This window comes from Schistocerca piceifrons, chromosome 2 (assembly GCF_021461385.2).
Source record: "Schistocerca piceifrons isolate TAMUIC-IGC-003096 chromosome 2, iqSchPice1.1, whole genome shotgun sequence".
NCBI lineage: Eukaryota > Metazoa > Arthropoda > Insecta > Orthoptera > Acrididae > Schistocerca > Schistocerca piceifrons.
Window position 1 is genome coordinate 699,672,982 of NC_060139.1, and position 144,179 is coordinate 699,817,160.

The 144,179-nt window shown below is 40.6% G+C and overlaps 1 protein-coding gene across 6 annotated transcripts; it reads right to left on the minus strand.

The window, feature by feature from the left end:
- Nucleotides 1–22,638: 22,638 nt before the first annotated feature.
- LOC124777869 (delta(3,5)-Delta(2,4)-dienoyl-CoA isomerase, mitochondrial) lies at nt 22,639–86,764 on the minus strand. Of its 6 annotated transcripts, none has more exons than XM_047253409.1 (8): nt 86,693–86,764; nt 84,372–84,501; nt 74,815–74,903; nt 62,368–62,495; nt 48,305–48,431; nt 40,594–40,747; nt 33,847–33,973; nt 22,639–22,832 (listed from the first exon to the last, which is right to left on the minus strand). In XM_047253409.1, exons 2-8 carry the CDS (start codon nt 84,488–84,490, stop codon nt 22,734–22,736), a joined length of 843 nt encoding a protein of 280 aa, XP_047109365.1. In that variant the 5' UTR covers nt 84,491–84,501; nt 86,693–86,764; the 3' UTR covers nt 22,639–22,733. The 6 variants fall into 6 exon arrangements, with proteins under 6 accessions (XP_047109365.1, XP_047109361.1, XP_047109364.1 ...); XM_047253405.1 differs by lacking the exon at nt 86,693–86,764 and adding an exon at nt 86,323–86,610 and having other exon boundaries at nt 84,372–84,498; XM_047253408.1 differs by lacking the exon at nt 86,693–86,764 and adding an exon at nt 86,416–86,607 and having other exon boundaries at nt 84,372–84,498.
- Nucleotides 86,765–144,179: the final 57,415 nt, after the last annotated feature.

The following is a 144,179-nucleotide window of genomic DNA, read 5'->3' on the forward strand; positions in this document are numbered from 1 at the left end:
TTGACACTTACTTCACCCAAAGAAATAGAAACCATCATAAAATCCTTGAAATCAAAGCATTCTCGTGGTTATGATAACATATCAACTTAGTCATATCTTAAGTTATTTGTGTAATCAATCACTTGTCACAGGAACATTCCCGGACTGGCATAAATATGCTGAAGTTATACCTCTCCATACAAAAGAGGACAAAGAAATGCCATCAAATTACCGACTAATCTCACTTTTGCCTGCCTTTTCAAAAATCTTTGAAAAGGTTATGTTCAAGCATCTATTGAAGCACCTTAGTGAAAATAACATACTGTCAAAGTCACAGTTTGGGTTTCTTAAGGGTTCTGATATTGAGAAAGCTATTTAGACTTACAGCAAAAATGTCCTTAATTCATTGGCCAACAAATTAGAGGCAACTGACATATTCTGTGACCTGTCAAAGGCGTTTGACTGTGTGAATCACAGCATTCTTTTAAGTAAATTAAAATATTATGGCGTCACTGGTAGTGCTGCAAAGTGGTTTCAGTCATATCTTACTAATAGAAAACAAAGGGTGTCATTACATAACACTTCAGCAGTAGGCAATCAGACATCATCTGACTGGGAAGAAATTACATGTGGTGTTCCCCAAGGTTCCATACTAGGTCCACTACTGTTTCTTGTGTATATTAATGACCTGTCATCTGTTACATTACCAGATGCCAAGTTTGTCTTATTTGCAGATGATCAAAACATTGTAATAAATATTAAATCAAATATAAATTTAGAACGGGCAGCTAATCAAATTTTTACTGACATTAATAAGTGGTTCATAGACAATTCACTGTCATTAAACTTTGAAAAGACCCACTATATGCAGTTCAGAACTTCCAAGAGATTTCCTTCTGGTGTGTGTATAAGATATGATGACATGGAAATAGGAGAAGTTGAGAGTGTAAAATTCTTGGGATTACAACTTGATAACAAATTCAGTCAGGAGCAAAATACTAACGAACTGCTAAAGTGCCTAAAAAAGTCTGTGTTTGCAATGTGAATGATGTCAGACATAGGATATATAAATATAAAAAAATGGCATATTTTGATTATCTTCACTCCATTATGTCATATGGTATCATATTTTGGGGTAACTCCACAAACAGAGAAAAATTTTTTAGAGAACAGAAGCGTATAATAAGAGTAATGAGTAGTGTAAATCCAAGAACATCATGTCGAAATCTATTCAAACAATTGGGCATATTAACTACAGCTTCTCAGTATATTTATTCCTTAATGAAGTTTTTTGTAAATAATACATCTCTTTGTCCAACTAACTGCTTAGTACATAGTATCAATTCGTCTGCTTGTGTCTGTATATGTGTGGATGGATATGTGTGTGTGTGCGAGTGTGTACCCGTCCTTTTTTCCCCCTAAGGTAAGTCTTTCCGCTCCTGGGATTGGAATGACTCCTTACCCTCTCCCTTTAAACCCACATCCTTTCGTCTTTCCCTCTCCTTCCCTCTTTCCTGATGAGGCAACAGTTTGTTGCGAAAGCTTGAATTTTGTGTGTATGTTTGTGTTTGTTTGTGTGTCTTTCGACCTGCCAGTGCTTTCGTTCGGTAAGTCACATCATCTTTGTTTTTTGATAAATTTTTCCCACTAGGAATAAGAACAATATACATAAAGATTTAAAATCACTTACTCTTGCCCAGGACGTAGTCCAGTATTCAGCAACGCATAATTTCAATAAGTTACCAGCAACCATTAAGAGTTTAGTTTCAGACAAGGCACAACTTAAACATAATTTAAAAGAATTTTTGGAGGCCAACTCCTCCTATTCCATCCATGAGTTTCTCAACAAGTGCAGAAGACAATTTTAATGAAAATTTATTATACTTTAATTTTTGACAGTACTTGGTTGTAACAGCCCCCGATGGATGTATGGAAAGCAGATGTAAGTCTTAAGTCAGTAAATAGTGGAAGTTTAATTTTAAATCTTGTACATAATTTGACTGTTCTTAACTGAGGATCACTGAAATGAATAATTTACTTTAATTTTTGACAATACTTGGTTGTAATAGACAAGAAAATAGCAAATGTCTGAAATATGGATTTAATGCAAGCAGATGTAAGTATTAAACCTGTAAATATTTGAAGTTTAAATTTAATTTGTGTACACAATTTTACTGTTTATTGACTGAGAATCATTAAAATTAATGAAACTCAAGTTTTTGTAATTACATTTTTGTAATGTGTTTATCTGACATGTACCACACAGGAGGATTCCCTCTTTTATGGGTCTATGGAATGAATAATTAATCTAATCTAATCTGAGTTGCAACTGACAGCTTGCTGTTGCAACACTGCCCTGAGGAGCACCATTCTCCTGCTCAGATCGACCAGACAGCGTGTTATCAACTTGGGTCCTAAAAAACCACTGAGACAGAAAAGACAGTATGAAGATGGGAAGGTGGCCATGAAAACCCCATTGATGCAGTTGTGCGAGAATACAGTGTCTCCAAGTAGTATCATATGCCTTACTTACATCAAAGAATATGCTGATACAGTGATGCTTATGGAGGAAAGCAGATGAATAGCCACCTAAAGGAGGGTGAGACTGTCGACAGTGGACCAAAATCTTCTGAATCCACACTGAGAGCTGCTAAGGATTTGCCTGGTCTCTAAGAACCAGACCAGATGATGGTTAACCATTCACTCCAGGGTCTTTCCTACACAGCTTGTTAGGGCAATACTCCGATAACTGCTGGGACATGTGCAGTCCTTTCCTGGTTTGAGGAGAGGGGTCAGAATTTCCTCCCTCCACTAGTTGGGGAAGTTGCCTGTCTGCCATATTAGATTGAAACATTCGAGGAATTCTTGATGCCACTGCCAAATGTCGAAGCATGTAGTACCGGAAGGGGAACGCTTACCATGACTTTTACTTACTCATCCTAATGACGCATCGAGCCTTGGCCCTTGTGACTCGAAAGGCCCTAAGGTTGTCTGCTGTTGGTCAGCATTTAAAATGCCGAAGAGCCAAATGCCTTTCCTGGGTCACAGAATGGCACTCATCTCTTCACCAAGGTACTGGTCACCTTCTAAGATGACCTGAGGACTGTGGGATGGAGAAGTCAGTAGCACGATGGATCACTCATGTGATGTGGTCCACTCATCCTTTGATGCTGTCGTAGTGTTCAAACACAGACAGCTAGCTGAAATGTGTCCAATTAGCCCTGCTGACCAACCATTTTGGGGGCTTATTTCAGTTGGTGAGCCATTTAGTAGGTGAAGGTGCGTGGATGCACAGGATGATTAAGAAGGTGCATGGGGAAGTGGTCACTGGAATGAAGGCTGTCAGTGATCTCCAGTAACAGTGTCGGTGAGGGTGGGAGAACAGAAAGAGAGGTCGATGGCTGAGAATGCTCCAGGAGCAGTAGAGAAATGTGTGTGAGTACCTGTGTTCAGGATGCACAGCTTGTAAGACATCATGAGGCTCTCCAAAACCCGATCCCAAGTGCAAGTATTGGTCAAGCCCCACAGGAAATGATGGGCATTCAAGTCGCCCAGGTGGAGGAATGGTCGCGGGAGTTGTGCGATAAGATTCGTGAGAGCCTCAGAGCCTAGTGCATCTTGAGAAGATAAATACAGAGAACAAAAAGTGATCCTTCGACACACACGAATTTGAACTGCAACTGCTTGCAGGTCAGTAGTCAAAGGGAGAACACAGGATTGGCGTGTATTAGTGACAAACACTGCAACACCTCCTTTGTCCCTTTCCCCAGATAGCACAGGGACATCTGTATCTTTAAAATGTGTTTCTTGTAAATAAAAGCACAAGGGATGTGCCTGTGCTAGGAGTTTCAGTTCCTCCATATGAGTCCTGAACTCATTCATGTTCTACTGTAGTATGGAAGCCATGTCATCAGTGCGGTTTTAATTTACCCCTACCTTTGCACTGAAGAGGTGAAGCACTGGAAGAGTGAGGGGGAGTAGAGAGGCTGCCTAAATCCAAGGCATCTAATTCAATGATATCCTCATCATAAGTCAGATGGGAAAGAATGACGTCTGACGGCATTTAAGACAGCTTTTGACCCAAATGTCGTGAGCCTTTCCCTGCACCCTGTCTCTTCGAGGATGGGGGGGAACGGGGACATTGAGAGGCACTCTGCTTTTCTTGTACCTTCTGGATGCTCCCTGCAGAAGTGTTGTTGGTCTTTCCTGGTGCAGCAGCCTGGATTAGTTTGTCCTTACTCTTTTCCTCTTGACATGTACACGTGCAAGTACAGGTGCTTGTGGTGGATGCGGGCACACTAGGCGTCATCTGCGTCAAAGTGTCTGCCTTGGGAGTAGGTTTCAACACCATGGAAGAATATGAAGTGGCAAAGACAGAGGGTTTAGTCACCTTATATTCTTTCTTGGCTTTGGCATAGGGGATCTGCTTGGTCACTTTTACCTCCTGTATTTTGCGTTCTTCAGCAAAAACAGGGCAGTCTCAGCTCCAGACTGGATGGTTCCCAGAGCAGTTGATGCGGAGATGGGCAGACAGTCCCAGCGTCATGAGCGGATTTTCAACAGTTCCTGCAGATCTCTTCACCTCCACGACTCATGGTTGTGTGGCCGAAATGCTGGAATTTATAGCACCGCATAGGGTTTGTGGAGTTGAGAGAAGTGTGCATCTCAACAATGATATCATAGTCCCCCAGTTTGTCCAATTTCTTAAAAAGGTCTACCTGCTTTGACCTGTTAAGTTTCGACCAACAATGAGCCATTATGCAGTCGTCTTATAGATTTTAATGTTCCAGCAAGACCTTCCAAACCTTTGTGGATATAAAAGGGGGACACTTTTTCAGATGTCCCCTCCTTCCTCTATATCAGCAGAAACATATTGTTATTCATGACTCCATGAGCCCTGTTACTGCAGTCCAAAGTATTCTTATAATCAGGAAGACTAGCATCTCTTTCTCATTCTTTTGGATGAATGGGTGTCAGTACTCCCAGGTGGTACACACTTCCCACTGGTAGGAGAAGAAGATGATTTTGAGGGTTCCATCTTGGTCCAGCGAGCAGCTAGGGAAAAAAGGGTCCACTCAGACAGAGCCCTGCGTGTCTGAGTAAGCCTTATACAACTGAGTTGCGGCAGGTTCCCCAGAGGTTTGCCGCTAATGACTGTTCCATTTCAACAGCCATGCATTCCATCAGCGCACAGCACACCTTGAGACTGAGGGTTATCCTGTCCTCACGATCTGGGCAGTCAAGCCAAACCCCTGTTCCCTGAGACACACACCGTTCCACTGCCCCGCCATGCTGTGGTCACTGGAGCATACCCAGAGCTTAAAGTGACAGGGGACCAGCAGCTCTTACCAGTCCCCAGCTCAGAACCATGGGTGTCGCCAAGACCATACCTAACAAATCAATGCTGAGCCCTTGAGGGGGTTGGGGAGGAGTGAGGGGTCAGTTGTTGGCTGTGGGAAAGGTAGAGAGGCAATGACATGAGTACCCTGTGCATCTGTATTGGCAACAGCCAGTGGGTCTGGTGCAGCACCAGCATAGTGTGATGAGTCTTCCATGAAGCTTTTGGCTGTAGTGTTGTAGGCGGGCACGTTGTGGGCTGTGGTGGTGGGGGTGGTTGGCACATCATCGTTGCAGGGCCTAACATCGGCAGTGGCACTCATCTGCAAGTTATTGATGTAGTCGAGCTGGGTGGCATGGGGTCAGGCAGGCATATATGTGGGCTTTAACTTCTATTGATCGAAACACAGATCGGCGTGCTGTGCAGATGCAAGGTGAATGTCTTTAAGTCCCATTTCAGTACCAGGTGCAGCCCAAAGTAATGCAGTCAGAGTTGGTGAGCATAACTTGGGTGCCTGATGAAAATTACTGTGAATGAAAGTCCTGAGATCACCGTGGCACAGGGGAGGGCTGGGTTGCAGGCAGGCCATTCAGTTCTGCAAGCCAGCAATGAACTCAGAGATGACATCACCTGCGGGCAGGTCGGCAGGCTCCAGAAAGTCACCTGGCATGTTGAACAGCTGGCCATAAACAAGATCAGTGGCTTACATCTCAAGGTCTGCCTTGTGAGTGACATGGAGACTGAGATGTACCGGTGGTAGGGCTGTGGTCCACCTGTTGTTGTGACTGGTGAGGGCAGCCATGAGGTGCAATGTAGCCATTCATCGTACCGTAGTAAGATGTGTAATAGCTCAATGTCAGGTGCAGGTCACCCCCACACAGATCTGTCAGCACTTGAAAAAAGGCCAATGTAAATTGGTGTCCACTGTCCGTAATGATGTGGTGTGGGCAGCCGAATGGGCAGTCCATGTAAAGACGAAGGTGGGTGCAACCAAAATGGCAATAATGTCAGGTATTGGCATTGCCTCCGGTCAGCAGGTGAACCTGTCCACCATGGTAGGAACATAGCGGCAGCCATCAAAGCAGGTGCAGACCCAAGTGGCCGGCAGAAGACAGGTAGTCCAGCAGTGGTATCAATGTAATGTACGGTTGAGTGGTGGACCTTCCAAGGCATGCTGGATGGGTGTGTAAGAGCAGGGAATTGTACCAGGATGTCAGCGTATGGGTCATAATATGCCACTGCTTTACTTAAAAGAGAATAGTGACACGAGTGGTGGACTTTGTTGATCTCCTGGTATCACTGTCAATGAGGCACAAGCCATCAATGTCAGGGAGCAGTAGTGTCCAATGAAGTGTCAGGGAGCAGTAGTGTCCAATGACGTCTGCCCGATAATGGGGTCAGTGACATTGGCAATGGTGAAGGAACAGGGCAGGACTCATTGCAGGTCAAGATCTAGAACGAATGTCATACATAGTGATGGCAGAATTATTCACTGCCATCAGGAGAACGGTTGTGGCAATACCAGAATTCCTTATGAGCCACCGTTTGAAGATAGACAACTTGGAGCCAGTTTCTATGAGGAATGGTGTGGCGGAACAGGTGTTGTGGATGAACAGCTGCTGGGAGACAGAGCAGAAGCCAGGCACACTTAGTACCAGTGGTCAAAAATGGGTGCCAAGAGCAGGTTTATCTGCAGTTCGTGGCATCCGGGCTGAAGCACATATGATATCAGCAGAGGCAAGCCCTGTCACAAGGGGCATCAACAAGTCAGCTGGAGCTGCGGCGTCAGTAGTGGTGGTTGTGCCAGTGGCTGGGGTTCATGGGCTGTGGTGATCAGAGTCGAGTCAAGTCACGGTTGCTTGCAGTGTTGTCATGTCAGTGCTGAGGCAGGTGAGCATGTCATATATTCCTGGCTGCTGTGCTGCACAGGCCCGCAGTGAGGGGTGGGGCCGGTGACACCATAAGCTTCACATTGAGTGGAAAGGGTAGCGCGGGATGGGGTGGCTGGCAAGGTGATGGCCAGCTGGCTCCACCAGGTGCGTGTGAGGTTGGTGTGTTGTGGCGGTGGTCACAGGCAGAGAGGCCAGCATCTCATGCACCCTGTCAGCGAGGCTGGCAGTGGCAGTGAGGGAGAGGTCGGTTTGTGATGCTACTTCTGTCTGTACTGGGGCCAGGAGGCGAGCCAGCCAGATGTTATAAAGAAAAACATCAGAGACCATGTGTGGCTCCGTCAGACTTCGAAGGTGCGCAGGAATTAAGAGAGTTGTTGGTTCCCACACTGCTCAAGGGAAAGTAGGACCCAGACATGCTGCATTTCGGCAGAAGTGGCACCAGAGTATCTTTTAGTGGTCAGTGACTGGGTGCAATGAGTTGACATTGCGGGCATCCGTTGCGTATGTAGGCTCAGGCTGGCTGATCACCAAAGTGAACTTTGTAGCACCCTAGGTGGAGCCACAGTCAGTGAAGATAGTGTCTGCCAAAGAAAATCACAGGCGCTTGTCCCACGGGTTGAAGGGCATCAGATGAGCCGTGGCATGGCTGGATGGAGTGGTGCCAGTGTGTGGATCTGACAGCCGTGTTTCAAGGCCAGGAGGATTGGCGATGGTGGCGGGTGCGGCCGGTGCAGTCAATGGTATGGAATCCAACGTTAGGGACTGGGCCACTGGCAGTCATGTTGCTGTGAGGCAGTGCTTCGAGGCCGGGAGGAGCAGCGATGGTGGTGGGTGTGGTTGGTGTGGGCAATGGCATGGAATACAACATTGGGGACTGGGCCAATGGTGGTCACATTGCCATGAGTTGCATGCGCAGGTCAGCATCGCAGTGTTCCAGTTCTGCGAGGTGTGTGGTCAGCTCGGCAATAAAGTTGTGCAGCACTGGCATGGCACTTGCTTGGAGTGGGGCATCAGGTGGGCCATTGGAAATAGCCATTGGTCACTAGGTTGCACAAGTGGCTGCAAAACGAACATAAGGAATGAATTTGTGGTGCGACGCACACCAGCATCCATAGCACAAAAACAGAAGTTCCTGGGCGCACACATGCGGGATTCGGAGGATGTGGCTAGTGGGGTAAGGTGGCCAGTAACATGCCTAAATAGAATATTAAGTTGACCAAGTTCATCGTCAGGTCACCAGTGTAGGAATGTTCATTACTTTTTTGAATGAGGTAACATGCAAAGTTACACACACATAAAGGTCAGGTCCACAGGGGCTAGAGTAACACAAAATGGCCTCAGGTTCAAAACGTAATTCGGTCACTCATTCAAAATGGGAATGCTCTTGCTGGGTACAAGCACAGTTGGAGAAATTATTGTCTCGTCCCAGTGTTCACCACACAATATCCACACTTACGACACCTGCACTGAGACGTGTAAAGTGAAATTTGTAGTCTGCACAGGAATGCGAAGTGAAAGCATATGCTCAGCAGTTGTGTGCCAAGCATAAAGACCAGCATCAGATGCATGTGGCCATTTCCTCACAGTACAGGCACAGAGCAGTAACTGAACTGGATGCTATGAGGGAAGCACAAAGACTGATGACCGTCAGGAGAGCCTCGCTAAGGGCAGCTGTTGTTCGACGCTCATAGTCAATGACCATAGCAGTGAAGTGTCCTGTTGCATAAGATCAACAGCCATGAATCGAAGTACTGTGTGAGGGATGAAACTCACTGCCGTAGCAGATGGCCGTAGCGAATTGTGAGTGAACGAAACTGCTAAGACAGCTGTGCGCTGAAAGGCCACCACAATATTAACCTTTTTGTTTCAATTTTTATCTTTGAACTTTGTCTTTGTAGCTTGGTAGGAAGTCATGGGTGGGAGAAAAGGTCATGTTTGTCAGTTGGCACTGATAGCTCAAGGAAGCAAATGAATGCTACAGTTTGTTATTCTAAGTTTGAAGTTTTAAAATATGAATATAAAGACCTGAGGACATTATCATACCTTTACAAGAAGAAAATGAAGATAATTTTATAACAATCAGATAACTAAAAAGTTACATTCAAGTAAAGTGAATATACTCTTCAACACAGCTACATTCAGAATAACAACAAATGTCCGTTCCACAGAAAAGTCATTGTGTAGACAGTATTGATCAGTTTATTACAATAGTAAAACACTTCTTAAACATGTTAATTTTATATTTTAGTGACATTATGATTTCTGTTGAGTAGTATTACTTTCATTTGCAGTGCGTCTGAGTGAATAAATGCAGCATATATATGACTTATGAATCCTTGTAATTCTGAGTAGCAAAGTGTGTATGACGTTGGGAATCTGAGTATATGTTGCTTGTGTGTGTCATACATGGGAGAAATTGCAAATTGTAAAGAAGCCAGTTTCTCGTACTTTGTGTATTCCCGATTAGTAAACATAAGGCTAATTTTCTTTTATTTGTTAATTTTGAGAAAAAGTAATTATGGAATGGGACAGGTTCAGTATGGGAAAATGACAGGTTTTGTGTCTGCAAATGGAAAGTGGACTGGCTGTGTTGTGATACAGCCAATCAGAAGTGAGACACTTCATGCACTTTAGGTCCGGGAATAGGTTTACATGCTGGAGTCGAGAGTAGTCATGCATAGCTCTTGGGAGAACCTGATGTGTCACACTGAGCTCTATACAAATTTACTAAGCTAGAGTAATTGTGAAATTTAGGAAATTGTAGACACTGGAAAACAATTAAGAACGAAGGAAGGTTTCATTCACAGAAATCCCGAATATTTTCTGTGCAAACTATGATCCTATTTTTGAAGAACAAAATCCATGTCATACGCTGTCCAGGCATGAACAAGAAATTTTTAACTGCAAAGTGAAGATTTGCAAAGTATAGGGTTATCAATCCTCAATGCAAGTACCTGGCAACGATTTTATTGCCCAGTCAGCCACCAACCAAAATGGCAGGGAGTATATTTCCCTTAATTGTGAGGCTTTGGTTTGTGCAGGCAGTACATTTTGTTAGGCGATGCAGTACAGTGTATTGAGTGAACGTGATAAAAGTGAAATTTCAAAATACACCTATGACAATATTACGAAATGCTACTCACCATAAAGTGGAGATGATGAGCCGCAGACAGGCACCTAGTTGCTCTTCCCTGTCCCCACCACATCCATGTATGCTCCAACAAGCATCACTTTACAGGCCCCCTGCTATCCCTCCCTCCTCCCCACCCCAGCCACCTCCTCACTCCCACCACCCAGATCGCTTGTCCCATCACGCAGAGTAGCTCACAGTCTGACCTCGTTGGACAGAGACAGTGCTCATGTGTGATTTGTGCTTCCATGAATGAATGTGTATGTGTGTGTGTGTTTTGTCTACTTTAGAAGGCCTTTTGGCTGAAAGCTCACATTTAACAGTTTGTTGTTTCTGTCTGTGACTTAACATCTCTGTTATATGGTGAGTAGCAACCTATCCTTTCATAGTATTGTTGTTATTCTAAACTATTCTATTCACCAAAGAGTATACATGTATGATTCATACATGCGTACAGAATCAGCATATGCAGTAAGAAGATTATTTCAACATGAATTACCTGACGTCCAAGTTCTTAATCAGAGTACAATTCATTAATTGATGAATTTCACAAAACAGAAAGTATTCTTGACAGGAAATATAGACAACCGTGTATTGTACTCACAAAAGGAAGTGGATAACATTGAGCATACTCTGAAAATTTCTCCTAGAAAATCAGTTAAACATCTTTCTCAGCAAATGAGAATTTCCTTGGGCTCTGTTCAAAAAGCCACAAATGTTACTGAAGTTACAGCTCTATAAAATACCTGTAGTGCAATGACTTAAACCAGTTGTCCCTGGAAAAATGTTGGGGTTTTGTGAATGGATTTTGAATAGGGTCTGCTGTTGAATAGAATCTGCTGTTGTGGTCATCAGTCAGAAGACTGGTTTGATGCAGCTCTCCATGCTACTCTATCCTCGCCAAGCCCTTTCATCTCTCTACTCATTCTACTGGGTTTGCTTCTGGGTGAAACAGGCTTACTAATATGTGCTTTATGCCCTGTGAGGTCATAAATTGTTTCCACTTCTGCCCAACAAAATTTGAAGCATTGTCAGTTAATAGTATAGCTTTGGTTTACCTACTCTACTCAAATGGTCTCCCTCAATTTTTTTTTCTTATATTTGTGGCTGTTGCATTTTTAATGCCATACATTTTGATACGTTTTGATAAATTATCATATAGTGCTACTATGTGTCTTTACTACTCCTTTACTTCTTAGATATGGACCAGTTATGTCCAGGGATACTATATTTAGAGGTTCTGTTGTGAGTATTGTGTGTAGTTCAGTATATTTTGATATATTGGACTGTTTTGATTTTTGACATATTGCACATTTTATTAATATCTGTGGGACTCACCTTCTCAAATTGGGAAAATAACAAAGTGTTGCAATTTTTTCAGTACATTTGCATATTCCAAAACGTCCCCATACTTAAATGTCCCCATACTTCATGGGTGTGTCTTATAAATTTGTCGATGTAATCTTCAGGGAAAAAAAAAAAAAAAAAAAAATATATATATATATATATATATATATATATATATATATATATATATATACACATACAGGGTTATTACAAATGATTGAAGCGATTTCACAGCTCTACAATAACTTTATTATTTGAGATATTTTCACAATGCTTTGCACACACATACAAAAACTCAGAAAGTTTTTTTAGGCATTCACAAATGTTCGATATGTGCCCCTTTAGTGATTCGGCAGACATCAAGCCGATAATCAAGTTCCTCCCACACTCCGCGCAGCATGTCCCCATCAATGAGTTCGAAAGCATCGTTGATGTGAGCTCGCAGTTCTGGCACGTTTCTTGGTAGAGGAGGTTTAAACACTGAATCTTTCACATAACCCCACAGAAAGAAATCACATGGGGTTAAGTCGGGAGAGCGTGGAGGCCATGACATGAATTTCTGATCATGATCTCCACCACGACCGATCCATCGGTTTTCCAGTCTCCTGTTTAAGAAATGCCGAACATCATGATGGAAGTGCGGTGGAGTACCATCCTGTTGAAAGATGAAGTTGGCGCTGTCGGTCTCCAGTTGTGGCATGAGCCAATTTTCCAGCATGTCCAGATACACGTGTCCTGTAACCTTTTTTTTTGCAGAAGGAAAAGGGGCCGTAAACTTTAAACCGTGAGATTGCACAAAACACTTTAACTTTTGGTGAATTGCGAATTTGCTGCACAAATGTGTGAGGGTTCTCTACCACCCAGATTTGCACATTGTGTCTGTTCACTTCACCATTAAGAAAAAATGTTGCTTCAGCACTGAAAATAAGTTTCGCACTGAACGCATCCTCTTCCATGAGCTGTTGCAACCGCGCTGAAAATTCAAAGCGTTTGACTTTGTCATCGGGTGTCAGGGCTTGTAGCAATTGTAAACGGTAAGGCTTCTGCTTTAGCCTTTTCCGTAATATTTTCCAAACCGTCGGCTGTGGTACGTTTAGCTCCCTGCTTGCTTTATTTGTCGACTTCCGCGGGCTACGTGTGAAACTTGCCCGCATGCGTTCAACCGTTTATTCGCTCGCTGCAGGCCGACCTGTTGATTTCCCCTTACAGAGGCATCCAGAAGCTTTAAACTGCGCATACCATCGCCGAATGGAGTTAGCAGTTGGTGGATCTTTGTTGAACTTTGTCCTGAAGTGTCGTTGCACTGTTATGACTGACTGATGTGAGTGCATTTCAAGCACGACATACGCTTTCTCGGCTCCTGTCGCCATTTTGTCTCACTGCGCTCTCGAGCGACATACACACAAAATTCAAGCTTTTGCAACAAACTGTTGCGTCATCAGGAAAGAGGGAAGGAGAGGGAAAGATGGAAGGATGTGGGTTGTAAGGGAGAGGGTAAGGAGTCATTCCAATCCCGGGAGCGGAAAGACTTACCTTAGGGGGAAAAAAGGACAGGTATACACTTGCACACACACACACATATCCATCCACACATACACAGACACAAGCAGACATAGATAATATATATATACATACAAAAAAAACTGATCAGATTTTTTCATGTTTCCTATGAAATAAAATGACCTTTCACTCCTGACACAATTTAATTACCTTTCCACTTTCATCTTGCTTAAGGTTTTGCATGACTTTACTCCATCTGCAAACTTGCTGTGGTATAATTTCCATTTGCTTACAAAACTTATGGTAATCAGACTGTTGTGCTGTACCTTATATTAATAACGTTCCGATTTCTGCATCCTGCTCTGTTAATTCACAAAATTTCTCTAAACCTTGTGGTAACCTGGAAAAGGCATCTGCAATAACATTCTGACTTCCTTTAATATAAATGATCTCAAAATTGAATTCTTGTAGATATAGACACCACACAGCTAATCGACATGTAACAATTCACGTGTTAAAAGAAATGACAGTGACTGATGGTCACAATAAACTTTGGTATTTTTGCCCCACAAAAAATATTAAAGCTAAACTTTCCAGTTCTGACAAAGAGTAAGATCTTCTTATAACATGGGAGTAGCAAAACTGATGACTCTGGATACTTCCCTACCTTCTTCCTCTTGCATAAAGATCAAACACGCCCCCAACCCTTTATATGAGGCATCTGCGCATAGACAAAGATCCTTGGACATGTCAGGGCAGCTAAGAATGTTTGCATTGACTAATGTCTGCTTAACGTTAATAAAGTCCTCTTGACACTTATCATCCCATAACCAAAGCTTATCTTTTTGTAACAAGTTGAGCAATGCATCACTGTTCATCATTTGTGGTACGAACTTACGAAAAAATGAAACTAGTCCTAAAGAGGCTTTTAGTTGTTTTTTTATTCCATGGAGCTGGACAATTGCATATGGCATCAAGTTTTTTCAGATCAGGTAATATACCTTGTTCTGACACACCATGTCCAAAAAAGATGACTTGCTACTTATCGAAACTAGACTTTTTAAAATTGGCTGTTACTCCATAATCTGCAAATCGTTGAAGCACCTGTTCAATGAGCCTGATATGATCTAACCAAGTGGGTGTGGCTATTAGCTTGTTGTCTACATAGACAGTGACTTTGCTAAGCAATTCTGGTCGGAAAACCTTGTCCAATGCAGATATAAACACTCCTGCAATGTTCAGTTCAAAATGTAGAACACGAAATTTGTTAACTTCTGCCACCAAAAACAAATGCTGTATATTTTCAGCTTTCTTCATGGAGCTTTATTTGCCAGAAGGACATCTTGAGATGGAGTATACTGAAATATTTTGTGTATTGTAAAACTTTATAGAAGCTGTTCATCCAAGTTGTCTGGTCTTATGCAAACTGTTACTATAATCTTACTGATACCTCTAGCATCGAGAACTAATCTTACAGAACCATCTGGTTTGCTTACTGGTAATATTGGACTACCATAGTGTGAAAATGAAGGTTGTATAATTCCCCATTTAATCATACAGTTGATCTGTTCCCTTACTGCCTCTTGTTTTGCCCAAGGAATAGGATATGACATTACACAAAATGTTTCATGTGGATAGACTTCAAATTTATATTTATTGTCTTTGATTACTCCTGGCTCCTTACTGAAAACCTTGGCATACTTAAATAACAAGTCGGAAAGTTCTTGTCGTTGCATCTCATTTAGTACCTGTGATTAGTTTCTGCTCTACCTTTTTGTAACTAACCCCAGTATTTGCTTCTTGTTCAGTATCAATTCTGTTTGTGAAATATACAACTGGAAAGAAATACTGTACCACTACACTTGACTCTGGTTTGGTTTTGCTACTTTCATCAGGTGTTCTGACTAAATCAATAGAAAAGATCTGTTCATTTACCAAAAAGTGACATTTAGTATTACCTATGTCAGTCTGTGTTTTGTATATTTTAAACATTCCCATGGCAATAAAACAATTAACTATAAGTTTGTCGATTATATGAACTTCACTGTTATGTTCAGTTTGAAATGGAATAAGTGCCTGATATTTAACCAATTTAGTCTTACTGCCTGTAGCAGTTTGGTTGGTTGGTTGGTTTGGGGAAGGAGACCAGACAGCGTGGTCATCGGTCTCATCGGATTAGGGAAGGATTGGGAAGGAAGTCGGCCGTGCCCTTTCAGAGGAACCATCCCGGCATTTGCCTGGAGTGATTTAGGGAAATCACGGAAAACCTAAATCAGTGTAGCAGTTTGCACCTTTCAATTATGGAAAGGAAATGTTGGGAAGTTGCCCCTCTTCTTCAGTTCACAAAAAAATGCATTTGTCATTAGGTTAGTAGTTGAACCTACATCTAAAATTAACTGTGTGTCAATGTTAAATATTTTCACCTTAATGAATGCTTGTATTTGTTCTTCCTTGACTTTATCCACTATATCTAACTCATTCTGATACAAATCATCCTTGGTATCACCTTGTTTGTCAAACCTTATAAAACATGTATTTAGTTCTGCCTTGCCCCCACTCCCTGAGAGGTCACTAGCCTGAGGCTTAACTACAACCAGTTGGTGTTTCCCAATGTCGTAGTGTGACTTATTTTGTTACCTGGAGAAATTTCAGTCAGTTGCACTGTGTGGGTACTTCATCAGTTTGTGTCGTTAGCTCTGTGCAGTTATTTTGCTGTCCAAAGGTCGGCTGCAGTACAGCGTACGGCATTGCATTGTTGCCACGCTTCGGCCACTGCTGCGGCTGACTGTTCCTGTTCATGTTCGGCATAGTGCCTTGTGATGGTGAATTGTAATTCGCTTGTGCATTGAAATTACCCAAGTTGTTTTGGAAATTTCCTTTAAATCTTTTGTTTTTCTGTTCCCATTACTGTACTCATTATCTCTGGGTATGTAATTTTGCTGTTGTGTGTACCATCCTTTGTGTGTGTTTAGATCATGATTTACTGACTGATTTACATACCTATGTTGTTGTTGTGCCTGATTTTCTGTTGCTCCATTGGGTGCAGGTCTTTCCTCATAGATTAAGTCAATAGAATCAAGCACTGACAGAAAGTATTCTGTGTCGTGATGTGGCATTGTGACTAATTTTTCTCTAATGTGCAATGGTTAATGACTTATCAAAATTTTTAACACATCTACCTGTGATATTGGGTTCGTTCAGTAGCATGACTTGTTCAGGTATTTTTCAAAGTATCCATGTAGACTATCGTATTTGCCATTGAATGGTGCAGGGTTGAAAACCTCGCATCTGAGTTGTTCTTGCACTGCCTCAGACTAGTGTTTGTCGAGGAAAGCTCGTTCAAATTCGATATAAGTGCTGCAATGTTCGGCCTCTTCAGTTGCTCATAAAAGTACATCACCTTGCGTATATCCCACGACAAATCTGATTTTCTGTGCTTCCGTCCAGTTGTGTGGAAATAAATGACAAAAAACACTGATAAATACTACAGGATTCATCCTTTTACCTTCTGTAGTAATGTAAGAAACTGTCTATGTCTCAGCAAACCTTCGCCTGCAAAAATAGTTAGACACACGGCATTTTCGGTCGTATTTGGGTAGTTATTGTAGTTGCCTGTAATTCCGACTAGTAATTGTTCAGCTATTGGAGTTGTGGATATGTTTAGATTTTGCACTGTACAACTGTCACCGGTATCTGCTGTGGGACTAGTCACAATTTGTGGATAAATACCAACGGCTTGTGGTTTGTTCACTGTAGCCTGTGTATTATTTACATGCATATTTCGAGATTCAGTAATATTTTCTTCTAAAAGATTGCGGATCCTATTTTTTGCGGCTTGTCGATTAATGTTTACCTTGTTCACTATTTCATTTTCTTTTTTCTGAATAGCCTTTTCTTCTACATCTGTGTACAGCTTACAATCTGTTACTAACTTCTCTGCAATGGTATTACCCTTATCTAATGTACCTGCTTCAGCTGGACTAATGATATTACTCAAATTTTCATTGATGTTCTCTTTCTCCTTCTTAGCATATGCTGAGCCAACTTCTAATGTTGCTACTCTTAAAGTAAGCTCTTCTACAGCTAAAGGTACACCTTCATAGTCTTTATTTAGTTTGTTAACAGCGGTTACCTTTTTTACTGTCGAATACAATTGGTTTTGTGTGGCTTCAATGTTTGTGTTTGCGTCTGTGATTTTCTTTACCTGTTGTGTTACTAGGTCATTATAGTTGTTAAAGGAATCTGCCTCTTGTCTTAACTTCGTAATGTTACTGTTAAATTTAGACAGCACTTCATGCTTTACCTATGTTTTCATATCAATCAATTTTTCATCAACTTCAGTGTAAAAATTTTTGTGAGACCATGTCTTGCAAATCATTGAATACTTTTTTTTCTTCTTGTTTCAATGTAATTACATCTTGGGTGATGGTGTTCAGATTGTGTGTCAAACTATCAATTTTGGTATTCACATCTTGTTTCATATCACTGAAATTGGTGTTCATATTGTGTTTCGTATCATCAAATTTCACGATTACGTTAGATAATAACTGCCATAGTAGTGCTTCAGTTGTACCACTGTGATTGTTGTCAGCTGTACTTACCAAGTTAAATGTTTGTGTTGTGACCAAGTGGTGTTTGTAACGCGTTGTCAAAATTCATATTGGAATCGTTCTCCAATGTTTCATTCATAAGCGGTATGTCACAATGGGAGATGCGTAATATTGTCTCATCAATTGTAAACATTGTCTAGTCAAGGTGGTGGTTCTGTGGAGCGTCGCTATCATTTGTTGCTCCTGCGACACTCATCTCTGATCTACGTAAACTTTCTGTAGTAGGCACGCATGGCGCCTGAACTTCAATTGTTTGATCTTGCAATTCTACGCCATCTTGGCTGATTGCGCTTTTGCTGTTGTTATAAACAATAGGCATATATTTTTCGGCCATGTTGTATGAATATGCAAAAAATAAAATTCTCACAAAAATGTTAAAAAATTCATATGCTAACCATTACACTTGAAAAATGCAATTTATGTGATGTCAAAGCATGTTTTACAGCTATTATGATATGCAAACTATTGTGTCACAACTACATTCCTGGAAATTGAAATAAGAACACCGTGAATTCATTGTCCCAGGAAGGGGAAACTTTATTGACACATTCCTGGGGTCAGATACATCACATGATCACACTGACAGAACCACAGGCACATAGACACAGGCAACAGAGCATGCACAATGTCGGCACTAGTACAGTGTATATCCACCTTTCGCAGCAATGCAGGCTGCTATTCTCCCATGGAGACGATCGTAGAGATGCTGGATGTATCCTGTGGAACGGCTTGCCATGCCATTTCCACCTGGCGCCTCAGTTGGACCAGCGTTCGTGCTGGACGTGCAGACCGCGTGAAACGACGCTTCATCCAGTCCCAAACATGCTCAATGGGGGACAGATCCGGAGATCTTGCTGGCCAGGGTAGTTGACTTACACCTTCTAGAGCACGTTGGGTGGCACGGGATACATGCGGACGTGCATTGTCCTGTTGGAACAGCAAGTTCCCTTGCCGGTCTAGGAATGGTAGAACGATGGGTTCGATGACGGTTTGGATGTACCATGCACTATTCAGTGTCCCCTCGACGATCACCAGTGGTGTACGGCCAGTGTAGGAGATCGCTCCCCACACCATGATGCCGGGTGTTGGCCCTGTGTGCCTCGGTCGTATGCAGTCCTGATTGTGGCGCTCACCTGCACGGTGCCAAACACGCATACGAACATCATTGGCACCAAGGCAGAAGCGACTCTCATCGCTGAAGACGACACGTCTCCATTCGTCCCTCCATTCACGCCTGTCGCGACACCACTGGAGGCGGGCTGCACGATGTTGGGGCGTGAGCGGAAGACGGCCTAACGGTGTGCGGGACCGTAGCCCAGCTTCATGGAGACGGTTGCGAATGGTCCTCGCCGATACCCCAGGAGCAACAGTGTCCCTAATTTGCTGGGAAGTGGCGGTGCGGTCCCCTACGGCACTGCGTAGGATCCTACGGTCTTGGCGTGCATCCGTGCGTCGCTGCGGTCCGGTCCCAGGTCGACGGGCACGTGCACCTTCCGCCGACCACTGGCGACAACATCGATGTACTGTGGAGACCTCCCGCCCCACGTGTTGAGCAATTCGGCGGTACGTCCACCCGGCCTCCCGCATGCCCACTATACGCCCTCGCTCAAAGTCCGTCAACTGCACATATGGTTCACGTCCACGCTGTCGCGGCATGCTACCAGTGTTAAAGACTGCGATGGAGCTCCGTATGCCATGGCAAACTGGCTGACACTGACGGCGGCGGTGCACAAATGCTGCGCAGCTAGCGCCATTCGACGGCCAACACCGCGGTTCCAGGTGTGTCCGCTGTGCCGTGCGTGTGATCATTGCTTGTACAGCCCTCTCGCAGTGTCCGGAGCAAGTATGGTGGGTCTGACACACCGGTGTCAATGTGTTCTTTTTTCCATTTCCAGAAGTGTATTTATGTTTTACTGACAATATGTATCACACTGAAAAATTTTTGTAATTTTTTTGCACATAAAATTCAAGGAAGAGAATAATGAGGAAAAGGTTTTTTATCTAAATCAAATGAGGCGCTACCAAGCGTAACCATGCAAACAACTTTGCTGCGCCAAACAAAAAGGCTTACTATTGAAATTTTATGTGACCTGGGTCTAATTCTTATTCCTTTCAAAATTTTTCTCCTCAGTTTTGCCAAATTTGTAGTACTTGCTCCCCATTGTGATTCATGCAAACAGAAAATACAGGCAACTAATTTTTATGATTCATAACAATGTCACAGAAATTTGTTACTATAACAATACTTAACAAACCCTACTTACAACCGGTGCTCTGAAGTCAAGACACTCAGGTCCCAAATTATAATGAAAGAAGAATAAATAGGTTAATAAATATTACTTAATATTCTTGACTATGCATATGAAGACATATTTTTTGTGGAATATAACTACCCTCTAGCTGTAGGTGTTATTAAAATGTTCTGTGCTTATTTGCATCTTTTGGCCATCTGACTTCACTTACATTTTAATTGTAGCTGCAGGCAGCAGACTCCAAGAACACCAGCACTTGTCATAATCAAGAAAATCCTCCTTATATGTTCTTCTCTTCACTTCAATAAATAAAAAAAAAGTACTTGATACTGTTATTCAATATAAAAATACTTGATACTGTTGTTCTGTATAATATTATTCATGCACACATATGATACACACAGCTCGCAATGCTTCATATCTAAGATCGCACATCTTCATCGTCCTACATACGAAAGAGTGTAAGATAAAAACTTTACAACAATTGAATGTTTTTTCTTTCATTTGTCTGCACCTTACCACACTTTCATAATAATGTCTTTGCCGAACTGTCTGGTTGCTTGGCGTTTCTTTCTTTCTTTCTTTTTTTTTTTTTAATAAATCTTAATTTTTCGGCATCCTGGGGCCCTTTCATCATGTACCACATACAGTATTATCAAATTGTGTACATGTAGGTGCATGTGTGAAGGGGTTCTAGTTGCATACACCCATAACACCTTTATTACATGTGTATCTGCATCTCAACATTGCCAACAGGAAGGGGCAAGTGATAGAGGGACACTTCTTTAAAAAAAGCCTTGGACCAGGTGCTCCACTGGTAGCACCTTTTTAAGAGTCCCTTGCCAGAGTTATGATGAAGATCTCATTGGGAAATCATTGCTGGAGGAAGCATTTGGTACAGCACAGCTGGTGGAAGAGGGAAAGCTGCTTCTTTGGGGTGAAGTAAGGACTACTTCCTTGGGGTGAAGATGACCTCCAAAGACCAGGGGAGTAAACCACAACAAGAAAATCTGGCTTGTCATTACACCATAAGATGGGAACCTGCATCAATTGCCTACAGCTAGAGGGTGGTTTCCTGTAATGATCACACATGAGTATATCAAAATCTTTGAAAGGTGCAGTTGGTCAGACTTAAAAGATGATGATCTGCAGCTCAAAGTCTCTTCCATTTAATGAGTTGTTAAATCTTAATTGTATCCTGTCTGAGCTACTTCATTACCATATTATTTGTTGAGTTAAAGCTTCAGAGTTTTGTTGTTTGATGTATTATGACATAAATCAGTGTCCAATTCTTTAATTACTTGCGTAAGGTACAAGGGGTGTTCCTTATTGATTTACACTTTTACTTATTCCCATCATTCATGGTGCACCATGTAATGCATCATGACAGTTCCAAGTATATAGTACTTTGGTCTATCCTAAGTGGCAGGGAAATCACTACAAGTGTAATCCCTGCACAGTACAGCCCATTTTCCCAACTGCTGTCATTACGTGAATGGACAAAATGGAGTATAACAACAAGGAAAGCACTGGAAAACACAGTTTCTTTGGAAGCAGATGTAAACATTGCAGATATTCACAGGCAATTGGTAGCAGTGTGTGGAGAGTATGCGCTGTCATGAATAACCATGTGCAACTAGGTGGATGGCTGGAAAAGTGTCCACACGTCAACGGAGAAAGGAATCAGATCTGGGAGGAAAGTGACTATGGTAACACCAGACAACATTTCAAGTGTGGTAAGGCACCTATTCAAGAGAATAGGTGCATCACAGTCACAGAACTGGAGGTGGACACAGGAATCACCATAAACACTCTGCACTGCATAGTATATTAACCACTCAACCTTGGGATGGCATCTGCCAGGTTGGTTCCCAGATCTCTGAGTACAGCACAAACACAACTGCAAAAGGATGTATGGAGTGAACACCAAGGCCAGGATCCAGAAAGTGTCATGTCCAAACTCATGGCTGTCAATGAGAATTGGCTTCACTACCATGAGCTGGAGACAAAAGCCCAGTCAGTACAGTGAAAGCATACAGGCACCTCCCTCACTGAAGGAGTTCTCCACAGCAACTTCAGAGGAAAAACACTTGACCACAGTCTTTTGAGACAAGGGTGGAATCCTATTCATTGACTGGGTGGTACTAGGGACTACCATTAACAATACAGCATACATGGAGACTCTTCAGAGGTCATGCTGTGCAGTTCCAAAGAAAAAAACAGTAAAATGAGTGAAAGGAGTGCTCTTGCAACACGACAACCCTTGTCCCAATACATTTAACATAACTACAGCTGTCATCACTGAGATAGGCTCCCAGGTACTGCCACACCAACCATATTCTCCTGAATTGGCTCCTTATGGCTACCACCTATTTGGGGCTATCAAGAAATCTCTGTACAGACTTAATTTCACATACATCCAGAAAGTGTGAGAAGGTGACCTTTGGTGAGTGCGAGACTCAACAGAATTTGCCAAATTGATGGCACAAGTGTGTGCAGCTTAACGGATAATGTTGAAAAAGTGCACGCGAAATAAGGTACACTTCAAAAAGGAAGTATATCTGTCGAAAAGAGGAAATTAAATTAGCGATGATTTCAAAATACATTGTATTATGCAAAAACATGTACAAAAGTAATTATAAAAACATTCTTTAAATTAAGAAGACAGTTACAAATTTATATAATTTATAGCTTCGAAAATTCTGGAGCATCACTCTTCGTTGCTGCAGCTGCTGCTGCATTCATGAAATCTTCACTCTGAAGCATTACCATATTCCAGTCATGCTGCAACAGGAAGTTTTTTTTAATACGTCTGTGTCTGTACAAATGTGTGGGAAAGTTATGCCAGAATGTAAATACTTATGGGTAAAGGAGATCACTCACTGAATAGCAGACGTGTTGAATCATTGAGAGGCACACACAAAAGAGAATGAAAACTCTGCTAGTTTTTGGAAGAAATCCTTTGATGTGCTCTAGAATACAAATACACATAGAAATGCACAACTGTGTACCATTATCAGGACTGTGTGTCCAGCTGGCATAAGCACAATGTGTGTGTGTGTGTGTGTGTGTGTGTGTGTGTGTGTGTGAGAGAGAGAGAGAGAGAGAGAGAGAGAGAGAGAGAGAGAGAGAGAGAGAGAGAACGTGCAAGTCTGTAAAGGATTTCCTCCAAAAACTAGCCTGTCGATGACCAACTTATTACCTCTCCTACTGGGTGAGTGTGGTTTCATTTACTCCAACATATTTCTTGTGTCTGTATAAGGAGTGCAACACAACAATTAACTAAAACATGATTTAAGATTATGGAGTTTATAGTGATTGCAAAGTTCCCAGTACAGAAACCACTATCAACTAAAGTTAAACTCGGGAATCCCAGAATCGATTACATAGTTATAGCCAGGGGACAAAATTGATTGCCTATTGTGCATCATCATCTTTAAATTTTAAGACATCCTCTTTAACTATCAATATGCATTTTGCTCCTAACACATTTTCTGATGTCATCTACCTACATTCCATTACGTAATAACGTCTGTCTTTCTTATACCTTGAAATCCAGCAAAGAACCCCTTTGGCTCACATATCACCTGGCAACATTACCTGCCAATCTCCATTTCATTTTGACTGCAGTCTAAATTACATTTCCCACTTACCTGTTCCACAGTCTATTTCCTTTTCCTCTTGTATCTTCTAATAACCCCTGTAACGCATCTCTCGATTACTTACTGAGCAACGCTATGTCTCATACGGCATTATTTCCAGCATCTTGTTATTTTTAGTAATGTCTGAGGTACAGTTTTACATGACGAAGGTCATCCGCAGATGAGTGGAACCAAATTTTCTCGTATGACAATGCGTAGCGAGTGGCTACTGTGATGAAATCCATGACAGTCAGCAGTAGTGATGATCAGGGAGATGCCATGAATAAATAGCAACAGTCCCAATGAGCTCATGGGCGACTGAAGAGGTGGTCCGATGGAGCAGAGCCTTCCAAAGTGGCTGGCAGCAGTCTAATAGCTGCGATCCAGGTGAAAGTGAAAGGGGCCTTCTAGAGGGGCACAAGGGTGCCCAACGGCTAAGATCATGGCAAAGGTTCAAGACGGCTCTGTATGCCAGACACGAACAGTGGCAGGCATTGCAGTCCAAAGCCTTGGTTATGGCAGTTGTTGGTCAGCCTAGAGCTGAAATGGCCATCAATGAGCCACGCAGCAGCCTAAGCACCCATCAGTGGAGGAATACAGGTGCAGTTTCATGTGACTGCTTGTAAGTGCTTACAATTGTGGCAGTGCTTAGTGTGACCTATGCACCACATACTGGTTTGGCTTACAGCCCCTGACTCTTTGGCAGGCTTGGCAGTAAACAACCTCCAGAGTTAATCCACGGCCTTTACCTGGCCTACTAAGCATCTCCACAAGCGTGGTAGCTGAACGTGCAGGAGCCCCGCCCAGCAAGTATTACATTCCTACCCCCTTACGGGTGATAGTGCAACTGTCTCAGATAATCACAGCACCAACAGGAGGCGGCACTTAGCAGCCACCAGAGAAGATTGGAACAAAACATCGGGACAATCAGTCAATGAACCAAAAATTTGACCTGATGAAAGAAGTGCACTGCATCTGTGTAGGGGACAACAACTGGTCACTGTAGGCAGTGAAAAGGTAGCGCTGGTGGTTAAGTGTCCAACAAAGTGCAATCCAGGCTCAGAAGAGCACACAACAGCGTCAGCATTGGCAGCAGGGATGGCTGGCTGGACGAAAGCATGGTTGCAGAGGAGGTGACACCAAAAATGGTGTCGAAAGGGCCAGCAATGACTGCAGAGAATGCTACATGGTCAGCTGCAGTGGTGGCCACAACAATGGCAGCAGTGGCAATGAAGGCAGGGCAAGGGATCGTGAAGGCTGGTGATGACGGGATGAGGCTGCACAGAACACCGCAACAGCCAGGGATGGGGTCCAGAGGACTAGTTGCAGTAGGGATGGCTGGCCATGACAGGTGGTGAAAAAGCAGTTGGTTGATTGGCGATTTTTTTTTTTTTTTTTTTTTTTGGGTGGGGGGGGGGATGGGGAGGGGGGGAGGGGTCGTAAGCACCAAACAACAAGATCATTAGTCCCTTGATTCATGAGAGGTGCATCTGGAAATAGACACATCCACCAAGAACATGTTCTGATCTAGTTGGGAGATTCATAAAAGTAAAAAAGAGAATGCTAAAAATGTAATGGACGTCTGTTGTACAGTCAATAATAAAAGTAAGATGAAGGAAATAGAGAAGACAGTGGTAGGTGTCCCTGGAGCTCTGCATGTGATACCAACAGCTGTTGCACCCTTGATCCATTACAGTCAGGAGTGCCCACTGTTCAACAAATTGTGACACCCAGAATAAATGACCGAGTGTGGCAGAGAGGACATAAAGCAGGAGATGTCCCATTCCCAACGACCTTGGCCCTGCTTTGGGGGTAGATTAGAATGTTATAACTGAGGGAAAAAACCACTTCCACAGAGATAACCGAGAACCAATTCAACCATACTTGAACTGTGTGCCAATATTGGAGGCAATGAGTCCAAAATCTATACTTAGAATGGAGGGCCAAAAAAAAGGGGGGCCATTCCACCAATATATGAGCTACTGTTTATTTTTTTTATTTTACTGTCTGTAAGGCTCAACAACCACATGAAGGTGGCTTGTGACACAAAAAAAGAAAACTATGGGTTAACCTGGAGTGACTGATGCGGAGACAACACAGGACTGCGGATTCCTTTCAGGAGAAGCGAAAGAAAGAGCACCATGCTGCAATAGTCTCCTTGATAGTGCAGAATTATTAGATGGAAAAGTAGCCCACTAGATGTTGTTCCATTTCTGAGTGAGCAGAGATCACACATGCAACCACACTCATGTGCACCCAAAAATCCGCACCTTGGGGTGGCAAAGTGAACAAGGAGCCAAATGGTTGGCCATTTCATTCCCCAGGATACCCACATGACTTGGGACCCAGAGAAAGAAGACTGAACAGGTAGCATAATGAAGGTCAACAAGGCCATGAATAGTGGGAGACCAAACGGTGACAAGAATAGATCTGTCAGTAGCCTGGAGACTTGTCATTGAAACAAAACATATTAAAACACCATCAATGGAGGCCCATTAATAAAATGGAGGGCTCTGCTAACAATTGACAGTTCTGCCATACACACACCTCACATTCCTTGCAGCAAATGGCATTCCATACTGGCAGGAGATGTATGAACATATCCTGTCTGACACACAGTTTTAAAGCCATTGGTGTAAAACATGGTAGCATACTGGAACTCTTGAAGAACAGGATGTAACAGACTCCGAAAGGTCATAGGGGCACCTAAGACTTTAGGACCTTGGAAGAGATCGGTCCAAATCCATGGTCTGGACACCATCCAAGGGGGAGTACACAAACAAACACAGGGAGCACAGTCCAGGGAGAGGAGATGGAGAACTTGGCAGAAGGAAGCAAGTTGCATTCCAACTGGTAAGCCCATTCGAGGGCAGGTAATCGGGAAGATAACACCCCTTGTATGTGAAGAGAATGTGACATCAGATAATCAGGGAATTGCCAAATGGACTGGGTCTAACAGTTTCAAAGCTGGAGGAGCTGCCATGCTATAAACTTGGCAACTGTAGTTCAATCAGGACAAAACCGACCGAGCGAGGTGGCGCAGTGGTTAGCACACTGGACTCGCATTCGGGAGGACGACGGTTCAATCCCGCGTCCGGCCATCCTGATTTAGGTTTTCCGTGATTTCCCTAAATCGCTCCAGGCAAATGCTGGGATGGTTCCTCTGAAAGGGCACGGCCGACTTCCTTCCCTGACCTTCCCTAATCTGATGAGACCGATGACCTCGCTGTTTGGTCTCTTCCCCCAAAAAAAACCAACCAACCAGCTTTTTATCAAAAAGGAGGTCCAAGAAAAGTAACTGCACTACAATGTTCAGGGGTTGGGTACCTAAGAAGAGTTCCAGAATAGGATGGACCTTGTTACAATGGCAGAAATGACCTGTATTTTTGTAGGGGGGGAATCTGAAACCATGGGAAAGAGCTCAAGAGAGGCGTGCCAGATGGCATTTTGGAGCTGGCATTCAGCACAGGCTATCGAGTGGGAGCTGTACCAAATGCAAAAATAAATGACACGCAACGCAGGGGTGACCAGCAGCCCAACAGAGGTCACTAGCCTACTGATGGCATGAGGAAGACAATAACACAATACGGAGCCCTTTGGAATGCCGTTCTCCAGACCCATGAGGAACACATTGAAGTGCTGACTCCATGTTGGAACAACAAGTGGGATAAAAACTAATGAATAACAATTGGTACGAGGCCTCAAAAGCCCCATTCATGGAGGTTGAATAAAATGTGATGACACCAAACAATATCTTACACCTTTGCAGATCAAAGAAGACTGAGAGAAGGTGTCAGTATTTAGAAAAAGCTTGTTGGATTGCTGTTTCCAACCTAAGCATATGCTTGGTTGTGGATTGTCTCTCCTGGAAACCACACTGATAGGAGGACACTAGGCCCCAATATTCGAGAACCCAGCATAATCTGCGGGCAACTATTCTTCCGAGGGGCTTACAGAGTACATTGGTCAGGCTAATCAGCCAATAACTGTTGAGAGACATTTGGTTCTTGCCTGCATTAAAGATTGGGACAATTATGCTATCTCATCACTACAAAGGGAAGGCATCTTTGAGCCAATGGTAACTGAAGAGCCTGAGGAGGTAGTGCTTTTGGGGAATATCCAGGTGTTGGATCCTGGGGCTTGTGTCATGGGATGAGGTAAGGGCTTTCTGCAGTAGAAAGGAGGCCAGATAGAAAAACTATGCCACTGCTGTAACAAAGTGGGTCACAAGATGTTCCACAAAAGCCAATGAGCTGGCACAAAGGCCACCCTATGGGACAAGAACCAGAACAAATGTTGATCGTTCGTGGCTCATAAGACCACAGAGCTTGGCCCACACCTGAGATGAAGGGGGCATACATCCCCTGGGAGGAGACGCAGCACTCCCAGCATTCCTTCTTATTGTGTTTGATTAGACAGCAAGCCTTAGCACGAAGTCACTTACAAGTACTATGATTTATTGGCGGAGGATGTTGTTTGAATCACAGCAGGGCTCATCGGGAATCCACAATAGCTAATGAAATCTCCATGGCACCAACCAACCATTGTGGTGGGTGTGTGTGTGTGTGTGTGGGGGGGGGGGGGGGGGGGGAGGAGGAGGAGTAGGAGGAGGAGGGAGACATTAAAAATGAGAATAGCAGTTACAGCAGTGTGGATGACCGCATCTGAGATGTCTTGCACAACCTCATCAATACAATCCAACAGAGTTGGCAAATGTAACAGCAGAGGCATACAAAGACCAGTTTACTCTGTGAAGTGCACAACATGGTAGTCAGATGGTCCAGCAATGGAATGGAAACATCATGATTACGGGAAAGTGGTCACTGCAACAAGGGTCATCACGTAATGACCAATGTAGTGAAGTGACAAGATTAAGGGAAGACATCAATAGCTGAAAAGATGTGATGGGCACCACTGACGGGGATAGAAGAACCTGAACTTAGGAGCAACAGATCATGGTCTGTAAGAAGCTGGCCAATTGGAAGGTTGCTGTCTGAAGAAATGGTATTTCCCCACCGGGTGTGGTGTGTGTTGAAGTCCCAATCAGGAGAAAAAGGGTGGGGGGGATTGTTGAATTAATGTGGTCAATTCAATGTAAGTGGCCTGCTTGGAGGTAGATGAACACAGCAAATGGTAATTGCTGAGGTCATTTACACCCCCTTCACCACTGCCTCCAACGAGGCAAAAAGAGGAATCATTCACTGACTACATCTTTATGAACCATAGTACAGACCCTTCCAGATGCCCTCTTTGGACCAGCACAGTTCCAACACAACATACAACAGATACTGACTGTTGGAGAATGGTCATCAGTGAAGTTTGTTACTTGTAAAGCAATGTAAACTGCAGAAGACGACAGAACAGTAGCACCCATTACAATTCCAATGAATTACCATGTGACTGGTCGCCAGGTTAGGTGTGACAGGGCTAGGAGGACTGTTCACAATGCAGGATCACTGCCTGTCACCAAATGGGGATGGAACCACATCCACAAACATAGGCTCAGTATCTGCATGGGGGGGGGGGGGGGGGGGGAAATCTGGTGTCTACAGGGGCACCAGAAGCCATTGTTTCACTTTGGGCCTCCAGTCTGGGGGTTGCCAGGGAGAAGGAGCCCTGTCACTGGTAGATGCCAAAGTAGGAGAATGCTTCTCTGGCTAGGTGCAGGAAGTGGTTCCCAAAGAAGTTACTGCAGGAACCACAGCAGAGAAGGGTGGTGCAAGATTTAGTTTGGGGAAGGTTGGGGAGAGGGGGCAGCAATGGTCATGATCTTGGGGAACTTAATCATCATATCCACAAGGTGTAAGCATTTAATCCCTTCTGTGCTTCAGCATATGACAGGCAGCCAATAGATTTGTATTCCTGGATCTTTTGTTCTTTCTTGAATCTGGGCAAACTGGCGAATGTGGAGGGTGGTGTTCAGTGCAGTTGACACACAAAGGAGGATATTCACAAAGGATACCTTCATGGAGTGATAATCCACAGTTGCCGAATTTTGGGTCCACCAAGTGTAGGGGCAACGTATGTCCAAAGCGTAAACATCTGAAGCACTTCATAGGCGATGGTTTCACAATCACACCTGTACACCTTGGTCGTATCCTTTTATGGGGGACATTTCCTTCAAAGGCGTCCCTGTCCATACAGTTATCCTTGGGTCCTTTTTGTACACATCATATAAAATGTACGCCTCACTGCTGGAGATTAGTCCAGAGCTCCTCATCTATCTGGAGTGTGTAAGATGATTCCCCGGACCATGTTCTAAGTTTTATGTGGGGCAATGGTCAGAGGTATGTCACCTACATGATCACATGCCTGAAGAGCTGTAGATTGAGCAGCAGAGAAAGTTTTAATTAATAATGAATAATTTTGCATTTTCCCCACAGATCAACCTTCCCAAATCTGTCTTAAGTGTTTTCGACAAAATGTAATTGTTTCATCAAATTAAAATTACCCCCATAAATCTGAATATTTACCAAGTATTGAGGGACATGTTTTGCTCCCATAAATTTGGCATGTACCTCTTTCCACAGTGTACTGAGGGAAGGAAACATCATCGAATTGAGTGGGGTCATTGTCTGTGGAATTCTGGGAATAAGAACAGAGTGCTGTATGGCATGAAAACATCATAATCACACTTGATGGCAGGAGGCCCAGCTTGCCACATGCACAACTCCAGGATGCGCTGTCCAAACACTGTGGAAAAACTGGAGAGCCTAACAGAGCCGAGTGATGCTTTGCAGCATTTCCTGAATTTATCTGCCCCTGAATAGAAGGGCTGAAGGCAACAAGGAACTGCCTGACCCCAGAACTGGAGGGCTGCCAGCAATGATAGCTCCCATTGAGAATGCACTGCAAGTGAACGAGAATCTGACTGAACACAGAAAAATGAGAAATTCATAAATTTACAATAGTAAATAAGAGAATGTCCATTAGAACAACACATGAATGGACTGATCAAACTATGCAGAAGAGAAAACTTCTGCTGAGAAACATGTACATATATCGAGGGGGGGGAAAAATGGGTTGACACAGTCCCACTATAGTAAGGCATCAACATTCCTGGTCCGGTAGATGGTTGGATACACTCGCGCTGAAATAGGAATCAAATACAGACTCGTAACAGAAGGACAAGAAAATGCTGCCCCATCAAGACGAACTAACATACTAGCAAAATCAAACAAGCGAGAAAGAACAAAGCCTTGTTCCAGCAAAAATTAATGAAGACACATCAAGAAACACAAACAAACACCTGATAGCACCTCAACTCACAGAACATGGGCTGGCCATGGCTACATCGCCCATGCAAAATGCAACGTGGCAGGGCAGCATCGAGCTCAGCATAGCAGAGGGGAGGCAGCTGGATGACAGATGAGACCAGAAGCTGGCACCGCAGCCAGCAAACTATACGTAAGTGGTGTACTGAGAATTCACACAAACTATAAATGTCACAGGTATCACGAAACTTGTATTGTGGTCATCAGTTGAAGCATATGGCGAACGAGGGAAGAGCAATGAATCATGAAACCGTAATCATCATTGCCACTTGAATTATCTTTGACCGAATGGTGTACCAAGATAGTGATTGATATGCACATGTTACAGGGACAAAGTTTGTTTATTAATGATGAATTAAATTCAGTACAGCTTTAAAGGGCAAAGTTCCCCAAATAAATACAACTGAATGTCCTACGACGGTATGTAGCAAGTGACCTCTATGATAAAGTGCATGATCGTCAGTAGCAGTTCAGCAGAGAGGAGCCATGGATTTGTAGCAACACTGTCCCAGGAGGCCATGAACTTGTGAGTGAAACTGGGCCTACCAGAGTAGCTGAAGAAAGTCGAGTGGCTGAAGAAAGTCCAGTGGCTGAGGAGAATCCAGTGGCTGAGGAGAATCCAGTGGCTGTCATCCACATGAAGGCAAAGTAGGACCTTCCAGAGCAGCTGTGATTCTGGTGAAGTGCAAGATGGTTAGCAGCAATGGGAGGCACTGTGGCCCAAATTGTAGTCTTGAGGGCAACTGGTGGTTGACCTGGTGCCCAGACCTGAACTGGCCACCAATAACAGTGACTCAAGTACCCATCAGTGGAGGAAAACAGGTGAGATGCTCACGTGGACATGTGACCACACAGACACAAGTAGGACCAGCAACTGCAGTGCTGTTTACCGCAAACTGTGTGCAATGTATTGGCACAGCTTGCACCCCCAGATACTGCAAGAGGCTTGGTGATAAACAGCTCAGCACCTCCTCAGTTGACAAACAACCTCCAGAGATAAGACAGGGCCTAACATGGCATATACTACAATACCTATCTGTCTTCGATTCTTCATTTGACATGTTCAAAAGCTTTAGAGGATCGTGGCATCCTTGGATAATTTCCTCTCTTTTCTTCTAATAACAGTGCTAACCTTCATTTTAACTGATGTAATATGGTGTCTACTATCCTACCAAAATATTTTAGACACACAGTGACTACATAAATAAGTACAATGTTGAAAAACACATTGCACTGTGAGTGATTTCAAGATAGTTGTGCACTGTGGGTGATTTCGAGATAGTTGTACATGTACTATCAAGTGGTTCAGTGTGTTCTCATGAAATATTCAGTGTGTTCTCATGAAATATCACAATAAAGACTTATGGTAAGCCAACTGAAGGGGCCTCTCTAACAGGAACAATAATATTGTGGTTGACTAATAATCAACATCAATTGTTTTGTTTTCTTCTCACTATTACTGTTTTCAAATGCTTCTTATACCGATATTCATTATACGAGGGCTATCCACAAAGTACATTACGTTTTGGAGTTAAAAATAAATAAAGTACTGGAAAATTTTTTAATTATATACAGATGAAAGCCACACTTAAATACTACTTTTCTACATAGTTGCCATTTAAATTAAGGCACTTATCGTAGCGATGGACGAGCTTGGAAATTCCTTCGTCGTAAAATTCGGCCGCCTGCGCCCTCAACCACGTGGTTACCTCTTTTGGGACAGAAAAGGTGTGATTTTTGTGGATTTCCTGGAAAGAGGCACTACAATAAACTCTCAAAGGTATTGCCAAACTCTGCACAACCTCAGAAGAGCAATACAAAACAAGCGCAGGGGAAAATTGGGCTCAAAGAGCTTGCTGATTCACGACAACGCCTGGGTCCACACGGCAAATGCCACTCATGAAGTTCTCGAATCTTTTAAGTGGGAGTTGTTTCCTCATCCACCGTACAGTCCCGACCTGGCACCGAGCGACTTCCACTTATTCCCAGCAATGAAGAAGTGGTTGGCTATGCAGCGTTTTGATGACGACGCACAGCTTCAAGAAGAGGTAACCATGTGGTTGAAGGCGCAGGCGGCCGAATTTTACGACGAAGGAATTTCCAAGCTCGTCCATCGCTACGATAAGTGCCTTAATTTAAATGGCAACTATGTAGAAAAGTAGTATTTAAGTGTGGCTTCTCATCTGTATATAATTAAAAAAAAATTCCAATACTTTATTTATTTTTAGTTCCAAAACGTAATGTACTTTGTGGATAGCCCTCGTATTTCTCATGTTCTCTGAGACATTTCCCAATAGTTATGTTTCATTTTGTATATTCCATCAACTTCTATTATCATTTGCTAGAATCCCTTGCCTTTTCTTTAACAGTTGCATTTGCATTGTTCCATTTGAGATTTTATTTTTTTGGTTGACTTTGTATCTGCAGTACTTTCTGCTGTTTGCACACCTGTCTTTGTTAAGTAAACACCTGTCTTTGTTAAGTAACTTACACTTTTGTCTATTACTGTGTAACCTTAGCTTTCCAAGATGGAGAATTTTTTTACTTAATTTAATCTGGTTTATCTATTTGTACATAAATTCTCAATCTACATTTTTGACTTCCATCTGATCAGTGCTTCTTTCTAGCCTTGAATTTATTTTTAACTTGCATCCTAAATCTTTTTTAAATCTTACTCTGAAGAGGTACTATCCCTTAACTTCAGGGAAAAACATGAGTCAGTGAATGAGGTAAATGCTACAACTTTTTTGTGCACATATTGATGAAAGCTTTTCAGTATGTATATTCAATAATGGAATTTATCATCAATAATCCAGAGCAGAGCAGAGCAGAGCAGAGAGAGACACTATGCCACTGAAAAATCACCAGACTGCCTGTACTTACAATATTGTCCAGCCCTTCCTGTACTGTGTGATCTCTTGAAAATACCAAATTTTTCTTAGTACCTTGGACAGCAACAGGACTGTGCGAAGCTATAGAGGCAGCCACAGAAAATGCCTCTTTCATCATACTGAAACAATAGTGCCATATTCAATAATGATGTTCTTATCTTACAAAATGCAAATTATTTTACTGTGATTCTGTTGAGGGGATGTACCCTTTAATATTCACAATCAAGATTAAGCAAACTTGTTCCAAGTATGTACAAACATAAAAGAAATGTATGTTGGTATAACCAAATGAGGTAGTGCATTTGTTAAGATGCTGCCTCAGATTTGGGAGGACAGAGTCTCATGGCTTGTGCAGCCATCCTGATTTAGTTTGCTTAAATATTTCAGGTAAATGCTGGGATGGTTCCTTCAATAAGCCCAGAGCTGATCACCTGCCCTGTACTCTTGTCACTAAAAAGATGTTTCTTATATTTTCCTTGTATAAAATAACAAATTTTTATAATTGTAAAATGATGGTTAGGTGAATAAATTAATAATAATAATACAAATATGTGATTTGTTTCAAGTTTACTTCTACAAGAATGAGTTCTACCTTTGAACATTAACCAGGCCCCAGTGATTATCAGCTGTCATTTGGCCACAATCCATAAAAAGGATAATTGTGGGCTAGGTGAAACATTGTACATTGCACCCTTATCAGAAAAGGGCAAATATAAAATCACCTTATTTTAGAAATAATGAATATTCCACTATATCAATCAAGACAATATTAAGTTTGGAAAATATGTTAGGACAATTTCACAAAACTGAGTTACTACAATTATGAAGCCTTATGTGCAAGATAATGTAAACCTTGCCTTCAAATGACAGACTGGCCATATTAGGAAATTCATGCATTGTTTCCAGGATTCAAGCACGCTATCAATAGACTGATAAACACTTCTGGTGAATTAGCTCACAAGAAAATAGTTATTGCAAATAATCCACATAGATACAATCTGGTACAGGTGTGTGCCATAAATAATGAAGCATTGAAAATTAATTATCACCTTAAAAGCATTTGATATTTATCTCTCAATAACTGTGACATAATGGTGGCATAGAATCACCCAATGTAATTCAACAAACTTAAATGATAAGCATAGTGTTATATATTTAAACCAGATGTAGTAGTCATACCTGAACACTGGCAACACGATGACATGGTTTAGTATTTGAAAATGTGTCCATGACATTCTATACTGCTTTCAGTCTAAAAAACAAACCAGGCAGTGGCAAACAAATTTAAAATGGAAAAAAATGAATGTTTAGTAACTAATTATGTGAACAAACTGACTGGAGCAATTTTGAAAGCTTCCTAACTGAAGTTACAGAAATGCTACTTTCCATAGGCAAGAAATACTGTAGCAAACATTGAATTACTGGAGAAATAAATATCTATGTGCTGACAAATTATGTACTAGAAAAAAGTAAGATCTGGTAATAAGTGAATTTGGTCAACTGATGAATCAACCATGGAAACAGATGACACCACGACAACTTACCAATTTTTTCTGTGGTGACTCTACCCTTGAGCTTGGCATTTCTGATTACTCTCCAGCTTGCCTTCATTTGGATCCCCAAGGAAACAAAAATGGAAATAGTATGTATGTAAAAGACTAAACTATAGCAATAATATCAGTGGCCAATGTGTGTTTAGCAACACGTTCTACATATGATTGTTTTGCCACTGATTTCTGGTGCTGTTAATGTTTCAGTGTCACTTGCTCAGTGGCCAAGAAAGCTTTTGTTGCAAAATATACAAGTAAAAGTAGCTAGATCAATAATGATAGCTGCTAGATGAATTACAATAATTCTAATAACAATGCAAAATATAGTAAAAAACATAAATAAAGCTTTTTCAATGATTATTGCGAATACTATAAAGGTTGAAAACTAAAATTAGAAGCAATTATACATTACCATTCGCTAAAGTGCATATACCACTTAGCTATAACAAATAGCTTTAAAAATGTAAGAAACAAATACTACAGTTACTTCAACATTCACTGGATGGGAACTTAAAACATGATCACTGTGAAATTACAAATCGTTTCAATGATTATTTCCCCTCAGTTGACTGAGTAAAATGTATTCATGAAACCTTTTTTGCTGCATTTAATAAGGTATTTTAAACAGCTAACTTTCCTGAAAGACTGAGTGCAGCTTAATAGTCGCAGTTTCTGAGAACGGTGATAACAAGTACAAAATTTAAAGACAGTCTCTGTTCTGTCCATCTTCTCCAACATAACAGAAAAGCTGATCTACAGCTCAATCATAAACATTCGGAACAAAGACAACACAACACAATTGTTTAGAACCAAAATGGCTTCTTAAGAAAAATCCACTTATCTAGCAACTATATATTTCCTTGAAGAAGTAATAAGTAATTTCTACACAAGACTACCACTTATCCGTAATCCTTCGTACACAACGGAGTTATTTTTTCCTTTTTGAAGTTGACAAAAATAACTATTGGCTTTAGTGCTGCTCAGCAGTATGCTTCTACTCAGAAGCACAGAGAACAGTGTAAAGGGAAACAGAGTTTTTCACAATTGCATTTGTCTTCAGTGCGTCATGGTTGTAGCACTGCTGCTGTAATTTCATCTCTGGGAGCTACACTTTCGATTCATCTTAATTCTGCTAGACAAGCTGCTTCAGGGATAAATTCATTGTGGTGTCTGAAAATGATTGGAGGGAACTCTGCTGTTAACCTAGCTTGCGCACATGTCAAAGAAACCTTTGAGGCATTGTTTCCTGGAAGCGGTCCTTCTGAGTTCATCAGTTCAAGAACAAAGGCAACATATTTAATATGTGATACTTTAGTGCATATTTGAAGCAGCAGTTGATGAATGATATTGGAGGAGTTTTGAGGATAATGCAAGGGTGGCTTCAAATTGTAGGTATATACTGGTCTGATTCCAAACAAATGATTATGTCAAAACATCTACAGACTTTCTTCACCGCCAAAGCCACTGTTAGTGATATTTACTCTGAGTTAAATTAAGCCTTGCATAATGCACAGCTTTCTCATTCAAAGCTGTTGGTGATGGATGGTGATGGACCCAATGTTAACAAAACTGTTTATCATATTATGAATGCCTCTCTGAGCCTGTTAGGAAGAAAACAGAAAACTGATGTTGGAACATATAACATACATATGATCCATAATGCATTCCGAAAAAGATAACACTTTGGTGAAAATGCTTCAGATATAATGTTTCTCTTTAATTTTTTTGATGGCCAAACATCTCATTGGGAAAATTTTGAAAAATACAATCAGACATGAAACTCTCAGGGCATTGTTTTATGAAACATGTTTCCTCTAGATGTGTGACATTAGGACTAGCTGGAGAGAGACTAAGACTGTTGGTCAGCTGCAGAAAAATACCTTCTTCAGTTCATGCCACAGCACAAAAGCAAGCTGAGTTCTTTGCAATACAAGAATATTGTTAAACTATTAAAAGACAAAACTACCAAAACACAAATTATCTTTGCTTGTCCAAGGCTAACACATGTTCATGGTCCACTGGTTTCTTTCAGAAGAGAGATCTTTTAATGCAACTAATCTGCAATGAACTCCCACAACTCAGCAGAACACTCTCAAATCAATTTTGTTTTATTGCTGCTCCACTGAGTCTGGGGCATTTTGGGTAAGTAGTACTTGCCATTAAAAAAAACATAATACTTGAAATTATAGAAGATGAAACTAAGCGTACAAGAAAGATGCCATAACTCCCTGCAGGCTAGAAAGCACTTTGTATCTGCTTGTACACAGAGTTTGGTCAAGTCTTCTTTGGATAAACCTATGTGTATTATCTTTGATGTTTGCATCTTGCAATGAGAGTGCAAGAAGAAACAGTGACATTCTTCCAACTGAGTACAGCGAGTATGTGCTAGTTGATGAATGGAAATTACTGGCATTAGAAGAAAGAGAAACTATTCATATCACAAGAAAGATCAGGTAGTGACAAGAACCCAGTGAACATTTACTGGAGTAATTTTTTTGCAAAGACATATACCCTACTGTCACAAAAATTGTGAATAATGCACTTGCAGTTTCGCTTGGCAGTGAGGGTGTAGTAAGAGGATTCTCTTTTTTAGGGAACGTCTTGAATGAAAGCACCACAAATATGTGTGAAGGAACATTGGATTCTCATTTGACTGTAAGAGATGCTGTGGTTAATTTATGTGAGAGGAAGGCTTACTTTGTAATTATTACTTGGGAACTTCAATTGGCATGTATAGCTCGTGTCAGATAAAAGCAGTAATGTGAAGATAAGGAGAAAATGGCTGAGGAAATAACAAGAACAGGAAAAAGAAACACTGTTACAAGGAAATATGAAGAGTAAGTTTGAAAAAGAAAACGTGTGTGTTGAACGCGGTGCCACGAAACAACAGATTAAAATGCAGTAGTGTAACTATTTGAAACTAAAATAAATATGGTGTGGTTAGCATCTTAAATGAGATTGATTGTATAACAGTAAACTAAAGTTCCATTTGATTTTAAGAAGCTAACAACATAATGTGTATTTTCATTTCAAACAGTTGCACTAACTTATTTTAACGTACTGTATGATGGCACAGTGATAAAACCCACATAAGAGTCATATTTATTCCTTTGCACATATGGATATCACATCTGAGAGTGACCTCTGCCTATTTTCGACATCAATGTGCAATAACGAGTCACGGACAGCATGTGGCAGCACTGGCAGTGGAGAGTATGTAAAGCATTTGGGTGGGGGCAATGGGAGGGGGGTGGGGGTGCAGAAGACAGTGCAAGTCATTGTCATAATGCAAAAATGAGTGAATTATCTGACTCCAAAATGGAAGAACATTGTCTGAAAGGCAAAGAGTGGAAGCAGTTCTGAAACGGCTATGTTCGTAAACTGTTTACATGCCCCAGTGGTTAAAGTACACCATACACGGCGAAATGATGGTATCCAAAACTAACTCTCCTCAATGACTGATCAGCGAACGTTCCTGCGTACAGGCCTCCAAACAGGCACCAGATTCAAGCACTCATGCTAACTGCTGTTCATTGGTGGCGAAGGCAGAACTTCACATGCCAGTACCACAACTGAACATCCACTGAGTGGTAACAGGTGGCCTTTTTAGATGAATTACATTGTATGCGCCATCAGACAGATGGCCATTGGTGTGTATGTCTGAAAGCAAAGACTTAGGCTGAAGGAGTGAGCATTATTGGGCGGGGAATGTTTTCATGGCATCCTCCAGGTTATCTCATTGTTCTGGAAGGCACAATGGATCAACACAAGTATGCATCTCTCTGTGGGGACCATATCCACCCCTACAAGCAATTTGTTTTTCTTTGACATAATGGCATCTACCAGTAGGACAACGCAACATGGTACACAGCTCGCAGTGTGTGTACATGATTCAAAGAGCATAAGAGTGGGTTTACCGTACTTCAAGACAATCAAACTGTCCAGATTTAAACCCAATTGAGAATCTATGGGACCACCTTGATTAGGCTGTTGCACCAGAGATCCTCTATCAAGGAGCCTAGAGCAGCTAGCCACAGCACCGGAGTCAGCATGGCTCCACATCCCTGTCAGTAACTTCCACAAACTCATTGACACTCTTCCTGCACATCTCACACTGCAGGAGGAGGTTATTTAGCCTTTTGACTGGTGGTCACATTAACATGACTGCACTGTGTAGTAATACATTGCTTTGAATGTGCATTCCCAGATTTTTGAAAATAATCCTCTTCATGATGCGCAATGTCTCTCTTGTAACATCTGTCACTGGAGAGTGAAGAGCATCTCAGTGACACTTGGACATTTTCTAAACGAAACAGTGATAAACTGCACTTATCTTCTTTGGATGTTCTCCATCTCAAGTATTAATTCTGTCTCATAAAGAATCTCTCTTTGCTCATTTTCTGTTAAAAATGCCCATAATTGGGAGAAGAGGGAAGCACGATACCTGCAAGAACAGTTAAAATGTTTTCTAATGTAGTTATTTCTGATTAAATCTTTGTCAATCTTCGAGAATACAACTATGGACGACTTCACGAATATGCATAGTGATCAGCACTGTAAGATAAAATAAGAAAAGTGTACCAGAGTTTACTGAAATAAGCATCACTGGTTTTATTTTTTAATACCAGCAGCCCTTCTACCGCTGGAATTACTACTGCACATTGTGATATTTTACTTGTAGGAAACAAGTGTATTTAATAATAATACAACACCACCAACAACAACATGAGCTTATTGCTTAATAAAATGGTTTTTAAATTGTGTTCTTTACTGCACAAGCCACCTCAAAAACATGGTTTATGTCCTTTTCTTTTGTTAGTACTTTATCTCTCATGCAGTAGGATTCTTAAAAGTATGTTCTAACTAAGTTAGATTAAGAACAGTTCTCTTTAAGAACAATTCCCCCTTCACTTGGTCTGAGGAAATTTCCCATCATTTATTTGTAGTGAAAAACTCGAATGGAGATAATCAGATGAAATTTGAACACATTTCCACTAGTAACAGTCTCACTACGATTTTGCCAAAATTCTTTTGTTAACATTAAATACGTTATAAATATAATATACTTTTTGGGAACTACAGCAAGCAGTTTGCTGTTGAACTGAAAAAATCTAATGTAATAATGTGGAAAATAACAAATTTAAGTTTTAACAATCCATATCTAACATACCCATCAGCACCCAACATACCTTTCTTTATCATCAAAAACTTTGCTGAGAAGTCCAAACTCTTTCGCTTCCGATGACAAAAGTTTACGTGCTGTGTAAGACAATTCTCGACATAAGCTATCATTTCCAGTCACTTTTGGAAGCCTCTGAAGAACACCAACATCTGCAGCCAGTCCTGCAACCATCCCCCAAATCAGAATTTCATAAAAAAAACACACAGTTACTAAATACCATATCACAAATAACATTAACTATCTTTAAATGTGACATTAAATGCAAGACTTTTCTCATCTGGCATACTTTCCGTACACACAAATTAAGAAATATGAAATTCATTGCTATGTGCGTAAGCAGTGACAGTTATGCCCCTCATGATAATAGGCCTTAAAATATTAGTAACAAAATTGTATGTTTTGTAAATAAATTAGGAGCAAAGGCAGTTTCCTTTGTGGTGTGATCTATTTACGAAATTTCAATCACCAACTTTCTCTTCTGAATGTGAAAATATTTGGCTGACACCCACCTACACGGGGAGAAATGATCATCATCATAAAATAAGAGAAATCGGGGCCCAAACGGAAAGATTTAGGTGTTCCTTTTTCTCATGTGCCATTCGAGAGTGGAATGGTAGAGAAGTAGTACGAAAATGGTTCGATGAACCCTCTGCCAGGCACTTAAGTGTGAATTGCAGAGTAACCATGTAGATGTAGATAACAACTTACTGAATAGTAGAAGCACTGAGTCGTCAACAGGAAGACTTAAATCTTTGCTAGCTTTAGAATGAATTATTTTTGATAGATTCTACCAGGACTTTCCATTAATGTGTTAAATCACTATTTTTATGTTTTAAAAATAATTCATGAAATTTGGTGTTCAATGAGAGTTTCTGCTTATTTATGTGCATGAAAGTAGGTGACAATTATAAACTTGTTTAAAAGGAGATTCACAAGACATTCACCAACAAAAGAAAACCTAGGCAACTGTAGTGACTGTGGCTGCATAACATAGATCTACTGTTGTACTAACTGATCAAACAGCACGTTCAAATAAAAATATTTACTTTAACTGAAAAGCCTTTGCAGAAATGATTTCTTTCCTGATCTAAAAATAACACTTACTATAGAAGTGTACAACTTGACCCTATTCAACTGCAATATCTGTTATGTTTGTGCTTTGAACAGATAAAAGGATTGTCTATTAAGATTTTATGAGCTCTCAACGATGACCTCATTAGAAGCCAAGCACAACTTCTGAGTGAGGACTGATAGGGCAAGAAATTAGCCATAGCCTTCTTAACTGAAACCATCGTGAAATATGCTCAAAATGGACTGCAGGACAGAAGAAAAACTACATCTTGATTGTCACCAGATGAGAACCTAAACCCCACTCCTCCAAAATGCATTCCAGGTATGTCGCCTAACTTTGTTTCAAACCATCGTAACATGGTAATTTATTATCTTCAGTTAACCAATACATCAAGTCAGTTTTACTGTTCAAAAATGCCACATACAGAAGTACAGTAGAAGTAATATTTATAATACTGTTACATTCTCTATTCAGAGTGTGACACAAGGAATTTTGCAGCTGCAAGCTGTGCTTTTATGGAGCTAGGTGAAATGCACTAAAAGTATACTTTTAGTTTTAACAAAACTGAACAGTAAACTACACAGACTTTGTGGACTTTACAGTAAATGTAGGAATGGCTGTTGTACATGATCTGTGTACAATGAATTTCCAATTAGAACTTTGCACAAGTGATTGTATTTGTTGCAGCATTAACTTCACTCAGTGAAGACTTGACCACTATTATAAACACTGTTCACTGTAAACACTATGCGGACTGTCTATGCCATTATTCACCACACCTATTCAAAAATGCACATAGGAGAGCTTTCATGAAACGTAAAATACAAAGTTATTACATTTTCAGTATTAACATAAAAAAGCAAAGTTAGTTAACTCATAGAGAATGAATTTTTTTAACTATTACTTATATACCCTCAAAATGGCATAATAGTAGGTTCTACTTTTATGAGAGGCAACTTTGGATTAATGTACACAGCGATACCAGCACAACATGTATGTTTTAATTATGTGTGCTTTTATTTCTGACACACTGATTTTCCCTGCCACATTTTATCCGACACAAAATGACCATGTGACTTTCAGTATTGTAACAAGTGTGTACAACTAATAATGTTACAAGATCCGATGATGACAGCATACATCTGTCGAAACTGGTCATATTAATAAAAAGAATTGCTAGTGATCTTGACTAACTTCATTCTTCAGGAACATCAAACATATATAAAAATATACATTTTTTGGAACAAAAAATCAGGGCTGATTGACAATGACACCAGCTTTTTTTTTCCTATTTGAAAAGATTACCTCTCAAGTTTCAAACATTTCAGATTTCTTACGATAGCAAGAATTTTGAATATAGATATTTTCATAATTATACAATTTTCAGAAAATACAATATATTCATTAAAAAGAAGGAAACTAGGGTTTCAAAGAAGATATGTCAATCATAAAAAGACAGTAAAGTAGTCATTACCGGTAATCTGGATATTGTTTCGAACACTACAGTGCTTTACTAAGCATGGTAATTTTGGAGGTCTTCCTCGTCTTTCTCCAGCCTTTGAACTGACTTATCCAGCCAGTTATGTAGGGGTCTTTCACATTGTGGATGCTGAACTGTGATATTTCACATCAACAAACATTGCCACAGGTGAAAGAGTTGATAAGTAATAGGTAAAAATACTAGGACAAACCAGGGATTGAATCTGTCGGGTTCAGCTAAACTGGTGGCTGTCCGACCTTTGCCTAACGTGATTTGGAAGAATGAAGACCTTCAGTTGAGCAACAATAACTTTATTGCGAGCGCGTATCTGACGACGCCCGGCATGCATGGACAGATCGGAGCTATAAAATTTGCTTCCGGCCTATACAGAGGATCCTTAATCCTCGGAAACTTCCGTAGTTAGGAGAGAAAACAGTACTCGTCCACACCAGTCAGGAGACACGGAACTACTCACTAACTCAAAAAACAAGGAATAATAACAATAAACAGAACATATACAAAAGCTAGAAAACACAGCGCCTCTAGAGGCTGGGCGCGGAACTACACTGACGTCGTGTACAGTAATTACGACCACACACCACAGCACTGACGGTCGATCATTGTAAACAGATATCTTCGCCCGTTCGAAGGTGGAAGTGGTCCGACTACATCTAAATGAACATGGGCAAAGCGGGCGGTGGTATCCGGAAAATCGCCGATCGATGCGTGTACATGACGGTTAATCTTGCAGCGTTGGCACTGAAGACAAGATTGGACCCACTCGCGGCAGTCTTTTTGCATGCCTGGCCACACGAATCGTTGCGATACTAGGCGGAATGTCGGTCGTACCCCGGGATGGCACAATCCATGTACTATATCAAAGGCTTGTCTTCTAAAAGCCGGCGTCAGAAAGGGAGGAGGTCGGCGGCGAGAAATGTCGCAGTCTAGCTGTGTATCTTCCCCCGGAACATCAACGAGTTTCAGTTGCAATGCGGAAGCAGTGTCTTTAACATAGGCAAGGAGTTCTTCGTCGTCTCTCTGTGCCTGTGCCAGTGCAGGAAAGTCTACGGTACTGGAAACACTGCTGATCCGTGAAAGGCAATCCGCAACAATGTTGTCGATCCCAGAAATATGTCTAATGTCGGTAGTAAACTGGGCCACAAACTCAAGGTGATGAAATTGACGGGAAGAGCAGTTGACACTATTCCGACGGAAGGCGAACGTGAGTGGCTTGTGGTCTGTATATATCGTGAAAGTTCGCGCTTCCACTTGCGGGCGAAAATATTTCACTGCCTGGTATACTGCCAGGAGCTCACGGTCATATGTGCTCCATTTTCTCTGTGGAGGCGAAAGCTTGTGGGAATAATACGCCAGTGGCCGCCATGCGTTGTCAGACCATTGTTGTAATGCGGCACCAATCGCCGTCTGGCTCTCATCTACGACAATTGCTAATGGGGCGTCGAGCCGTGGGTGTGCGAGAAGCGCCGCGTCGGCCATGCTCCTCTTTGTTGCCTCGAACGCAGAGCACATGTCCTCTGTCCACTGTATCAGAGACTTGCTATTTACTTTAGGGCCTGATAATGCCGGCGTCAAAGGTTCCTGCAGCTCTGCAGCGTGAGGAAGGTGTCGTCGATAAAAATTGAGCATCCCCAAAAAACGACGTAATTCTTTGATCGTAATTGGTCGGGGTAGCTGCAAGATAGCGTCCACCTTCTCGGACAGAGGAAGAGAGCCTTCAGCAGAAATCTTATGGCCAAGAAATGTCACCTCTGACTGCCCAAAAACACACTTGTCCACGTTCAAGACGACACCGTAACGCTCCAATCGCTCGAAAATCTCTCGCAGATGTTGTCGGTGTTGATCGTGGTCAGCAGAGAACACTAACACATCGTCCAGGTAGGCGAAACAGAATGGCAGCCCCTGGAGAACCGAGTCTATAAACCTTTGCCAGGTCTGAGCGGCATTGCGTAAACCAAAAGTCATAAATTTGCTTTCAAATAAACCGAAAGGCGTTATTATTGCAGTCTTTGGAATGTCGTCATTGGCCACCGGAATCTGTGTATACGCTTTAGCGCAGTCCAGAATTGTGAACACCGTGGCACCATGTAAAGCGTGATTATAATCCCTCAGTAACGGAACGGGATATCTCTCCGGCACTGTTCGCGCGTTAAGCGCACGGTAGTCACTGCATGGGCGCCAAGCTCCACCCTTCTTCAGAACAAGATGTAATGCAGAGGACCATGGGCTCTTAGATGGCCGCATTATGCCCTCGCGAATCATGGCGTCAAATTCTGCCTTCGCTATCTTCAATCGGTCCGGAGCGAGACGCCTAGGTCGGCATGCTACTGGGGGACCATCAGTCGTTTGAATGTGATGCACCGTGTCATGTGGTATGAACCTGGGAGCGCCGGACGGCCTGGTCAAGTTCGGATAGTTAAGCAGTAATTCAGTGTACTCACCCTCCGTAGCATGGACCAACTTGACACTGTGCGTTGCGGTGTTGCGACGGAAACCCGTGACTGCTAAGCCAGTGACGCTGTCTACCAAGCGTGCGTTCGCGACGTCCGGCAGCAGGTGGTAGTGCGCGAGGAGATCAGCGCCGACAGTCGCCTCCGTGACGTCAGCCACTGTAAAATTCCACTCGTACGCGCGGCGTAGGCCGAGATTAAGTTCCATCCTCTGTGTGCCATATGTTGCGATGGAAGAATTGTTGGCAGCCGTCAGACGGAAGGCAGTTGGCGGCCGGCAACGATGTATGGCTGTTCGTGGTATGATACTCAGGTCTGACCCAGTGTCAATTAAAAACTTAACGCCGGAACTCCTATCGGTAACGAACAGGCGCTTGGAGGATAACTGGCAGTCGGTTGCGCCTATTGTCGACCGCCGGTGGCGTTTGGGTGGGAGCATGGCGATGTGCACTTCCTTGCCTGATCGCCGAATCGTCGGTGGTACCAGCACAACGGTACCTCGCCTTGCGGAGTGGTAGTACCGCCGGAAGATCTGCTTCTCGAAAGCCGCCGTCTGTATCGGCTTCTTCTATTATTGTCGTCGTCACGTGCCAGCAGCGCACTGACCTGGACGCACAAAGGCTCAACCTTGGCAGCGAGAGAATCACGGTCGGCTCATGCTACAGACGCGGTACTGTTTGCACTGTTGTCCAACGCCGCGACTGCGCTGACCGGAGCCGGTGTGATCGCATCCTGAATCCGGTCTGCTAGCTGCGCCACGTCATCCAGCGGCATGTCCGTTTGTGAGGCGATTATGGGTTTTATTTGCGGCGGCAACCTACTGCTCCACAGCGTTCTGAGCAGACTGTCTGGCACAGTAACGGTGTCAACTTTGCTGCGTAGATGTCGCAGGTATTGAGAAGGCTTCCTGTTGCCAATTTCTTCCTGTGTCAGAACCTGACGTATCCGGTCCTCTTGTGACGCGGCCACCCGTCAAATCAACTCTGATTTTAGACTGGCATAAGCTCCAGCCTCGGGCGGTGCTGTGATTATGTCCTGCACCTCGGTTGCATAACGTTGGTCGAGTTGGCTCACAATCAGCGCAAATTTAGTTGTATCGACCGTTATTCCAGCGCAGCTAAAACTTGCCTCTGCCTGCGCGAACCAGAGTACCGGGTTGTCGGGCCAGAATGGCGGCAAACGGACTGCAATCCTGGAGACGGCCTGCTGTTCGGTCATTATGTGCTCATTACTTGCGTAGCTCACGGCTGCTTCTTCTTAATCACGTCGGTCTCTGCTTGAATCACGTCGGGGTCACCACTTGTCGGGTTCAGCTAAACTGGTGGCTGTCTGACCTTTGCTTAACGTGATTCAGAAGAATGAAGACCTTCAGTTGAGCAACAATAACTTTATTGCGAGCGCGTATCTGACGACGCCCGGCATGCATGGACAGATCGGAGCTATAAAATTTGCTTCCGGCCTATACAGAGGATCCTTAATCCTCGGAAACTTCCATAGTTAGGAGAGAAAACAGTACTCGTCCACACCAGTCAGGAGACACGGAACTACTCACTAACTCAAAAAACAAGGAATAATAACAATAAACAGAACATATATAAAAGCTAGAAAACACAGCGCCTCTAGAGGCTGGGCGCGGAACTACACTGACGTCATGTACAGTAATTACGACCGCACACCACAGCACTGACACACGCGCACAGCACACACACACACACACACACACACCGGCGAGCTTGAATTAGCACGCGGCAGCATCGCTACAAATCCAAGAACTTTTGGCTTGTAGTTTGGCAGCTTATCTTTTAGTCACTGAGTCACATGATGCCAATAATAAAATCATTTAAAAAAATAAAAATAAACAGTAATTAGCAAGTCAAATCTTCAAGTGCATGCAGTTTTTATAAATTGTAAGTTCTGAATATCTCATTTAAGAAAAATGTGTTTTATGAACTAGCTACATTGTTAGCATCAGTCAAATACATACTAAATAATAAGGTTTAGACAAATTCAGCTCAAGTAAGAATTTAGGGATATCATGTAGCCTGTACATGGCAAAGACGTTAAGTCTGGAAAGGAGACAGGGAAAAATAAACTAGTATTTATGTTAAGAGTGGTTTTATAATTAGTGGAGCTATTTCACATTGCTTGGTTTTAGTGACAGTGTGTATTTTAATAGGTTTAAGCATTTGTGAATTCTTTACACATTTCAAATATGTAAGTTCAGGATCATTTCTTTCCCCTCTATATTCAACAGTACTGCCATTTGTTATTAGCCTCACTTATTCAGAAAGCTGCCTGTGAACAAACAGCTTCTGAAGAAGATCTCGACAGATGAGACCATGCAGGGAGTGGGGAAAGTCAGGTATGGGGTTGACAGAAAATGATGTTAACTGAAAACGTCAAGAATTACCCAAATTCTTCAACCTCGGCATAACTTGTATATAGCCAAATTAAGCCACCAGTTACAAAATTTCATCAACAAAATCTTCCTTGATAACCTTGATAACTGTAAATGCACAAAAATCAATCTTAATATATAGCAAGTTTCAGGTAAATGAATTAATAACTTTGAACACAAACAACCAATTACATACAAACAAAAACCACAATTCCATTTTGGAGACCAGAATCAACAGTTGCACATGGTTAGTGTGTGCCTTTAAATGTAAATAAAAAGGAGGAAAATCATTTCACATACCTATGGCAACTTCTTTCACCTGAAACCATGCATCTTTAGTGCAATATCTAATGTCCGCTGCTGTCACCAAGTTAATACCAGCACCAATGCAAGCACCATGGATTGCAGCAATGACTGGTTTAGGACACTAGAGAAGTTAGACAATAAAATATTAATTAATCTGTATATCTAGAAATAGAAGAAGTGATATAATGAGAAATTATCAGAGTACTGGACAATAAGTGCAACAACACACTTAGAATTCTACAAAAACCTGCTCTTTCTACTGAATGTCAATGTCTTTAAATATGTCTGCTTGTGTCTGTATGTGTGGATGGATATGTGCGTGTGTGCGAGTGTATACCTGTCCTTTTTTCCCCCTAAGGTAAGTCTTTCCGCTCCCGGGATTGGAATGACTCCTTACCCTCTCCTTTAAAACCCACTTCCTTTCGTCTTCCCCTCTCCTTCCCTCTTTCCTGATGAGGCAACAGTTTGTTGCGAAAGCTTGAATTTTGTGTGTATGTTTGTGTTTGTTTGTGTGTCTGTCGACCTGCCAGCACTTTCATTTGGTAAGTCACATCATCTTTGTTTTTAGATATATGAATGTCAAATTTTACTACACTATATACTAATAATTATTTTAATTGCAACAGAGTCAACAGCCACCACAAATTTCCTGATTGATAACATTTTACCGTACAGACTGTAATTTGTTGACTTCATACAGTCTTCTGTTTTCTGTCCTTATGCAAAATTTTCACTGTCAAGCCACTTTCAAAGCAGACCTTTGTAAATTGCTTCAGAAAGAAAAATGCACAGCAATAGAAAAAATTTCTTCATTTACCCAAAAACGACCAGTGCAGTAATATGTTATCATACATAGTCTTCAATAAGGATTCATTCAGTCATAGGGCATGGCAATCTCAGTCACAATTGTATCATCAACTCTACTATTCTTATTTACACTCTCATTTTAAATTATGGTAATCTCAGCACTATTTATAAGAACCAATTTAATTAATAATTACAGTGGTTCCTATATTAACACTTAGTTAAATAAGCCTACATTAACTCTTGCTTAAATAAGCCTACATTAACTCTTGCTTAAATAAGCCTATATTAACTCTTGCTTAAACAAGAAGCAGCTTAATTTTTCAATGAACTCCTCGACATAACAGGAGTGACCCATGAGGAAACGCTTCAGTTTCGATCTGAATGCGCATGGATTACTGCTAAGATATTTGAATTCGAGTGGTAGTTTATTGAAAATGGATGGAGCAGTATACTGTACACCTTTCTGCACAAGAGTTAGGGAAATCCGATCCAAATGCAGGTTTGATTTCTGCCGGGTATTAACTGAGTGAAAGATGCTTATCCTTGGGAAAAAGCTAAGGTTGTTAACAAGAAATGACAGTAAGGAATATATATAGGAAACATTCCACGTGGGAAAAATATATCTAAAAACAAAGATGATGATACTTACCAAACAAAAGCGCTGGCAGGTCGATAGACACACAAACATACGCACAAAATTCTAGCTTTCGGAACCAACGAATGCTTCGTCAGGAAAGAGGGAAGGAGAGGGAAAGACGAAAGGATGTGGGTTTTAAGGGAGAGGGTAAGGAGTCATTCCAATCCCGGGAGCGGAAAGACTTACCTTAGGGGGGAAAAAAGGACAGGTATACACTCGCATACACACACATATCCATCCACACATACACAGACACAAGATCAGTTTGGGTTCCAGAGAAATGTAGGAACACGCAAGGCAATACTGAACCTATGACTTCTCATAGAAGATAGGTCGAGGAAAGGCAAACCTACATTTATAGAATTTAGAGAAAGCTTTTGACTATGTTGACTGGAAGAATCCCTTTCAAATTTTAAAAGTGGTGGGGGTTAAATACAGGAAGTGAAAAGCTATTTACAATTTGTACGGAAACCAGGCGATAGCTATAAGAGTTGATGGGCAGGAGTGGGAAGCAATGGTGAGAAGAGAGCGAGACAGGGTTGTAGCCTACCCCGATGTTATTTAATCTGTAGATCTAGCATGCAGTGAAAGAAACAAAAGAAAAATTTGGAGTAGGAATTAAAATCCATGGAGAAGAAATAAAAACTTTGAGGTTCACTGATGACACTGTAATTCTGTCGGAGACAGCAAAGGACCTGGAAGAGCAGTTGAGCAAAAAAAGTTATGATGGCCGAAGCAGAGAGGATATAAAATGTAGACTGGCAATGGCAAGGAAAGCGTTTCTGAAGAAGAGAAATTTGCTAACATCGAGTATAGATTTAAGTGTTAGGAAGTCTTTTCTGAAAGTATTTGTACGGAGTGTAGCCATGTATGGAAGTGAACATGGATGATAAATAGTTTGGACAAGAAGAGAATAGAAGCTTTTGAAATGCGTTGCTACAAAAGAATGCTGAAGATTAGATGGGTAGATCACATAACTAATGAGGAGGTATTGAACAGATCTGGGGAGAAGAGAAATTTAGGGCACAACCTGACTAGAAGATGGGATCGGTTGGTAGGACACATTCTGTGGCATCAAGGGATCACCAATTAGCACCGGAGGGAAATGGGTGGGGTAAAAGTCACAGAGGGAGACCAAGAGACGAAAGCATTAAGCAGATTCACAACAATGTAGGTTGCAGCAGTTACTCAGAGGTGAAGAAATTTCCACAGGATAGAGTAGCATGGAGAGCTGCATCAAACAGGTCTTTGGACTGAAGACCACAACAACAACAAGCAGCTATGAAATACTCAATTCATATTTTTTCCTAAAATAAAAAAATCCAACTGATAGTCCTATTCCACATCTCTTAGGATATAATTTGTGAAGAGCAGGAAGATGGATTTCAAATGACCAGAATCCTGTAATCATTCTTTAATAGGACATGTAGGCCATACCACGACATAGTTTAAACCCTGCTCTGTTACACTGACACAGCATCACATAGTCTGTGCAGCTGTTTGTGCTGCAGGTTATTTAACAAGTATTTGTCACTTCAGTACTCTGCTCCATAGATACTTCCCAGCCAGTTATCACAAAACAAATAAAGAGTTCAATATCTTTGCACTGGTAGCCTCAACATCCTCAGGTTTTATGCTTTACATGCATTAATTCTTTAGGTGACAATTTTTTTGACTTAAAAATGAAATAAGTCAGCATGTACTATTTGGGAATAATAAAGAATAAAACTGCTTGATTCATTATTTACTTCTCTGTCCATCATGAGGTATGGTGTGTTAATTACAATGCCACTGAATTGGGGGAAAAAGTTTATACATTGTAATTCCAATGGTGTATATATATTTACTGCTGTCACTGAAAATGTTAATACAATTCAGATAGATAATGTGTTGCGTGGTAGGTACTTCTGTTATTATAGATAAGATGGGCATTTTACTAAAATCAATACTCTCAACAGCCAGAACATTATGCCACCAAATTGCGAGTTCTTCCATGTTTGCCATAAACACGTGTGTAGGTAATCTTGGATGAATTTTACAAGTTCTTGTTGTATAGCAATATAAAAATGGCACCTGCTACCCACAAAAAGGTTGCACAAGTCCTGTTGATTATAAGAGGCCCATCTGTAACTTTTCCTATGTCATTCTGAGAAATGCCAGTAGGGTAAACATTGATAAATTTGGGGGACTGACACTCACCAACATATTTCTCTAGCTAGCATGAACACAACTCTGGCCTTACAGGAAATGTAAAAGGTTATTCTATCAAAAGGAGCAACTTGTCAACAATAATATTAATGTAGCCCACAGCTTTTATTGTGTCATTTGTAACCACCAAAGGTTGCATGATATCATAAGTGAATTTCCCTGGTTGCATAGTGCTGCACCCACTGGTCTACATTCACGGTGAACTGGAAGTGCCAAGCAGACATTCTATGCAAATGGCAGAGTGAAAACCACTGATGTGAAGCAACACAGCAGGTCCAGTACTTCTTGCTTGACAATCTCAGAGAAATCTGACATTCACTGGGCAATTCCTCATGTTTAGTGGACTCAAAAATATTTTTAATTTTTTTGTATTGGTTATCATTTAGAAACAGAGGCCATTTTAGTTTCAGGCAAAGAGCACTCTTTTTGCATTTACAATAATCTGTAGTTTCTTAAATTATTCAGTAATAGGCTGCCCCAGACATATCAGATCAGAAGCATTTAGCTCAGTACACAATGGACTATAAATTCCTTCTGTCATTAATGAAAGTTTGGTGCAGGAAGTGGAGAATAAGGTGAGAGAAAACAGACGCTTTATGATTTCCTCCTTGTGGGATGACTTTCCTAATGTTTCTTGTAGTGTTTTGTACGGCATCGTGACCGAGCACTTGAATTACCAAAAACTGTGCGCACGTTAGGTACCGAAAATGTTGACGGATGTGCACAAAACCAAACGTTTAGACAGTGAATTGACTTTCCTTGAGCGGTACCACAATGATGGTGATGATTCCTTAAGCCAAATTGTTATGGCCGATGAAACATGGGTGACCTAAGTCAAACCAGAAACAAAGCAACAGTCCATGGAAGTTGAGCAAGGGCATCGTTTTGCTGCAAGACAATGCCCGTCCGCATGTGGCGAATCAGACCAAAGATCTCATCACATCTTTTCGATGGGAAACTCTAGATCACTCTCCGTACAGCCCCGATCTTGTGCCCAGTGACTACCATCTGTTCCTGCACTTGAAGAAACACCTGGGTGGTCAGCATCTTCAAGACGATGACGTCAAAACAGTGGTGATGCAGTGGTTAACAAGTCAGATGGCAGACTTCTATGTGGAGGGTGTTCAAAAATTGGTACAACGTTATGACAAGTGCCTCAATATTGACGGAAATTATGTAGAAAAGTAGATTAAGGTACAGGGTTTCGTTGTTGTTGTTGTTGTTGTTGTCTTCAGTCCTGAGACTGGTTTGATGCAACTCTCCATGCACAGGCTTTCATGTAAAAATAAAATTATTGAGACATCTTAGCATGTCTTTTTTTAATTTCAAAACAGTACTTACTTAAAAATATGCCTCATATTTCTTAATATATTTTTAATGGCTCGAAGTTATTGATCACAAATTTAAAAAATTCAATTTTTGAACTGTGTTTCTCCACAGAAAAAGTAATTTCTTAGCCTCAATATTTTTTTGTGCTATTACACTATACAGTATAGTTACTGTTTATTGAGTAGCAATGGTAAGTAATTTACACTTTAAAAAATGCTCTGTTTTCAAAAATAGATGTTTTGTTAGTGGACCAGATAAAATCTGAAAATTACATATTTAATAGACCTTTATGATATCAAACTACTGTATAAATTTCAACTTTGAGATTCAGTGGGAAGTTATGAAAATATCACCAATATGAGTCCAAAATAAGTTTCTTAATATTTGCAATATCTGGACTAATATAAGTGTACCAGTTACATAATTAATTACGGAATCTTGCTCTCACCTTATTTGTTTTTACTATGTTGTTCACTGAACAAAAGAGAAATTTCTTCACTCAGTTTGGGCATCAGGTTAAAAGTTCACCCAGTTGTAACTATAACTCCAGGGGAGACAGCTTCTTCAGTACATTTTTGACAGGCATCCAGACTCAATCATTTTCAACTTTTTTAAACAAGGGCCTTGGTAAAATATAAAATGTACATCTTGGTTTTGACAATCAATATTATCAACTTCAGCATTCCACCATTGTTTGCCATAAACACAAGCCACTATGTCCTCATTTGGAAGTGTCAGTGGTACAAGTTTTCCACAATGGTGAAGCTCACAAGGGAACCTCCCCATCGCACCCCCCTCAGGTTTAGTTATAAGTTGGCACAGGGATAGGCCTTGAAAAACTGAACACAGATCAATCGAGAAAACAGGAAGAAGTTGAGTGGAACTACGAAAAAAATAAGCAAAATATACAAACTGAGTAGTCCATGCGCAACATAAGCAACATCAAGGCGGGTATGAGCTAATGAGTGCTGTGGTCCCGTGGTTAGCGTGAGCAGCTGCGGAACGAGAGGTCCTTGGTTCAAGCCTTCTCACGAGTGAAAAATTTAATTTTTTATTTTCAGACAATTATCAAAGTTCAGACACTCACACATAATCAACTTCACTCTCCAAAATTCCAGGACATGTTCAGATTTGCTTGGACATATGCAGGATTTGACGGTCTACACACGGAAACATTTGAAAACGTAAAAAACATGTTTTGACAGAGCACAGGGAAAACTGTGCGACTGTGAAACTGTTGCATTCATTTGTTGCAGTTTATGTGACAAACTCTTATGTTTTCATCACTTTTTGGGAGTGATTATCACATCCACAAGAAAACCTAAATTGGGCAAGGTAGAAGAATCTTTTTACCCATTCGCCAAGTGTGCAAGTGAGGTGGGTCGACAACATATTCCTTTCATGCGACGCACATGCCGTCACCAGTGCTGTATAGTATATATCAGACGTGTTTTCCTGTGGAGGAATCGGTTGACCTATGACCTTGCGATCAAATGTTTTCGGTTCGTATTGGAGAGGCACGTCCTTTCGTCTACTAATCGCAAGGTTTTGCGGTGCGGTCGCAAAACACAGACACTAAACTTATTACTGTGAACAGAGACGTCAATGAATGAACGGACAGATCGTAACTTTGGGAAAATAAAGAAAGTAAAATTTTCACCCGAGGGAAAACTTGAACCAAGGACCTCTCGTTCCGCAGCTGCTCACTCTATCCACGGGACCACGGCGCTCGTCAGCTGGCATGGTCCTTGATGTTGCATATCTTGCACATAGACTACTCAGTTTGTATATTTTGCTTACTTTTTCATAGTTCCACACAACTTCTTCCTGTTTTCTCGATTGATCTGTGTTCAGTTTTTCAAGGCCTATCCACTGTGTCAATTTATAACTAAATCTGAGGGGGGTGCGATGGGGAGGTTCCCTTGTCAGTATCATGGTATGTTGATGTGGACTTATACTCGAGCAAGTTATGTGACTGAAGCATAAAACAATGAAAAGATCAGGTGCCTTTAACCTTCTGACAAGCACTGAATCTTTCCTCCAAGACAATGACATAGAGTTCTTGTATTTCCTCACATTTTTATAAAAACATAGGCAATCCATTTACCTGTTCTTTAGAGAATTTAAACATTTATTGACGTGTCAAGATCTGGTTCTCATAGGTCCACTACAGACTAGGTTTTGCATTAGCTCGCTTTGTTGTACCTCCGATGCCATCATAAGCATTCTTTCCATGGCATGATGCAAAAAAAAGTGCTATATATATTCCTTGCACCACCGTCACTTGAGTAGATCTGTTTGTTTATGGAAGACTGGAGCTGTTTTATGCAGTGAATTGCAGTTGAAAAGTGTGCACTGCAGTAGCATGGTGTTCACATTAGTCACTTATGACAAAAAACTGTGACATTCTAGTTTATCTTTATAATAAAACAAAAATGAACAGTCTGTGGCCCATTTGTTTACCCAATGGTGCCTTTGTACTTCATCTTGAAAAATGAAGGAATAGTTTTCAGTAAAGTTGGCATGAACTAAGCATTCATCAGCTGCCAGGGTTAGCTCTTTGTCTTTCAGAAATTTACCTTGAGCTTTGGCAATAATATGATGCATTTTCAGGTTTTCAAGGTTAGCTACCAACTCTTCAAAAACCTCTTCTCATGGTTTTGTAATGTCACCATTCCCATTCTGTCTTGTGTCATCCACTGTTTGTATTCTATATTGTCAGACATCAAATCGTCTTCTTCCGATTCTTTGAATACATGAAGTAAAGCTTGTTTGTCTGGACAGTCTTAACATTTTCCCATGATCATGCAACTGCAACTGTCAATATTGCAAACCAAAACTTCCAAAAGGTCTTTATAGTCAACTGCAAGATTGGACCCATCTATCATCAACTTTACATTCTGGTGATACAAACAAATGCAAATGTCACAGGTGCCATATGCCCCTGCAACAATACACTATTTCAGTTTCAGCTTGCGAAATTTCAACCTTCTAATTTTAATATCAGGATTCTTGTTTTTGATTTCAGTGAATAGGTCATTTAAATTACACAATATTAACCCTTTTTTGTCTCTGAACCTTAGAAAAACAATCTTTTTTTGCCAGGCGTCACGTGGCTGTCATTGTCATCTTCATAAAACCTAATAACCTTTTCAATCGTGTTTTCATCTATGAAATTAGATGCAGTTTTCTTTTGTAAAGCAGGTAAAATTCCCTGCTCTTTTACTAACTGCTTTGTTAATTTGACCAAATGTTCTGACACATTAAATTCATAACCAACTTCTGCTCAACTCCAAGAGTTTGGTAGTAAACAGATAATCTTAACTTTATCCTCTTTGTTTGAAATATAACATTTAGTTTTCAGCTTTTCTATCAGATCATCATATTCAGTTGGAGAAATTTTACAGCTTCCATCTACTTTACTGCAACTTTTCTTTTGAAATGAGACTTCCAAATTCTTTTGGACAGTAGTTGCCATTTTCTCAATTTCTGCATTCAATGCAAGATGTCTTTTCTTCGTTTAGTTTCCCAATTTTACCAGCAGGCCATACACCTATGATTTCACAAGCAAAATCCACTTTTTTTAAAATAGTTTCTGATGGGTCACAAAATTCTGTATCTAACCTATCACCATCCCTTTCTTTGTCAATGACAAATATCTTAGAATAACATGTTGGACACATTGACTTTCCTGGTATTACATTGATAAAAGGGCTTTTATTTTTAGAATAATAATCACATAATGAAACATTATTTCTCTCAGACCTTTAGTTATAGGCTTCTTATGTTTCTTAAATGTGTTCAAGCATGAATGGCCAAAAAGGTGAGGAAATTTCTTTGCGTATTTAATTTTATGGGACTTGCAAGTTGAGTTGACCTCTGAGCCAACTCTTAAGTAAACCAACACTTTTTTCTTCACTATAATCTTCAGGTAAAATAATGTCTATAGGAACACACACACACACACACACACACACACACACACACACACACACACACACACACTTATGGAAAGCTTCATTAATATGAACACCAATAGAACACCAAGACTCCATTGTTAAACTGCACACTTCAAGAGCTCATTGTTAACTGAGTGTGAGTGCACAGACAGTGGTGGAAGGGGAAAGACAACACACAGACTTACACTGGCTTGTCTGTGAGTCTTCATAGAATTGAAGATGCTAACTGATAACCTTTCGAAACATCCTGCAGAGGATTGCTTCAATAGATAATCATTCACTGCTTTAATTTCAAGTGCTCTTTCATTTGTTTAAATTATATAATAGATATACTTTATTCCATTATTCCGGATATTGTAGGTACTAAGAGACATATTTCTGACTAATATTTGTAATTTTTTTTATTTTTTTATCTTCCGATTGAATCTCAAAGCTGTAATTTATACTGATGTGTGTAATTTTCAGATTTTTATCTGGTCCCCTAACAAATATATAGCACGTCAAAGATTGAAAAAATTCAAAAAATCAGTTTTTTAAAATACTGTATTTTTTTTAAAGTGTATGCTTCTCACCATCAATGCTGTATACAAAGTAATTATGCCATGTAGTGTAATAGCACAAAAAATATTAAGCCTGATAAATTACTGCTTCTTTGGAAAAATACTGTTCAAAACTTAAGTTTTTTATTTATTTATTTATTTTTTATTTTTTTATTTTTTATTTTTTTATTTATTTATTTATTTATTATTTTTTTTTTTTTTAGGGCAACCAATAACTTTGAGCCAATACAAATTTATTAAGGAATACATTCAGCTAGGTGAGCATGGTTTTAACTTTTAGTCCAAAGAGTGTTGAACTAAACAGTTCTTATTTGAAAGGTCAGGGGCAACCCATCATTGAATAATTTAAAAAACTGCAGATGCTTGTGAATGCAAAAAACTGCTTGCAGCCTGAAACAAAGATGGCTGCTGTTTCTAAAGGATAAACAATAAAAAAATTTAAAAATGTTTTTAAACCCACTAAACATTAGAGAATTCATCCAGCAAATATAAATTTTTTCAGCATGGTCAAGCAAGCAGTTATTTTTTTCCAGAACCACTTGGTATGGAATGACCCGACAGGATTACTAACGGCAATGGATTTTCATCCTTCCATGGCGTCATTATGACTGTCCAGTCCCCACTGCAGCAGTAATTGAAAATTTCATTGATGTCAAGTATGGGGATTGTGATAGTCCTCTGTGTTAGCTTGATGACTTTTCAATGCACTTGTCATTAACAGATGTTGCCTAGGAGACTGCATAGCATCATATCCAACCCTCTTATAATCTTATTGTTCCTATGCCCAAACCAGCCTCAGGTTAAGTTTAGCCTCCTTTCCTGTATATTACTCTGACTTTGTACCAAGATGTTTGCAGTACATTACTGAAAAATTCCTTCATTAAAAGATGGCTCTGCACAATATGCACAATGGCCTGAGCAATTTCTTAAAGGTACTAAGATAACAACAAAAAGTGTGACTCAAACGTTTGTCAATATAGAATTTTGCATATTCCAGAAACTGATTTTAAGGTCAGAGATAAAAATTTGCCCAATTTAAAAATAAAACACCAATTAGATAGTCACAGGTATAGATTTAGCATGCAAATGTCCATAGGTTACATAATGTTATAAAAGCAGTTAACATTCCTCCTGTTCTGACTCCTAGTGTAATATAGTCAACTGTATTGCCTCTCAAAAGGGAGAATATTCACAATTACTCTCAAACTTACAAGGAGTTCTCACAAACTTACTTGAGGCAGCATGTGGGTGAATAAAAAAATTGAAAAATGGGAGAGACTGTAAAGCCAAGCTGATCAGTGTATATAAGAAAGATGAATTTTGAGCAATTTAAAGTTGGGTCATTGGAGTGAAAGAACACAATAAGAAGAGAGAAGAAGGTGGACACAATGTAGAGAGAAATGTGGGGGAGGGATGGAAAAGCTGGAGCAGCTTATTTTCCCCAACAGACCCAGTCAAGGGCCAGAAGATATTGTGGATCCCAAGTAGGTAAAGTCATCAACTATCTGGAGAGGATTACCATCAATGCTGATGGATGGAAGGTTGGTAGTGCTCTGTGCCATGATCTTAGTCTTTTGAAGGCTGATGAGTAGACCAAATTTTTCACAGGCATTTGATAATTTGTTGATTATATACTGCAGCTCATCTTCTGTGTTCGCTACTAGAGCTGCATCGTCCGCATATAACAACTCACGGATAACAACTGTATTTACTTTGGTCTTGGCCTTGAGGCAAGCAATGTTGAAAAGATTTCCATCAGACCTCATATGTAGATACACTCCCTCCTCACAGTCTTCAAAGGCAAATCTGAGCAGAAGGAAAAAGAAAATCCCAAATAATGTAGGAGCTAACACACATCCCTGTTTCACACCACTATTAACAGGGAATTCTTCTGATGTTTTACCGTTGAAGCAGATTGTTGCTTGTGTTTTCTCATGGAGAGAGACAATTATCTGTAGTAGTTTAGGGGGGCATCCAATCTTCTGCAACAGTTTGAAAAGCCCATTTCTGCTCACTAAATCAAATGCTTTAACAAGGTCAATGAAAGCTGCTCATGACATTTCTCTTGTAGCTGTCTTAAGGAGAAGATCATATCTACAGTTGATCGGCCGGGCCTGAAGCCACACTGAGATTCTGGGTAGATTCTGGAAGCTAAGATTTGTAATCGCTTTAGGATGACTCTTGCATAAGCTTTCCTGGCTACACTTAGTAATGAAATGCCTCGGTAATTGTTACAGTCACTTCTGTTCCCTTTCTGTTTATATAGAGTAACTATCCTCGAATTCCGCATACTCATCGGGACATAACCTTCTTCCCCGCTGATTGTGATAAGTGAATATAAATGTTTGAGAAGAACAGACTTGTTGTACTAAATAACATCTGCAGGGATCCCATCTTCACCTGGGGCCTTTCCGTTAGCAAGAGAATCTATTTCTCTACTAAGTTCTTCCATAGTAGGCATTGCATCTAGTTCTTCCATAACTGGCATTTGTTTGATGGCATCACATGCATCCTTGCCAACTTCATTCTCGGCTGCATACAACTCGAGGTAGTGTTCAACCCAGCGTTTTATTTGTTTGCCTTCATCAGTAATGACTTCACCCGTCTTGGACTTCAGAGGAGCTGCTTTTCTGACAGTTGGTCCAATTGCTTTCTTAATACCATCATACATTGCCTTAGCATCCCCAGAATCTGCCACTTTCTGTATACCTGCACATAAATTCAGCCAGTAGTTATTTGTGCATCTCCTGGATGTTTGCTGTGCCCTGTTCTTTGCTTTTTGTAGGTCATCTCGAGTTCTTTCATTTGGGTTTCTTTTGTAAGCGAGCAGGGCTTTCCGTTTAGCCTCAGTGACTGGTTCCATTTCTTCCAAATTTTGCTCATACCAGTCCTTATTTCTTTTTCCTTTTATTCCATAGGCCAATACTGCTGAGTTGTAGATTGCACCTGAGAGTTTTGCCCATTTCTTATCAACATTCCTTTCTGCTTGCACATTTCTTGGGAAAGCACTTTCAAAATTATTGGCAAAATCCTGCTTTCTTTGTGTGTCATGAACATGATCTGTGTTGATATGGGGATGACCTCTCAGTTTAGCGTAGTGACATTTCTTAGAAGTGAGCCTCAATGTGCACTCCACCAGGGCGTAGTCAGTGTTGCAATCAGCACTACGATAACTTCGTGTCAATAGCACATTTTTGAGACCAGTACGCCTAGCTATGACTAAGTCAAGTTGATGCCAGTGATGAGAGTGCGGGTGTCTCCAAGACACCATGTGCTGATCCTTAAGCTGGAAATGTGTGTTTGTAATACAGAGTCCATAAAAGCAGCAAACTTCAAGCAGTCTCTGGCCATTTTCATTCATTTTTCCCACCCCATGATGTCCCAGGCAATTCGGCCATATGTCATTATCTGATCCAACTCTAGAATTAAAGTCCCCTAGAATATACAGTGTCTTGGTGCTAGGTACCTTGGCTATTCCATCGCTAAGTAAATCATAAAACAGATCCTTCTCTTCCATGCTGGATGATAAGGTGGGAGTGTACACATTTAGGATGTTGACAGCGTCACTTGAGGAGCATATTTTCAAAGCAATAATTCGCTCTGTTCCACCGGATGGTGGCACAGTATAGTTCAGGAGGGTGTTTTTAACAGCAAATCCTACACCATGAAGTCTTGGCTCGTCTTGAGACTTCCCCTGCCAGAAGAATGTGTAATTATCTTCCCTGACAAAGCTCGCATCTGGAAGCTGCGTCTCCTGCAGTCCCGCGATGTCAACATTCAAATGATGGAGCTCTCTGTCAATTATGGCAGTCTTACGGATGAAATCAACCTCTTGGGCATTGTCAATGTACCTTGAACACATGGTTCTAACATTCCAGGTGGCAATACGAAATAGTGATTTCTTTATTATTTCATTTTTGTTGTTGGTAGGTGCACTATATCAACCCGCTTGTCAAAGATTACTTCTAAGCTCCACACACCCCATGAAGCAGGCGGATAGTGACGGGACAGCACCTTATTGGCTGGGGGCTGCCAAGCTTGAGGCGGGCGGTAGCTGTCCAGTGAGATGCAATGATCTCTCCCACCGTCGGAAGTGGCCCCTGGCACTCTAGTCTTACGCCAATCAGACAGAGCTTATAACCGTTAACTGCCTCTTCCCGTGTTGTGCCAAAGTCCTTGGACGTCGCTGAAGTGTCCTCTCCAGGACGCTACAAGCCTGAGCGATAAATATGAAGACTCGTGAGTTGCCCAATCATCACGGTCTCCCTCTCGACCTGAATGATAATATCCAGAGGAAAGGCAAACCAATATGTCTGGTAACACTTTGGTTGCAGGAGCTGCCAGAAGGGGACGTAGTGTGCCTTCCAACCGCCTTTGGGGCCCCACTCCAGATTTTCTTTCAGGGTTTTCTCCCTTAGCCTTCATCCATCCCGAGACCAACCACAGGGCAGTGGTGTGTTAAGGTAATTAGAGAAAGAAAAGGAATGGTAATTGAGGAGAGGGTAGGGAATAGGATATATAGGATATCTATGCAGCAAAGAAAAACAGCATACCAACCTTCTCAAGTGATGTTATGGCATCTTGGTACTTTTTAATAAAATTGGACAGAATTTTACAGCGACGTGCGACATCATCTTGTTCTGATATTGAAGCACCAATTTTGACCATAGAATTTAGGTCAATACCTGAAACAAATTTTAACAAGAGAAGCAGTAGCAAAGCAGATCTTCATTTCAAATTTGATTGTAATAATCATCAGATATTTCACATATACTGCTGAATAAAGCCTGTAGATATTTTATTTCATTCCTGTCTTCAGTCATATGCATCCATGTTGCTCTTACGTGTCTACAAATGTCCTCTACCCACCTTGTTACATCATCATCTCAATCTTTTCTTATCTCTTAAAGCAGCAAAGAATGTCTTTGGCTGATCTACCACTTTCCGCTCCAGGGATTGGAATACCTCCTTACCCTCTCCCTTAAAACCCACATTCTTTCGTTTTTCCCTCTCCTTCTCTCTTTCCTGATGAAGCAACCATGGGTTGCGAAAGCTTGATACTTGTGTGTGTGTGTGTGTGTGTGTGTGTGTGTGTGTGTGTGTGTGTTTCATTGTGTCTATCTACCAGCGCTTTCCTGTTTGGTAAGTCACAGCATCTTTTTTAATACATTAAGCAGTTTAATTGAAGTAGACATGGTTTTATGACAAGTTAATTTCATTCCTTAAACTGCTGCAAACCACTGAACCAATGTGTCCTGGGTGGTAGAGAAACACCCCTAGACATGAAAATGTTCAGTAGAGGAGATGCAGAAGCTAGATTGTGCTGGACATAAACATTTGATCCAATGATGTGCTTGTTCTCTTGTGATAAATCTATCAAAGTGTCTGTGACCATCATAGTTACTGAGTCTTCTGCAGCCAGACAATATACGGAAATGTGGATGGACAAATGGAAGCCATATGTAAATATTGTAACAAAGCTATAACATTATGCACTGGCATTGCAACTGTCAGCATCTCAATGAATGTCAGGTAGATGCATAACTTAATACATGTCTGGTATTGTCACAACCTACAACATGAAAGAAAAAGAAGCAGTTGGAAATAGAAGCTGGAAGGAATAGTGTTGAGACTATGCCTTCTGCATCAGCAAGTATGTCAGTCTGTAGAGATGTTTAAAGCTGACTGTTGTACTGTTGCCATTCAGTCTATAGCTGTTACAGATGAATAAGTTGCTAAAGATGTGCTAAAGCAGTGTATGTGACAGGTGTACCTCTTTTAATGTTAAAAACTACACACTGGCAAGATTCCTTCAAGAAGATACGACCTTATTATGAGGCACCAACACACCATGCACTTGCCCAATATTGTCAAGATATACCAATGATGTTATCAATGAGGTAGGCAATAGAAAGTTTGCTGCTGTTATAACAAGAAATGCTCAAAATATGTTGGCTGTGAGTAACATTTCATGCTAACTATATCTACACATTGCCAGCATAGGCTGTGCAACATGCACACCATCAATCTATTGAAGAAAAACGTTATTGCCCTGGAAGTACTTCATAATCTTAATTGTGCTGGTAAAAGATAATTAAATCTTTGAAGTTCTCAGTGCAATTCTGGAAGCTAAAAGGAAAGAGAAATATGGTATGTCACCCTGTCACACTCAAACTTCTATCTGGAATGCGATGGTCTGATGTAGAAATATTTTTTGACAGGTTGTTAAAGGACAGGGAAGATATACTTGAAACAAATTATTGTTCTAGTTCGCACATCAACAAGGCCATGAAGACTGCAGTGCCAGAAGATGAGAGACAGCATATACCAGAAGGGGCTTCGCAGTTACTGGCACTGTAAATACGAGCAGAAACAAACAATACTGTTTTGTCAGAAGTTTACGAGTATTTTTATTGTAATTTCATCAACATAGAGGTAGTGCTAAAGGAGAGTCAGATATGAAATGTACAAAAAAATTTACATGCGACACGATCCATGCAGTAGCAAACCTTCAATACCCACAGTTTAAGAGAGCAGTTCTTACTATGGAAAGTCAAGAAAAGTACTATATAGCAACACTAAATACACTCTAAGACAAATATGATGCATGACGGAGGATTATCTGAATGGGACAGAAATTGGTACATGTTACGTACATGTACAGACAGAGAAATGATTACAGTTTCAGAAAAGTTGGATGATTTTTGCAAGTGAAAGAGCTTCAAAAATTGAGCACAAGTCAATTACACTTGATCCACGTCCGGCCCTTATGCAATCAATTATTCAGCTTGACATTGATTGATAGGTGGTGTTGGATGTCCTCCTAATGGATATTGTGCCAAATTCTGTCCAACTGGTGTGTTAGATTGTAAAAACTTCTGAAGTGGTTGGAGGGTCCTGCCCATAATGCTCCAAACATTATCAACTGGGGAGAGATATAGCAACCTTGCTGGCCAAGGCAGGGTTTGGCAAGTATGAAGACAACCAATAGAAACTCCCATGACGTGTGAGCAGGCATTTTCTTGCTGAAATGTGAGCCCAAGATGGCTTTCCATGAAGTGCAACAAAACAGGGAACAGAATATCATCAACATACTACTGTGCTATGAGGGTGCTGTGGATGACAACCAAAGGAGTCTGACTGCTATGAAATGAAATGATGTTCACACTATCACTCCTGGCTGTTGGGCCATATGATGTGTGGGTGACAGGTTGGTATCCCACCACAGTCCACGGAATCTCCAGACACATCTTTGCTGGTCATCAGGGCTCATCACTAAAGACAATTTACGCCAGTCAATGAGATTCCAGGCTGAAAATGACCCGATCAGTGGTGGGAGACCAATCTGGCGGTCGCCCACTAGACTGGCTCCAATACAGACAGGAAAAATTGTCTGTGCAGCCAATTCAGCATTCTAAATAGATGCTGCATGAGATTGCAAAAGATGGTGCCAAAGATTAGACCCAGATATCATGTACACAATAATATTAAAATATTGTCTGCCATTACGAATGACAGTGGGTTAAAAACTGAACAGAAACAATTTCACACATTTGTAATTTTTTTTTTTTCAGATGCTAACAAATATAGGCGTTTTCTGTCTATTCTCCTTGTCTTTTCAAAACAAATACAGTTGGCATTTTATGGTTATTAGGTTACATGAACAGCAGAAAATTTCATAGAAACCTCGCACACATGCACCTATATGTTCTTTTCTACTCTTCACTCCCCCATCTTTTCCTTAAATCATCCAACCCCATGCGGCTCCCTTTCCCAGACGCTCACTACAATCAAAATTGCTACTTGCCTTAGATTCAAGCTCGCACTCTGATGAGCCAAAACATTACAATCACTACCCACCACAAGATTGAACTACCTGCAGGCGTTGCAGGCACGTGATGTGGTAAGGAACATATGTAAGCAGAGCAGAGAAGCATGGGGAATCATAGTAGCAATGATAAGGACCGCAAATGGGAAAATCCACTGACATCAGAGACTGACAAGAGCAGATTGTTAAGGCCTGATATCTGGGAATGAACAAATTTGAAACAGTGAAGTTGATTATCTGTTCATGTGCTACTGTCGTGAACTTTTATGGAAAGTGGTTGAAGGACAGTTAAACTGACTAGGCAACAAGCTTTTGGACTTCCACACTTCTTCCAAGAACACGGGCGCAAGGGCTTTCCTGCTCTGTAAACGAGGATATATGGCAATCTGTGGCGTATTGATGACAGAGTATAATGCTGAGCAGGCCCAAGTGTTTCAGAGCACTCTATTCAGAACATATTGTTGAGTGTAGTGCTCTGCAGCAGACAACCCTTAAGTGTTTCCATGTTAACTCAACAACACTGTCAATTATGACTGCAGTGGGCAGAGGATTATTGAGGTTGGACTTTGGATCAATAGAAACATGTCTCCTGGTGAGATGAAGCACATTTCTAGATTCCCCATCCCAAATATCCATGTCCACACACACCATGTTGCAGGAGAACACCTACTCAAAACACACAACGTGCCATGGATGCTGGTGGAGTTGTATTATGTCATGGGGGACATAGACCTAAGTTTTCATGGACGTGCGGTACTAATTGAAGGTACTGTGACAGATATGGGGCTACACGAACATTATTGTGGGCCACATTCATCCTTCCATGCTTGAAGTTTTCCACAATGGTGATGGAATCTTCCAGCAGCATAACTCTCTCTGTCACAAGGCTAGATTCATGCTACAGTAGTCTGAGAAGCACAATAGTGAATTCATATTGCTGCTTCCACTGAATTCACCAGACCTGAACCCAATGGAACACATCAGGTGTGAGCTCCATGTCCACAAACCAGAAGTCCACAATTTATGGGAAATGTGTGACCTGGGTGTAGGTATCTAGTGCAACTTACCTCCAGAAACCTAGCAAGGACTTGTCAAATCCAAGCCCACACAAACACTGCAGTATTTCATTCCAAATGTGCAGCAACACACTAGTTAGCAGGTGCTGATCAGTTTATGTCCAAGTTATGTTGCAAGATTTTTACAGGGGCACAAAAGTTGATTATTTGTGTGATAGGAAAACTTGTTACTAACGGTAACCTATTCTAAGCAGCTCAGAAGAATTTTGTTCACCAAATTCATGGTCACAGTTTTCCTTTGATGCACAAGTACCTCCTCTAAATGGAATGAGAGTAACACTGCAGTAACTACGTGGTTTGGTACACTCCTTTTTAGGCTTTAATGTAGGAATCATTATTGCATTTTCATACTGTCTGTAACAACAGTTTTTATTTGTATAATTCCAGTTTCCATTAGAACAACACATTTTTATGTGTGTCTGCATTGTTCGAGATGATGTTTAATCTCCTTGCATCTACAGCTCCATAGAGAGCCTAAAACACTTGACATTGCTTGCTGATGGAAATATGTGAGCAAACCTATCACTGCTTGTGATGTACCTGTAGTTGTGGTCATCAGGATACGCTCTCAGTACGACATAAAAGTCTCCAGCTCTTGGCTGCGATACGAGTACGTCTACAGAGTGGCAAGTTAAGTGGTTTATCCTTTTCTGTGTTTTCCACATAGTAAATTTATTAAATTTCGTGTGTGTGTCTCTGTTTAAGAGTGTCAATCTTGCATTTTTGTAAGTGTACATTCATTCAGTCTGAAGCGCATTAGTTTCTCATTTGTTTTGTTTTGAAAGCAACCATCCATTCATTTAGTAAGACAGTCAGTCAAGCTACAGGTCTTGACTGTGATACAAACACGTCTAAAGAGTGGCAAGTTAAGTGTTTATCCTCTTCTGTGTTTTCCACGTAGTATATTTAATAACTTTCGTGCCTGTGTCTCTGTTTAAGAGGGTTAATCTTGCGTTTTTGTAAGTGTCAATTCATTCAGTCTTTAGCACAATAGTTGCTCACAGAACAGCCAGCTACAAAGTTCTTTAACGCATCATTGCCTATTGGTGATACAACAGGAGGGTAGCGAGTCTCATATCTAGGATTGTCTGCTTTTATAGTTCACTTCTTCAGTTAGTCTTGCTAGGATGTGTGGATGCTGTGTGCAGACGCAGGAGGAGTTGGCCACAGTTCGCGAACAGCTGAACGTGCTGTTGGCTATGGTCAGTCACCATCAGGCTACTGCCTCAGGGTGTAGCAGTGGCAGAGAATCTCGCACATCAGATGGGACACCTCAGGTGTCACTAGTTTTCTCATGAGCTCAGCTTCTGAGGCACCTCCTAGTGCACACGACACGGTGGATCCACCCTCACAGCAGGGTGAGTGGTGGGTGGTAATGCGTTCGCGTTGCTCGAGGCAGAGGGCCAGTGTGGACTGGCCGCCTGACCACTCCTTCAGCAGGGTCCAAGCAGGCACATGGGGGGAGGGGTGTATTGATTATTGGGTGCTGCAATGTTAGGCGCAATATGGAGCTATAGTTCAATTCTTTTATCTTGGCGGCTCGCGCATGCCCGCCTAGACGCTGGAGATTGCTGCGTTGCCAGTTGCACACGATGCACGCGCCAATAGAAGCAGCGCCATAGTATAGCATAGTTCGCAAGCTTACAAGTAGGGGGGAGCTCGCAGTTCATGAAGTAAAGCCACCACGGCCGCATTAACCCTTTCGCTGCTACAAAGACGTGCTCCCTGCATTCCGCGCTGTCCGCGATTTTGTCACTGCACTGCTCGCCTGTGCAGACACATTGTGTTCCGACTGCTTTGACACTCTTTTATCATTCGATTCCACAAAAACTATTTGGCTCAAAAATTAGATGTTTACCTATCTTCTTGACTGATACCTTCCCCCCATAAATGACTTAATTTTGTTTCGATGTTCAACGCAGTTATTATGCAGCATTAAATATAGTAAACCTTTGCACGAAATACTGAAGAGTTTGCAGAGGTAAAAGTCCATAGAGTATACTTTCCGTATGGTCGATTTTAGTTGCCACAATGTTGAGAATGAAATGTGGACAAGATACCTATATATTTCATTTAATTTAAGTACCACATAAGTGTCGTATGTAATATTGAGAAATATTCCACCTTTCGCGACTGTAACAAAAGTTTTACTTACACTGGGCACGTTTGGCTTTATTTTAAAGCACTTCAATCAATCAAAAGGAAGTAGACAAAATATATTAATCAAAACTGTGGACTTACAAAAATATTAGGACTTGAATATACCGTCTGTCAGTGAAGCGCTCAGAGCTATGTCAAATATAATTTTGTGTGTGGCACACACAAACAGCATTTATTTGCTAAAACACTGATGAGCCAACACAAACGTTGAATATTGTGCTACCGCAGCACAAAACTACGAAAGGTGACTTGGCAATGGAGGACACAAAATACAGTCCTCTTATGATGCTTCAAAAGAGAGAAACGCGTTTGGTCTAAATAAGTCGCTTATTACAGTTGCAGAAGAGGGATATATTCCAATACCATTGGTAAAACTGCGACTGTGGAACAAAAACAAGAAATAGAACATGAATACCATTGTGTATGTGCCATACCTTTCACCGATGGAAGTGCTTTAAAATAAAGCCAAACGCGCCGTGTGTATATAAAACTTTTATTACAGTCGCGAAAGACGGAATATTTCTCAATATTACATACGACACCTATGTGGTACTTAAATTAAATGAGATATTGTTATACAGTGAATATTATATGAAATTTAGGTATCTTGTCCACATTTCATTCTCAACATTGTGGCAACTAAAATCGACCATACGGAAAGTATACGCTATGGACTTTTACCTCTGCAAACTCTTCAAAATTTCATGCAATGGTTTACTACATTTAATGCTGCACGTCATAACAAAATTAAGTCATTTATGGGGGGAAGGTATCAGGCAAGAAGACGTGTAAAAATCAAATTTTTTGGCCAAATAGTTTTTGTGAAATCGAATGATAAGTGTGTCAAAGCAGTGGGAACACCATATGTCTGCACAGGTGAGAAGTGCAGTGATGACAAAATCGCGCACAGCGCGGAATGCAGGGAGCACGTGTCTGCAGCAGCGAAAAAATTAATGAAGAGGCAAAGCACTAGAAATTTCATTCAAACGAATAAAATTCGTGAAGTAAGGTACTCCAATATTGTTTTTAAATAAAGAAAATTTTAAGCACCCCACAAGGTTTGAACTCATTACCTTTCACTTGGCAGCCCAACACCTTAACCGTTCCGCTACCTCAGCTCATTGATCAGTGTAACTCCATAACGACTCTAACACCTCACGCAGCTACTTATAAACACTGTTGGTATGGCTATGAATTACTCACGCTCCGTCGAAGTACAATAGGAAATAAACAATTACCGCTGTTCTTTATTGCGAAAAAGCAGTTCGTGAGATTGAAACAAACACCTTTCCTTGCTATAGCCTGAATTAGGAGTCTTATTGCTTGTTTGGTTTAATTAACTAATAGAATATGAAGCAATTGGTATAAAGAATGCTTTTTCCAAACTTTCTGTAAAAGAAAGTCTGCTATCAAGACATTGCTTTTGTTATATTACTTTATTTATGACTGAACGTTTCCAAAACTGAACACACTCGTCCGTGCTCTGCACTGCTGTCGAGATCTGGCAACGTCGTTCTCTGTTCATTGGCTGACTGTGTTTTGTGACGTCAGATGCGCAGAACGAACCTAAACTCGGCCGCCAAGATATATGACGCGCACTTTAGTGTTCAGGGTTGGCAAAAAAGCCAATGTGGTGCACTCTGTGTGTCTGCCAGGGGGCCTCATCCAAGATGTGGAAGCAGCCTTGTCGGTGGCTATCAAGCATGCAGGGTGCAGTCTTCTGCAAGTTGTGGCTCACATTGGTACCGATGACAACTGTCGCCTGGGTTCTGAGGCAATCCTCAATTGATACAGGCGACTGGCAGAGGTGGTGAAAAGTGCTGCCCTTGCCCACGGGGTGCAAGTGGAGCTTGCAATTTGCAGCATCATTTCTAGAGTTGACTGGGGTCCTTTGGTTTGGAGCCAAGTGGAGGGTCTCAACCAAAGGCTTCGTCGACTCTGTGATGGTCTTTGTTGTGGATTCCTGGACCTGCGCTACCATGTGGGGATTTGCAGGACTCCCCTTGATAGGTCAGAGGTGCACTACACAAAGGAAGCAGCTACTTAGGTAGCAGAGTACTTGTGGAATGCATATGAGGGTTTTTATAGGCCAGGCGGTAGTTTGAGGTACTATGATGAACACTCGCCAGTCAATTAACAGCAAGGGAAGTCAAACAGCATTCAGAATAAAGACACTTTGACTGTCACAATTTTATCAGTAAACTGTCAAAGTATTTGTAATAAAGTTCCTGAATTTACTGTCCTATAGGAAAGTTCTCACACTCAAATTATTCTTGGGACTGAGAGCTGACTGAAACCCGAAGTAGAAAGCTCGGGAATATTTAACGAGTCGTGGAACATTTATCAGAAACACAGATTAGAGGCCACAGGAGGTGGAGCTTGCATTGCTGTTGACAAAAATATTATCTCTATTGAGGTTGAAGTTGAGTGTGGTCATGTGTAACAGGTATAGGTGAAACAAAGTTAATTGTTGGATGTTTTTACTGGCCACACAACTCTGCTGTGGCAGTTCTAGAGTTATTCAAAGAAAGTCTAAGGTCAATAGTGCATAAATAGTCAGACCATGCAATACTACTTGGAGGCAACTTTAACCTGCCGAGTTGGATTGGGATGTCCATGGATTCATTGCAGGGAGTACAGACATACAGTCATACGAAATACTTCGAACACGTTTTCTGAAAATTGTCTTGAGCAGCTAGCTCAACAGCCCACATGCAGTGGAAATATCTTAGACCTTGCAGCTACAAATAGGCCAGATCTTATCGATAATGTCAGTACAGAACTAGGGATGAGCCATCAGGATGTTGTTATAGCAACTACGATTACGAAAGTTAATAAACCAGTCAAGAAGGCTAGGAGAGTGGTTTTGCTAGATAGAGCAGATAAGCAGTCATTGGCATCTTATTGAGACAGTGAATTGGCGTCACTTAGTACAAGTAAGATGGATGTAGAGGAATTACGGGCAAAGTTTAAGCAGATATTAAATCGATGTCTGGAGAGCTAAGTGCCTAATATGTGCATAAAGGATGGAAAATACCCACCATGGTTTAATAACAAAACATGTAAGATGCTGAGGAAGCAGAGGCTGTTGCACTCTAGGTTCAAAAGGGGATGCACAAATGACAAGCGAAGGTTAGTAGAGATTCACGAGTCTGTGAAAATATCTATGCCTGAAGCATGCAATAACTGCCACCGTCACACCTTAGCAAAAGATCTGGCAGAGTACCCGAGAAAATTCTGGTTGTATGTAAAATCACTAAGTGGGTCTAAGGCTTCCATATAGTCTCTTGTTGACCATTCTGGTATGGCAGTTGAAGATAACAAAATGAAAGCCGAAGTTTTAAATTTCACGTTCAAAAAATCATTCACACACGAGAACTGTACAAACATACAATATCAAAGCATCTCAAAGGAATGCTGCTAGATTTGTTACCGGAAGGTTAAAAGAAACTTAAGTGTTACGGAGATGCTTCTGGAACTCAAATGGGAATCCCTAGAGGGAAGGTGGCATTCTTTTCAGGAATCACTATTGAGAAAATTTAGAGAACCGGCATATGAAGATGACTGCCAAACAATTGTGCACCTGCCAGCAAACATGCTTAAGGACCATGAAGATAAGATACTAGAAATTAGGGCTCATACGGAGGCGTACAGACAGTCATTTTTCCCTCACTCTGTGAGTGGAACAGGAGGGGAAATGACAAGTAGAGGTACAGGGTACCACACACCTTACGGTGGCTTGTGAAGTATCGATGTAGATGCAGATATGTATCACTCCAGAGGAGTAATGTGTATCTTTACATCTAATTACTGATGAATGATACACTTGAGAATTATACAATAAGATCTCATACATAGAAGTGCAAATATTGTGTGGGGATTATTATTATTATTTAATGTGCTGAGCTCTATCAAAAGACAATGTGATTTTTCAACATGTGACAGCAATTACAGTGACTTCACAAAAGGAAATACCTGCTCAAACATGGAAATAATTATATCATGGATTGCCAATCTGCCTTGGAGATTCATTGCATTCCGAAGCATAGAGAGAAACAGTTGAAACTTGTAAAAAAATTAGATTTGTAATTAATCTTTGACATTCTTGCTGATTATGATTCCAAGTTCAGATATGATATCCAGAATCAAGAAAGTGGTTGCATGGCAAGTTTATGTATGTTTCATGAAGAGAATACAAACATTATCAATACTTCTGAAATCTCAAAGTTATTTGGTAAAGATTTAAGATGTGGTGTACCAGTTTATAACTGCAATGGAAGTACAGGTGAATCAGGAGTACGAGATGAACCATCATAGTCAAGAAGAAAAGGTTAAGAATGACAAATTACATTAATCTATCATGCTAGATCTAATCAAGCATTAGGCATGGATTTGCTGAGCAGTTTGCCATAGATGGGAAACAAACACACCTGCAAAGTTCTGCACTGGTCTTATATTGTCATTTTACCTAGATTAAGGTTGTCTCCTAAGGGTGTCAGAGAAAGTGAGTAAGTGGTTCATCTTAAGAACTTTAAATTAACCACATGGCTCTCATTTTTCATTAAAATGTGGGAGCCAGTTAATACTGTGGCTTGGTCTCATCTCGTACCCTTAGTCCGCAAAGTGGTAATAACACACGGGATTTTTTGACTGTTCATCCTGTTGTTATCAAGCTGGTAGAATCATCATCGTTGAGCCCTCAAAAGATGTGAAATTGATATCAGACTCTATTTTTGCCTTGCTTTTCATTCTTCAGTGTTTCCCTTTCTTTGAAGAACGATGTGGCATTTCTGAAGATAGCAATGATGACAGATGAAGAGGGAGGAGGAGGAGGAGGAGAAACATGATACCATCAACCATAATGTTATCAATGATCTGCACAATCTAGGTTTTGAATTAAATTGGCTACATTCATTTTGAATGGGCCATTCCACCTCCAGCCTTCAACAATTTACGAGAACTGCAGAAAACCTAAACCCATACGGTTAGGAAGGGATTTAAACTTCTGAAAGTGAGTCCAGTGATTTAACAGCTGGATTACCTTGGTTGTAGCAGCAGTTTTAAATGTGCACGAACTATTCAATATTCTCCGCCAACTAAAAATCTGGTAAGCTGGGCAAGGTCTTTACTAGCAAACAGCTGTTAAAAATATATCTACATCTGGTTTCATTTGTATTGTTAAAGGTTGTTTCGGGGGATTTTTTTTTTTGGAAGGGGGGGGGGGGGGGGAGGGGAGGAGTCTGTGGCTAAGCCATGTCTCCACAGTATCGTTCCTTATAGGACCGCTCAGTCTATGAGACATATGGCTGATTATATGAAATACAGCTGTCGTATTGAAGGTGAGTGAGAAATTGCATGCTAATACAAGTTTTGGCTTCCCTTCTTGTATCTGTAGCCCACATCGAAATTTAGAGCTTTTAATATAAGTTTCTACCATTCTCATGAACCATTAAAAAAGAAGACATTTCATTCGCTGAAATATGGAACACTCCATAATTACATGCAACAGTTGATATATCTCTGTGGACCCAACAAATAGTTGTCGGTTTTTTCATGATTGTCTTTTTTTATGTTCAGAGATAGAATACTAAAGCATTTTTAATCAACACAATCTTTCAATAAACTCTCAAACTTGGCAAATAACGCCACTACAGCAAGGACTATGAACTTTTACTTAACTACTATATTATTGAGACTGGCATTGCATTATAAGATAATAATAAATAAAACTAGTGTTTCAAACATTCTTGATTAACATCATGAGAAAGTTTCTAGTTGGCTATCATATGAATAGTAACCCTATATGCTAGAGTTACTGTGAAGATACAAATTGTTCATTACTTGATTCCATTAAGAATTAACACAAAAAACTCTAATTTTGAACTGTGGCCACACAGTACACAAATACTGTAATTCCACGGTATTAAAAAATTTCAGTACCTGCAGTGAACAGCTTCCCTGCACCTGACAGAACAATAGCTCTGCAATCTGCATTTTGTCCCAGATCATTGAAACATTCTCCAAGGTTACTGAAATTTAATTTTAAAAGCTTGAGTAATAAATACTCTCAACCAAAAGTGTAGATTATGTGTATTTAAATATGTTAACAGTGAGTATTAACTACTAACCCATTGCAAAAAATATTAAGGTAGTACTGATAGCTAACAGAATCTGGAAATAGCACAGTATCTATAAATGATATAAATTACAGAAACTTTTTTTCCCAAACTTATAACTCACTCTCTCTCTCTCTCTCTCTCTCTCTCTCTCTCTCTCTCTGGTGTCTTCGTGTCTTCCTTGACTCATCACCATTCTGTATGCCTAATATGGTCCTTAATGCTGGAATCAGTATAATGCTGTGTAGTGATTTTAATAGACTACTTCTTTCTTTGATTGAGACGTTATAATTATCAACAGTATTCAATAACTGAATGGCTTGATTTGACTTAAGTACATAACTTGCTGCATTTTGGTTAAATTTTAGAAAGCAAAAAACACAAATGTGGCAACCACAATTATGTACTTTGATTGTCAGAGCTTTTTCGTACATTAGTTTGTGGTTGTATGTAATAGAATGTTTCCTGAAATTATTTTCACATTGTGCCCACTCTAAGTGGACCACGACTCTGAAGTTCTGCCTTCCAGGGAAACTTTCTATACTTGGCCATCCAGCCATGTCTTACAGCCAGATTGGCAGAATAGGAAACTTCAGAGTACACAGCTCTTCTGAGAACACTACATTTCTTGGAATTTGCCAGAACAGGGGGAAGATACTGGCAGATTGATACTTTTACACAGCCTATAAGACTTTTCTGGATGGCTGAGTCGAGAGACTTTTCAGTGTGAAAGAGAGGTCCAAGCCTGATTCCAAGCATAGTCAGTCATTCACTTACAGGCATGTGGAACGAGTCAAGTTATCGGAACGAGTCAAGCTACACATTAACAGGCAGAGATACACATACAAATTCTGTGTGCTTACATGGGTTCACGATCATGTCATCATCATAAAATGTGAATTACATAGAAATATCTCAGGTCACAGGTAGAGAGAGAGAGAGAGAGAGAGAGAGAGAGAGAGAGAGAGAGAGAGAGAGAGAGAGAGAGAGAGAGAGAGAGAGAGAGATATTGAAAAATAATAGCATTTATATAAAGTTTTAAACGGCATTTATAATATCGTTAGGGGCAGTGGATTATATGATGTGTTAAACAGATTATCTGAAAAGGTATTACATCATGAATTGAAAGTGTATTTGACAAGACAAAATCCTGCCACAAGAAGATTCCAGACACTACAGCCAGTACAAGTTAAATGGCAGCAAGGCTTTCTCAGGATAGGAAGAAGAGCATTTATGATACTTGGAAACAACCAAGAAACCAATGTATCATCCCAGAGGACCAGCAAGAATGAAATATCTAAAATCATAGACTTCACTTGTGAGATACAATTCATGGCAGGAGAAACACATTAGGCAACACTTAATAAGAATGAGTTAAACATGCTCCTTAACTGAATCAAACAGTGATATTACATGAATAATTTCTCGATTTTAAGCCACAGTAGAATATAAATTGTAGGTAATAACGAGCACATTCCATGTAAAAATATCATAGTTAATTCAAAGTAATATGTACACTATAAATAATAATGTGCAACATGTGGCATAATATTCTCTTTGTGTATGGATGGAAATAGATGAAAAACCCTTCTTGGATTGTTCCCTATACATTTCGAATGTAAGTAGAAAATTAAGAGTGACGTCACATTCGGCAAGCAGCCTATAAGTGTTTTGGGGAAACAGAGCCCCATGGAGGTGTGTGTGTGTGTGTGTGTGTGTGTGTGTGTGTGTGTGTGTGTGTGTGTGTGGTGGTAATGTGTGAACCGATACCATGATGTGTTAGTCCACATAACGTACAAGACAACTGTTACAATATAGTTTGTACCTCTATAACCAAATACAACAAAGTAGTAGGAGTCCTTTTCTTCTTCTTCTTCTTCTTCTTCTTCTTCAGTTTGAAGACTAGCTTCATGCAGCTCTCCATACCTGTCTCTCTCTGTCCTTGTGCAAAAATGGAGCATGAATAAAAGGTTTTACAGTCATACAAAACAGACTCATTTCGGTAGACAGACCATTTCGTCAAGTTTTTACTCCATATTGTATATATAAAGGCACCATTTGTGCTGGAGCAAACATCGATGTGCTTGTGGTTCACTGAAGTCACCAATACAAACTGCCTAGGATAGCACAATAGCAGCCAGCTTTGAAAATCTGTTCATTGGGTTGCCTGTTTGCACGTGCAAACTAATTCAATGAAACAATGTGGAGCAGATTATTTGTCTACTCGTTCTGAGATTCCTCCACCCTAGAGCGGCTACACCACGGCAAGTATTATGAAATTACACTTGGAGAGAGAGCTCTATCCACTGGTATATGTCTTTTTCCTGTATGTCTTGTAGTTTTCGCACAGTTGTCTTCTGAAACCCCAGACGTACTTACAAGTAACTCTGCATGTGGTATACAGAGTATTAAAAATATATTACAAGATGTGGTTGGTCCATGGGTACCTTGCGAGTATATTTTGCTAATAAACGTATGTTAAAAAAATGCCTTGTTTACATGCAAGTGTCCCTGGAAAAGTGCAGGAAAATGTCGGCAGTTTGGACAACACAGGCTAGGCAAGGAGTAAAGAAGAAAATACATATTGCAGTCACTTTGTGACTGTTGATGTGCTAGGGCCTCTGAAATGGGACTGTAGGTAAGCAAATTGACACAGACTAGCAGTAGAGAGAACACTGTGATGTGGATGTGTTTGCCAGTGGTATTTCTTCATTTGTTTACAATACACACAGCAATAGATGTAGACAACAGTAGAGTACACTACTGTATTGTGTTCCGTAGTTTAGTAGTGTTTGTAGTTTTCAGTAACTCGTGTGACTAAAGTAAAATGAGATTGAGCATTGATGGTTGTGTGCATAACTGGAGTTTACACTAACATGCTTCACATGTTTGGGGAAACCCAAAGGAATGCAAGAGGGGTTTGCCAGCTCTGCGAAGAACATTACCCCAACAAGTGTCACCCAGCCCACATCACGTTTACAGGGATGGAGGTGGGTTCATGTGAAATGGACAGCTTATGTCCTGATCATCACCACACGCCTGTAAACACAGGGCACATCAGAATTTGAAGAAGCTTTATGTCCGCATCTCGCAATGCAGCCTTTATGAGCATCCCGGCTATAGCACACGCCACAGGTGTGAAATGCATGGTAGTGCGGCACATTAGGCACAATGAGCACCTCCGTACCTACAAACTACATAAGGCTACTGCAATGACTCTGGATGACTTTCCTCATTTTGTCAACTTTTGCCAATGGTTGCTATAACAAAGTATGCAGATTCCTCATTTCCTACAATGTATTTTGTTTTCTGATGAGTGTCTCTTTATGAGGGGTCACATGTTCCAATGCCAGAAACAGCTATACTTGGATGGAAGGACATCCTCACGGGCCGCATATCTGAAGCCATCAGTGCTTTGTTGTAAGTGTGGGGCCAAGTCTCACTGATGACCCTGTCACAGGTCCATACATCATGCCCAATGTTGATGGTGCCAATTACCTCGTATTTATGTGAGATGTCTTATCCAGTTGTTGGACAAGGGGCCTTTAGACATTCCTCATGCCATGTGGTTCGAGTAGGTGGTGTTCCTGCACACTTCAACAATGTGGTATGTGGCCATTCGAATGACACCTTTGGTAACACATTGTTTGGACATGAAGGCCCAATAGCCTGACCTCCTCACTCACCATACCTGATACCACTAGACATGAAAACTGTGGTGTACAAGACTCCCATGGTGTCACCACAAGATCTTGTGGCATGAATATGTGCAGAAATCATTGGAGTCATTTGCGATATGCCAGAAATCTTTCCAAAGTTTCAGCAATACATCATCAGACAAAAAACAAAGTGTATCAGAGTGGGTTGCAGTCATATTGAGCACCTTCTGTAAGAGAATTAAACCGGTGTTTACTGATAGTGATGTACAGAGTTTTCTCTATTTCTTGTCTACCATGTGCAGTCCAAACCACCTACGTCAACCTCTACATTTCACACTGAAAGGTAGCACATCTGGCAACCAGCAGGATATGCCATAATGAACCAAAGTACGAGATTGTGATTTGGTAAATCTGTTATAACTTCAAGTTGAACAAATATATTTCAAGGAAGACGCAATACATGAAAGTCACAGATCAAGTAAACAGAGTAAGACGTGTGTACACTTTAACATGTGTTGTGTGACATTTGAGTACATAAGGACAGCGTACTTCGCCTTTTTTCAATCTGTTTTAAGGTATGGGTTAATACTCTGGGGAAACAGCAGAAAAATAAATGAAATTATGGTGATCCAGAAGAAAGCAATCAGAGTAATGGCTAAGGTAGATAATAGAACACATTGTAAACCATTGTTCATTAAAAATAGAATTTTAACAGTAATTAACTTATATATTCTTGACAGTGTTAACTACATACTTGCTGAACTACCTAATTTAAGTGTAACAAATGAAAGGCATGGCTACTATACAAGAACGTGTACTTCTCTGCTGTTGCCACAAAATAGATTAGCTAAAACTAACAATAGTCATAAGTATATGGCAATTAAAATATATAACAAATTGTCTAAAAATGGGTCAATCAAGCCTGACAAATTATTTAAAGATAATGTTCATAACTTCTTGTTAACTAATCCATTCTATTCATTAGAAGAATTTTTAGAAATGCGCAATATCAACTTAAATATGTAAAAATTTACTTTGTAAAATTAATAGGTTAAGTGAACTGACGAAGTCTATTGCATGTAACAATGCTGAATGACTAATAAAGAATCTGAATCTGAACAGTCAAATCATAACCGAGTTCGAGTATAGCGGCCGCTGCCTGGCTGGCCGCTTAGGTGGCGCTGCTGCTGCATGGCTGGCAGACAGCACCGCATGTAGAGGATGCACGTAACTGCGCGGCGGCACTTTGAAAGATCGGAAAGTCACAACAAAAATGAGAATTGAATTTAGTTTCCAAATTTCGTATGATAGCTAGTTTTCGCTTCTAGAATTTATTTTGTTATGCACATAATGTAATTTCTCTTTTCTTTTTTCATTTACACAATCGTAGTAGCAATCCAATACTCCAAACAAAGCATTTATGTGATTTTACACAGTCCACTATCAGCTGTTTATATACTAGCAGTCATGATCTAACAAAAATAATGAGGTTACTCAGAATTAACATTCCTGAGTGCAAGTATTCCGATAAACTGTAGACAGTGTGGCTAACAAGGTAGTCTTTCACTGTGTTTTTAAATATTTGGAGATTTCCAATATCCTGCCAGATGTACACCAGCGATCTATTAGAGATTTTTGTACCCAAGTACAAAACTTCATTCCCAACGTTAGAGAGGGATGCGTAGCTTATAGAAATCATTTCTATTTATAGTACTGGAGTTGTGAATTTTTCAGTACATTGTACAGGCACCTTTGTTCTCAACCAGGCATAATTCAATCTTTCAAAAAATACTTCTTGACTCATCAGCTGACAAAATTACGTCTGGTGGTGTAGAATGAACAACCTATTTACAGGAACTGCTTTTAATGAACAATTTTTTGTCTTATGTTTTCAGCTAGGAAGAATTTGACACTTTTAGTAGCCAATTTCACACCATCTGTCCCACTACTACTATTGCCTGGATGTCCAATAGCATTTGCTTCACTGAGTTTGTTTCATGCCTGTTACAATGTGGGCAAAACCAAATCCTGATGTACGTAACTCTAGGTGTCCTAAATAAGAACTATCCAAGACGTAATTTATAACAATAATGGAAGTTCGTGGCTGGAACAGTATGTAAAATAAGGAAAAAGTAACCACTCACCTCCTAGCAGACCAGTTCTTGGAGCACAGAAAACAGCATTCACATTAGCTATCGAGCTTTCCCCCCCCCCCCCCCCCCCCTCCGTCTCTCTCTCTCTCTCCGTGTGTGTGTGTGTCCTTTCCTTTTGTTAGTACTCAAAAGCTAGTGTGAACGCTGTCTGCCGTTGTGTGTTTCTGTGCTCCCACATCAATCTGCTATGAATGAGTAGTTGCCTTTCCCTTATTTCACATAGTGCTCCAAGACATAATCTATATTAAAATCTACCAAATGTTATTAATACCACCTCTAAGGGATTGATGAAGTTTAAAAGATTTCCTATTGTGGCCTACAGGTTGTCAGAAAACCTTGCTATCTTTTATGTATCCAGGTCTAATACTGAAGTACACCAGATAGCTGTTCAATTCAGTATTCACTGATGTCTCTGGCATGGAGCTTGTGTGTGTGTGTGTGTGTGTGTGTGTGTGTGTGTGTGTGTGTGTGTAACTCCTTTCCTCACAATGCACCTATAAAATGTGATACAAACTTGTATCCATCTAGAAGTCTCTATTCAATTTCTGTGACTTCCAAATGATGTTATGGCATGCACAGCACATCTGTAGTAATACTTTAATCTTCCACCAGTTAACTGGGAAGATTACAGTTTTGTCAGTGATGGGTGTGATAAGACATCCTGTGAAACTTTACTAAATGCCTTCTCTGAGAACTACTGAGAACAGATAATCAGGAAACCTATCCATGATGGCAATATATTGAATCTAATTGCAACAAATAGATCTGACCTCGAAACTGCTATCAGTGACCATGACATGGTTGTGGCCACATTGATTGACAAAGGACAACTGAAACAAGCAGAAATATATCTACTTTCAGTAAACTAGATAAAAAAATCAGTAGTGTTATATCTCAATGAGGAACTTGAGACTTTCAGCACAGGGCAGGAGCATGTAGAAGAACTCTGGCTCAAGATGAAAAGAATAGCTGACCATGCACTGGATAGATATATACCCCGTAGAGCAGTTCCTAATGGGGGGGAACGTCCATGGTATACATTCACTGTACAGAAACTTCTAAGAAACAGAGGTTAGTGCGCAACAGTTGTAAAACATAGCGTAGGGCTATAGATGGGGAGATGCTGAATTGAACGTGTTTGGCTGTCTACAGAGCAATGTGTGATGCCTTCAGTGACTACCATAGCAGAATATTGTCAAGTGATCTTTCACTGGTCGTATGTAAAGGTTATTAATGGCACCAAAGTTAGTGTCCAATCCTCAGCAAATGAAGGTAGCAAAGCAAAAACTGAGATGCTGAACTCCATTTTCAAATGTTCCTTTACAAAGGAAAACCCAGGAGAATTGCCCCAGTTTAATCCTCATACCACTGACAAGATGAATGAAATGATTATTAGTGTCAGTGGTGTTGAGAAACACCCTAAACTGTTAAAATTAAACAAAGCTCCAGAAACCAACAGAATCCCTGTCAGCTTCTATACTGAATTTGCAGCTGAGTTAGCCCCTGTTCTTACTGTAATCTATCATAGATCCCTCAAACGAAAAACTGTGCCCAGTTCTTGGAAAAAGACACAAGTCAAACCCGTCTACAAGAAGGATAGTAGAAGTGATCCACATAACTACTATGTTGTATCCTTGACATTGATTTGTTGTACAATCTTGGAACACATTTTGAGCTCAAGCATGAGGTAACAACCAGCATGGATTTCGAAAACACTGATCATGTGAAACCCAACTTGGACTTTTCTCACATGACATACTGAAAGCTTTCGATCAAGACAACCAGTTAGTTGGAGTGTTTCTTGATTTCTTAAAAGCATTTGACTCAGTACTGCACCTACGCTTATTGTCAAAAGTGGGACCATATAGGGTGTCAAGTGAAATTTGTGACTGGACTGAGGACTTTTTGGTAGGGAAGACATAGCATGTTGTCTTGGATGGAAAGTCATCATCAGATGTAGAAATAATTTCAGGCATGCCTAAGGGAAGTGTGTTGGGACCCTTGCTGTACATATTGTACGTTAATGACCTTGCAGACAATATTAACAGTAAAATCTGGATTTTTTTAAGATGGTACAGTTTTCTATGTACTATCTGAAAAAAGCTGCATAAATATTCAGTCATTTCTTGATGAGATTTCAACGTGGTGCAGAGATTGGCAAAAATGAAGTATCCTATGACTATAATAACAATTAGTCACTGCTGGAATCAGCCAACTCGTACACATACCTGAGTGTAACACTTTGTAGGGATATGAAATGGAATGATCACATAGGTTCTGTCACGGATAAAGAAGGCGGTAGATTTCAGTTTATTGGTCGAATACTGGGGAAATGTAATCAGTCTATACACAGGAGATTGTGCAACTAGTTCTAGAATTCTGCTGAAGTGTGTGGGACCCATACCAGATAGGACTAACAAGGGATATTGAATGGACACAGAGAAGGGCAGCACGAATTGTCACAGGGTTGTTTAATCCATGGGAGTGTGTCACAGAGATAGTGAAGGTACTGAACTGGTAGGAAGACAGACGTAAACTATCCCAAGAAAGTCTACTAACAAATCATCAAGAACTGCCTTTAAATGATTGCTCTGGGAATATACTAGAATGCCCTACATATCGCTGACCCAGGGACTGCGAGGATAAGATTAGAATAATTACTGCACGGACAGAGGCATTCGAACAACAATTCTTCCTGTGCTCCATACGTGAATGGAACAGAAAGAAAACCTAATAACTGGTACAATGGAACATATCCTCTGCCATGCACCTCACAGTGGTTTGCAGAGTATAGATGTAGATGTACTGTTGCAACTGTATGTATCGTTACTCAGCAACTATCTCCTTCAGAAAAATTTGCCATAAAAATGTCTTAGTAAAATTATTGGGAATTGCAGGGCTTGGAGAGACAGTAAATGCTTCTGGAAGACAGTCATGTAAGTAACCTCTTACTGGGAACATTCAAATGTAGACAATGCCAAGTGTGGTGTGACCATGTGAGGAGTGAGGCAATAACAAAACCATTGTGTGATGGGAGAGTCCTGAAGCTTTGTATTTACACACTCAGCAGGATGTTCTGATCACTCAAAGAGTGACACAATCTTCACATCTATATGAGGAGCTTTTCCACCACCGTGACTACTATCACTTTCAATTGTGTACTTACTGCTAATATCCAATCTGTTCCTGGAACCACCAATAACCACGACATGATTTTCTCTACCAAGATCTTTCCTCCTGTTTAATCTGTCAGACAGCTTCGAATTAAATGCTGTTAGTTATTCAATGGGCTATTCAATTACAAATGGTTCCATTTACAAACACTTGGTACACTAGTGTTCACAAAGCACGCAATGTATATTATCAGAAATATGATGTATATTACCAATAAATTTGTAGCTACTCTTTAAAAACTCATATTTTGATACATTAAATTTCCTTAACGGATAAGTACCATTTTTTACTTTTTATTTATTAATTTACTTATTTAAGAATAACACTCTAAACAAGTGAGGTTACTCCAGAAAAAATGAAGTATGCAATTACACCAAACATAGGAAAATACTCACTGCCACATTGCTTCATTGAAAGCATTTAATTTTTCAGGCCTGTTTAATTCCACATGATAAACATACGGGCTCACTGAAGACACTGCCAGAGCCTCATATGATGGGCCTGTTGATGCCATTCTTTGGCCTGCTGAAAAGACGAAGAAACCTTTGTGACCAAATATTTTGGGACTAGAATACAACATACTTTTTGTATGATTTCAATAAGAGAAACTTGGTGACACTACTAAACAAGTCAATGATGGTATTAAATAAATTAGTATCCAACGACTGAAGATTAAATTTTTTACACAGTATACAATTTTTTTAACCAACAAGATTGTAAATGTTAACTAATCCCTGAGAAAATGTTCATTTATGCCTGATAAATTCTCTCTGAAGTATTATTTCTTAAATGTACATAATATATTTGTCTGTATTTATTCCTGTTATTGCTCACAGTCTGCTCCAATCATGTGTCATTAATTGCACCGCATATTATTTCTTCTTATAGGCCTACCTAGCAAAAACTATGTATGTAATACATGTAATGTTTATCGTATTCTTTTGTTATTTAAAAGGCCTTCATGTAACACATTAAATTGTTAAAATTTACCTTTAAATGCACAATTGCTTTTTTCCAATATTATATGTATGGACTATACAATATGGTGTGCGTAGTGAATGAAGTGATATGATACAATGTGTGTATAGTGTGTGCAGTAACTGATAGTGAGATATGAGTGAACAGTGTGGCATTACATTATTTAATAAGTTATTTGTAAAAAAAGTACTGTATACCAGGAATAACTCTAATGATTGTCTATAACTACCGTAGAAGTCTGTAAATATATGTGTATACGAATTAGCTTATTTTAAATTGATATAATCTTGTAAATACTTTGACATGTCCTTTATCCTTGTACAAAGAGATCTACGGGTGAACAAAGCTGCTGCTGTTAGTAGTAGTAGTAATAGTAGTAGCACAGTCTAAAATGTCATGTTAGACTGTGGGAGTGGTAGCAGTAGTAGTAGTAGTAGTAGTTGTTTCTTGGATCACTATAACACATTCACATGGCACTATTATACTCTGTTGTGTACTAACAGTTGCGAACTTTGTAATGAAAACTACACACAAAACTGGATTTCAAGCATGATATTTCTTAGGGCTGTTTAATTGAAAGTTAAATTCCATATAATAAAACCATTGTGCTCCTTAAAGGGAATATATCAAACTTTGTTCTATTTATTTGTCGCTGTAGGAACTATGATTGGGCTTGAGGGGGTGGGGAATTGTCTTTCTGTATTAATACACAGCACTTCTACCTCTCGCAAGATACCTTTGGTTTCTTAGTAACTTAAATATTGTGTTTCCTTCGCTTTTCCTCTATAACACTAAACTTGACTACTAGTAATAAAATGACTTTTAAGCTACTGTACGTATCACTGTACAATTAAAGTCCTTGGATGATTTATTTTAAAGTTTTCACCATCTTCAAAAGCCGCATATGTAATTGTAGATAAAGAAGAAACACACACACACACACACACACACACACACACACAAATAGGCGTGCAATATACAACCAAGGCGTTTTAATAGCATAATAAAAAACAAAGTACAGTTCTGGTCTTAGGTTCTCCCAAAATTTCATTCACTACAACTGGCAGAATATGCGATTAGCCTCGTAGTTACATTTATGTTTATAGCACAACCGTATCCTCTACGAGAGTTTCCGATTTTAAGGATTTGCTCGTAAACTCCCTGAACGCGTCTCCATCCATTTTTCTGCTATTGTTGTTTTGTAATATACTGTGGCACCCTGTTTATTGAAATACCTCTTCGAAACCAGTTATGAGAAACCAGTAATATTCTAGCTGAAATCTGAAGAAACAAGTTTTCCTTTTTTTCTCATTAGGTGTATTGCGAGCCTAAGCTTTAGAACAGGAGCAAAACATATAGCGAACTTACTCCGCGAAATCACAGCCCCGGAAAACACCGCTCTTACCGCATTCAACATCTTTCACCTCTAACTTTAACTCACAATATGCAGTATGCACGTACAAGAGCGTTTGACTGCAGTGGCATTTGCTACCAAAGTTCAGATCATGATTTGGTGGACTTCGCCCAGTCCAGTGAATCATCTACCAGTTCACCTGTACGACTGTACAGCTAATCTCATGTTCAGTCAGAACAGCTGCGAGCCATCACATATGTTACAAGTCACAGTGACTAAGAAATCACAACAACTTTAGTGAATATGGCTGCGATTTCAGTCACATTTATCACAAGAGCATTTAACATTCAACGTTGTTTGCCATCTGTTGGACGAATTTCGTACTTCTTTCTGTGAACCTTGTGTAATGCCACCGAGTCTATAGCCCGCTTCGTTCACGTTAGATGACGTTTCCGCGCATACAGGCGGAACAATAGGGAGGCGTGAAGGGGACGAAGTTTCCGCATGGGAGGCGGCAGAGAGCGAGCAAACGAAGTCCGTGTTACCGAACTGTGTTGCTGCAGACAACAATTCTGTTCCATTTGTTTTCGGTACACCGTATTGTAGTTCAAATCTATGAGGGAATAATACATTTTAAAACCGATTTCGATCATTCGTCTACATGAGAGAAATGTTAGTAGGTGAGTTTAGAGGTTGTGTCCACTGCTCCACAGCAGTTGCCTGTGTGACGTCGGAAGGCGAGAACAGCTGATGCAGCTTTGTGAAGACGTCAAGAACAATTTTTCTCAAAACGACGATTGTCTAACGACAAGATCATCCAAAATAGTTGCAATAAGTGCCATTTATCGCGATTTGGACTGTATTATAAGTAAAAATCTAATACATAACAAAATAAACTGAAATCGTTTTGTTTGCTTGACAATTCATTCTACTCCATATAATTTTTAAATGTGTATAATGCGCGTATGTGGACGTGTTTCACTACTGTCAATGTAAACCACTATGTGTAAAAAAGAATTACTGGTAGAAAACACTAGTGCAAAAAAATTGTCAGTATATTATCATATTTTTCGGTGTCAACAGGCATTATGAGTTTAAACTAACTGCTTCGACATTATAGTGGGAGAACACTTAGTTTTTTATATAGAAAAGGAATGTCTAAGGACCAGTTCGGATTGCTATTAACAAATAGATACAGGAACTTTGTTGACTCCACTCTTGTTAAATTCCCATCATTGTATTTAACATTAATCTCACCTTCGAGATTTTGGCTTGTACGGAATTGAATCAATTGAGTTTTTTCAAAATTTAGTGATAATCCATTAGAAGTAAACCAGTTAAAGGTCTCCTGAAAAATTGCATTTACAGTGATCTCAAGATTAGTATTTGTTGAATTGGCTACCAGAATCGTTGTGTCATCAGCAAACAAAGTAAATTTTACCTTAGCGCTTGTACACATTGGAAGGTCATTTATGAAAATAAGGAAAAGTAGAGGAGCCAGAGTAGAGCCCTGGGGGACTCAGCAGTTTATTGTGCCCCAAGATGAGGCCACTGGTTCCCCATTAGTGTCGTTTACCATGACTTTCTGTTTCTGGTCCTTTAAATAGGAGGAAAGCCACATCCTTGCTTCTCCAGTTAACCCATAAAATTCTGGATTTCTCAGAAAAATCTCATGCTCAAGCAATCGAACGCCTTAGAAAGGTCTCAAAAAATTCCAATTGGAAACATTTTGTTATTGAATGATTTAAGAATTGCATTGGTGAAAGAATATATTGCATCTTCTGTTGAAATGTTTTTCTGGAAACCAATTTGACTTTTATTGAGAATATTGCATTTACTAAGATGTTCAAGAATCCTTCCACGTACGAGTTTCTCAAGAACCATGGAGAAACAAGTTAGAGTGAAATAGGACGATAATTGGTTACTTCGTTTCTGTCACCCTTCTTGTATAATGGTTTCACAACTGCATATTTAAGTCTATCAGGGCCAATTCCTAATATCAGTGATTCATTAAAGATGTGGCACAGGACTTCACAAATGAAAATGTGTGTGTGTTTCAATACTTTGATGGAAATACCATCAATACCAGTTGAGATTTTGTTTTTCAGTTAGAGCACACTATGCCCTTTCCTGGTGGTCGTACGTGGCCATTTCTCTGTAACTGCTGAATGATAAGTGGAACAGTACTTACAATGACCGAGTTCGAAGCTAGGTATGGCAAGAACTGTTCAGTGAATCATTTCTTGAAAGTGACAGCGTTCATTTCCGAATGGTAGTCACCACTGTTTTTCTTACACCTAAATACAAGTTTACTCTCAGGAAACAAATCAGAAAAGAAGAGCCAGTGTGTAGAATAAGTATCCGAGAACCTTTTCCTATGGGAGTTTTAAAACCGCTTGTATGCTACCATCACTCGTTTTCCAGCAGGTATTCATGGAATGATTCTGTTTCACAAACGTTTCATCAAGGTACTACACTGTAGAACTACCTCCTCCTCTTGTATCGTGAATCTTTATAAAAGGCGAGCTTCGTGCTGCTTCTGTGTCACTTCTTTTAATTAAAAACGATTTTCTTAACAAACAAATGTCTTTAAATTCTTTGCATTGACGAAGTGCTACCTTTGAAGCCAATTTGCTCAGGCATAATTGAAACAAGTTTTTGTGATACACACATTCCAAACACGGAGCACTTCAAAACATCGTTGTCAAAACCATCTATTTGTATTACAGGTTTATTGCGATTTCGATGATTTTCCGGCGACACGAAAACAAATCTTCATGAGGTTTCCACAGCTCCGACACTTTTGTTTACTGTTCTCTGTACTACACGTGCAAACAAAGTTGACACTCGGCGTGGATTGCTTTTCCCATTTACTGTCGCTCTCATCAGCCACTGCACAGAGTATCAACATTATTTGCGCGAACAATACAGTTCCCTTACCGACACGTGCTTCTGCAGTTCATTCTTATGTCTTCAAAATCTCAAAACTAGAAGTATGCTTTCAGACTCACGTTTGAAGAAGTTATAAGTGCGGGATATACACCTCCTCGACTTCTTTTGAAGCATCTAAATCTACATCGTCACTCTGCAATTCACAATTAAGTGCCTGGTAGAGCGTTCATAGAAGCGCCGTCAAGCTATTTCTCTGCCATTCCTCTCTCAAACAGTGCGTGGGTAATACGAACGCTTTCATCTTTCCTTGGAGCTCTAATTTCTCTTATTTTATTATGATGAACATTCCTCACTATGTAGGTGGGCGCCAACAAAGTATTTTCATACTCTGGGCAGAAAGTTGGCGACTAGGAATGAATACTGATTCTCAGTTGAAAAGTGGTGTGAACACAGAAAGGTACTTGCAAACAGAATGTCATCAGCATGTTGTGCCCTTAGAATCCTATCATCAGTGTGTAACATGCAGTGTCTTACATATTATTCATATGTACACTCAATTTTTAGCTATGGCATTCTTTTTTGGGAAACAAATGCACAAAATATGAACACAATTTTCAAGCTCCAGAAAAGAGGCATAAGAGTAATAACCAAAAATATTAGTCGAGCTCACTGTAAAGATCCAGTCAAAACATTGGGGATTTTAGCTGCTCCATGTGAATACATTTACCAGACAGTTGAACACATCAAAAATAACATTGGTAATTATTGCACAAACAGCTCTGGCCATGATCATGCAACAAGAGATAGACTCAACTTACATTTACAAATAAAAAATTAACATAAAACTCAAAACAGCATTTTCTACCAAGGAATAAAACTGTACAATAAAGTACCAAAAGAGATTAAAGAAATTGCAAAAATACACTTATGTAAAAAGGCAGCTGAAAAGCACCTATTATGCAATACAGATTATACATTGAATGATTACTTAGATAAAAAGAGTAGGGAGTTGATAAAAATGTTATACAAATAAATAATAATAATAATAATGATTATAAAACGTCCAACATGCCATATAACACCTTCACTCTATGTTTTTTCCCTCTTTTTCCTTTCTAGAAATACTTACCCCCAAGCTATGCATAGCACAATACTAACACCTCTTCCTCCTTCTGAGCTCAATATCTCACTCATTATGGAAGGACGATGACTCGGTTTTTCAGGATAGCAAATGGGACATTGCGGTGCAGAAAATGGCCCAGAGATCACCAGTTTGTGTGTGTGTGTGTGTGTGTGTGTGTGTGTGTGTGTGTACTGAGTGAAGTGTTATGAAACAATATGCGTATAGTGTGTGCAGTAACTGATAGTGATATAGTGAACAGTGTGGCATTACATTATTTAGTAAGTTATTTGTAAAGAAAGTGTTGTATACCAGGAATAAATCTAATGATTGTCTCTAACTAGAAGTCTGTAAATATATGTGAATACGAATTAGCTTATTTTTAATTGATCTAATCTTGTAAATAGTTTGACATGTCCTATATCCTTGTAAAAAGAGATCTACGGATGAATAAAGCTACTACTACTACTACTGCTAATACTCCTTAAATTTCATGAGAAAATACTCCCACAATGACAAACGCCTTTGTTTTAATGATTGCCATCCCAATTCGTGTATATCATATCCGTGGCAGTCTCTCCCCTATTTCGTGAAAATACAAAACGAGCTGCCCTCTACATCTACATCTACGTGATTACCCTGCTATTCACAATTAAGTGCCTGGCAGAGGGTTTAATGAACCACCTTCAAGCTGCCTCTCTACCATTCCATTCTCGAATGGCGAGAGGGAAAACCGAGCACTTAAATTTTCCTGTGTGATCCCTGATTTCTCATATTTTATCGTTATGATCATTTCTCCCTATGTAGATGGGTGCCAAACAGAATGTTTTCGCAATCGGAGGGGAAAATTAGAGATTTAAATTTCAAGAGAAAATCCAGCAATAACGAAAAACGCCTTTGTTTTAATGATTGGCACAGCCATAATTTTTCCCGAGGGCATGCAGCTTCACTGTATGATTAAATGATGATGGCGTCCTCTTGGGTAAAATATTCCGGAGGTAAAATAGTCTCCCATTCGGATCTCCGGGCGGGGACTACTCAAGAGGACGTCATTATCAGCAGAAAGAAAACTTGCGTTCTACGGATCAGAGTGTGGAATGTCAGGTCCCTTAATCGGGCAGGTAGATTAGAAAATTTAAAAAGAAAATGGATAGGTTACAGTTAGATATAGTGGGAATTAGTGAAGTTCGGTGGAAGGTGGAACAAGACTTTTGGTCAGGTGAATACAGGGTTATAAATACAAAATCAAATAAGGGTAATGCAGGTGTAGGTTTAATAATGAATAAAAAAATAGGAGTACGGGTAAGCTACTACAAACAGCATAGCGAACGCATTATTGTGGCCAAGATAGATACGAAGCCCACGCCTACTACAGTAGTACAAGTTTATATGCCAACTATCTCTGCAGATGACGAAGAAATTGATGAAATGTATGATGAGATAAAAGAAATTATTCAGGTAGTGAAGGGAGACGAAAATTTAATAGTCATGGGTGACTGGAATCCGTCAGTAGGAAAAGGGAGAGAAGGAAACATAGTAGGTGAATATGGATTGGGGCTAAGATATGAAAGAGGAAGCCGCCTGGTAGAATTTTGCGCAGAGCATAACTTAATCATAGCTAACACTTGGTTCAAGAATCATCAAAGGAGGTTGTATACATGGAAGAACCCTGGAGATACTAAAAGGTATCAGATAGATTATATAATGGTAAGACAGAGATTTAGGAACCAGGTTTTAAATTGTAAGACATTTCCAGGAGCAGATGTGGACTCTGACCACAATCTATTGGTTATGAACTGTAGATTAAAACTGAAGAAACTGCAAAAAGGTGGCAATTAAAGGAGATGGGACCTGGATAAACTGAAAGAACCAGGGGTTGTACAGAGTTTCAGGGAGAGCATAAGGGAACAATTGACAGGAATGGGGGAAAGAAATACAGTAGAAGAAGAATGGGTAGCTTTGAGGGATGAAATAGTGAAGGCAGCAGAGGATCAAATAGGTAAAAAGACGAGGGCTAGTAGCAACCCTTGGATAACAGAAGAAATATTGAATTTAATTGATGAAAGGAGAAAATATAAAATTGCAGTAAATGAAGCAGGCAAAAATGAATACAAACGTCTCAAAAATGAGATCGACAGGAAGTGCAAAATGGCTAAGCAGGGATGGCTAGAGGACAAATGTAAGGATGTAGAGGCTTATCTCACTAGGGGTAAGATAGATACTGCTTACAGGAAAATTAAAGAGACCTTTGGAGAAAGGAGAACCACTTGCGTGAATATCAAGATCTTTGATGGAAACCCAGTTCTAAGCAAAGAAGGGAAAGCAGAAAGGTGGAAGGAGTATATAGAGGGTCTATACAAGGGCGACGTACTTGAGGTCAATATTATGGAAATGGAAGAGGATGTAGATGAAGATGAAATGGGAGATATGATACTGCGTAAAGAGTTTGACAGAGCACTGAAAGACCTGAGTCGAAACAAGGCCCCAGGAGTAGACAACATTCCATTAGAACTACTAACAGCCTTGGGAGAGCCAGTCCTGACAAAACTCTACCATCTGGTGAGCAAGATGTATGAGACAGGCGAAATACCCTCAGACATCAAGAAGAATATAATAACTCCAATCCCAAAGAAAGCAGGTGTTGACAGATGTGAAAATAACCGAACTATGAGTTTAATAAGTCACAGCTGCAAAATACTAATGCGAATTCTTTAGAGACAAATGGAAAAACTGATAGAAGCCGACCTCGGGGAAGATCAGTTTTGATTCCGTAGAAATATTGGAACACATGAGGCAATACTGACCCTACGACTTATATTAGAAGCAAGATTAAGGAAGGGCAAACCTACGTTTCTAGCATTTGTAGACTTAGAGAAAGCTTTTGACAATGTTGAATGGAATACTCTCTTTCAAATTCTAAAGGTGACAGGGGTAAAATACAGGGAGCGAAAGGCTATTTACAATTTGTACAGAAAGCAGATGGCAGTTATAAGAGTCGAGGGGTATGAAAGGGAAGCAGTGGTTGGGAAGGGAGTGAGACAGGGTTGTAGCCTATCCCCAAAGTTATTCAATCTGTATATTGAGCAAGCAATAAAGGAAACAAAAGAAAAATTCGGAGTAGATATTAAAATCCATGGAGAAGAAATAAAAACTTTGAGGTTCGCCGATGACATTGCAATTCTGTCAGAGACAGCAAAAGACTTGGAAGAGCAGCTGAACAGAATGGACAGTGTCTTGAAAGGAGGCTACAAGATGAACATCAACAAAAGCAAAACGAGGATAATGGAATGTAGTCGAATTAAGTCGAGTGCTGCTGAGGGAATTAGATTAGGAAATGAGACACTTAAAGTAGTAAAGGAGTTTTGCTATTTGGGGAGCAAAATAACTGATGATGGTCGAAGTAGAGAGGATGTAAAATGTAGACTGGCAATGGCAAGGAAAGCGTTTCTGAAGAAGAAAAATTTGTTAACATCGAGTATAGATTTAAATGTCAGGAAGTCGTTTCTGAAAGTATTTGTATGGAGTGTAGCCATGTATGGAAGTGAAACGTGGACGATAAATAGTTTAGGTAAGAAGAGAATAGAAGCTTTCGAAATGTGGTGCTACAGAAGAATGCTGAAGATTAGATGGGTAGATCACATAACTAATGAGGAGGTTCTGAATAGAATTGGGGAGAAGAGAAATTTGTGGCACAACTTGACTAGAAGAAGGGATCGGTTGGTAGGGCGTATTCTGAGGCATCAAGGGATCACCAATTTAGTATTGGAGGGCAGCGTGGAGAGTAAAAATCGTAGAGGGAGACAAAGAGATGAACACACTAAGCAGATTCAGAGGGATGTAGGTTGCAGTGGGTACTGGGAGGTGAAGAAGCTTGCACAGGATAGAGTAGCATGGAGAGCTGCATCAAACCAGTCTCAGGACTGAAGGCCACAACAACAACACCCCAATTCACGTATCATGTCTGTGGCACTATCTCTCCTATTTCACGATAGTACAAAACGAGCTGCCCTTCTCTGAACTTTTTCGATGTCACCCATTAGTCCCACCTGACGTGGATTGGACACTGCACAGCAATACTCCAGAACAGGGCGGACAAGTGTAGTGTAAGCAGTCTCTGTAGCTAACCTGTTCCACGTTCTAAGTGTTCTGCCAATGAATCGCAGTCTTTGGTTTGCTCTACCCATAACATTTTCTATGTGATCATTCCAATTTAGCTTATTTGTAATTGTAACCCCTAAGTATTTAGTTGAATTTACAGCCTTCAGGTTTGTGTGACTTATCGCGTAATTCAAATTTAGCGGATTTATTTCCATGTGAATAACTTCACACTTTTCTTTATTCAGGGTCAACTGTCACTTTTCGCACCATAGAGGTAACGTATCTAAATCGTTCTGCAATTCGTTTTGGTCATCTGATGACTTTACAAGATGGTAAATGATAGCATCATCTGCAAAGAATCTAAGACGGCTACTCAGATTGTCTCCTATCTCATTAATATAGATCAGGAACAATAGAGGGACTATAACACTTCCTTGGTGAACGCCAGATATTACTTCTGTTTTACTCGATGACTTTCCGTCTATTATTTACGAACTGTGACCTTTCTGACAGTAAATCATGAATCCAGTCGCACAACTGAGGCGATATTCCATAGCCATGCAGTCTGATTAGAAGATGCTTGTGAGGAGTGGTGTCGAAAATCTTCTGGAAATCTAAAAATGTAGAATCAATTTGACATCCTCTGTCGATAGCACTCATTACTTCATGAGTGTAAAGAGCTAGATGTGTTTCACGAGAACGATATTTCCTGAATCCGTGCTGACTGTCAATAAATCGTTTTCTTCGAGGTACTGTATTATGTTCAAACACAGTATATGTTCCAAAACCCTACTGCAAATCGACGTTAGTGATATGGGCTTGTAATTCAGAGGATTACTCCTACTTCCCTTTTTGGATATTTGTGTGACTTGAGCAATTTTCCAATCTTTAGGTACGGATCTTTCCGTGAGCGAGTGGTTGTATATACATACATCAAAAAAAGTTTTGCATCTCCTTGGTTACGAGAGTTCCGGAATCTGTACAGAAAATTGGAATAGAGGTCAAATAAAAATCATTTCTGCCCTTTTTACTGCTGATTGCATGTTGTACCACGATACAGTGAGACCTTCAGAGGTGGCGGTCCAGATTCCTGTACATACCGGTACGTCTCACACCCAGTAGCATGTCCTCTTGCATTGATGCATGTCTGTGTTTGTCGTGGCATATTATCCACAAGTTCACAATCCCTGTATTCGTCACGATACTCCCTATTTGTCCAGGATTATTTGTTGCTAAGAGGTCAAGTATGCTTTCGCAACCATTTACGCTTCGAGTGGGCACTGATTGTCTAGATTGTCCCATTCCTCAACGGCGATTAGGTGTAGATCTCTCAGAGTGGTTGGTGGATCACATCCTCCATAAACAACCCTTTTCGATCTATCCCAGGCATGTTCGATAGGGTTCATGTCTGGAGAACATGCTGGCCACTCTAGTCTTGCGATACCGTTAACCTGAAGGAAGTCATTCACAAAATGTGCACCATGGGGGCACGCATTGTCGCCCATGAAGACGAATGCCTGATCAATATGCTGCCGATATGGTTGCACTATCGGTCAGAGGATGGCATTCACGTGTCGCACTGATTGTCTAGATTGTCCCATTCCTCAACAGCGATTAGGTGTAGATCTCTCAGAGTGGTTGGTGGATCACATCGTCCATAAACAACCCTTTTCGATCTATCCCAGCCATGTTCGATAGGTTTCATGTCTGGAGAACATGACAGAGCCTTTCATGACCATCAGCGCTGTACGTCAATCCCACATAATGCCACCCCAAAACTGCAGGGAACCTTCACCTAGCTGCACTCGCTGGACAGTGTTTCTAAGGGGTTTAGCCTGACTGGGTTGCCTCCAAACATGACTCCAACAATTGTCTGGTTGAAGGCAAATAAGGCACTCATTGGTGAAGAGAACGTGATGCCAGTCCTGAGCGGTCCATTCGGCATGTTGTTGGGCCCATCTGTATCACACTGCATGGTGTTGTGGTGGCAAAGGTGGATCTCATGGTGGACTTCGGGAGTGAAGTTGCCCACAGATTGAGTCTTAATATAACGTCCTGTGGCTGAACGAAAAGCATTATTCAGTATGGTGGCTTTGTTTGCTGTCAGGGTTCCTCCAAGCCATAATCCATAGGTAGCGGTCATCCACTGCAGTAGCAGCCCTTGGGCGGCCTGAGTGAGGCATGTCATCAACAGTTCCTGTCTCTCTGTATCTTTTCCATGTCCGAACAACATCACTTTGGTTCGCTTTGAGACACCTGGACACTTCCCTTGTTGAGAGCCCTCCCCAGTACAAAGTAACAATGCGGACACGATCTAACCGCAGTATTGACTGTCTAGGCATGGTTGAACTACAGACAACACCAGCCATGTACCTCCTTCCTGGTGGAAAGACTGAAACTGATCATCTGTCGGACCCCATCCGTCTAATAGGTGCTGCTCATGCATGATTGTTTACATCTTTGGGCAGGTTTGGTGACTTCTCTGAACAGTCAGAGGGACTGTGTCTGTGATACAATATCCACAGACAATGTCTATCTTCAAGAGTTCTTGGAACCGAGGTGATGTAAAACTTTTTTTGATGTGTGTACTTACAAAATTACTAAATATGGAGCTATGGTATGAGCATTCTCTGAAAGGAACCTGACTGGTATACAATCAGGCCTGGAGACCTTGCCTTTATTAAGTGATTCAAGCTGCTTTGCTACACCGAAAATATCTACTTCTATTTTTCTGATCTTTGCAGCTGTTCTTGATTGAAATTCAGGAATATTTAATTCGTCTTCTATGGTGAAGGAGCTTCGGAAAACCGTGTTTAATAACTCTCCTTTAGTGGCACTGTCATCAGTGACTTCACCATTGTTATTGCACAGTGAAGGTATTGATTGTGTCTTGCCACTGGTGTGCTTAATGTATGACCAGACTCTCTTGGGGTTTTCTGCCAGATTCCAAGACAAGAGTTTCGTTGTGGAAATTATTAAAAGCTTCTCACATTGAAGTATGCGTTATATTTCGAACTTCTACAAAACTTTGCCAATTTTGGGGATTTTGTGTTCTTTTAAATTTGCTTTTTTCGTTGCTTCTGCAACAGCGATCTGACCCGTTTTGTGTACCACGGGGGACCAGCACCATCACTTATTAATTTATGTGGTATATATCTCGCAACTGCCATCGATACTATCTCTTTGAAATCATTGCACATCTTTGCTACGCTTACATGATCAGATCGGAAGGAGCGAAGACTGTCTCTTAAAAAGGCGTTAAGAGCCTTTTTATCAGCTTTTTTAAATAATTATGCTTTGTGTTTCAATGGTCGCTAATCCCTGTATTTGTCACTATACTCTCTATTTGTACAGGATTATTTGTTGTTAAGAGGTAAAGTACGGTTTCGCAACCATTTACGATTAGAATGGACTCATAAACTAATTGTTCAAAGTAATTTTCTGAGAAAGCATTCGGTACAATTTCGGATGACATTTTATGCCTGCCGCCGGCTTTAAACGTATAATTTTTCCAGAATGTCGAGAGTAGATTGAAGTCACCATCGACTATAAATGTATGAGTGGGGTACCAATTTGAAATGAGACTCAAGTCTCCTTTGAACTGTACAGCAACTACAGGGTGTACATACCCGGGAACACTTTCAATTATTTATTGCACAAGAACCGATCATTTTACAGATATCATACATATGTCATTTGGAAAAGAAACCCTGGAAGGTTTTTTTTTTTTTTCACGTATACCGCCACAATGTAGTTTGGTAATTTGCTGCTAGTCAGCGCTAGTCACAAACATGGGGACTTCAGGTGCAGATCTCATTCCATGTGACTTTGTTCTGTGAGAACACATTAAAGATCTGGTGTATGCACTACCTCTACCACATGATGTAGCAGAGCTCCGGGAGAGAATACGGGAAGCGACTGCTACAGTCAACGATGCCATGCTGGGACAGGTATGGCAAGAATTTGATAACCATATTGACGTCTGCCGGGACACTCATGGTTTGCATATCGAATGTTTGTAAAAAAAACTTCCAGAGTTTCTCTTCAAAATGCAATATTATCACATCTGTACAATGTTTAGTTCTTGTGCAATAAATAATTGAAAGTGTTACGGACTTTATGTGCACCCTGTATATCTTCTGAGTCAGGTGGTCGGTAAAACGATCCAATTAATAGTTTCGTCCAATTGTCAAGCATAACCTCTACCCATACTATTTCGTAGGAACTATCTACTTCAATTTCAGTACAAGGTAAACTACCTCTGACAGCAATGAATACTCCACCACCAGCAGTATTTAATCTATCCTTTCTGAACACTGTCAGATAGTTTGAAAAAATTTAAGCTGAACTTATTTCTGGCTTTAGCCAACTTTCTTTACCTACAACTATTTGAGCTTCAGTGCTTTCTGTTAGGGCTTGGAGCTCTGGTTGTTTCTGAACACAGCTACGAGAATTTACAACTACAATACTGATCGCTTCTAAACTACCTTATTGAGTTTTACCTGCCCCCTTTCAGACAGACGCCTTTCTGTGGTTTCCTGAGACCCTCTAACTTAAAAAAACCGCTCAGTCCCTTCCACACAGACCTCACTACCCGTGTAGCCACTTCCAGTATACAGTAGACTCCTGACCTATCAAGCAGAAGCCGGAAACCGCCCACCCGATGGTGCAAGTCAATGAATCTGCAGCCTACACAGTCAGAGAACCGCCTGAGCCCCTGGTTCAGAGCCTCCACCCGGCTCTGCACTAAAGGACCACAGTCGGTTCTATTGATGATGCCTTAATCTCTCAAGCAAGACTGGAAGTCTTTACCATTTGCACTAGCTGTCCAAAACCAGAAGGAATCTCCTCTGATCCAAAGCGTCACACATCATTGACATGAGCCACCACCTGCAGTTGGCTGCACTCTGTACTCTTCCCGGCATTCTGAATGCACACGGAGGGCATGCTGGCTACCTTCCCCTACTTGGCAGCCATATTCCTAAAGGGCCCCATTACGATCCTAACGTTGGAGCTCCTAACTACCAGCAAAACCACCCTTTGTGAATACCCAGACCTCCACAGATAACGCCTGAAACCTGTTTGTCAAAGTTTTTCCCTTCTTTGAATTTTTTCGATCGATTCTATCTGCTGTGAATCCCACTCCTGACAGGAATACACCAGAATGATGGCAGAAAAGCATAGTGTATGTAGTCACTTTAGTGGATCTGTTGCATTTACTAAGTGCTCAATCAGTACATCTCAGTCTTTGGTCTGCTTTCCACACAATGTTATCCATGTGACAGTTGCATTTTAAGTTATTCATAACTGTAATCACTAAGCACCTAGTTGAATTTACAGCCTTTAGAATCATATGTTTTATCCTGTAAACCGAATTTAGCGGATTCCTTTTAGTACTCATGTGGATGACTTCAGATCTTTCATTATCTAGGTCAATTGCCACTTTTCTCACCATACAGATATCTTGTCTATGTCGTTTTCTAATTTTTCTTTATCTCTGATGACTTTATAAGACGGTAAATCACAGCATCATCTGCAAACAGTCTAAGAGGGCTGCATAGATTGTCTCCTAAATAGTTTATTAGAACAGGAACAGAGGAGCACCTACAACACTTCCTTGCAAATGCCAGGTATCACTTCTGTTTTACTTGATGATTTTACTTCAATAGCTACATACATGATCTTTCTGACAGCAGATCACAAAACCAGTCGCACAACTAAGACGATACTCCATAGGCATGTAACTTAATTAAATTTTCTTGTTAGGAACTTCACATTTATTGCCGTCACATGACATTCTCATTTGGAAATCACACTAAAACGTTTACAGATATATTGAGTATTATGTGGCATATGTCCCTAATAACATACTTCTGCAGACAAAATGAACATTTATTTCAGCACTGGACAGAGCGAATACAAAAGTGGCTGTTGAACATAGCGTGAGAACACAAAGACAAAAGCAAAGTCAAAGAACATAGTCCAAACAAATGGCGGTTCGCGCCAGAGGTGCCACAGAGCCCCTCCCCCCCCCCCCCCTCCCCAGCAGTGAGGGGCACGATGGGACAGAGCTAGCTCATGTCAACAAAAAATCCTAGTGCCAGCATGGCAGGCAAAGGCAGCGTCCAGCGCGTGAAGTGGGCGCCTCGAAAGCAGCGTCGACATGGTCCCGTGTGTCGGACTGCAGCGCAGGTGGACGAGAGTCGTAGGAGGCAGCGACGGAGGCACCAGCGGGCGAGGAATCGGCGGAGGCAGGCTGGCCGGGGGTGACAGAAAGTGGCTCCGAGAGTGACCACGCAGGTTTTAATCGGGGTACTGAAATCATACTCGGTCGTCCATTGAGCAGAATCACAAATGTATTAATTCCGTGGTATAAGACACGGTGTGGACCTGAGTATGGAGGTTGCAGGGCTGCACAAACAGAGTCATCTCTTAGCATAACGAAACTTTGTGAACAAACACTGGTGGCGTGGAGTGAGCGCGAGGCAGGGATGGGAGAAGGCAGGCCACATGCGCACGCACTCATTAGACAAGGGCCGGCAGGTCGATAGTGTCGCTCGAGGGTGTGTCCTCGACGAATTCAGCTGGCAGGACGAGTGGTTCTCCGTACAAGATCTCCGCCAATGAAGCACTGAGGTCTTCCTTGTGTGCGGAGCGGGTGCTGAGCCTGACCATGGCAGAGCCTCAGACCAAAGCCCACCATGGCACATGAATGCAGATTTTTAGAGTTCTGTGCCATCATTCAACTAGGGCATTGGCCTGCAGATAATACACTACTGGCCATTAAAACTGCTACACCATGAAGATGACGTGCTACAGACGCAAAATTTAACCAACGGGAAGAAGATGCTGTGATATGCAAATGATTAGCTTTTCAGAGCATTCACACAAGGTTGGCGCCGATGGCAACACCTACAACGTGCTGTCATGAGGAAAGTTTCCAACCGATTTCTCATACACAAACAGCAGTTGACCGGCGTTGCCTGGTGAAACATTGTTGTGATGCCTCGTGTAAGGAGGAGAAATGCGTACTATCACGTTTCCGATTTTGATAAAGGTCGGATTGTAGCCTATCGCAATTGTGGTTTAACGTATCGCGACATTACTGCTCACGTTGGTCAAGATCCAATGACTGTTAGCAGAATATGGAATCGGTGGGTTCAGGAGGGTAATACGGAACACTGTGCTGGATGCCAACGGCCTCGTATCACTAGCAGTCGAGATGACAGACATCGTATCCGCATGCGGTAAAGTGTGATGCAGCCACGTCTCGATCCCTGAGTCAACAGATGGGGATGTTTGCAAGACAAAAACCATCTGCACGAACAGTTCGATGACGTTTACAGCAGCATGGACTATCAGCTCGGAGACTATGGCTGCCATTACCCTTGACGCTGCATCACAGACAGGAGCGACGGTGTATTCAACGACGAACCTGGGTATACGAATGGCAAAACGTCATTTTTTCGGATGAATCCAGGTTCTGTTTACAGCATCATGATGGTCGCATCTGTGTTTGGCGACATCACAGTGAACACACATTGGAAGCATCTATTCGTCATTGCCATACTTGCATATCACCCCGCATGATGGTATGGGGTGCCATTGGTTACACATTTCGGTCACCTCTTGTTCGAATTGTCAGCACTTTGAACACTGGACGTTACATTTCAGATGTGTTACGACCCATGGCTCTACCTTCCATTCGATCCCTGCGAAACCCTACATTTCAGCTGGATAATGCGCGACCGCACGTTGCAGGTCCTGCATGGGCCTTTCTGGATACAGAAAATGTTCGACTGCTGACCTGGACAGCACATTCTCCAGATCTCTCACCAATTGAAAACGACTGGTCAATGGTGACCGAGCAACTGGCTCGTCACAATACGCCAGTCACTATTTTGATGAACTGTGATATTGTGTTGAAGCTGCATGGGCAACTGTACCTGTACACGCCATCCAAGCTCTGTTTGACTCAATGCCCAGGCATATCAAGGCCGTTATTATGGCCAGAGGCGGTTGTTCTGAGTTCTGATTTCTCAGGATCTATGCACCCAAATTGCATGAAAATGTAATCAGATGTCAGTTCTAGTATAATATATTTGTCCAATGAATACCCGTTTATCATCCGCATTTCATCTTGGTGCAGCAATTTTAATGGCGAGTAGTGTATGTTGTCATGTGAAATTTTGCCACCTCTCACAGCTTACGCAGTTCAGCAAAAATCGACGACTCGAATTGTCGGCCCTGGTCCATAGTAAGTGAAAGGGGGCAGCCCAATCTCGCCACCCACACCAATATGAAAGTGTGAGCAATGGTCTCAGCTGTAATGCCTACCAGAGGGACCACCTCAAGCCAACAGGTAACATGGTCGATCATGGACAGAATGTATTTGTACCCCTCAGAAGGGGGGGAGAGGACCAACCACGTCAATGTGCAAGTGGCACAGGCAGCCGTTGGGGATGTCGAACTGTCCTAAAGGCGGTTGCATGTGTCTGCCCACCTTACTGCATTGGCAAAGAACGCTCGTGCATCTCCAGGAGTGGCAATCATGCTGCACACCCGGCCAGACAAAATATTCGGTGACAAGTCTTGTCATTGCCCGTGTGCCAGGGTGGGCAAGACTGTGTAACGCATCGAAGATCCCACGCCAAAGGGCGGACAGCATCAAGAGGCGGAGGGAGCCAGTAGAAACGTCACACAAGACAGGGGATGACGACCCATGTAGGGTAATAGATTTGATGGCGAGCGAAGACTTGGCGCCCAAAAGCAGTTGCTGTGTGTCCACTTCCTCAGCCTGAAGTCGCGCCAATTCATATAAGTTCAAGGACGCGGAGATCACTGAGATACAGGAGAGATAGTCAGCAACTACATTTTCTGCACTGTGGATGTAATAAGTGTCCGAAGAATGTTGGCAAATAAACTCCATGTGCCGGAAGCATCATGGTGAGAGATCCTTCACCGGGTTGCGTATTGCATCAACAAGAGGTATGTCGTCCGAATAGGTGGTGAAAGCGCGCCCTTCCACGTCGCTCCTGAGGTGTATGACTGCCTCATAAACCACAAGAAGGCCGACCATTCACACTGACTTCTGGTTAGTTTTTTTTAAAGAAACGGAGCGGCTGCGTGGAGTCTGCGGTGTGCTGCTGGAGGACAGTGCCCAACGCCGACTCGCTTGCGTCGGTAGTGATAGCAATGTGTGCCTCTGGACATGGATGCGCGAGAGTGATAGCTTTCGCAATGACCAATTTCAGATTGTCGAAAGCGTCGAGCATGGGCTTAGACCAGTCCAACTTATGCTTCCCCGTGGTATTATTACCAAAGAGAGCGTCAGTAAGGGCCCACTGACGGAGGCAGCCCGAGGGATATGTCAGCGATAAAAGTTCACCATCCCCAGAAACCGGTGGAGTTGCGCGTAATATTCAGGGAGAGACAGTGCAAAAATATGAGACCTGAGTTTCTCCTGGCGTATACAACTTTCAAATAACTTCCGGGAATTCAGCCAGGTAACACTTTCAGCGACCGCCGATGTTTTGGAGGGAGGACACCCCGCCATTTTCAAGGCAAACTGCAACGGACAGGCGGCGTACATGGAAATTTAAAAACTCAGTTGTCAGACTGAAGCAGGAAACAACACATCCACTGAACAATAATGAGACTACGAATTCGCAGGTGAGGTAGCATTGACTCTGTCCCTCTGTTTTTTGACAAGGGAGGGAGCCGGATTCCAGAGTTCCGAAGGTTCACAAGGAAGGGGTTCCTTTCCGTCCTGTAGCGAGTAACATCGGCACTCCAACATGTCAGGTAGCCAAGCATCTTGCTTCTCTGTTGAGTCCACAAGTAGGTCAGCGTGAACATCATATCAGTAACTCAGCTGATTTTTTACGTCGTTTGGAGGGACTGCGGTTGAATGACTCTGATAATTTAGTGAGTTTCGATGTGGTCTCGCTCTTAACTCGTGTTCCTCTGTCTGATTCGTTGCGGTTAATTGAGGCTAGGTTTGGTGCTGAATTAACTAATCTCTTTCGGCATGTGTTGACATCCACTTACTTTTTATTCAATGATCAGTATTACAAGCAGACAGATGGAGTTGCGATGGGTAGTCCGTTGTCTCCTGTGACCAGAAATTTGTTTATGGAAGACTTTGAGGAACATGCAATGGAGTCTGTGCCTTTGAAACCCGCCTGTTTCTTTGGATACGGTATGTTGATGATACTTTTGTTGTTTGGCCTCATGGTAAAGAGAATTTGAATGCCATTCTAGAACATCTGAACACGATCCACCTGAACATTCGTTTTACGATGGAGGTGGAAGAGGATGGTTGCCTTCCCTTTCTTGACATGTTGGTTAGGAGGAGGGATAATGGATCATTGGGACATGCAGTCTACAGCAAACGTACTCACACCGACTTGTACTTATAGGCTAATAGTTGTCACCATCCGGCTCAGCGTGAAGGGATACTTCGTATCTTGGTACACAGGGCACATGTCGTTTATGACGCTGAGACTTTTCCAACTGAGCTATCCCATCTTGAAGTTACATTTCCTCAAAATGGTTATAGTGATAGGCAGATTGAACGTGCGTTGTGCTATTGACCAACTGTACATCAGGTGATTGATGATAATTCTGAGTCAACACCTAAGTCTACTGCCTTTTTGCCTTACGTAGGAAACACTTCTAACAAGATCGGACGTATTTTACGGAAATACGGTGTTAAATGTGTTTTCCGACCTCCATCTAAAATTTGAGCGCTTTTGAGTTCTGTTAAGGATGATCTTGGTCTCCTTAAGGTGGGTGTATATCGTATTCCTTGTAGCTGTGGCATGGCATATATTGGTCAAACTATCAGGACCGTGGAAGACAGATGTACTGAGCATAAACGGCACACACGATTAGAGCAGCCAAGTAGATCTGCTATTGCTGAACATTGCTTGGATACTGGTCACCCCATGTTATATAATAACACCGAGATATTGGCATGCACGTCCAGCTATTGGGACAGTGTTATTAAGGAGGCAGTTGAGATTAAATTAGCTAGCACCCTCGTTAACAGGGATGGAGATTTTTGTTGAAATTCTGTTTGGAATCCGTCTCTCTCCCTTGTCAAAAAACAGAGGGACAGAGTCAATGCTGCCTCACCTGTGAATTCGTAGTCTCACTATCGATAGCTCTGACTTTGGTCATCTTTGGTAGCACTAGTGTTCAGTGTGTGTGTTATGTTTCCTGCCTCAGTCCGAGAACCGAGGTTTTAAATTAGCATGTACGTTGCCTGTTTGTTGCAGTTTGCCTTGAAAATGGCGGGGTGTTCTCCCGCCGAAATATCGGCGGTCGCTGAAAGTGTTACCTGGCTGAATTACCAGAAGTTATTTGAAAGTGCAAGAATGGTTGCAATCAGTAGGGCAGAGGCCGCCGAGTGAGACCGTATGGCCAAGGAATATAACAGATGTGGAACATAATTGCGATTTGTCGTGGTTGATAACGACACCGTTGGCTGCAAGAGCCACACGAACTGCATCAAGGTGAAATTTGTGTTCCTCAGCAGACGAGGAAAAGATCAGTATGTCATCCAAATAGGAAAAAGTGAAAGGTTGAGGAAGCAAAATCGAATCAATGAAACGTTGCCACGTCTGCCCAGCGGTTTACAAGCCATAGGGCATGTAACAGTATTCGAAAAGGCCGAATGATGTGATGATGGCCGTCTTCGGAATGTCTGGCGGGCGCATGAGAATTTGGTGATACGCCTTCAAACAGTCCAAGGCAGAGAAGAACTTTGAGCCTTGCAGTAACTGAGTAAAATCCTGGATATGAGGAATTAGTTAGTTATCTATTATTGTCCTAGCATTAAGAGACCTGTAGGCCCTGCACATGCATAGCAAACCGTCTTTCTTTGGCACAAGGTGGATGGGAGAAGACCAGTTGCTGTCCGATGGTCAGAGCATGCCAGAAGCCAGTAAATCCTGAACGATTTCTTTCGCTCACAGCAATTTTGAAGCGTTAAGACGTCGAGCTTTGTGAGGTACAGTTGGGCCATCCATGGTGCGGATTCGGGGACAAGTGCTGTTGCTGATTGCCAAGACCAGTGAAGGGAGGCACACGTGGTGGGGCGAAAGGGGGAGGGGTATGAACGGCGGCGGTTCACTGACCTTGGCTGGCCAGGAACGCATGTGCAGAGCATCAGCAGCAGGTGACGACTGAGGACATGGCACAGTATCCACGCGATGCAAGGGTTTCTGCGAAGTGGGAACAGGAGCATTCTGCAGTTTCAACTGTGACAGCACAGAACCAGCAGCAGGGAAAGTGCAGCTCGATACGCGAGCAAAGCAGGAGAAGAGGATGGTGCACCAAAAGAAGCAGCTCTGCGGAGAGACTGCATAAGCCAATTCAGCAGAGGTGGTAGCAATACGAGAGCATAACTCCGCGTTATGTGTGTGGAGCCCGTCGATCTGTTTGCGGACGTCCAGTAAATTGGAGAGACGTGCCGTAATATCTGTAAGCAGAGATGCACATGTGGAAAGCACAACCAAGGACGCGAAGAGCAGAGATGTGCTGCACTCGTTATAGCATGGAACAGTAGAACCAGATGCGTGGCAGAGTACAGCAAACTGCAGGTATGGCGAAAGTTCATAATGGTGTAGAAAGTCCAACCCAATCACAAGTTCATCCACATCGGTGATGTGGAACGTCCAAGGAAGCGTCACGCTCAGTGACAGACGAAGCAACATCTTGATGGAGCCAAGGACCATGATGGGAGAGTGATTTGCGGCGATCAGTGCAAGGTTAGCAGGAGAAAGTGTGTTGCCCACATGCTTGGCCAGGATAACGCTGACATCAGCTCCATTATCGATGAGAAAGCATGTGCCTAATGACAAGTCTGTGAAGTAGAGGCGTCACGCCGCTGGGGCACGTGGTGCAGCGTCGGAAGGTGGGCGCCATTGACGATCATGGCAGGATGTGGCGCCTAAATGTGCCCGCCAGAATCGTTTGGGTATGCACGAGGCTCACAGCAGTTGCGAGTGGCATCCATGTAGGTTGCATGGTACCAGCAAAGTGGGTAAACTTGGAAGCGAGGCGTTGCGTGACGGGCAGGGGACACAGCTGGCTGCATCGTTGTCCGAGACCCCTCAGGCTGCTGCTCGGGCGAGGTCGGCTGTTGTCAGGAGGTTTCAGGCAGTATCTTCTGTAGTCCGCCAGGAGGCAGCTCCTGGCAGGCCGCTGAGCTGCTGAGGTGCACACGCTGCCCCCTACCGACAGGGCACAGAACCGAAAGTGCAGGCATGCCAACTGAAGGTGAAGGCGATGTCGTCCATGACAGACAATGTCATTGAAGAATGAATGCATAGGCCTGATCTGCCATACGTAGACGAACATCGAGAGGGGCCACTACATGAGAATAGGTGAAGTTGTAGGTCCAACGGAAGCTTGACCATACACAGGGTCCACAGCAGGGTGCGTGGTAGAGCTTGGTCATCATTCAATGCATGAAGATGCCGCCAAAGTTGCAAAGATGCGCGGTTGTTGAGACGCTCGTCATGGATGATGTGGTGGATAGCCTCCACTGGAGGACAAAGAAAGGCGTTCAATCAGTAATGTTTTTGCCATTTAAAACTTTGGCGAGGCAGGCGGTGAGAGGAGCAGATCACTGATGAGATCGAGCATGGTGTTGGCTCAGCAGGCAGACGAAATGTGCGTCGTCATCCGAAATTCTGTGGATATCCAGTAGATGGTCCACCAATGTGAACCAAGTCTTAGGGTTGGCCTTTTGCAACGCAAGTAGCTTAGGAAATCTGCCGGGTAACAGATGTTGATGCAGTACAGGGAGACAAAGATCTGAGTGAGCGGTGTAGGAAACCCCCGACGCCGGGAGTGCAGTAGTGGTTGGACGATGCATCGCTCGAGGTCTACGTGGGAGGATGGCTGCAGGCAGCACACCATGTGGAGTGAGCTGGTGCAATTGATGGCACGGTATGTCCCAACTGCAGGCCTGGAGGCGGGTGCAGCGCAGGTGTAACAGCCGGTGCCATTGCAACAGTGGGCAGGAGGCGGTTGCGATGTGGCCAAGGGGGGGGGAGGCTGATCTGGAAACCAGTGCAGATGAAATGGCTGATGCCATTACGAGAGCGGGCAGAAGACGAGCATGGAGGTGTGGGGAGGGGGGGGGGGAATGACGCCAGGTATATAAAAATTTGCTACCCCGTGTACATGAACTTTCGAATTACAGTTCTCAAGCTTCATAGATACATCAAATCAACCCGAAGGTGACTGTTTAGCTGAGGCGTGAAACACAACGTCCTTCACACAGTTATCATTCACAATGTCACTAAGCGGTGTGCACTCTCCATGCAGAAGGCATTGTTGCATAGTAGCATTTGATGGTGGCTACGTTGGTCCGGTAATGGTTAAGTGACTGCCGGTGTGGCTGTGGCCAGGTAATTGTTCACTTTTAACCAAATGTACATTGGGAACACTAGTAAAAGCGCAAACACAGTTAATAGGATGCGGAGGCACTGGCACAAACTTGTGGATCCATTGTTCTGAGGACATTGTGGGCCACCACACGGGATTCATTAATGATGAAAAGAAGCACAAAATTATTCTCAAACACACCACGATGATGTTGGGTCACCACAGTGGGTATTACGTGGCGTAGATCTGTAATAACACACTTTTTCAGACAAAATGAACATTTATTTTGGCACTGAACAGAGCAAAAACAAAAATGGCTGTTGAACATAGTGTGAGAACACAAAGACAAAAGGAAAGTGAAAGAACATAGTCCAAAGAAATGGCACTCGCACCAGAGGCACCACATTACTTCTATCCTTCTGTTCTACTTGATGATTTTCCATCGACAACTACATACAGTGATCTTTCTGACAGCAAATCATAAACCAGTTGCATGACTAAGACGATACTCCATAGGCATGCAGTTGAATTAAAGTTGCTTATGAGGGAGGAACTTCATGTTTATTGCCGTGACATAACATTTTCATTTGGAAATCACACTAAAACTTTTACAGATATACATTCACAGCTATACAGCTACAAGAAAGTAAAATCAACGTCTGAGTGAATAATTTGGTTGCTCTGTGAATGAAACTGCAGTGCTGCAAAATACGGCAACAGAGCAGCATTTGACAGAGAGATTCTCGCAGTCCACTTTGCAACTCGCAGCTGGCTACTACGAAAGAGAATGAATCTTACTGGCTACTAGAAGTTAATGGTGGGGGATGCACAGAACAGCTAAAAATAGGACCACCTTCCAACATGGTGCAAGCTGGTGGAAGACAGTTTAATAGGAACCTACCATAGAGGTCCCCCCTGAACTGCTCATAATGCTGTTTATGATAGAGACATTATTATTATTATTATTATTATTAACATCAGCAATATTATTATGTTGTGTGTGTGAAATTTTATTGAATATATGAATAAGTTAGAACTCAACACTTTTATTTATGATCATAGTTACTGATCCTGCTGAGTAAATAGAGTGTAGAAATACTTGTTTCAGTGAGCAGAAGAAGAATGTGGACTTGGAGAATGGAAACTATGGTCCGTATGTTCTCCATTGCTTTCTGGCTGACCGCAAGAATAATGTTCAGCCTGTTGTAAAGTGACATAGCAGTGCCCGACTGCAGTGCAAGCATCTCATGCAACTCTGTCATTATTCTGGAATGCCTACCAGGCCTGTTCACTCTACTTCTAAGACATGCTGAGCATAGCAACCACATGCAACTACATGACAACAATTCATTGACAAGGGCTGTTGGTTTGACAACCCTTCTCCCTCTTGTGGTCGGCAACACAAGTCTGGGCTGAATAAACAAATCAACTGATTCCAAGCTGCATGTGACTGGATTTTCCCTCACTTACCTACTAGAGAACCCCGAGCCTCTATATTTGGTATCAAAGGAACTATTACTGGCTACATTTTGTGTCAGACATCGACATAGAGCAACAAGAGCAGATCCAGCAGCAACAGTTGAAAAAATCTCAGGAGAAGAGTGAAAAGTAAGCCCTGATGACTGGCATTATTTGGGCTTGTAGCATTATTTGTTTTTTTCTTCCCTTTCTGAACTGAGTAATATTTTACTTGTATTAGCTTTGGCTTGCGGTAGTGATAGATTTTGAGCAAGAAAGCGTGAGGTACTGAGGGTAAGAAAGTGGCTACCCAGGAGGTAATCTAGAAATTACTTGATCAAGTTACACTCATGCTCAGAAATAAACAGAACACCTTGAACAACCAGAGATAGGGTGTATATTCACGGGACATGTACATTAGTATGTTCCGCAGAAATGATTAACATTTGAACCATGTCAGCCAACAGGTCCAAGGTCAACATTGATATCATGGCACAACACCACCTACTGCTAAAATGTGCAAGCGGCTCTCGTTGTCAACATAAATCAAAGGCAATGGTTCAGTGTGAGTTGAGCAGACATACAGAATTCCTCCCAGATGTATGTGCAAACTGTATCATCAAATTAATGAGTCTGAAAGAGGCATGAGAGAATGTGATGTGTCCATCCAGGACGTTGCTGTTCATATGGGATGATGTGTTTTGGAATTGCAAATGGGCGTGTGCAGAATAGTTCACAGAAGGCCATAAAACATTATGAGGTGGGTCAGGTAGCACCATCCCGACCATCCCCAGAGGAAATCGACACCTTATCCAAATGATATTGCAGGACAAATCTACATCCTCCTCGGCTCTGGCTCAACAGTGGAAGAGTGAAACACATCATACACTATCACTGTTCATTATTGCATGGGTTTCGTGAATGTTGTCCTCTTTTCTGCCTACCTTTGACAAATGTGCAGAAACATGCTAGATAGTAATGGTGTATGGAACGACATCACTGGGGACATCAGATAGTGTTTTTGGATGAATCCAGGTTCTGTTTGTTTGAAAACAATGGCCGCATTTTGGTTTGCTGCAGACAGGGGGATCGGCATCACTGTGACTGCAAGGTCATATGATGTGGGGTGCTATTGGGTGCAACCACAAATCACAGTTGGTGCATGTCCATGGCACTGTTACCAGTGTGACCTATGTGAATGATGTCCTGCGACCTGTAGCCATACCCTTTCTGCCTAACACCCCAGATGCCATTTTTTGACAAGAAAATGCACAACCACACGTTGCTGCAAGAACACTTGTCTTCTTGGTGTCACAGGATGTCGGCATTTTGCACTGGCCAGCCAGATCACCAGCCTTGTCACCAATCAAAAATGTGTGACATATGAGGATTTGCAGGAAATGATTTAATGGAATGTTACTGGAGGAAGAGCACTTCTAGGTACTAGCAGGAACAGCTGAAAGGTGTAATGTGGAGTAAGACAGTACACAGAAAATTTTGTGAACAGAATTAGGTAATTAATTATTAGTGCCTATGAACTTATAATGACAGTGCCAACAAAGTCATTCTGCAGGAGGCAAAGGAAATGGTGCTGGATGCATTCTGTGGGGGTTACCAGGCGAAGTTTGCCATAATATATTAGCAGAGGTTTTGAAGTCATGTACAATGGCTCTGGCAGAAATACTCATTGATGCAATGACAAAACCTAGAGAGAGTAGGATGGTCTTAAATACTGAAGTGACGTGTTACCAGTATCGTTAGCCTGTTCACCTCTGATGCAACTGTGGGAAACCTCAGTGTGGGAAGTGTAAGCAGGTTTGACATCTATAGCAGGAATGTCAGCATAAGTTTCCATTTGTGCAGAGTAGATGGACACAGAATGTAAATCATACTCTGGCATTAAACAGAACTGGGAGCATTGCAGCAACTGAGTGGCACACCCAGTAAATGTAAGCACAATCAGAATCAGTGATGGATTATTGAATGTCTGGCTGTTTGGGAAAAAGAGTATGTAAATTGTTACTGGACACAGGATTGCAAATAAGGATGTATCTGGAGTAAGAAATTTGGATCTTCTCATTGTAGACTAAGTAGCTTGATGGGGGGGGAATGTGTCCATTCACTCAGTGTGGTGTTAGTGATGTAGCATGTGGGACTTACAAGTTGGCATCAGCTATGATATCATACAGTACAGCAATCCATTTAGGCACTACTGCCTGTAATACTGAACTGACACAAGGTTCATCCCTGGTGCAAGGGAAACCACTTAGACTGCATGCAAGTCCTTTAGAATTGACAGGCATGATAAAATACTACATGGGTACAGGAAAACTCGTCTGGGTAGACGTAAGATCAGATTTGCGAGTCAATACCTTGTTTGTAATGGAACCTTTTGTGGAACATGGGGAACTGGACAAAGTGCAGTTTTTTTGTGGGTAATAGTGTGTCATGTGATGGAAATAAGTTAGTGCTCATCAACATGCACAATTTTAGTTCAGTGGAAGGAGAGCAACCACACCAACTAAGAGGTACTGGTGGAGAAAGATTTGGATAGTTCACTAATTTAGCCACATCATGGGAGAAAGCGTGACACAGAGAAGTTGTAAGGAGAAAATGGACAAATTGTCAGAAGAATACGCAGAGTTGTTTAACACTCCAGGACCTTTCACAGTAACTCTGGTAATAGGATTCTAATGGAAATTAGAAGGTGTTGTAGAAGAAACCATACCAAGTTCTACATAACCTCCAATCAGTGATGGAGGAATTTTCAAACCAGTACCTCCGTGACAGGTTTATAGAAGAAAGTACCAGAACTTGATGGGCTGCTAATAATATATAATTGTTGTGTCCACAAAGGCACATATGGGAGTAAGCCATATCAATTTTGTTGTGACTATTGGTATTTAAATCAGTACATTGTCATGAATATGTACACTATTCTGAAAACCATAGGCTCTTCAGGTAACTTGGCAGCAATGCTGATCTTTTGCATCTGTGGATTTGCGAAAAGTATACCATCTGTTGATTGTAGCACTATAGGATCAACCCAACACCATTTTACAGTTCCATCTGGTCATTATCAGTATCATTGAATGCAAAGTGTATTAAAGAATATGCTGACAATATTACAACACCTGTTAGATTGAGTGATATGGGGATTGAAACCAAAGGAATGAATGGTATTCTGAGATGAAATTGCAATGTATTTCAAGGTCATCCTAGAACACATCGTATGATTACAGGACATGTTTGATTGATCATGAACAGCACAGCTAACATTGTCTTGGGGCAAATGACATTTTGTAATAAAGGAAGTTCACTATTTAGCCCATATTATCAATCGGAATTATGTGTGAACAGAATCCTGGGTGATAAAAGTCATGTGGGAATTTCCTACTCCTTGTAATGGAAAATAGCTACAGTCCATTTCATGTTTGGCTAATTACCATAGGAAATTTGAGTTGAAAGTTGCAGAAGTTGCAAGACTCCTCACACTTCCTCTGACAAAGGGATAAAGTTTCACTGGACATTGGACTGCAAAGAGGACTTTGTGTAGTTGGAAGACTTATGACCACAGGTCGTGTCCCAGTTTTTCCAGATTATCAGAAGCCGTTTATATTGTCATGCTGTGCTATCAGATATGCCTTAGGATTAACATTAAGCTAAGAAGCAGCCAGAGCAGAACACCCAATGGCCTATGCTTCCAGGCAACTAAATAATGTAGAGCAGAATTATCTCACCACTGAAAAAGAGACACTGGGCCTGATTCATGGTATCACATATCTTGACTGATATTTGTATGATAGAGACTTCAAAGTAGTAAGAGATAAGTCAGCATTGTGAAGGCTTATGGGCCAGAAGAACCCAACTAGCCACTTGACCCAGTAAATGTTATGGCTCAGTGACTTTGACTGTAAAGTGGTACACCACCTCATGAAAACTCACGATAATGCTGAAGGTCTCAGTCAGAAAGTGTGTGCAATAGTGAGTGTTGCCATTTCTGCAGATGAATCGCAAAGGTGCAGGTACTGACCCAGACTGTCAGCAGTTCACAATGGAAACTCATTTCTGTGCTGGTAGCAAAATAGTGTATAAACAAACTGAGTGTGGGTGACATATTTCTGCCAGCAAGTTTATGCAATGAGGTGTTGAGGCAGGTCCACAATTCTGTTTTGGATGGCATGGAGGGTGACAAACTATGGAATGGCATGTTGTGGAGAACTATTGGTGCCAAACACTCAAGCAGAATGTGGAGCAATATGTAAAGAACTGTGTGCCTTGTTTCCAAAGACCAGGACTTAGCTATCAGCAAGAATCACTGCAGAGATTACCAGAAACCAGCCTATTTCAAATGACTGGTAAGTATGTTCATGGGCTTTTTTGCAAACACACCAGGGAATTTGTACATTTTAACATTGATGATCAGTTTTTATGTTATATAGCTATGGTTGCCATGCCAAACCAACATGCAGAGACTGTAGCACTGGTAACAATTGGATCTCAAAGCCTGGGATCTGGGAAATCATGACAACTGACCAAGATATTAATATTTATGTTTGAGCTGATGAAGCATTGATGTTGGCTCCCATGAATTTGGAAATTACAGTTAAGCAGGTCCTTGCGATACAGGCAGACTGTTTTCCAAAGGTTGGGTCAAATTCATTTCTTTCAGAGACACGACTGATGGTCACCATTTGCACGCATTACATCCAGTTTCATCCAGGCAACATGCTTGGCCTAAGACTACAGAGTCTGGGTTTGATAATCAATGATATCCACTGTGATGTATCAGGCCTCTCTTTCTAATTGTTGGCAATGATTGTGAAGATTATAACGCTGAACATCATCTACTTACTACTTTACCTGCCTGCCCTTACTTTTGAGTACCTGCCAAGTAAAAATCGAACTTACTGAAATGCTTCTTCCTCCGTAAACCAAATGGTAACAGCCCTGGATAGTGGAATTTCGGTGAAACAACCTTTGGGACACACAAGACAATACTGAATTGATTCACAACATTAGAAACCTGTAAGTCATCCACAATCTTAGTTCTGTAAAATGGCAGCCTATTATAATGAGAAGATACACTTTTTTCAGTCACAAACATGTGACAGTGGACACAAAGGCAGCAGCTATCACTCTATCAAGAGAATGGGAAACCACCACTGGAATCACTTCCCTAGATACTCACGCGGTGTACCTCTCTGACGAGGCTTCCCCCATGACAAGACAGAAGGCAGAACACAAACTTTTTTTTCTTCTCCTATCACTACTCTGTCGTTGTCAACTATGTCCTGTAGTCAATGTGACCCTCTCTTACTCTCACACTGCCATTGGTTCCACTCTTTCTACACCAAAACCACTGTCTGGTCCAGTATTTATTACTTTTCCGTCTCTTTCCCACTACTACTGTCTCCTCCACTCTCAGCACAAAAAGACGCTCATGTGTTCGCATGCTAGAATTATGGGAAATTTTTTAAGGTACTGAGGAAGGTAGAACGATGCAGCGGTACCCCACTTTTCAGTCAGTATTCAAACAGTAGCATATCGTATATTTTGTACTCCAATAGGAGAATTTTCCGCTGGGAAGAAATTTTTGGGCCAATAAACTATTGATAGTTACTTATGTGACACTGAAATAATTCAGAACAAATTTTACATTTCAAGCAGGATTTTACGTGCACAAAAATTTTTCATGTGCTTCAGTACTACAATATGGGGTTTCCAGAACCCATCTGATGATAACAGAGACACTTTACAGCAGCTTTTTCTAAACTACGTTTTCGCCTCACATCATGTTTTAAGTGTGCATTTTACCTGTGCAAGTAGGGTAACTTGGATCTCTGTAACTCGGAAACGGGCAGATATCAAGAAAATTATCAAGGATGTTAGAGATCGGAATCTCGGAAATATGGCGTAAAAATTACACCCATTGTCTGTGTATAGGCATCTTGAAATCTGTGGCTCGATTCTGGTACCCAAAAACACTGATTTTGGGGTGTTTCCTCAGTAACAGAGAAATATTTTTGAAACTGGGATGATGGCTCTTCTAGGCAAATGGCTGGAGATAGATGACAATATAACGTTAACATCTGAGTAATTTGGTGTGGTTATTTATAATTTAGATTTCGTCTCTAACTGGAATGTATTTGCGTATTTTCTGTGTACACGTAAAGTAACTTTGGACCTCTCGGAAATGGATAAAGATACGACTAAAATCTTCAAAGCTTTCCGAGATCTGGACCTTACAAATATGTTGTAAGAGTTTCAGCCGTTTGTTATGCATAATCGTCTTGGAATACGGGGCTCAGTTTTGGTACGAAAAATGGAGAAAATCCTTTTTTGGGATTTTCTAAGGAACCACCGATGAACTAATGATGTCTCTAAAAACCTCTTAAGTCGCGACATCTAATGCAAAAAGATCCAGCTGATTTGCTCCATTTGCCTAAGTGAGAGAACGTGTGCAATATTCATACTTTGGCTCTGTACAATAGGATAGTGTCAATATGACGTTCATTCTATTGCGTATACATATGAGATTTTCAAATTGCAAAAACGTGCTATTCGGATAATGACCCACAGCCCACCTCAAACACATTGTAGGCCCCTTTTTAAAGCATTGAAAATTTTAACAATTCCATCATTATACATTCTGAAATGTCTGTTGGTGATCAAAAGAAATCAGGACAAAATGAAAACCAATACAGACTTCCATAATTACGATAAACGGCAATGTAAAGATCTCCACATACAAGCTGTAACAAGGACCCGAAGCCAGAAACATGTATATAATCAAGGCATCAAACTTTTTAATGCACTACCAAAACATATCAAAGAGCTGGAAAATGAGGATAAATTTAAAACTGTTCTAAAGAACCACATGCTTGACAAATGCTATTACAGCATAAGTGAATATCTCTGCGCAACTGTATAAAATATATGTTTAAGTTAATGTGACAAATGAAATTACATCAGTGCATAATAAATTATGTTATAAAAACACTTATTAGTTGTATATTGTATTAAACATATGATAGATTAGTATGAATTCAGCACAGATACAAATTTTGTAAAGATATTATATAGTTGTTAAAATGTACCCTGACAAATCCTATATCACAAATGTGATCATTGGGATGATAATAAATAAATAAATAAATAAATAAACAAATGCTCCCTAGCTTAAGGGCTATTCAAAGCACTTGACTGTACCTTTCTGTCGCCAATAGAACACAAGGTATGAGCCCCAGAAGACTCCTGTTTTTATGCGTAGCACTTTCGAGTACATTAGGTAGTGCAAGCTGCCACATGCTCACCGATGTATTACTGAAGACAACAGCTAGCTATAGTTTTATTTCATTTAATACACAGTAGCTTCACTTGCAGCAATGTGCTATTAGATCATAACCTAACAACACCCTTGTAATTAACGGCATATTAAGAAAAAAACACCTAAATATTTATGACATCCAAGGTGTTAAATTTCATTGCTTATCCTTTCACTTGCAGCTAGGGTTGCCAACTATCCTGTATTTCCCGAGAAATCCCGTATTTTTTTTTTATTTTTTATTTTTTTTGTAAGATCCCATGTCCCATATTACTTCGAATTTATCCCGTATTTTTCTATCTTTTGCAATAGTAATTCAAATAATGTATTTCGCCTGACTGTAAAAGTTGCCGCAGCTTGCACTGAAGCAGTACTAAAACAAACAGTGATCTATATTGGCGGCTTGACATACCGTACAAACGCGTGTGAAAGAAATGCTCATGTGGCCGTAGCTGAGGGGATTCACACTGCATGGTAAATTTTTGTGGTAAGATCTAATGGGACTAAACTGCTGAGTTCATCGGTCCCCAAGCTTAATCATTACGTAATCTAACTTAAACTAACTAAACTAAGGACAACAAACACACTCATGCCCGAGGGAGGACTCAAACATCGGACAGAGTGAGCCGCGTGAACCGTGTCAAGACGCCCAGACCACACGGCTACCCAGCTAACTGTGCAGCGTACTATTAGTCGGTGTTGACTGCATTGTTCTCTGCACTGTCGTCCACTTTGCCACTTGTATCTACTTCTAATTTCGCATTTATTTCGATAACCAATACTAACTTTTCCAAAGATTTTTTCCTTGTTTAACTCATCAGTCCTTAAAGTGATATCAATTTCAGTGCCACCAAGGCACCAATATTTAACTGGTTACTTCAGGCGTGCATATAGCTGCTTTCGTGGAAGCACAAAACACATTAGTAGATGACGTGACGTCGTTGTGGTCAGATTCGGAGTTTGTGACTTCTTGCTTTAATATGCGTAGTGACAAAGATAGGGTGAAGTCATCCACAAGGAAGAGAACTAAAAACATTTGTGTTCACCATTCATGTTGGGAAGAAACATATTCCTGCATTCGTCCTGTGGAAGCTAATTGTTTCAAAGCCTTCTGTTGTATCTGCAAACAGGAATTTAGTGTGGCACATGGAGCCAATGCTGACTGTTCTCTGCATGCAAAAGCTACAGGTAAGCTATAAGTCAATGTTGTAGTAGCATAGTCTTACATTGTTTGGTGTAATTTAAAATTACACAAATTAATATTATTAAGTCAGACAAACAAGGAGCAAGACATAAAGGAGTCTTCCAAACTTTCCAGCTTCTTTTCTGCTGGTGGTAGGTCCATCACAAGTGGATTACACAGAGCTGTTGCAGCAGAACTGACATTTGTGTATCACACAGTGAAACATAATTTCAATAATAGTAGCTTGGAGTGCAATGTTAAAATCACGAAGAATGTATTCAGTGATTCCAGTGTTACAAAAAATGCATTGTGAGCACACTCAAGCTGAAGCAATAGTGAACGACATTTTGGCTCCAAAAAGTGTTTCAGATTTTGTTACAATTTAAGCGATTCCACCAAGTCGAGTAAATTTTTATCTATTGCAGCTGATGCTTCAAACCAAAAAAATAGGAAGATGTTTACCACTGTTTTGAGATATTTGGATCCCGAGAGTTGAATTCCAAATAAACTTCTGGATTTTATAGAAGAGAGCAGTGAAACAGCAATGTCTATACACAATTTGTTAAGACGCTCGTTAGAGTCCGAGAAACTTGATATAAACAACTGCAGTGATTTTTGGATGATAATGCCAATGCTAATTTTGGAAAGCACAATTCAGTATTTAATCTGTTACATGGCGTTAACAAACAAATATTCAAGACAAACTGTTCGAATCATATTTTGCGCAATGCGTTGAAACATGAATGTGATACTCTAGATGTTTATCTTGAAATTTTGGATCTAAAATTTTATGGTCACTTTCCCATTTCTGCAAAGTGAAGGGAAGTCCTAAAATCTTTTTCTTGAATTTGTAGATGTAGAATGGAGTGAAATTCTCAGCCATGTACCTACTAGATGGCTTTCTTTAACATAAGCAGTTGACAGAATCATTACAAATTGGAGACCCATTAAAAGTTATATGAAAAGTACTAATTATCGTCCCAAAGCTCTAAAAACATTTTTGGATGATTCTGACGACATTGAAAAAGATTTAACTTTGGAGGGTCATTTAACTTTCTTCCTACGTCGGTGCAGTTGTTTTAGATTGTTCTAAGTTTTCAGAACGCTCTAATGTTGCTATAATTGAAACTTAAGAAGCAGTCAAGACTTTGATCAGTAAAATCGAGCAAAGAATGTGTGACAGATATTTTGATAGGGGCACTTATGAAGTTTTAAGTAAGTTAACTTGTTCCATAACCAGAAAACGCATTCAAGGTTATCTTATGGAATTTTACGTGTTATTGAAAACTTATTTGATCAAGAATTTCAAATTTGAAGGTCAACTGTCAGTGTCAGTTGAGTCTTGGACTTCTTTGTCTAAGTTCTGAGCTAAAATTTAAGCATCTTCAGGGGATAATGGGATCGGTGCAGATAGATAATGTAGATGAAGATGGTTTTTATGAGGAATTTTCTAATGTAAAGAGTATTTTGAGGCAAAGCATACCTATAGAAGCCAATACAACCAGGTGTGTTAATGTTTTCTGTATCTTGAGAGCCAGAAATATTCAGGTTCCCAATTTGCTCAAAGTCGTTTGGTTTGTATTAAGCATTCCTGGTGCAAATGCTGAGGCAGAAAAAATTTTTCCCTAACAAACCATAAATGGACAGAGGTGCACAACAAAGGTACCATGGAGCTTATAAAAGCAGAACTGCATGTAGCAGTGAATTTTAATTTTAACTATAGAGAATTCTTTATGTATGTAAAATTGAATGAATCTTTGGAAAAAGAAGCAAAGTCTGTAAATAAATACAAGCAATAATGTAAAATAAAACATTAATGCACATTTTAAATATATTTCTTCGTAGGAAACACTGTTTGAACTGTTTATTTTGCACACTTCCCCCTCGATTCCTCATTTACTCTGTAAAAAGTTGGCAACCCTACTTGTAGCAACATAAGCTGTGCTATTAGGTCCCAACCTATTCACAACCTTATAATTCATGACCACTCAGAGCAACCAAGTTTATAAATTTTACTGCTGCTCATTTCATGTGCAGCAATTTATGCCAAGCTATTTGGTCACAGCCTAACCATACCCTTAGTCACATGTCCTGTGCTGTGGTTGGTTAACAAGATCATGTGCTCTGTGCTGCGACTCTAAGCTGTGACTGGCTGACGAGATCATGTGCGCTGTGTTGTCATCAGCTAAAAGAAATAAACCAAGCAGCTGCCATGTTTATTTCAGCGTTTGCAAAGCTGATATGATGTATTTTGTCGTTTTAGTATTTATACTTGCCGATCATGAAAATATACGGTTTCAGGGATACACCACATTAAAGGTCTCTCCAAACCAACACATTTTTGGTACAGTTTGTTGCGCTAAAGTGCTAGGAAATGTGACTTCAGCCTATAAAACCTTTAATCTGTATTGATAGTGTTCAGTCGCAACTTTCAACTGAATCACTGTAAAGTTCTGCACCCTCTGGATGCTTTTGATCTTGAGGGACAATGGGTGGCAAGAAACCCCATCCAAGGGCGCGTGAAGAAACACTTGTGTCTGAGAGAGAATGTAACCCCAGCTGGTTGGCTGTTGTACAGATGTGATCCATGCACTTTGTATGTTAAATGCTGAACATGTGTAATTTCACAACTAATGTTTATGCAGGTGTGAATAACAAGTTCTTCACTGACACCTTTCATCATACATTTACAATCTGAACCACTATGCGGTCCTCACAAATTCCTGGTCTTTTGATAACCCACAACTTTCACATCTTCATCAACAGACAAAAACAAGTATTAATTTGTTAATGCTAACTATGTACTGTTTACATAGCACACCTGTTGTCAATGTGGATGATTGTTACAGCAGGCTACACCAATTGTTGAGCTTTCATCTCAACAAGGGGTGGCCAAGAACTTCACACACATTTGAGACCCCTCGCAAATGTGTGAGTCTGTTCATCTGACTGCAGAAATCCCCCACTATCACACCATGCTCTGTGTGAGCAGACAGATGAGGAAACTGGAAACATACTGTTTTAGATGGCAATGCAGTCGCACAGAGTACCCACCATGGTTTCCATGCAGTTTGGTTACATATTATGCTATATCAGGAAATTATAAAATCTGAAGCTTTACACAATTGATCCTGAAGGGCAATATTATATTGTTACTAACTGTTGGTACAGGCGATTACATATATAAAAATAATAATAAATTAATATTGGTTTGCAGCTCTAATACACAATCAATATTGTTTGCACCACATTTTCTCTTTAAAATTCTTGCAATATTTAAGCTTAGATATAGAAAGAGAGACAACTACGAATAGTACACCACTAGGAGTGGAATAAATGTTCCTTCCACAAGCACTTAGATTTCATGTGTAGTTAGAATCAAATTTCACTATCTAGAACTACTCTCGCCAATGTAGTTTCTACATATCTCAACATGTTGAAAAAAAAAAACAAATTTTCATTATTATTTAGTTTTTTTATTCATTGAAGATATATAAAATTTATGTCTGGAACAAACTGTGAACATACACTCAGACACAGACAGTTGTGCAGATTTTCGTCGTTCAGGTTGCCATGTAAGCATGGTTCATTTAATTTCAGTTTTGAAAATAAGCTTTCACACATATGTTGATCAATACATTGACATCAGTTGACATTACTCTTTCAGCCTCATAACGGAGGCTTAGGAAATCATCTCGATGAAAACACAGTAGAAATCCTAGAGAGTTTTAATAAGCAATAATTTTTCTTTTAAATGAGAATTACACTGCAGATTCGTCAATTCCATTCGAAAATGCACCCTGTCAAATGAACCAGCAAACAGTCATAGACTGAGAAGGTAAGATTGGCGGTTTCCTGTAAATATTAGAAAAGAGTTCCTGTAGTTGTTTAGATGCCACAACAAATTCTTCAAAATTCTTATTATATTTAGAAGCAGAGCTTAGGGAAGTGAGCATTACTCTTAGTCAGAAATTGTCCTTTCCACAATGCGATTGCCTTTATAAATGTATCAACTTTTCCAATCAAACCAGAAACAAAGTGCCTCTCACCTTTTAAAGTCTCACTGAGGGCCTTAAAATCTCCAGTCATGTCCACTAATATGCAAGGTCGCAGTCCATTCTGGATCTTGCAAGTTAGGCTTCTGTTTTACTTTCTCCTCCAGAAATTCAACAATAGCCAATCTTAAAACGAAAAATTGTTCTGTGGTGTCACCGCCAGACACCACACTTGCTAGGTGGTAGCCTTTAAATCGGCCGCGGTCCGGTAGTATACGTCGGACCCGCGTGTCACCGCTGTCAGTGATTGCAGACCGAGCGCCGCCACACGGCAGGTCTAGAGAGACGTCCTAGCACTCGCCCCAGTTGTACAGCAGACTTTGCCAGAGATGGATCAGTGACAAATACGCTCTCAATTGCCGAGACGATAGTTAGCGTAGCCTTCAGCTAAGTCATTTGCGTCGCAGGTTCGAATCCTGCCTCGGGCATGGATGTTTGTGATGTCCTTAGGTTAGTTAGGTTTAACTAGTTCTAAGTTCTAGGGGACTAATGACCTCAGCAGTTGAGTCCCATAGTGCTCAGAGCCATTTGAACCATTTTAAGTCATTTGCTACAACCTAGCAAGGCGCCATTACCAGTTTATATTGAGATTGTAATTATGTATCATCAAGAGCGGTGTTCTCCAATAATAGATTAAAGTTAAGTATTCCAAGAACTACGTTCTTTTCTTATGAGACTCAACTCCTTAATTGTTGCAGACCTCACGCCAGTCTGCTTGAGCTTAAATGTGTGCATTTCGGCCTCCTCTAGCAACACGGTGTTGGCTCTTCTGCCAACACTTCATGTTCATTGTATGCTCCTCTACTTAACCAATATATTTTGCAGTAATGTTTAATGTCTCCATACTCTTTGTTCAGTTGAAATGATGATATAATAACCTATGTGACGTTAGAAAATTTATTATTCACCCCCTTAATTTCATCAAGTACTCCATGCCTTCCTATTTAGCAGACAGTGCTTCCTGATGTACAAATTAATGAATCCTGCACAATTTGTCTGATCATTGTAATTATTTGCTCTTTCATCACCAACTAAATCTTTAAATTCTTTGTGCATACCGTCCTGAAGCTGTCCAATAACAAGTCTGAGGTCCCCAGTAATTTTGCAGCTCCATAATAGACACTGAAAATTCTTATCCATCTCTCCAGAAAAGAATTGTTATTCCCATTAATTTTCAAAGGTTTGTAATGATAGTTCGCTAGCTGCCTATTGCTGAGTGTATGTCTCATTCCAACAGCCACTGAACCTCTGAACTTTCTTTATACAACAAACAAATAGAAAGGGATAAACAGTGTTGTTGCCATGATTTTTCTGAACTGAGGAAAGTCATGCCAACAGAACAATGCCTCAGCAGTAAACAGCAGAATACGGTATCATATCGCACTGTTAAATGAAACGTCTCATCAATCTTGGTAATCCTAACAAAGACCGAGCATAACTGAGATGAACGAAACGAATCTGAACTGTACCAAACAGGGTTGAGACCATAGCTGTGCATCATGCCCTGCCAACTCATACAAGCCGACCTGAGATGGGCTGAACTCGCATAGCGCATAATTAAGGCCTACTTTCTGTTTTCTTATAATAAATGACACATTTATGCACTTTTTTTTATGAGAAGGAAGCTGTGGTTGTCCAAAGAGTATTGCATTTGATTTGTCATCTCCAAATGAAGCATCTGTAGCTAGCACAAGATTCAGTTGTTTGGTAATTAAAAAAGAAAAGCAATATCGATAAGATAAACAGTGTCTTTATATAACTTTATAAATATTCTCTGAGGTGTTTGTATGTATATATTTTCACTAGCAGATAAATGTTGATGTCTTAAAATGTCGGATGATACTTCAGTTATTGTTTGACTTCTAAGAAGTTAACATACAAACTTTATGAAGAAGATTTATTATAAGTTTTTCTTGGCCATTAGTAAAGTTTAAGATTGCCAGTTCCTTAATTCCGAGACTATATTCTGACCTTTCATATCATTGAAATTTCTTAACCTCACTTTCAATGTTTGGTGCTGGGTTAAGCAAGTGATATATTGACTTTCCATCTGATGTGAACACACTACCACCTGCAGTGATATCACCTGCCATTCCATTAACGTCTAGTGTGAATTGTGATACTGCGTTCTGACTTTCTATGATGGTTGGTATCTGTGAACCTCACTTCCACCTTAATACTGGGCTAAGCGAATGGTGAGCAATTTTGATAGAAATAGTGCATCAGATGTGACACTTAATTTTGCAATAATGATCAGAGTCAAACGAATATGTAAATACACATTCTCCACGTCTGTAGGAGACTTGGAACAATATTAGCCAGACTGTTCACCAATCTGAACAAAAATACTATGAAGATACACTGAATCACCAAAGAAACTGGTATAGGCATGTGCATCAAATACAGAGATATATAAACAGGCAGAATACGGCGCTGTGGTCAGCAATGCCTATATAAGACAACAAGTATCTAGCACAGTTGTTAGATTGGTTATTGCTGCTACAATGGCATGTTATCAAGAGTAAGTGAATCTGAACGTGGTGTTATACCAAGCACACGAGCGATGAGACACAGCATCTCCGAGGTAGCGATGAAGTGGGAATTTTCCCACAGAAACATTTCACAAGTGTACTGTGAATATCAGGAATCTGGTAAAACATCAAATCTTCGACATCACTGCAGCCAGGAAGGGATCCTGAAAGAACAGGATCAACGACGACTGAGGAGAATTGCTCAACATGAGAGAAGTGCAACCCTTCTGCAGATTGCTGCAGATTTCAATACTGGACCATCAACAAGTGTCAGCATGTGATCAATAAAACATCATCGATTTGGGCTTTTGGAGCCGAAGGCCCACTCGTGTACCCTTGATGACTGCACAACACAAAGGTCTGGGTCCATCAACACTGACATTGGACTGTGGATGACCAGATACATATTGTCTGGTCGAACGAGTCTCATTTCAAATTGTATTGAGTGGATGGACATGTATGGGTATGGAGACAACCTCATGAATCAATGGAGCCCGCATGACAGCAGTGGACTGTTCCAGCTGGTGGAGTGTCTGTAATGGTGTGGGACGTGTGCAGGTGGAGCGATATGGGACAATTGATATGTCTAGATATGACAGTGTGAGGTGACACATATCTAAGCATCCCCTCTGATCACTTGCTTCCATTCATGTCCATTAAGCATTCCGATGGACTTGAACAATTCCAGCAGGAAAATGCGACATCCCACACGTCCAGAATTGCTACAGAGTGGCTTAAGGAACACTCTTATGAGTTTAAACAAGTCCACTGGCCAACTAACTCCCCAGACATGAACATTATTGAGCATATCTGGGATGCCTTGCAACGTTTTGTTCAGAAGAGATCTCTGCCCCCTCGTACTCTTACGGATTTATGGACAGCCACGCAGGATTCATGGTGTCAGTTCCCTCCAGCACTACTTCAGACATGTCAAGATGTGGCACTTCTGGGTACTCACGGGAGCCCTACAAGATGTTAGGCACGTATACCAGTTTCTTTGGCTCTTCAGTGTAAGATTACCTTGGAACACTTAAGGATACAGGGTACTTTTCTGGCTCAATATTATGTAAAAATCAACACCTATTTCTTTCAGGCAATGTTTATAATGTATATGTTTTACAGATTTTTTGTTGATATCAAGTAATGCAGCACATTTTCTAAACAAATTAGAAGTATTTTGAATATTATTGAACCTAAAAAATTACAAAGAAATTGATGCAATTTTTTTTCCAAAATGCTTCCTCGAATTTAGGTACCATTTAATCCAATGTTATACATTTGAAGGCGACCAAATTTTTACCAGATGTGCATGACATGATGGCTGAGGTATTAGACCTATTTAATTCCATCTATTATGTATATCACAAGGATTAAAAAGTATCAAATCTTACATTTTAATTTTTATACTTTTTTTGCTAATAACAATGTTATTTTTACTATAATTTAGTTGATTCTGCAATAAAGCTTAGGTCCACTACATAAGTATGGACTATTGCAAGTTACAGAAAAAATTAGAACAATGCTTTACAAACTTCAGGAAATGTTTGTACGTGGATTCTGAAAAATACAACTTGCAGTAAATTGTGAATGAAGATATGAGTCCAATTGAACTGTGCCTCAGAACATTCCTGAAGTATAGTGTTCATCTTGCAGCATTTCTTCATCTTCAGGCTTCCTCTCTGCATTCCTTTTAGCGCCTTGAAGAGCAAATCTTTCAGCTTCATGCACCTGTTGTCTGTCACACACAGGCAGTTGATCTTCCATATTAGAGTCACATTTTATGCTTAAATTTTCCAGTTCTTCCAACCTTCCTATCACTTCACCATTGAAACATATCACTGTATCGAGTACACCAACTTTTAATGTATTTAGTCCTGCAAAAAAATTCTTGGGAAATATTTCCCATATACAATAGTTGTATTCTGAGTGCCCCCATGAAGACATTTACTAAGTAAAACAGAGTCACTCAGATCTCTAAAAATTGGTTTTATTTCATTCATAGCAGGCTCAGGAAGAGAATGCTTATGATGGTATATTTGACCATTTTCTTTTTCTTTTTGGGAACCACACCAAGAATCTTTGCCTTTAGGGCAAAGTCCATGAACAGGGTGGTCATCTGTGGACAACATATGAAAATAGGTGGCCCATATAGCTTTCCTCATTGCTGTAACATCATTCAGAGGTGCAGTTCGTCTAATGGCCAGTCCATTGTAACTCTGAAGAAGGTCTATTTCACTTTCTGTCAGTCTGCCTCGGCCAGACAGAGATTTTCCATCAGATAGCAACTTTCGTTTCATTTCTCTTCATAGCTTCCTCAATCTAGCACCCATCATCTTCTGCACATGTCCACAACACTCCAGTTTTGTTACCAAGGTATCATAATCAACATTGAATTCATTAATTTTATTGAAAGCTTTAGAGTCCCCATCGCCTAGGTACTTCGTATATCTAACGTTATAAACAGGCACCAACCTCTGAAATATTTTCAGAGCACCATCACACTCCATACCTCCACTTTAACCATTATAATACTTAGAACACTGATGTTCAATATGTCCTTCAGTGTTACCATGGCAGGTGTGGGAATACTTAGATAAGCACTCAACATCTACAACTTTTCCATTCTCCAGAGAATTAGCACTTACAATACCATTCAAGGAACGATGTCCTCAAATTTGCCATGTCCCATCAAGTGCAACAGTAATGTCCCTGGTTCCACTAATATTTACAGTCTCTTCTACTGCACATTCATAGATGCTTTAGACACAAACGTCAAGGCACCTAAAAGTATTTTTATGTACTTGCTGAACCTACTGGGAGTGGGAGGAAGGTCCATCAAACCACAAAACGTTTGAGCAGCCTCTTTTCCTTTTCCTATTGCGCACATTGCATACACTAACTTCAAATTCACATCATATGTATTATGTATGGTGTTCGAAGTAATTTTCGAGGTAGATTCATTGCAGGATCTACACAGAACGACTAATTTTGACGCTAAGTCCTTCCTGCTAATTTGTTGTTCAGTTATTTCCAGACAGTCTACATGATCACATTGTTTACATTTCGCCAATTCCTTTATCAAAGAAGATAAGATGCCCACATCAACAACAACAAATCCACTACATACAGCATCATTGTTAACCCAAAAATTTGAATCACTAGGAGGCATGCCATGTGGGAGTTTCTTCCCTGAAGAACTGATACATAGGTTCCTTTCAACAGTGTGGCTTGCTTTGTTTGTGAACTGATTACCACGGAATTTCCATTTATTGAATTTCTTGATTCGTGGCATAGTTCATTTTTATTGCACACTAACGGATATGTACTTCCACAAATATATGTAGCACTTGGGCAACAAACATTCAGTACCATGTGAACAAACTGCTTCAGCGTAACAAAAGTAAATGCTAGCAAAAATAATCATTTACAGATACTAGAAACCTGCACTGTTACCAATATATACAATGTATCATGTATATAATCGCTGGAATTTCACAGAAAGTTCATAGTTCTTTTCGAAATAATACTGGTTTCTGTAAAAGAAATAAAGGGGGCATGGCAGCATAAATGACCGTAACATTATAATTTGGTATATATAAGTCATTTTTCATTTGAAATCCTATAATGTATATATCAGTGTAATCAGGAAAGACTATAGAATTCAATAACGCGATAAAAATTTCGATTTTTCCACCATAAGTACGCTTTATCCTTAAGAGTGAATGAGGGGGGGGGAGGCTTGATAATGGAAAGAAAATTTAATCGTGTGTACCGAAAACAACCGATAGTAGTGTCGTATACCCAATTTTTGTGGTCCCTGGGTCAAGTGATAACATTCCTGATGACAATTATCTCAAAGTTCAGGTGAACAGCTTTGTCAATGTTTGGAAATGAACGAAACTTATTAGAATCGTCTATTAGGAAATGAAATGCGAAACCTTTTTCGCCCCATTATGTTCTCAGAAATCATTCTCCTCTCTACACACGCACAAAAACGAGAGAATGTAATTTTTATTAACAAGAACCAAATTCCATTCAATTGCCTCAGATATATCTTCGACTTGTCTTGGAACACCTCATGTATTATCTTCAATTTGTTGAATTAGAGTGATTATAGAAAATTAGCTGCAATTTACTAACTGTGCACTTCATAATTTTGATGGTGAGGCTAGGAAAACTGCAGTGTAAACACAAAATTCTGAAAGTGGAAGACATATTGCCGTTGATAGTAGTTTTAATCTGAAACATATCAAAAACAAAGAAGACCGATTTTAGTATCACTGATACAAACTAATTACTTTTTATCTTACGTTGAACAATAGTTCTAATGTAGTACAATTGTACTCTTGTCTATATCACTACAGCTATAGCACTACAGAATTCGGAAGGATCAAAAAATGGTTCAAATGGCTCTGAGCAGTATGGGACTTAACTGCTTAGGTCATCAGTCCCCTAGAACTTAGAACTACTTAAACCTAACTAACCTAAGGACATCACACACATCCATGGCTGAGGCAGGATTCGAACCTGCGACTGTAGCGGTCGCCCGGTTCCAGGTGGTAGCGCCTAGAGCGCTAAGTCACTCTGGCCGGCCAATTCGGAAGGTATGCGTCCTTCTTTTAACTACATAACAGTGTGCAACTATGCAAGTTGCTTACTGAAAAAAAGCGAGAGAAGTCTGCTGTATTAAGCACAGCTCTTGGTTCTTGGATATGTGTTTAATTCCTTTATGGTCTAGAGAGCAGAGCCGCTCAGCTCCTTGACGTTCCCATACATTAGCCCATCTCAAAATCAGGGTGACGTTGTGTTGCTGTTTCGTTTCGTGTTTTCGGAAATTATGAATTAGAATCTATTCCTCTACTAGAAAATCATCTTCGGCGCCATTGCTAAGGTTGTTGCTTTCTATGCTTGTACAGTGTTTGTTGCAATTCGCGTTACCTGTGTTCTGTGACGAAAATAAACTTTTCTTTATGAGACCTTGACTTTTCCCGTCGAATTGAATGTTCAAATAACTTACGGGTTTGCTGCCGGGTGGCGTCGTCGATCACCGCCGATATCTCAACAGGAACACACCCTGCCATTCTCAAGGCACAAATGCAAGGAGGAAGCAAAGTGCAAGGGAATTTAATACCTACGTTCACAGAGGAGAACCAAGGGAGATACCACACACAGAACAAGTGTCAAACAAATATAAACAACATTAGAAATATAGATAGTGACTATTAATCAACAGGTGAGGTAGCACTAATTCTGTCCCTCTGTTTTTTGATGAGGGACAGAGCCGGATTCCGAGCAGCATTTAAACAAAATCCACCATCTCTGTTTATAAGGTTGCTTGATAGTTTGATTTCAACAGCTTTCTTAATAACACTATCCCAATAGCTGGAAGTGCAAGCCAGAATCTCCATGTTGTTGTATTCCATAGGAAGATCGGTGTCAAGGCAATGTTCTGCAATAGCGGATTTGCTCGGATGTTGTAAGCGTGTGCGACGCTTATGTTCAATACACCGGTCTCCCATAGCCCTGATTGTCTGGCCAATATATGACATGCCACAACTGCAAGGAATACGATAGACACCAGCCTTACGCAAACCAAGATCATTTTTCACGGACGCCAACAGCGCCTTAATTTTAGAAGGTGGTCGAAAAACACATTTCACATCATATTTCCATAAAATACGGCCAATCCTGTTCGCAATGCTTCCTGCGTAAGGGAAAAAGGCTGTAGACTCAGGTGCCACTTGGTTGCTATCGTCACTCACCCGTTGTACAGAAGGCCGATAGCGCAACGCACGTTTGATCTTCCTCTTACTAGAACCATTCTGACGAAAGGTGACTTCGAGATGTGACAGCTCAGCTGCCAAACTTTCAGGGTCTGAGATAACGTGGGCCCTGTGCAGTTTGCGTTTTGCAGGGGGGGATGGGGCGGGGGGGGGGGGGGGGGATTTTCCCCCCTCTGCATCAGACCATCCCTTCCTCTGGTTTTAGTTTATGCATCCCAACCTGGGATGTTTATTTCCCACGCACTGGAGTAAAACTTTACATATAATTTAAATTTGTGGAGTTTTTCATACAGTCTTACAATTAATACTATAATATGTTTGCTTATTAATTTTGAAAAAGTGTTATGTAGTGGTTAAGCGTTTCAAAATCTGGTTCTCTCCTTCATCACCTCCTACCCCCTCCTTCACTAAGGTCAATTTCTCTCCCCCTCCACGTCAATATCCTCCGCCCCTCTCTTTCTGTCCCTGTGACATCCAACATTTACGTATTGAAAGCAGTAACTTGTGTCTACAATTGTCATAAGGACAATTTTGTAGTTGATGTATTCACTTCCAGTATTCGGAGGTCACATAATTTGCACATGTTTCCCATATATGGCTCCTATGCAGTGAGGGAAATTCCACTTAGCTTCGAAATTTCTTGCTACCTTCTGCCATTCTTCAGTATACTTTGGAATCTGAAAAGTAAAACATATTCATTACTTTCCCTATTTTTTCAGACTGATGACACAGAGGACACAGTATCAAAAGATAATAGCGATGAAGCTCTTGAATAACATGTACCTCCCACATATGTCAAGCACATATTTTCAAATGTTCTTTTTAAAGCGGCCTTGGGGGAGTATGAACAGCAAACTCCGAGCATCGAAACATTGGTTGCAAAACCTAGCTGTGAAATTGTATATGTGGACAATAATAATTGTGACGAATTTGTTCAAACAGTAACAGAAGAGCTCGAATTAATTCGATTTTAGAAATAAGTATTTTTAACAGTTCTTTAATATCCATTTTAATTTGCTTAAAATGCCAATAAAACATTACTTAAATGAAATCAGTATTGAATGTTGCATGCTTTCCTTTATGTAATTTATAGCGTCCCCAGTGCCAAATTTTTATCAGGTAGCCGTAAAATAATAATTTCTCTGTGTAGGTTTAGATTGCAAAGAAATAATTTATGACAGAATGATCTAAAGAGACGACAAGTTACACTCTTTTGTTAATTTTTTAGTCGACCTTACTTCTTCACTTGTCTTTATGATGACAGATGGACATCTTGCGAGTGCTGGCAAATGTAAGCATATTTGTATGAGTTAAGCATATAATATACTGATTTAATATTATTGTGCACTTTTAATTTGTAAGAGGTGATCCCTATTTCATGTCCGTCTTCCTTGAATTAACCTGCATTCAAGTAATTTACAGTTCAACAATCGCAGCGGCCGATGCAGCCAACGACGCCATTACGTGGCGATATTAACTTATGAAAAATTAGCGGAAGCGGAAAACTCGCCCGCTATTAGCATAATATTAATTTTTCTCCACAGCCGCACGAAGTTGCAGAAATACTTAGCTTTAAGATTCTTATTTTCAGTACCATAGCTGAGACCCAGAGCCAGGACTCTGACTACAATACAATGGTTAACGGAGGTAAGAAAAATACTCTCGCGCGTGTGTGGGCCGCAATTTTAATTAATAACTAAAGATTTCTTGCTTTAAAGTGAACTGACTAGCCGAGGAAATTAATATGAAAAGTTTATTACATTGTTCAACTTAAATATCATTTTTATTAAGGCCCACCACGTAAGTCGGCAACAATCAAAAAATAATAATAACACTAATAATATATATATTAAATTAAGACGGACGTGAGAAATTCTTCAACATCAATGAAACAGCTTCACATACTTCTGGCACTATGAGGGAAATATCAGAATATGATACTTTAAATAAGTACATTAGTGACTTGTATGAATCGCCAGTGGCTAAAAATCTTAATGTGATGTACCATCGAATTCTTGGTGAAGTACTGTCTTGGCAGTTGTTATCTTTCTTTACAATAAGAGGTGTAGTTAACTGCAGTAAGTAAAGTCTTCAGTCGACATTCTCGTAAAATTACTAAATAACGCACTATCGTCTGCTTCTAGTTCCTATGATAATATTTCGTGGACCTTCTTTAAATACTCTTCCACCATCGTTTTCTTTTTCTTTGGTTTTCATTTCCGTTGTTAGCTGCTTGTGAAAGTACCAAGTAGGCTCCCGCTGCGATCACTTTATCATCCTGCTGCAAGACCGACACACGTGTGGCACAAATTCTGTTGCTTTGGTATAAATTAACCTGCCGCATGCAACATACGCCGCAAGATGTTGCCTCTTGTAGCATACTACAAGACGACGCACGCCACATTTCCGCAGCATGCCACAATGTGGCAAGACGTCGCCCCAGCGTAAACGAGGCTTGAGAGCCAGTTCTGTATTGTATGGTGGATGTGATGTGTTGCGTAAGAAACTAAAACCTGCAATCAGATCCAAACTTCGTGGAAAAATGTGAAGAGGTGTCATCCTGCAGCAAGATAACCCTCGCCCACATTCTGCCAAACGGACAGCCGACGCAATAAAGGAGTTGAGATTCTAGGTGCTGGAACATCCACTATACAGTCCAGACCTGGCTCCAAGCGATTTTCACATGTTTGGACCCTTAACGGAAGCACTACAGGGAAGAAGATTTGAAAGTGATGAAGACATCATTGCTGCGGTGCAAAATAGGTTACAGATGCACCCGAAAAAGTATTTTCTGATGAAACAAAAAAAAAAATTCGTAAAACGTCGGGAAAACTGCATTGAAGTCCAAGGAGGTTACATAGAAAAATAACGCCTGTTTCAGTTTCCTATCATCAGAATAAATACAGCTTTTCACAAATGTGCCTTTACTTTTTGAATTCCCCTCGTATACCTGTATGTAGATGATTTTGTGAATAGTGAGTTTCGGCATTAACATCTGTTTATAAATAACTGTTTAGCCATGGGTAACGCGACGGTCCAAGCTAGTAACATATATAATTATACTAACCCCCTAAGACATCACTCCCCCCCTCCCCCCCCCCCCCCGCCTCCCCCCCTCCCCCCCCCCCCCCACTGATAAAAGCAGAAATCGCACACTGGCCTTGTGAACAGTTCTTTGCTGGGGAATCAATCCCATAGAGAAATAGTTTGACGCGACAGTTTTGTCTGTGCTGGGGAAAGGTTTGAATTTCGCACCGACGCCTAAGAGTCTGCCAGTCGTTTATTTTATTAGTTCTATTGAACAGGCTGTTTATAAACTACCTTCCGAGGCTGTGGAAGAGGTTAGGAGGGAAGCTTGTCGTGTGTTGACTGGGGCCCATCCACCCAAGTGTAACATTACAGCATCTGAGGCGGCTGTTTAACGTTCACTCAGGATGGATCCTGATATTGTTATTTTACCTGCGGACAAGGGAAATTCCACGGTTTTGTTGAACAAGCACGATTATATTTAAAAGATCCAGTGTCTACTTTCTGCTTCGGCGTAACGCAAAATCGGTGCTGCCCCTACTAAGAGTGTTGAGAGGAAGACTAATAACCTCCTGAAGAAAAGTCCTTTGTCACAGGAGACTATCAAGAGTCTTAATTCTTACTGTGCTGTACCACCTAGATTATATGGCCTCCCTAAGGTCCATAAAGAGGCTGTCCTGTTGAGGCCTATTGTTTCCATTGTTGGTGCTCCGACATAGCGTGTAGCTGAACATCTTGCTAGTTTGTTGAGCCCACCAGTAGGTAGGTGTGAAGACCACATTAAGAACTCTGCAGATTTCTTACGTCGATTGCAGGGATTGCGTTTGAATGACTCTGATATTTTAGTCAGTTTCTCTTTTCACTCGTGTTCCTCTCTGTGATTCGTTGCAGCTAATTTAGGTTAAGTTTGGTGTCGAGTTAACAAATTTGTTTCGACATGTGCTGACTTCCACTTACTTTTTATTCAATGGTCAGTACCACAAACAGACTGATGGAGTTGCAATGGGAAGCCCATTGTCACCTATTGGGGCCAATTAGTTTATCGGGGACTTCGATGAACGTGCTTTGGAGTCAGCGACCTTGAAACCTGCGTGTTTTTTCAGATATGTAGACGACACTTTTGTTTTTTGGCCTCATGGTAGTGACAATTTAAACCGGTTTGTGGAATACCTGAATTCAATCCACCCGAATATTCAATTCACTATGGGGGTGTAAAACTATGGATGCCTTCCCTCCCTTTATGTACTGGTCAGAAGGAAGACTGATGGTACGTTATGACATTCTGTTTATAGGAAGCCTACTCACATTGATTTGTAACTGCGAGCTGATAGTTGTCACCATCCAGCTTAGCGTGAAGGAGTACTTCGTACTTTGGTGCACAGGGCCCACTTTATCTCAGACCCTGAAAGTTTGGCAGCTGAGCTGTCACATCTCGAAGTCACCTTTCGTCAGAATGGTTATAGTGAGAGGCAGATCAAACGTGCATTGCGCTATCGGCCTTTTGTGCAACGGGTGAGTGATGATAGCAACGAAGTGACACCTAAGTCTACAGCCTTTTTGCCTTACGCAGGAAGCATTTCCAGCAGGATTGGCCGTATTTTGCGGAAATATGATGTGAAATGTGTTTTTCGACCACCTTCTAATATTAAGGCCCTGTTGGCGTTCGTGAAAGATGATCTTGGTTTGCGTAAGGCTGGTGTCTATCGTATTCCTTGCAGTGTGGCATGTCATATATTGGTCAGACAATCAGGACTGTGGAAGAGCAGTGTATTGAACATAAGCATCACACACGCTTACAACAGCCGAGCAAATCCGCTATTGCAGAACATTGCCTTGACATCGGTCATCCTATGGAATACAACAACATGGAGATTCTGGCTTGCACTTCCAGCTATTGGGATAGTGTTATTAAGAAAGCTGTTGAAATCAAACTATCAAGCAACCTTATAAACAGAGATGGTGGATTTTGTTTAAATGCTGCTCGGAATCCGGCTCTGTCCCTCATCAAAAAACAGAGGGACAGAATTAGTGCTACCTCACCTGTTGATTAATAGTCACTACCTATATTTCTAATGTTGTTTATATTTGTTTGACACTTGTTCTGTGTGTGGTATCTCCCTTGGTTCTCCTCTGTGAACGTAGGTATTAAATTCCCTTGCACTTTGCTTCCTCCTTGCATTTGTGCCTTGAGAATGGCAGAGTGTGTTCCTGTCGAAATATCGGCGGTGGTCGATGACGTCACCCGGCAGCAAACCCGTAAGTTATTTGAATAACTTTTCTTTTGTTTCAAATTATAGCTGCCTTATTAAGATAGAAAATAAAAGAAGTGTAAGAACATCTGTTTCACTACGAGTATAACGTTCTGTTATGTTAACGTCTATAGGGAATTAGCATCTACATCCAGACACAAACCATGGAAATCAATACAAAAATTAACATTTCAATTAAAAATTGATTTGAAAACCCTTTTTGTCATTATTTAGCAATTACGTTTCAATGAAAATTCTTGTAATTCGCGCTACCATTGCCTCCTACAAACCTTGAAGGAAGCCATGAGTATTCTGGTATTGCAAATGAATAACCAATTTAAAGACCTGTATCCACAGGCAATGAAACTTCACATTTTTAAGTTTTAATAATTTTTCTTTACTCATGTTTTGTTATTATATATTGTGCAACATGTTCATATATGTGTTCCTTAACTTTTTGCGTAGTGCTATGATACACTCTAAAAAAAAAAAAAAAAAAAAAAAACAAAGAAAGATGCAATATGAAGGAATCTCTCCGAATGGGAAAGAAATTGGTGCTTGTGATATACATGCACAGACAAACAAATGATTACCAAATTTATTCAAGAGAAAGGGATTCACAAATTGTTCAGGTCAATAATGTGTTGGTCCACTTCTGGTCCTTATACAAGCAGTTATTTGGCTTTGCATTGATTGATAGAGTTGTTGGATGTCCTCCTGAGGGATATCATGCCAAAATCTGGATAACTGTCCTGTTAGATCTTCAAAATTCTGAGGTACTCGGAGGGCCCTGCCCATAATGCTCTAAACATTCCCAATTGGGAGACATTAGGCGACCTTGCTGGCCGACGTACGGTTTAGCAAGCAAGAAGATAATCAATAGAAGCTCTCGCCATGTGTGGGTGGGCATTATCTTGCAGAAATGTGGGCCCAGGATGGATTGCTACGAAGGACAATGAAATGGGACATAGAATATCGCCGACGTACCTCTGTGCTATAAATGTGCCACGGATGACAACCAGAGGGGTCCTGCTATGAAAAGAAGTGGCAGCCCAGACCATCACTCCTGGTTGTCAGGCCGTATGGTGGGCCACAGTCGGATTGGTATCCCAGCGCTTTCCAGGGTCTCTCCAGGCACGTCTTTGTCCTATAATCTCATTGACTGAAGTAGTATTGTCTTCACTGATGAGTCCCATTTCGCATTGAGCCCCAATAACCTTTGAAGACATACCTGGAGATGCCCAGACAGCATTGGGATACCAGCGTGACTGTCATCTGCCATACGACCTGGCAATCTGGATTCTATTAAGCTATAATTGGAACTTTTGTCAGGGTACTGTTTTGTAAACGTCAATTATAGCGCTTCGCTATGTTAAAGGAGTTGTCCTGACTTCCAGAACGTTAAACTATCAGGAGGAGAAAGTCATAATATGTAAAGTCTTGGAGTGAGAAAGATCTTGAAGAACAATTTTTTCTAGTTTTGAATATTAGCAGCAACATATCCAGGAAAATAGCAAACTGCAAGTAGACCAGTCAAATGCTTAAAAAAATCAGTAATGTTATACGATACTAGTAAGTCAGTCAATTATTTGTAAAACTGTATACAAATTCAAGAATATGTGGGAGATTTAGCAGCAGAAGGTGAAACAGTAAAAGAGAGCGATATTAAGTTGCAAATTCTTGGAATGTTACAGTCATTACTTTCATACTGCATGGGATAATGTAGCAGCAGTCAATAATAATCTCAGCAAATTATCTGTTTCCATCTGGAAGAAGATAGATTAAATGAGACAGAAGGTGCTTGCATGACCGAAAATGCTTTCATCTTAAAACAAACTAGACACTTTGTCAAAGACAACTAGCAGGAAATGGTCTACAGTTCAGAGTATCAAATGTGAAAAAAGTCATGAAAAGAAACACTGTAGAACGAAACAACATGCAAAATACTTGGCATGGTGCAGATACAATTATTCATGTAACAACTGAAAACAAAAGGGTCATTTTGTCAGGGAATGTTCAAATGCAACATTAGCCAGAAATGAGACAAGCAAAAAACCCAAACGTAAAGAATTAAAAAGTTTAAAATGTAACATACACATTTTTTACCAGGATTGAGGAGGCACACAACACTAGACGTTTAGGACTGCTTCGTAATTTTTTAAATGTTAAATGTTGATGCTACCGAATTAGAAGGAATTGGAGTGGGAGAAATCGAATTAGAGGCTATTGTTGGTGAACAGTTGTATGACATTGTTCAAAGAAAATTTTATTTGTGCTAAATATAAACTCTAATTTACTTTCTGTTATTCAAATCTTAGGTAAGGGCTATTGGCAGACTGCAAATGCAAACATCTCACTTTTCAAAAGCACAGACAATCTGGAAATTGTAGCGTAGGCAGACATGAATAACAGCTGCATAAAATGTTCTTTCTTAAAAAAGAGTCTAACAGATTTATTTCAGCAGTGCTAATTAAAATATAGTATGAAAAGTTGGTACTCTTTGTGTCACATATGTCAGACATGGCATTGATTATAATGATGACTGAAAAGAGCAGTCTGAAAAGTTCTTGTCCTTATAGTGAAAGCACAGTTTATTCTTTTAAAGAAGTTTCCTTTTTCAACATCATCTTCTTCAGTTTCAATACATTTCATCCAGTGGTGTTCCAATTCCATATCCCCTCTCTGTAGTGTTCCCCAGAAGTGTTGCAAAGTGCCTATTTACAACTGCAATGGCTTCTTTATTGGACGAGAAGCGCTGACCAGTGGGGCATCTCTTCAGTATTGAGATTAGACAGAAATCTAAGGGAGTTAAATCTGTGGAATAGGGTGTATGTTCCAGCACTTCATGGTGCAAATCCCTGAATTTTCCCATTATCAAGAAACTATTGTGGGCAGATGCATTGTCCTGATGGAATACGATTTTTTCGTTCTCTAATCAGGGTTTGTTATCATAAATGTTTTGTTAGAAGTTGAGGTCATATTCTCCACTTATGGTTTTACTTTTTCCTAGATATTCAATCAACAAAATTCCTTTTGCATCCTAAAACATCGACGTCATAATCTTTCCCGCCGATGGCACCATCCCTGCCTTTTCTGAAGCTGAAGAACTTTTTGGAAAGAGTAGTTCAAATGCACTTGTGATGTGCAGTGAGCACACTCAGCACTCATCTTGTGCAGAGCTTTCTCATTTTCAGTTTTTGATGCAAGATGTAGCCAACACATCCCTTTGATAGCAAAAAACATTGCCAATTTTACCCACCTTTATTTGCCAATCTCCTAGATCATATCATGTACTTATCGATGATTCCCAGTGCACTTGCACTTTTTGCGACGTATTTCACATAAATCTACTTGAGTGTTTTCACAGCCGCGTTTAAACTCGATCGCCCATTTCTTTAAACCGCAAATAAATTTCGGTTGGTGTTAAACCTTACTTTATGAAGAATTTAATCACTGCACGATCCTCGATTTTTCAGTTTTCAGCACCACATGCACCACAACTGCTTCAAACGACTGCCTATAGTAAACTGCTGTCTAAAATGGATTGCAGTTTTACATGGCGTCTACTAACACACATACCAATCTAAGGGGTGGAGATATGACATGAGTAGTGCAGCAATCTCTGGGCTGGACCAAGAACTTATCAGGCAGCCCTCATATGTGTTGATTGTAACTACAACAAACAACATAACAAATCTTATCCAACAAACACGAATTCTGATGAAAATACACTGAAAAGAACTTATGTTGACCCAAGTGAAATGAGTCTCATATCATTAGGAGGAACAAGGTATTTTTCGTAGTTTACAGATGATTGTTCCAATTTCTGAACTGTTTTCTGAAGACGAAATACAAAGCTGTTTCAAAATTAGAAATTTTATGAAAATGGCAGAAAATCAGTTTGGTGAGAAAATAAAACGTTTAAAGTAAAAAAAGACAGAAATAAAGAATGCTCTCATTAAAGCGCTTCTAGATGAACTTCGAGATTTTCACATCAGGACGAAAATGTGTACACTCAACAAAAAGGAAGAACTGGAAGAGAAATGTGCACACTTGTTGAGTCAGCATGCTCAGCAATACATGTATGAAACCGTAATGCGAATCTGTGGGGTGTCTTTCCGCCAACTCAAGGCAGAAGGAGTTCAATAAAGGGAAAATATCCTCATGAATTGTGGGTTTGCACGAAACTTACTAATTTTAGAAATTTTGTATGTGACTGCTACATTCTTATTAAGGCTCACAAGCGAAGAAAGACCGAAAAGGAATTAGAGAAAGGAAACTCTGTCAGATATGATTTATATTGGCCCCACTACAGAATCTACTAACCCGATGAAAAAGACGTTGTTAACGCTGATGGTATAATACTTAATGAAAGAACTGAAGATAAAGAAGGTACTGCAGTTAAGATTTCTGCAAGAGAAGATAAGAACGAAATCGAGTATCCAGAAGCAAACAAGATATCTGATGATTCTCTCTGTGATGTTTCTGAAGACTGTAATGTGATTGTATAACTGCAAATAGAGGCTATTGATCGACAAAACCTTGGACCACCTATCAGATTCACAGACTATGAGCTGAATATTGCAAATCTTGGTATGTTAGGTAAAGATGAAGACATTTCTGTTTCAGAGGTCATGAAACACAAAAACTGGCATAGAGCAATGTCTGATGAATGAAAATTGCTATTTATTGCCTTAAGATGGGTAAACAACAAAAAATATTAAAATTGAAGACCAGGAGTCTCATAGAACTTCCAAAAAATGTAAAACCCTTAACCTGTTGTTGGATGTTCTGTAAAATACAGACGTTATAAAGACAGTCTAGCTGAAAGTCATGTTAGGTAAGAGGAAAGACTTGACTATTCAGGAACTTTCGGTACTGTGGCACATTATGAATACTGCCTCTTGATCTTGCCACTGCAAATAAAACGAAAATAACAACTTCTGATATAAAGACAGGGTTTCCAAACATCGATCTGAAAGACCATATCTACATGAATCAACCTGACAGATGCAATAATAATACAATTCAAATTTGTAAGCTGAAGAAAATTGGATATGGCATAAACAAGTTTCAAAGAACCTGGGAACAGAAATTCTCAAATTATCCCACGACATTTTGATTTGTAAATGCCAATGATGATCCTTGTACCCATAACAATGGAGAGAGAAGCATCGTTTCAGCATTATGTGTTGAAGAAGGATTAATTATTTGAAAAAAAAACGACTGCATAACTTAGGTTTTGAACAAGTTGAAACAGAAGGCTGAAATAACATTTGACTAGATATTTCGAAGCCAAAAGTCATGTATTGCAATGAAAACTAAAATAAGTTCACAGGGAAGTTTCGTAAATCAAACTATGTATACAGAAAGTACATTTTGAGTTTGATTATGTAAATACAGTATCTACGCCGGTGAAACCTCGAATGCTGACAGACAAAGAAAATCTTGTCAATAATGGGCCATTGTAAAGAACTGAACCCTCTCGAGAAGCTATGACGAGTCTCCTCTACTTCAGAACAATATTAGTTTTGCTATTAATTACTTAAGAGAATTTAGTAATAAACCAATGTTTAGTCACTGGAAATAATAAAGCGCATTTTAAGTGCCTGGAAGGAATTACAAAGTCTAGTACATTCTTTGATAGATGCAGAACTCTTATTGCCTGTTTTGGTTCTAATTATGGAGATGTTATCTCAACTAGATTGCACACCAGTAGAATTCTTATCATTTGAAAGCAATGTCTTGAGACAACTTCAACAGCTGAATCAGAGTACCAAGCAGCTGTCTCTTCAATCAATGATATGTCTTGTATACAAAGACTTGGGGAACTTGGAAATTCAGGTTTCAACCAACTGACAGAACTGTGTATTGATAATCAAGCTACCATGAAAATGTTGAAAAATACCTTTGAAAGAAAAATAATGATTGGCAAGAACCATATTGGAGTTTCACGAAAATTCACTCAACAACATGTTGGAAAGACTATCAAGTGACTCAATTGGCACATAAAGTGTCTGTAGATCTAAGAAGAAAAATAATTAAGGAAGAGAGTTAAGAATTAATTATTTTTCTTTACTCATGTTTTGTCATTATATATCGTACATGATGTTCGTATATATATATTGCTTGTGTTTACAGGCAGTTTCATAATAATGACTCTTTGATTTTTCTGTTAGTTAAGCAAAATTTCCATGGGCATGTATTACTTACATATGCATGCCCACATCATTACTTGTTTTAGTAATCTTTGCCCAAACCATTACTCATTTTAGTCATCTTATATGTGGAAACACGTCACTTGCACACTGCCATGTCAACTTGATTATAAGTTGAAATCAGTTTAACTTTCTTACATGATGTCGCTTCCCCCAACTTCGCTTATGAGCTTCACCAAGTGCCACGAGGTGAATCTGCTCTCATTCTCCTCTTGCTCATTGGTCTGTATACATCTTGAATCGTTTATTTTCTACATGAATATTTAGCTTCATAGCAAAGTAATGGGCTTAGTCTTCAATTAAATAAATAAATATTTTGTAAATTGGTATAACTTTCTTAAGCTATTCAATAGCAATCTCATTCTATCAATTGAGGAATTCCTTAGAATTTTGTTTGTTTTGTTTAAAGTAACACAGCATCATTTGAATGGCATATGGATTCGAAAACTATAACAACTCAGAATGTTAACTTGCTGAGGTTGGTATTATTGCAATAGTCAATATTGTAAAGGTAATTTTTATTTCAGTATAATGATGACAATTACTTCCATTTGTACCTCTAGGGACTTAAAGCTACTCTTGACTCTAGTTAAAATCCCATGTAAATACAACAGTGTTCATATTGACACATCACTGAATAATGACTGTTCTACATGGTAGTACAACGTTTGGTTACAATATTAAATAACATATTGGTTAAGAAGCGTCATATTTACAACAGCTGTGACCCATCAGAATCTTCCTCCATGTATTGTAGATAGCATCCAAGTACTCAAAATATAATTTTAGAATTAGTGCTCTTTTGTATGCGATACGTGTTTTGCAGCGCTGTTCATCTTTATTCCGACAGAAAGGAACATTTATTTATTTAAAAATTAAAGCTTTTCAGCAACATATGTAGTAAATGGGTGGGTCATACATTTTAGTGACATTACTGCTTTTAATCCTGCTCATTCACTTATAACATTTCTATTTTAAAATTATACAAGAAACAATGAGCATATTACTGTCATGTCACGTGTAAACAGCATGAAATCTCCGATTTTACATTCTTTCCACACGTTTCCATCCTGTATATGACAGCAGACACATGCATGCCTTGGCCAGCTTATGCTAAAGTACGAGGGTTGAATGAAAAGTAATGTCGCTACCTTCGTTAATTGAGTTTGGATGCGAATATTTTCATAAATAAAACGCATAAATAATCCTTAGAATGTGATCTTTAGTTACCAATATTCACTTTTCCACATAATCACCAGCCAATTGGATACATTTCTGCCAATTATGAACAAGTTTTCTGAAGCCATCATGGAAGAAGTCGACACATTGTTTCCGCAACCACGGCCTCATAGTTCTCCCAATATCTTCATCAGAAGCATAAGTATGTCTCCCCCGCAGACCATCTTTCATTATCAGAAAGTGCTAAATCTGGTCTGTATGGAGGATACTTTATGGTGGTGAGATTCAGTCTGTGAAGTTGTGTTGTGGTTGCACGTGAAGTATGTGGTTAGGCATTGTCATGCTGCA

Coding starts and splice junctions, on each gene's coding strand:
- LOC124777869 (XM_047253404.1), bottom strand. CDS start 86,371: ATGTTGAATGCGGTAAGAGCGGTGTTTTCCGGGGCTGTGATTTCGCGG. Junction 84,502..86,322: donor CGGGGCTGTGATTTCGCGGA/GTAAGTTCGCTA, acceptor TCGTCTTTTCAG/CAGGCCAAAGAATGGCATCA. Junction 48,432..62,367: donor CCATAACATCACTTGAGAAG/GTTGGTATGCTG, acceptor TAACTTCTCTAG/TGTCCTAAACCAGTCATTGC.